General features: G+C 35.6%; 4 protein-coding genes and 2 long non-coding RNA genes across 15 annotated transcripts in view; 3 read left to right on the forward strand and 3 right to left on the reverse strand.

Annotated features, from left to right (window-relative positions):
- Positions 1-32,944, reverse strand: part of si:dkey-81p22.11 — a 166,707-nt gene extending 133,763 nt beyond the window's left edge. For both annotated transcript variants that reach the window (NR_125800.1, NR_125799.1), the window contains 2 exon segments: positions 5,548-5,600; positions 32,904-32,944. This is a non-coding gene — a long non-coding RNA (si:dkey-81p22.11).
- A 16,518-nt stretch (positions 32,945-49,462) lies between these two features.
- LOC147838261 (uncharacterized) lies at positions 49,463-54,156 on the forward strand. The gene is made up of 3 exons (XR_015523871.1): positions 49,463-51,243; positions 51,481-52,124; positions 52,313-54,156. It is a non-coding gene; the product is annotated as an uncharacterized LOC147838261 (long non-coding RNA).
- On the reverse strand, positions 53,146-61,930 carry cbx5 (chromobox homolog 5 (HP1 alpha homolog, Drosophila)). Of its 3 annotated transcripts, none has more exons than XM_087305899.1 (6): positions 61,858-61,930; positions 60,757-60,831; positions 58,983-59,177; positions 57,420-57,651; positions 57,125-57,225; positions 53,146-55,252 (listed from the first exon to the last, which is right to left on the reverse strand). In XM_087305899.1, the coding sequence occupies exons 3-6, from the start codon at positions 59,120-59,122 to the stop codon at positions 55,111-55,113; spliced, it is 615 nt and encodes a 204-aa protein (XP_087162025.1). In that variant the 5' UTR covers positions 59,123-59,177; positions 60,757-60,831; positions 61,858-61,930; the 3' UTR covers positions 53,146-55,110.
- Positions 61,931-62,465: 535 nt separating this feature from the next.
- On the forward strand, positions 62,466-66,342 carry hnrnpa1b (heterogeneous nuclear ribonucleoprotein A1b). 2 transcript variants are annotated; one of them, XR_015522710.1, is made up of 12 exons: positions 62,466-62,528; positions 63,034-63,153; positions 63,275-63,421; positions 63,497-63,707; positions 63,790-63,867; positions 63,953-64,081; positions 64,155-64,247; positions 64,334-64,525; positions 64,607-64,756; positions 64,990-65,077; positions 66,115-66,185; positions 66,262-66,342. XR_015522710.1 is itself a non-coding variant. In NM_200104.3 (11 exon segments), coding segments are annotated over 10 exon segments (1,212 nt in total). In that variant the 5' UTR covers positions 62,466-62,516; the 3' UTR covers positions 65,070-65,077; positions 65,252-65,541.
- A 645-nt stretch (positions 66,343-66,987) lies between these two features.
- Positions 66,988-96,481, reverse strand: nfe2 (nuclear factor, erythroid 2). Of its 5 annotated transcripts, XM_087305117.1 has the most exons (6): positions 96,431-96,481; positions 89,726-89,854; positions 76,609-76,804; positions 72,010-72,088; positions 69,291-69,428; positions 66,988-68,817 (listed from the first exon to the last, which is right to left on the reverse strand). In XM_087305117.1, exons 4-6 carry the CDS (start codon positions 72,055-72,057, stop codon positions 67,603-67,605), a joined length of 1,401 nt encoding a protein of 466 aa, XP_087161243.1. In that variant the 5' UTR covers positions 72,058-72,088; positions 76,609-76,804; positions 89,726-89,854; positions 96,431-96,481; the 3' UTR covers positions 66,988-67,602.
- Positions 96,482-96,519: 38 nt separating this feature from the next.
- Positions 96,520-110,107, forward strand: copz1 (COPI coat complex subunit zeta 1). Of its 2 annotated transcripts, none has more exons than NM_131508.1 (9): positions 96,520-96,609; positions 96,974-97,042; positions 99,231-99,312; positions 99,398-99,489; positions 99,578-99,633; positions 99,726-99,803; positions 104,227-104,278; positions 104,492-104,530; positions 109,650-110,107. In NM_131508.1, the coding sequence occupies exons 1-9, from the start codon at positions 96,592-96,594 to the stop codon at positions 109,695-109,697; spliced, it is 534 nt and encodes a 177-aa protein (NP_571583.1). In that variant the 5' UTR covers positions 96,520-96,591; the 3' UTR covers positions 109,698-110,107. The 2 variants fall into 2 exon arrangements, 1 of the variants encoding a protein (NP_571583.1); XR_015522959.1 differs by lacking the exon at positions 109,650-110,107 and adding an exon at positions 106,347-107,435 and having other exon boundaries at positions 96,535-96,609; positions 104,492-105,229.
- Positions 110,108-144,179: the final 34,072 nt, after the last annotated feature.

The following is a 144,179-nucleotide window of genomic DNA, read 5'->3' on the forward strand; positions in this document are numbered from 1 at the left end:
AATCCTTAAAGGTCTTTTTAAGACAATCAGTTAGTCTTGCAATGAAGTAAATAGCATTCTCTAGTTGGCATCTTTTAAATCAGCAGAATTTGCAACAATGACACTTCATTACACTTCATTAATGCAGTGATCATCCAAGTATCATCTGGGGAAGGAAAAATCACTTTTTTCAATACAAATGCTTGTAAAAACGTCTTAACTATTGACACTACGAATAAAGGAGTACAAAAAAAAGATGTTAAAAATTTATGTTAATTGAAATTCATTTATCAAACAGAAGGTCAAGTCAAGGGAAATGTAGTAGGTCATCTACTATTCCATCCATACAGTAAAATTAGTGTGCTCAAGATACACACTGCAGAAACAGTTACGTTCGTCCACTAGTAAGCTGTAATTAAGCCATCCAAGTCAATGGCTTTCTTTCACAGCATTAATTAGTGCACTATACCATAATGTACTCTATTTCTGCAACATATGAATAGTGTAAGCATTCGCAGAAAATCTACATTTTAAAATGAGTTTAATACAAAGTATAGACAGCAATCCTACAGCGAAATTCAATACCTTTTAATACTCTTTCCATACATTTTAAGACCTTAAAACCACTTTAAGTTTCAACCTGAAATACTGGCAAGATTTTCACTTACAGTATATTTACTAAATATTAATGTATACCGTAAAAAATGCAGGGTTCCATTCAAATCATTCATGTTGTCCCAATACAAATTGATTAAGTTAACTTAACACTTTTAACAAATTTATGTGGATTAAAGATAAAAAAACTAAGTTGTCCCAATGAAATCTCAAGTATTGTGACATTTCAGCTTATTTGAAATAAGTAGTTTAAACAAGCAAAAAACAATCCAAAACTAAAACATTATTCATATACTAAATAAAAATCTATTAAATTTTAAGCAGCCTATAGAACTGCAGAAATAATGGTGTTGCCTTGGTTACTTCAGTAAACAAAGCAGTATGATGTCAAATCTAGTAGGATTTCATTGATTTTATAAACTACACTGCATCCTGACATTCACAGATTTAATTCAAGCAAACTTTCGCATACAACCATACATTGCATAATCAAAAATGAAAAAAATAATAATAATATTACCTTGCAAAATAGCATTGAAGACTTTAACACTTTTTAAGGGCCTTAAATTTCTTTACATTGATTTATCAACTTTTAATACTTTTAAAAGACACACTGTAATATGTGAAATATGATAACCAGTGCTGGGGAAAGTTACTTTAGAAAGTGATGCATCACAATAATGAGTTACTCTCCAAAAAAGTAACTAGTTTTCAGTTTTTATGGTAAGTAATGCATTGTTACTTTTGTGTCACTTTACCTTACCTGGTTGAGGCTTGATCTCAGATCTTGCAGTTTTTTTATGCATTTATTTAAGAGCTCTGCATTTAACAATGCACTTTATAACCACTTAAATGTTCCTTAAAAAAACACACAAAAAAATAATAATGTAGGATAATGTTATCTTCTGAGAACTTCCGGACCCCAGAGCTAAGCATGCTGAATATACAGATTATTAAAGTATAAAGCAATGTGTTTGGTCCTTTTTGTATCATTAGTCAAGTAAAATCACTGTCCATTGAGACGATCCTCTTTTTCTTTTATTTGATGTGTTCAAGATAATGAATATACTTCAGTCACAGAAATCGGTTCTGGTTAATTATAATAGAAGTATTATTACATAACTCACGTTTACTTGTAATGCGTCAACACTGTTGATAATCCATAAAGCAATCCACATAAACAATTCCAGTTGCTTTATATTAGCTTTATTTTTAATCTCTTTCTTGATACTTCATGGCAGAAGGCCTACACCTCAACATTCATTGGCCAAGGGCTGCCTACAGGGTGTTTAACTGACATGTAAAACAACCAAACACAGATTGTTTTGTTCAGAATCATGTTTAGAGATGTAAAAATGTATTGCTAATGTCATTACAATAACAAGTTAAAAATGTAAGTAAAATTTACTGTTCTATAGTGTGCACTATACTGATCATAATCAACTGCCAACGGTCACAGCTGTACACAACACAACAGATTTATTACGTTTCAGGGAGTTTGCGGTCATGACAGCTTTATTTCTAAGCAGGCCGTAAAAAGAACATGAAACGTCTCACAGCAATCCAGCATAATTTACCCAATCAGATGACATGTTTCCGTTTCTTGGTGGCAAATGTGAAACATTTGACCAACAGTTTGTGAGCATGTCTTCTTACTCAATTATTACACAATAACTAGACTATTGTGTGGAATGTGGATGTTGGTGGAATTAGGTTTGCACGGTTTACCAGTACTATGGTAGTATAGTGATACTATGGCTCCAAAATACTGGCGGTGCAACTGTAGTTTGTAAACGGTAGTATCGTCATTAATAGTTTATCTACAATAGATAATGTTGCATAAAGAAAAGTCATTAAAATGCAATTACATTCAAGGCATATTATAACACAAAATATAGTATTTCTGGAAAATTTTCTTTATAATTTGAGTTATGAATTACGATATCGCAAAACTACTTTGTATAGTGATACTTCAGCTGATATATTATTGTAAGATTAATTAATGGTATCGTGACAACCCTATGGTTTTCCTATTCCCACTCGGACTACGGATTCACTGGTATCCTTTAAACGACAACTAAAAACCCAACTCTTCCAAGAACACCTGAACCCTAGTGAATAAAACCAAAACCAACTGTAGAAGCACTTTCTCTCTTGCTCTAAAACACTCCTACTGTAGCACTAAAGTGTCTGAGCACAAACAAGTTGTATAACTAGCACTTCTTGTGTGTATTGCCTCCTTGTTGAATCGCTGAATATCTCCTCAATTGTAAGTCTGCTAAATGACTAAATGTTAATGTAAAGTTATCACACAACTGGATTTCAAATGCAATGCAAAGCATTAAGATAAAATAACCTATGTAGCATAAAATAACACTAAACTTCAATAAATGAAACATAACATAATTAAAATACAACGTTAACAGTGGAGAAACGCTGCACTAACAATGTATCTATAAATAAATAATACCACATTTAAATTGTGAAAATTTAAATAACACGAGTAACAAATGAACAATTAATAATGAATTTTATTAAATTCAATGACACAAACAAATATACTATATTTTTATCATACATATACATGGAATACTGCATCTCACATTGCAATGTACTTCTATATCTAGTGTGATGGTTAACAGCCAATTGAGCATATATTTTTTCAACCCTTCTGATCAAAAACATATACGGATGGATGGATGGATGGAGAGACGGACAGACAGACAGACAGACAGACAGACAGACAGACAGACATATTAAACACAGAACACAACAAATACAAACACATACAAGATCAATTATCCTCACTGAAATCACAGCACTGTCCTGAAAAATGGCTCTGGACCTGCGGGCCATCCTTATTTTGGATATAAAAAAGTGTCACTTTTTCAAAGCCCAAGCAGAATGTGACCACATCAGGCTGAGGGCAAAAATTGCCTCTTAAATGTAACTAATTGCCACAACCTTTCTCCTGACCTCATTCTCGCACGTAATGAATCACTATGAGGCAATGAAGAAACCCTTGACCATAAATAAGTGGACTAACAGGAAACAAATGTATCAACAACACAGCCAGAGGCCTGGCATTTCACCGACACCAACTTCTATTTCCCTTCTCCATTAGGGCACGACCGCTCTGTCTCGGACGGGTGGCGCTCTCCCTCTCACCTCTCTTGTTTTGTTCCTAATGTACTGGCAAAGGTAGACTCCATTAGTCCCTGCATGCACCAAACACATTTATGTCCCCCCTCTCATTTCCTCCTTTTCATTGCGCCATGATACATCAGCATGCTCAAAGCAGTGTGGAGGAAAAAAAAAAAAAACCCTGTGAACTTGGGAGATGCTTGTTGAGGGTGAGCGCCACCTTGTGGCTGGTCAGCGTCGGGCCCTCACAACTCACAAGACAACCCGTCATTGTCTGCAGTTCAAAGAGGCCCTCAAGAAAGAGATAAAACAAACAGATGCGTTTTATCAAGACACCAAATCGCACAAACCAGATAAGCGCCCCGGAGAGGAATCTCAAAACGCGGGCCTATGTTGCATTCCTGCCATTTCCTCAATCTATTCTCAGGACGTGAATCATCAGCGTGTGCAAATGAAGCAGACTGTTTGTTTTTCATTTCTGCGTGCCATCACAGGTGCGAGCAAACGTGCTCATTATCGCCAATTCCTGCGGGCCCACTTTTGCGAAACTATCTCTGCCTGCCCATACAGGGGAGTTGCGTTTGTGGGGACGGGGACATTGACGGATCGAGTCAGACAGAAGAATTGCAGGTTGTTGCGTCCCGCTGTCACCAGGCTCATCTGTCTGGAGGTGGCCGTACCTGCGAGGCAAGCTCTCGCTCCTCCTCCTGCCGAGGGATCACACGGGAACGGCTGCCAGACGAAGCCGCCTGGTCTTGCTCGTCTGCTCCTGCGACTCTGTGTGTTTTTCAGTCATTACAGTCACAGGGCTGTGATGGAGCAGGGAGAAGCCGCAGAAACCAGAAGAGGTATTTGACAGCTATGTGTGAGGTCAACATGCGAGTTGCAACAAAAGTGAAATTGGCAGTGTCTACTTCAGTGTTGGCCTTGAAATGCAACACAAACACTGTTGATTTGAAAACGATTTTGCCACATTATGTTTAATACATACACTGTGTGGATACACTGTTCCACACAATTGATTTGTGTTGGGACAACATAAAGGAATTAAGTTAACTTATTCGTTTTTTTTTACAAATTTAAGTAGATTGAACATAAAAAATTAAGTTTTCCCACCCAAAAACTCAAGAATGGTGTTGTTCCAGCTCATTTTAAATGAGCAGATAAAACAAACAGCAAGTGTCACTTTTCTTGTTTAGAAAAGTGTAAATAAAATACTACGATAATACTTTAAGGTAACTCAGTTGCACATGATGTGCTTTTTGAGGTCCAAATCAAATTAAATGTACCAAAGTGATATATGTATAAAATTTAAAATTTAAAATAAAAATTTAAAAGACAAACATCTACTGCAATGATTCAAATGAACTTCGACAAAATAAAGTCATACTATGAATGAATAATGTACATTCAGCACAGCACATTTTTAATTCAAACCTGTTTTAAGTGATTCAAAACTTTCTGCTGACAAATAGGTAAAACCTATAAAGCAACCAAAGTGAAACTGTCCAAAGAAACTTTAGTGTTGGCCTTGAAGTTCAACATGCTCGCTATTGATTTTAAAATGTTTTTGTCACACGATTCCATTGAAGTTTAATATATTCACTGTAAAAAAAAACTGCTTAATCAATTTGTGTTTACACAAAATGAAGGAAATAAGTTAACCTATTAGTTTACAAATTTAAGTGGATAGAGCAGAAAACAATTACGTTTTTTCCCACCCAAAATCTCAAGAATTAAGCAGTTTGAATAAACAGGAAGTGTAGAGAAGTGTAAATGAAATACACTTAATATTTTAAGGTCACTTACTTGCACATGAAGGTGTTCCTTTTGGGGTCAGAATCAAATCAAAGCCATATTATCTCTAAAGATAGAGTATTTAAGGTAAATAAACGTCTACTGCAATGGCTCAAATTAACTTTGGCAAAATAAAAGTCAAAATATGAAAGAATAATGTTCATTTAGCGCAACACATACATTTTTGCAAAACCAAAAAGCTGCTTGCTAAATTATTTGAGAGCATAAGTGATCATACTGGATATCATTCCGTTTTAAGTGATTAAACACTTTTTGCTGATGAATAGGTAAAATCTACGCAGCAACAGAAGTGCAATTGGCAGTGACTACAGACACTTGGAAGGCTATGTGCTCACTACTAGTACAGTGTGCTATACGTGTATTGATTTTAAAAGTTTGATTTAATTTCATTTCATATATTTCCAATGCTGTTTAATGCATAGAAAAGCATAAAATAAAACATTATGAGAACACTTTAAGGTAACTTAGTTTAACATTAAGATTTTTAGGGTCAGGATCAAATTATAAGCATATTAAAGGCAAATAAACGTTTACTGTAATGATTTAAATTAACTTGCATTTACGCAAAATGAAACAACCTTCTTATAATACATTATTTTCAATAAGGAAAAGTGATCATACTGAATTGTATTCTTTTGTTAAATAATTAAAACCTTTTGCTTATAAAGAAGTAAAACTTGTGCAAAAACAAATGTGAGATTGGCAGTTTACAGAAACATCAGTGTTAGCCTTAAATGGAGATTACTCGAATAATAAGTAACAGTACCTAAAATATTTATTACTCTGCTTCTCTGAGTCAATATATAGAACTGTTTAATTTATCCTGTATTTAAGGCAAGGGCATTATATGTAATTAAATTACCTAAAAATTAAAAGATATCCCTCACTTTAGATAAGTATTACAGTAAGTAATTTCACCCACCACTAATTGTAACACTTATATTAAGATAACTTGGCTACATTATACTTAAAGGTCAAAGGTGAGATGCCCCATTTTGGTGTTTATAACAAATAGAATTGAACTAAAGAGACTTTACATAATCAAAAGAGCATAAATATGATGCCTATTTACAAATAATATGTTTAAATATGACAAATAAAAATGCTCCGTTTAATAGGTTTAGCAAATAAAATGTCTAAAAAGAAGTGAAATAAATCACCATAAATTAGCTTAACAGATATATTTACGCAAAACCGAAACAACTTATTAAAATATATCAGAGCATAAATGATTAAAAACTAATGCAGCAACAAAAGTCAAATTGTAAATGTCTACATTAACTTTGTGTACTGTTTTTAATTCCCTATAGAAAAATATAAGGTCAAATAGGTTAATAATGTTTTACACATATTGATATACCATATAACTACAAACAGAAATGGAAGAAACTTATTCTGAGATGCATTTATTAAACACTAGACTATAACTACATTTACATTATAAAGACTATAATGAATATTGAATAAATATTATATTTATAAGACTAAAATGTACAATATATCCAATTATTAAAAACATGCTGTAAAATAGGTCAAACCTGGCAAAGCCTTTGAATTTTGGGGCTTTACTGTGATCTATATTTTATTTATTTTTAGCTATTTAAATTATTATACTGAATGACATTTTAATGAATGCCATCTGTTAATCATAATAAAATAGTAAAAAAAACTCAGGAAAAATAACCATATATGCCACATGTTTAATAAAAGACAATTTGCATCTACAAACCATTAAAAATAATATTAATAGTAAATTATGCATAATTAAAACTAATTAACCCTAAACCAAACCCTAACTGTGACCTTATAGTAAATACATGTAGCTACCTAATATTACTCAGTACTTAATCGTGTAATTACACTGAATTGCCCTAAAGTGTATGCAATATTATTTGCATTTTTAATCCAGGGTTGTGTAAATGTTGACTTTTGGCATTATGATTGAATGAGTAAAGAGATAAAAATCTAAGTACTCGCAGTTCATTCATCACAGAGAGTCAAGTCCAGGCAAATATAATTGGACTTGTGGCTACAAAGGTCTGAGCACATACAGTATTCACACTGCATACTTCTGAATAGGGCTGCAGAATGTTTGGAAAATATGATTTATTGTTGAGTGTTGCAACGACATTATTTATCACAATATAACTAACATGCAAAACACTGTTTTATCAGCAATAGAATAAAAGTTAAATTGTAAAAGAAATAATCAAAATTTTTCACCACGCACGACTGAAAATCTTGGGGCAAATTCTGATTCCTATTGTCGATTGTCATTTTCTTGTTGTCTCCCAGCATAAGCATTTACTATCAGCTTACTGCACCTAACAGCACCTCTACTGGAAAGGTGAGGATATAGATCTGTGTTTCTCAACTGGTGGGTCGCGACCCACTGAATATTTTTAGTGGGTCGCGGAGTGTGTGGTTAAAAAATTTTTTAAGCTATTTTGACTTTTATTTTGAAATGCGGGCACAACAACAGTACCGTTTGACATGTGAAATTTCATTTAATTATAGCAACAAATATGTCAAAGCGGAAGTACGACCCTGAATATGTAGAGTATGGATTTACAGGTATTGACGAAAAAAAAAAAACTTAAAGCCTCAGTGTGTAATAAGTAGCGAGGTGCTCTCACAAAAGAGCACAAAACCTTCTAAATTACAACGACATTTAGAAACCAGTCAACATGTTTTATTAACAGTTCAATTTAGTTCATGGTAACTTAACCTTTCCTTACCATAACCACTGTTTACAGTATTTGTTGTCTTTACTTTGTAATATTTCTATATATTGATACATTTTGTTAAATGATAGCATTTATTTATAAGTCTTGGTGATGTTATTATGATTTATCAGTCACTACTTGTGTGTGTTAACAAATAAATACAAATTAATTATAATCCCGAAAATTGTATAATAGTTCCTAAAAATTTGGGTCGCGGCTTGATGACCATGTAAAAATGTGGGTCCCATGGCCAAACCAGTTGAGAACCCCTGATATATAGATCATAAAAGCCCCGTCTGATTGGTTAGATTTGGAATATGCATGATATGCATGAAGCAAACAAAAGCTTGGCACTAGTTTAATTTATTGCACTTTCTGCGATATGGATTAGGGCTGCATGATATTAGAAGAAAATATACTGCAATGTTTGCATTCACTGCATTATATATTGCCATATAAAGGCAATTTTACCAAATGGCTTGAACAGTTTGTAAAGAATTCCTAATTTTAGAATTGGGATGATTTTGTCGGGTTGCATATCTGCACTAAATTTCATTTTAAAATGACAAGTATATAGTACAATAGGCAAACAATTGTTTTTTAGTTTCTGGGCGGTCAAACAGTATTTAGAAGCAGAAATAAAAATAAAATCACTGTATAATCATAATAATAACACTGTATTGTTTTAATTAAGTAATTATATAATGTTCAATTCAACTTTGAGCTGCAAACATTTATTTTGTGCCCAAATGGCTGAAGTTTGCTTCAAATTCTTACTCTAAAGTTAAAATATGAAATGACTCCACTTTGTTGTAACTGTAATGGTCAATTACATTGCAGATGCCTGCGATGTGACTACTGCAGACTCACACATTGCGATATTGATGCCTAAACGATATATTGTGCAGTCCTACTATGTATAAGGCATTTACCATTGCTGTGATAACGATCCTCTTTCAATTTATTATGCAGCCCTTGTACCGCAGAAATATGTAATATGTTGTTATGCTTCCTTAATATTGCCTTTGTGTTTGTGCATGTTTAAATATAGACACTGTATGCAGAGGTTTTTTCTCTACACAGAATATCACAAAATATACAACTGGCAAAAAGAACACAATAAAACAGAGCAAATGGCATGGGTTACTGTATTTTACAAAGCAATGCACTTGACTTGACCTTCTATTCTCCAGTGTGATTGATGAAGCTGATGTAGTCTAATGTGAGCTCGAGCTGTAATCTTTCACCTCATCAGCTGATCAGACTGACAAATGTGGAGACATTTTTTAAACCACTGGGTTAAACGTGAATAAACAAATAAATAAATAAATCTTCCAAGATACATTAAATAGATATTTATAAGCAGATATGCAAATAAGCAATTAATTAATAATGAACAAATTAATGAATAAATCTACGCTCAAAAATAAACTGAAATAAAATTAATTGACCAAACAAAAATAAACATGCTATGTAAATAAAGACATTAATGAAAAGTATAAACAAATAAACAGATATTAAAGTAGAATTAGACATAAAATGTTAAGATGAATGAAGGATGAATGGATGGATGAACTGATTAATAAACCAATTAATGATTAATCCAACTAAATAAAACAATTTATGGATGAAAGAAATGAAAGAATGAATGTGCAACATATTGGTGAATAACAATAAATCCTAAAAATGAATGAATGAATGAATGAATGAATGAATGACTGTGAAACAATGTTGAATAACAAAATGAATGCTAAATATGAATGAATGAATGAATGAATGAATGAATGAATGTGCAACATATTGGTGAATAACAAAATTAATTATAAATATAAATGAATTAATAAATAAATGAATGAATGAATGAATGAATGGTGCAACATATTGGTGAATAACAAAATGAATCCTAAATATGAATGAATGATTGAATTAATAAATGAATTAATCAATATTAAATTATTAAATGAATGAATGAATGAATGAACATATTGGTGAAAACAAAATGAATCTTAAATATGAATGAATGAACGGGAAGGTGAACAACAAACTTTATCCTAAATATGAACGAAGCAATGAATGAATGAATGAATAAATGTGAAAAGTATTAGTGGATAACAAAATAAACAAAACACCACATAAGAATAGTACACAACATATACAGTACAGTACAAAACCTGTACTGACATCATCCAATTGTGAATACATACAGGTAATCACTCTACTGACTGCACATCGCCCTCTGCAGGTGAACAGAGACTGACAGCTCTCACAAATCTCAGGCCAGTCACAATATTAGCTGCTGCATTTGTAATTCTCTGGCCTGCAATGCCACAACTACATCTTGTCCAATATATCTCAACACTTCACCACATTAAATCTCCAAGTCCAACCACAAGCATCCAATCTAAACCAAGTCACAACTCTAGAAGATTACGACCATTAAAGTTTAAGTGTAGAAATTTGCAGAGAAACGAATACGGGGTGTCGCCATATGGCAAGCCACTTTGACTTTTACTCATTCAGAGGATAGGAGTTGTGGATAAAAGCTATTGCATTCTTGCTTCTTAGAATGACAGTTCTTCATGAAAGGAATTATATTTCTATTAGTGTTAACAGGAATGTTTGGTATCAGCAATTACATTTTTGCTGATGAAAATGTTAATTCTTGTTATCATGAATGCCAAGCAGAAATCAAATTATTGACATGACTATCATTTTAACAAGCACATTTGATTGTTTACATCCAGGACTCATATTGCTTAAATAAAACTAACTAGTTTTTTTTAATTATATCAAGAGTTGATTAATTTCACCATAGGCTACCATTCAAATTACAATACTGATGTCAAGAAATTATTTTCTTTTTCTCATTCTTTTTTATAGGCAAGGCAAGTCTACAGTGTTTAACACATTTCATACACAATGGTAATTTAAAAGTGCTTTACAAAAACAAGAATAACAGAAACAAGAAAATAAAAATGATCAAAATACTAAAAAATTAAAACTTAAAAAAACAGATAAAAGCAAATTAAAATGTGTTAAAACAAGTTACAAAAGAATGCAAAAGAAAAGACAGTGTAATCTGTGGGACGTAGCAGAGAGCTCATTTAGTTAAAGTACAGCTAAAACAGATGTGTTTTCAGTCTTGATATGAATGTGCCTAATGTTGGAGGCACATCTGATCATTACTGGAAGCTGATTCAGCATAATAGCTGAATTCACCCTGCTTTGACTGAACCGTTGGAATTTCTAATTTATTTGATCCTAAAGATCTGAGTGATCTGTTAGGTTTCAGTGAGCATATCTGTAATGTATTGAGGTCCTAGGCCATTTAGTGATTTATAGACAAGTAATAATACTTTAAAATCTATTCTGAATGTAACTGGGAGCCAGTGTAAAGATCTGAGGACAGGTGTGATGTGCTCTGATTTCATGGTTCTGGTCAGAATCCTGGCAGCAGTGTTCTGGACGAGCTGCAACTGTCTGACTGTCTTTTTGGGAGGGCCAGTAAGTTATACCTGATTTTGGGTACATAATTGCACCCTCAGAACCAAAAGCAGACCTTGAAAGGTACTGGTTTTGTGTACGAAACAGTATGTTCATCAGACTTTTTTTCTGACTGTATATAAAAAATATGGTTTGCTTATATTAACCCAAATTTAGCTTGAAATAACCCAGTAGTGTTGTGAAACAAGATAGACAGATAGATAAACAGACAGATAGACAAAGTAGAATTGGCATGGACGGAGGGGATGTATCTCCAGCAATTACTGAAATTTCCCCACCTAGGGACATTTTAGTAGATGTGCTCAAAGGGTTAAATTCATAGACATATAATCCATATAATAGGATAAAACGGTTAAAATGCATCGCATACCTCTCTTAATTTCTTGCTATTCGTACCTCCTTAAAGCCAGATTGCAGTAAAATCATGCAGATTTACTTTTGCAGCATAATTGTTATTCGTATTATGAAGTGTTTAAGTGTTTTTAAAAGCACGAAACAGAATTTGTGCTGTTCAATACATGCGCCCTAGGTATGTACGTCCCCACCAATATCAAGAGCAAATCTACACCTTTGAGACGGACAAACAGATAGTTACTGTGGATGGATATGTGAATATTTCAGTTTTATAAATACAAACTTTTAATTCTGAAGATAAATAGTAATTAATAATTCATTTCATAGCACTATTTTATTTCATTTCATTTTAATAGAAACTACATTCAACTACAGAAATGTTTATTCTTTCTTGATATCAATAATTCTTGATAATTGCACATTATACTGATGGAAAATTAGTATTTTTATCAGTTCAAAAGTAATTTCTGGTATTAAAAAGTGCCATTGTTTCTATAGAATCCAAATATCAACGAACTTGCATTTTAACCAGTGTTCAAACTAAACTGATGGTATTAAGTACTCATGTCATGTGACTGAATAAAAGTCAAAATGGCTTGCCACAGTGGCCCAGCCCCCACGGCCAGGCTCTCCGGCGGGGTTGTGGATGCTTTATGGTGGGCAATTGAGCTGCAGCTGCTATCGGCACCATCTCAGGAATGAGCGCGCTTCGAATCAAGTGCAATAAAGCAGACTGGAAGAGGAGGGGGTAACCAACAGAAAGAGGAAACAAAAGAGAGCTGGTCCGTCTGGACGACCATTTAGGGGGAAAGAAGGGGGGAGCGGGTCACTGCCCTCGTTCCTTTACCCAAACACAGAGGAGCGAATGCCACACACATTTGCACAAACCTCAGAGCAAAAGTCTAACAGTGCAGCCGCTGGAGGTTTGCTGTTTGTTTTCTCAGAAGGGCATGGAGCTGCATTTTCCACACACACACGCTGTACATGCAAACTTTATAGTCTAGTACGGTCTTTCTCCATAAGGACTCGTGGTCAGGGCCTCAGGAAATGCCCTCCAAAAGAAAAGCCAGCTGTTATTTATGTGCCCTAACCTAAAAAGACTGCTTTACAGCCCACGTCAAATAAGAGCAAAGGGGAAATCAGGGCATAAAGATGAGCTCCTGAAACATGGAGTATACCAAAAAGACTGAATATATTAATGGACTACTGATCAAATCATTATGTCATTATGTTTGTTTTATTCATTTTTACACTGCTTCAACAATAATAACTTGGGGTTATAAGTCAATCACATTAAACTAAAGGTATGTGATGCTTCATGACCACTAAGAATACAAAACAAAACTGGTGACCTATTGCATCAGCATTATGGACAATAATTTATTTTATTTTCTGCTTAGTTCTTTTATTAATCTGGGGTCGCCACAGCGGAATGAACCACCAACTAATCCAGTATGTGTTATGCAGCAGATACTCTTCCAGCTGTAACCCATCACCGGGAAACATCCATACACACTCAATCACACACATACACTACAGCCAATTTAGCTTACCCAATTCACCTACCACGTCTTTGGACTTGTAGGGAAAACCGGAGCGCATTACAAACATGTACTTGCAATTAAGCTAAATGTTCAATTTTAAGCAATTAAACATTATTTGTATTATTTCTAATAAAATATCAAATTTTACTAATTTAATACATTTTCATTCATTCATTTATTTTCCTTCCGTTTAGTGCCTTTATTTATCAGAGGTTATTCACAGCGGAATGAACCACCAGCTTATCCAGTTATACACAGTGGATGTCGTTCCAGCTGCAACCCAGTACTGGGAATTATCCATACACACTCATACACTATAGCCAATTTAGTTCATTTAATTCCCCTATAGCACATGTCTTTGGACTGTGGGGGAAACCAGAGGACCTAGAGGAAACCCATGGCAACACGGAGAACATGCAAACTCCACACAGAAATGCCAACTGGGTAATTGTGTCGCCTTAATTCCTTTTCAAAAAGGATAATCTCACAAACAATTTTTTTTTTAATTCTAATAATAATGTATTTTTAATGCTTTGGACCGTTGGAATTTCATAGCATTGACATGAATAAGTGAATGATGTTAATAATTGTTATTTTCCTGTGCAATGGAGATAATGCTTTTAAAGGTGAAGAAAAATATTTATTGTGTGGTTAATAACAGTATCAATTGTGGATTGTGTCTGAGGAAGTCAACGTGTGTTTTGAATCCCCTAAGAATGTAAAATAAAGCTGATGAATTGTGTAACTTATAAAATTCAATAAAATTTAACTTTTAAAATTTATTAAAATCGAAAATCATCATTTACAGTTGTAAATTTACATATGGTGCAGTAGCACATCAGGGCGTCCCGAGTTCGAAACCTGGCTCGAAGACATTTTGCAACCCTATACCCCTCTCTCCCTCCAACTTCGCTTCCTTTCTCATTACGGTTCGATTTAATAAATGCAAAAAATAAATAAATAAAAAAAGTTGTAATAACTTTCCCAATATAATCATATTTTTTATAAAAGGTACATTATTAATATGATAGATGCAAGACTAAAATACATTGCCATATATAATACATCTGTGTCCGGTATAAAAATATGAACTTGAGCAGTCAAGCACACACACAAAAAAAAGCCCTAACAGTTGAAAGTTCTCTGGTGTCTCAGACATTTCAGACAAAACCTGTCTGCAGGAGTATGTGTATATGTGAAATAAAAACACACACTGGGAAGCATAAATCTGATCTGGTCAGAGACACACCAGACAGAGCTGTGCCATGTTTAGACTGGGTCCAGATGTACCCGCCTGCAGCCCAGCCTCAACCCCGCCAGTCTCCTCCCTCGCCCTTCAAAAAAAGAGCCCAGCACTCAACCACTTCCCAAACAATACGGCTGACACACAAGACACACACCTCCAGGCACAACCACCATAATGACAAAAAAACACCTACTAACATTCCCAGTGCAACATGTTGGGCTCCAACAATGGAAACAAATAGGGTTACCTCGATAACCATGTTGTCTTTTATGTAATATAAGAGCAGGACATTGCTGTATCGATGCTAGAAGAGCTAGTGTTAGTTGTCCCACTTCTGTGCGACTCTAAGAATGAATAGAGGATGGATGGTAAACGCCCACAGGTAGAAAATCAACACGTCCAGACTCTCTAAGTGCTCGCAGTGGGTTTAGTGTTTCAATGACTCATTCTCAATGCGTTTTTACAGCGTCCTCTTCGGTATCACCGAGCGATTCATCAGCTAAGATCCATTCAGAGGATCAAACACGGGTGCACTTCTGTCGAGAGGGTGAAAAGGATTCACTCTTGAGATGTTATAGAGAAGCATGGATGCCATTTTTCCTGTTGTAGTTTTAAAAATAAAAATATTCTTTTGGAAATTTAAGTAAATGTAATTGGTATCAACACAGGGGCCTTTAACTTTCAAAAAGCCAGCTCAAGTGCTTTCTGTAATCTGCCATGCCATTAAAACTCAATGATCTTTACTGCCTTATTGATATACAATAGTGGATTTCAGAATGGACAAGCAACACAGCATTAAATACCATTGTTCCAAGCAATGTCTTTAAAATATGGACATTTATTTTACCATAGTATTTTCAATGGAGTTTCAGCGCTTGCCTGCTGTTCCTGATGGCACTTGCATTTAAATGTCTTTCATCCTGTTTTACACTTAAACAATTTAATGAATGCTGAAATCTATTTAAAGGATTATATTTGAATTAAATTACATTATCGATGCCGTAAAAGGAGATGAATGAAATTGAAATAGCCAACTATTCACTAAAAGTTTATTGGTGGCTGAAAAACACTTGCTGTGGATATTACCCATAGTCAGCACTTGTTTACCTTTATTTGTATAGTGCTTTTACAATGTAGATTTTGTCAAATCAGCTTCACATAAATGGTCATAGTAAAATAGTAGTAGATACTAGTAAAACAGTAAAAACTTGTCATGTTTAATACTTGTCTTCAGTTTTCTTTTACATAATGACTTTACCATACAGTTTTTATTTACAATGATTTATGGTGGACACCCATTAAAACATCATTCGGGGTGTAACAATAGTTTATATTCCAATAAATCTTGTCAGATATGTTTAGGGCAATAATTATTTGATAAGATAATAAATTTAAAGGACACTAATTAAACACTATTATTAAAAAGTCATTTTCAGTGTATATACTTTGTATATAAACGTATGTAATACTTTGTCCACAAGATATTTCAATCATTTATGATGTAATGAATTGTATGTATATATATATATATATACAAATATATTATAAATATATATATAATATAATATAATATTATATATATATATATATATATATATATATATATATATATATATATATATATATATTATAATATATATATATATATATATATTATATAATACATATATATATATATATATAATACATATATATATATATATATATATATATATTATATATATATATATATTATATATATATAATATAATATATATATATAATATATAATATATATATATATATATATATATATATATATATATATATATATATATATATATATATATATATATATATATATTATATTATATATATTTATATTATATTTGTGTATATTTATATTATATTTATGTATATATATATATATATATATATATATATATATATATATATATATATATATATATACACAAATATAAATATAATATAAATTTGTACACGTTTTATCCAATAAATTTATTTTAATAATATAATTTATTATTTTTTTTTTAAACTACAAATTGTACCTCCAACAATTTCCAACAAAACCACCAACAATCAAGAATGCATGGTGATATGCGGTTATGGTTTTGCAATCAAAAATTGTAATTTTAATGAAAGTCAATGAGGCAAAAACAGCCACCAACATAATGAAAGGATATTCAATTTGAACAAGACACAAAAGGGTAATATTAAAATATTACTCTAAAATAACTATATACTTAAAAAAAAATAATAATAATAACAAAAAAATTACTCCAGTCTTCCACATCACATGATATTTCGGGAATCATTGCATTATGCTGATTTTTATATTTTTATCAAACCTGAAATGAAGACAGGAATCTTGCTTACCATTTTTGTGGAAACCGTTGATACATTTTTTCAAGATTTTCAGAGAAACAAGTAAGATCAAATTGATACACCGTTACTTAAAAAAAAAAGAAAAAAGAAATACTACCAACCCCAAACTTTTAAAAGTAAAATTCAATCAATCCATCAACATTGCTCAACACACTGCAAAAATACTTTACTTGTTTCTAGTCTAAATATCTAATAATTCTTAACTCAAAAAGCATTTTTTTAGATGAGCACAAAATTATTGTTTAGTTTTCAGAAGTCAAAATTGTCACTTTTTCCTTAAAGAGAGCAAAATAATCTGACAATAGGGCAATAAGCAAAACTATTGTTTTCACTTTAGAATAATTGTTTGTCTAAAAACAAAACAATACTTTTCCTTGTCTATAGAAAATGCTTTTGATTAAAGAAGTTTTAGATATTTGGAATAGAAACAATACAAAAACACAAGCATTTTCACAGTGCTGCACTGAGATTATACTCAAAGAACATTATCTGATGACAGATACACTCAGTTTCAGCTCACCTGCAATAAAACAAGGCCAACTGTTACTCTGAGAGAGTTTCAGAGCTACATATCTCAATAAAAATGATAATAAACTCAAAAAATGACCCACTACGTCCATGCTGGTGGCCTGGACCGACAGTCACTGAGTTTACCAGACCCTCCAGTACACAAAAACAGAGCCCTGCACATGTAAACACGTGTGCAAAGTGCTGTGCACAAATGTGGCACGAACGCTCTGATTTACAGCGGAGTAAACGATTTAAGCAGCACGTCTCGCTCTAACACCTAAACACCTGACAGCCCTCTCATAAATAAGGTTAGCCAGAGCCTCCTGTGTAATTTACACCTACACTATCTCTTAAACTAACATGTAACAGGTTCATCTGCCATATTTCAGCACCACAGGCTGAGAAGCCGCCCGGAAAAGATGAATGAGTTGGATGGGCATTAAGAGAGTGAGAGGGAGAGAAAGAGAGAGAGAGTACAAATGTGCAGTTGCGACAGGCCAGGGCGAGCGAACTTCAAAAGCGCCTCTGTTTTGGATGTTGGAGGCCATGTTGGTTGCGAGGCCTGAGGCGCAGTCGCAATGAAGGCTGACAGCAACATCAAGGCCTCACATCTCCCGTCATAAATCCTCCTGCCCTCATTCTTCTTCTCTCATGCGGCGAAATGCATCTTTGTCCCATAAGGATGATTTATTTAGGAGAAATCTATGAGGTGCACCAGTCACTTCACAGCAAGGGGGCTCTGCGGTTAGAGGCGAAGGGAGAAAAACAGGGCCTCCAAATCTCGTCGGCCTGACACGCCGAAGCCTGCGTGCAATTTCCACAAGCAAACCTAGTTATGTGCAAAATTAATATGATCCATCTCGCAGAGTAAAAACAGCTGAATGTGAAGGCAAGAGTGACAAAGTGCTGCTGAATGTAATAAAAAGGAAGTTGGCTGTAATAAAAAGGAAGCAAACACTCTTAAATTGACTAAGAATGGCTTGTGCCACCTAGAGGATGACTTTAAAAGTGCAGTAAAGTGTAAACAATTGAAGGAGAGCTTTTGTAATGCAGATGAAATTACATACAGGAAAACTTGCATGTTCCTTGCCCGTTGCCTTGAATTTGTAAGATGAATCAAATAAAAAATATCAGTGTTTTAACTATAATTACATTCAACTGACTTAAACAGCTTGAATAACTTAAGTTTGAAACACTTGCATAAAACTTGATCATATTTTTGAATGTTTATTAGAAACTTTAAACCCTCACAATGCATAAAAAATCCCAAAGAAATAAAGGTCCCAAAGAATCATTTTATAAAACACCAAAACCTAAATAATGTATATGTATGTTTAATTATATTTATATTAACAGTTAATTTTGTGCCAATTCATTATTAATTCTACTGGTATTAAAATTACATTGAATTTACATTGAAGTTGAGGTTCAAATGTATAAATCCTGCACATTTTACTAGCGTAAATATTTACTTTTAGATCACAAAAAGTGATCATTGATTCATGCTGCAGTAGTTTATCAACCACCATGCTTATCAACAAATTTTTCTGATACTATAACTTCAGATAATTTTACAAAATATTTAGAGATAGATGTCAGAGCACCTTTTAAGGTCAGAGGAGTGATGTTTTACCTGCATGGCACTTTGCAAGATGGCCTATGTTACACTCACTCCCCTAAACTTCACTCCCACCCTGGACGACCCCCAATGTGTAACCTTCCGGTCCTACTGCACCCAACACAGTCTGAGCTGGGATCGAACTGGCGATTCTTTGCATGGGAAACAGTTGCTTTATCAAGGAGGCTAAAGACCATATCATCTGTCGCTAGAGTACCTCTTGAGGTCAGAAGAGTGAGGTTTACCTGCATAGCACTTTGGTAGCTGGCCTCCGTTACACTCACCCCCCTAAACCTCACTTCCATCCCAGACGAGCCCCTATGTGTAACCCACTAGTCCTACTGCACCCAACCCGGTCTGAACTGGGATTGAATCGGTGATTCTTTGCATGGGAATCGGTTGCTTTAACAAGGAGGCTAAAAGCTGGCTTATACTTCTGCGTTGGATGATCGACATGACAAATTGCCTTGCACATTGCCGTGCATTTATACTCCTCGTGCTCTGGAATTACAATTCCGAAACGCTAGCTGGCAGTGAGGTTATGTTTCTCTGTGTCGAGTTTCAACGCCACGTTAATGTACAAGTAGCTAAAACAAACTCATTCAGAAGTGGGAACCAGCGGACATGCAACTAGGCATAAGACAATAACCATTTTCAAGGTATACTATGGTTTGGAAAATTCAAGGTTTTTAAACCGAACAAATCTTAATTCCTAAGGTATGTGTAAGATTTTTTTATTTACATTATTTTAGGACAACAGTACGTCCAGCAGAAATTTTATCCAAAGATGACATTTTAAATTATAAAAATAAATCCGTGTTTTTGAAACTAATGAAGACAGCAGAAGTCTATGATTCATTTGAATTACTTAGCCTAACATTTTTTCTGCTTAAAAATATTTTAAATCTTTCACAAAATAAAATAGTGTTCAAAGGGAAAAAAAAAAAGTTGAATTTTTTTTACCCAGACTTATAAAAAGAATGTATTTTATTGCAGTAATCACAATAGTGTGTAACCATGATATTTTTATCCAAGGTTATCATACAGTCAGAATCTTATATTGGCCTATTCCTACATGCAACAACTTTAATTATTAGGTAAACACAAAACAAAAGTTTCCATCTAGACCTCCTTCATGTGACTCGACCCTTATAAACACTCGCTCCAACATGCGGCTCCCACCCATATAGCCCTATATAATAAATAATAATAATAATAATACATTTTATTTATATTGCGCTTTTCTCAAACTCAAAGCGCTAATAAGAGCATCAACACACAGAAGAACATGAAATACACAAAAAAGTAAGAATGATAATAATGATAAAAATATACATATTAAAAGAAGGCCTCATAAGTTATAAGCAATAATAAAAAGATGAGTTTTAAGAAGTTTCTTAAAACAGTCCAGGGAACTGGCGTTCATATATATACACTTTGGAGTCAAGAATGTTTTGCAAAACTACGTAAAGTTTTGTTTCCATTATTAAAAAATAAAAACAACAGATTTTAGAAAATATAAATAGGATTTCCTTTTTTTTACATTAAAATTGTATGTTTATGCGTTTCCCTTCCTTTGTAATCAATAGTGAAATTCAGCTATTTCTGAGTGAAAATTGTTTTCAGAGCCATATTTTGTTCTATGTACCAGAGAAAGAGACCTGAGAGACTTTTAAACCCGTTTATAGGCTATACCAGCTTATATTTCCCTCAGCAGTGGGACTGTTACGCTGTCGAAAAAACATCTCACATTATTAATTTATTTTTAGGTGTAAAAGATGTGTTTTTCAATCTCCCACCACAACAGCTCCTTAGAACATGCTCTGATGGTCAAACCTCAAAGTTCAGCAAACCCCGAAGAAGAACGACAGCCCTACACACCTTTCATTCACCTGGAGCATGTTAATTCCCAGCGTTTTATTGCCAATTGAAAATTTAGCACCATGAAGAATAAGCACAAATGCCAGAGCTGAAAATGTAAATGAATGGAGGCGGTTGCTAGGTGACCACGCACACATCCTGAACAGCACATTATTAATTCATCATGGAGCCTGAGATTACCTGGTAATTAATGTTTAGCTATAAATTGTGTGTTATTTAAAATCAGTTTACGTGAGGTTTGATGGAGTTGTTCATGTATGAAGAAATAAAATCCAGACACGTCTCTGTGTGTTATCTGTCAGAAATCTAGCAGCTGGTTTAACCTGCCTTGTGGTTTGGAAAATTGTTTGTGTATGAATGCTTCTGTATAAAGGTAATTTCAGGAATTATGGGTGTGTATATGAACTAAACACACAGTGGGGGAAATTATATTTAATAAATAAATTTAAACTTTATGAATATATCTCTATTTAATTTTGAAAAGGTAACATCATAAAACTTATAGTATAATAATTTTAATGAGATCTTAGTAGTATAAGATGCTTTTGAAATCTCTCTCAGATTAAAACACTAAAAGCAATAATATTAATAATTATGATGAGGATAATAATGATGATGATAATAATAATAAGAATCTCCTATAACGTATAAGACATTTTATGAATAATTTAGTCTTTTTAAAATTACCTTATATTTGTTTATTTGTTGGGAGACAACCAGTTTAAAAAAAACTTTTTTTTCTCTTTTAGTCTAAAATATTTTCTATATTTAAAAAAAAATTATATATATATATATATATATATATATATATATATAGAGAGAGAGAGAGAGAGAGAGAGAGAGAGAGAGAGAGAGAGAGAGAGAGAGAAAAGCATAAATATGTTTTACAATATACTCTCCGGCCATTTTATTAGGTACACCTTACTCGTACTAGAGGCCATTTGAGTACAGTGAACTCATTGTCATGTTCAAGAAACCGGTCTGAGATGCTTTGCACATTATCCTGCTGAAAGTAGCCATCAGAAGATGGGTGAACTGTGGTCATAAAGGGATGAACATGGTCAGCAACAATACTCTGGTAGGCTGTAGTGCCAAATTCTGACCCTACCACTGAAATGTTGTAGAAATCGAGACCCAGTCCAGGCAAGGTTTTTCCAATGTTCTATTGTCCAATTCTGGTGAGCCTGTAACTCTAACCTCAGTTTCCTATTTTTAGCTGACAGGAGTGGCACTCATTGTGGTCTTCTGCTGCTGTAGCCCCTCCACCTCAAGGTTGGATGTGTTGTGTGTTCAGAAATGCTCTACTGCATAACTGATTGTCTTGACCATGTCTACATGCCTAAATGTATTGAGTTGCTGCCATGTGCCATTGGATTAGTAATTTGCATTGATGAGCAGTTAGACAAGTGTATCTAATGAAGTGGCCGGTGACGGTATTGCAATCGAAATAATAATTTTAAGAATTTTCTTAATAAATATATATTTAAATATATTTAATTATGTATGGAAAATACAACCAAACAAACATGTAAGCCTCTTTGAAAAAAAAAATCTATTCAATTCATTTCTAATTTTGTTGTCTGGTAATTTTTTGAATGTTGTGAGGCAATCTGTGTATATATTTACACAAACTTAACCTACCTAATAATGCCTTGTAAAACCAGGGCCTCAACCACAAAATTCTATTACTTATATCATATATATAAAAACATATATACAAAATAATGATAGATATAAAAAGGGATTTCGTTCAAATAAGCGCAAGAAACCGACTGAATATTTCTGTAAGTTAACTAAAAAAAAATATTAATTGAATTTACTCATTTTTGTTCAAGGTAAGTGGTTGCAAATAATTTACATGGGCTGGATTTAAATCAATTAAATTTAGTTATGTTTAATATAATTTGTTTAAATTCAGCTCATATAAATTATTTGCAACAAAAATGTATGGTAAATTCAATGAATCATATTTCTCAGTGTACAGTAATAGCATCTTCTCCTTAGACAAAGGCAGGCAGCACTTCCTCTATTCCCCCAACTCACAAAATCCCAGTGAAGAAGATGAGAAATGCCATGACTGGATCAACTCCAGCCTTCTCAAACCACAAGCCCATCTTGAACGTCTGCAGTCGAAGTCTCTGCAGCACAAAGGAAAACAGCAGGCCTCATCACCGGGGTCTCAGTTCTGAGAAGCAAAGACTTGGACCTGATACTGTCCAGCTCCATCCAGAACGTCCACCATCTGTAACAGCTGGATGTCAGCCGCTTAAGACTGAGAACATTTGGAGACGCTCCATCAAAAACACAGCCTGAAACTCCAGTTTGAACCAGAGTCAAAATGTACAAATTGGTCCCTGCTCTGCCATGTAGATTGACTCAATGCAATCCTAAATATGCCAAGACAACACATTTAAAGTAACACTTCGTTTTTTTATTGGGATTAAGCTCATTTTAGAAGTCATCCAGAGTTAAACTGTTGAGTTTTACCATTTTTGAAACCATTCAGATTAGGGCTGCACGATATGGCAAAAATTAAATCTCGATAATTATTTTCCATATTGAACGATGGCAATACATATTTCGATACAGGTTGTTGTAAAGCTTTCAGATTTATAGGAGTATACCAACAATTACGGAAGCCACAAAAATTAGAGGGTCCATTAAATGACATAACATTTTCAGCCAATAAATTTTCTGTGGCCGAAAATTTGGTGCATCTCTAATTTCAAAACACATTTCTAAGTTCCCATTGTTGCAGATTTCTGCTGTGTGATTGGCTCCTGGATCAATATAGAGTTAAGAAAAGTCCAGAGCTTACCATTGTCATTGACAAATTTTATCGCGATTCAATATGAAATCGTTTATCGGCCCATCCCTCAGGTGCACAATACTGTATATCATTGCAGCATTGATATTAAAGTTTGATCATTCGCAAGTCACATCGCAGGATATGCAATGTTAAGTCTGGGTTATAATGTAACATTTTATTCGTGTTTTTAAGGCCTGTGAGTGTATGGGGATTTTAAAAGCATTCAGGCATAAGTGGTTGTACCTATAGTAACTTTAATAATGATCAATTTATTGAATTATTTTTTTAAAATTATTTTATTACTGTACCTGAACACTTTTAGAATTGGAAAACCATAAAACGCTGTTTGTTTTAGGTGTAGCTTATTCTTTATTGATTTTATCTATGCTTTTAATTTGTTTATTAGGTTTTATGCTGATGCATTCCCCTACAGAATCAATCTAAAATGAAAAAGTCTTTCCAAATAGAGATAATCAAGTGATCTGGTGAAATAGCAATCATATAATGCAATATAGAAATGGCAGAATAACAAAATATGGCAATATCAGATTTTTCCAATTTCGTGCAGCCCTAATTCAGATGATCAGTGCTCTGAGGGGAGCACTTTTAGCTTAGCTTAGCATAGATCATTGAATCAGATTAGACCATAAGCAACTTGCTTAAATATCAGCAAATGGTTTTGATAACTTTCCTATTTAAAACTTCAGTAGTTACATCATGTATTAAGAATGATGAAAAATTTAACATTTCTATTTTGAAGGAACTTTACTCTTATTCGACCAAATGATCAGAGTTTAGTTCCTAGCTATATCGATCCTAGAAAAAAAAATGCAACTTTTAATTTTCCATCGATCTTAGTGCATGACAGAACTACACACTAGTAAAGCTTTAAATCAGAGATGCCCAAACTAGGGCCCTTGGGCCAAATCCCATCTGAGAAGATTGGAAGAATGATGGGGATGGTTTAGAAATTGTCATTTAAAATCTAATGTTGTTTTATTGTTAAAAGCTAACTGAAATTAAATGTTTCAATTACATATTGTTAATTAATAAGATTTAGTTTAAATGTACATACTGTCATCTGAAGGATAAAAGACAATGCAGAGACTTTGGTGAGCAAATCAAGGCAAAGGCAGATTCTGCTTGACTAGTGTATTCAGCATTGAACTCCACTGTCCACTGTTATGTTTTTATTGCATTAAGTTATCATTTTAAAAGTTACACTGCATTAGTTATTACGATTTAAAGTAATGTTTTATTTATTTATTCATTTTTAAATATTATGAAATAAATTAAGAAATTAAGCATAGCAACTTTAATGTAATACAGTTTGCTATTTACCTTCAGCCCACGATTTTTGGTCCTTTATATGAAAAAGTTTGGGCACCCCTGCTTTAAATAGTAAAACTATCTAAACTCTTTGGACATTTGAGCATGATGCTAATGGTCTAATTCAATGCAATGATTTATGCTAAGCTAAGCTAAAAGTGCTCCCACAAGACCCAAAGATTGGCTGTATGGATTCATAAAATAGAAAAACTCAACTGTTCAATGCTAGGGGACTTGTAAAATGAGCCTATTTCCAAACAAAGTAGAGTGTTCCTTTAATTCCCAGACGAAGCATTTGTGGACCTTCAATCCAGCATCAACAAACAAAACAAACCCCAAAATCTGACTGGAAATGTTCGGCATCTTTCTCACCAAGGCACACAAACCTGTGCATCTTGAGAGTATGTGAGTGATGCTACTTGGTTGGATGAAAAAGAGACATTTTTTTAAACAAAGTGACATTGAAAACACAGACGAGCAGCCAAAGAAAATGATGACTTTGCTGTTCGGCTTCAAAATCCATGAGTTATTAGACTCACCTAAGCCTCTGCAAATTTAAAGACGAATGGGATTTTGATCCCGTGCAGTCCAGTATGAAAAAGATATGGAAGTAGGAGATTAAAATGACTAGTTATGTTGCGGAATATCGCTTCGGTGAGACAAAGGTCAAATAATTATTTGTTTAAGACAATAAAAGACTCTCATTTATTACTTTGTTAGCTTGCATTAAAATAATCTTGGATATTCATTTTGATTTGCTCGGCACCATTTCATCTGGAACGAGGAAAAATGTTTAATGTTTTTCCAACTTATGCAATTATAATATGCACACTCTAAATGGCAGATCATTGCCTTTTGCTAATTCTATTGTATTATTTTAATATCACCGAAACATTATTCATGCTTTGTAAGTTTTTTCAATTAAGTTTTACGTTTATATTTTCTAAATTATTTACTATTTTCATTTTAGGTTAAAATTAACCTTAAGTTATATTCATTTTTAAAATAATACAATTGCATGATTTGGATTCAGCTTTAGTTGTTTAATACATCAACAACAATTTTTTGTGCATAAATATATACCAAATAAAAACTGTAATTAAATGCAATTCTGTGGCTCCTGGTCAACTATAATTCAGACTCAACATTGTATATCTTGCAATGTGCCTATATTGCGGATGCACAAATTGAGATATCAACACTGAAACTATATATTGTGCAGCCCTAGTAGTAGCATTAATATTACTAATTTTACAGCCCTTTCAAGTGACAATAGTTTTTATTAGGTTTCAGTTTTTAAAAAATAGGCTCCAGCATTTTTGTAATACCAGTCTATTAAAAAATATGTGTTTTCATCCTTTTAGGTGAAAAATAATTCTATATACAGTATGTATTAGATTTGTATAGCATCATATATCACTTATTTTCTTATTTATTAAAACACTATATAAAAATATACAAAAATATTATTGAGTGATTAGTTTTTCATTTAAAACTAATAATTTAGTCACTTTCAGGTAGTCAAAGTTTATTTATTTGTATTTCTGTATTTTACTTGGCGAAGAGCAAAATAAAATAGGTGACATTTTCACAAGGTTAATGGGAATAAACACCTTTCAAACCTTTTATTAGCTTTAGAAGCGCTTCACACTGATCTGAAGGTGCCCTCTGCTGGCTGTTTCTAGCACAATAATACAACAGAACAAAACAGAGTAATCATGGAAGCAGGTTTGATCTGACAGTATTTACTAAAGCCTAGCGATATGTTTGGGTTTTCTTTTAAGAGTTTCCATTAATGACCTGCAGTTTTATTTTTAAAACAGTAAGATAGATGTTTCAAACACACTTACATTTTTCTCTATTAAAAAGTGAGGAATGAAATGAAGACAAGACATGCCTTTAGAGCATTCATTATATATCTAAAAAAATATTTCTAGTTCCCTCAGCTTCAACAATTATGATACTATGTAAATAATAGAAATTAAAAAGTGAATTTTAAATGTATTGTAAATGTTAAATTAATCGATCAACAATTGTAGACACTACAGTATTTGATTTATAATTTTTACATCTGCATAGATGACACTTCAGCACAACTACCATAAATTCTTCACACAAATCCTGCAGTTTTTTTTATGAAGTATGCTGTTTTTTAACTGTTGATAACACAATATTTTATCATTTACATTTAGTCATTTAGCAGACACTTTTGTCCAAAGCGACTTACAACTAATTTTGATTTAATATTATTATTATTGTTTTTAATTATTATTATTTATTTTGTATTATTATTGTTATTATAGCAGTAGTCCTGTATATTTTTATGATTGATTGCATATTGTACAAATGATTTAAAAGAATGTGCCAGCATACATATTGTTCAAAGGCAACAAGGCATTCCTTTTTTGCTATTTATTTTATATACATGGCAAATATATTAAGTGCAAGGGTCTACAGATTCAAATAACTTCCTTGAAAACAAAATGTCAATCTAGGTGAAATGCTGTTCCATCACACATATTACATTAAATATTAGGGCTGCACAATATATCGTTTCATCATTGATATCGCTGTGTGCGAGTCAGTCCCATCACAAGGACCTGCAATGTAGCTGGGATTAGTTGACCAGAGAATACAGTTAGCAACATATTGAGTCATTTCAACTTTGAAGAGTGCAAGTTTGTTACTTGAATGTGTGTTAATAGGGGCCTGTGACTGTGTAAGCATTTCAGGCTAATTAAGCCATTTGGGCACAGCAAATCAACATTTGAATGCTTAAAGATTGTAACTTCAAATTATATAATTATTTACCCAAAACAATACGATGTTATTATGATCATTATTAGTAAGTAAGCAAGCAAAGGTTTATTTATATAGCAACTTTTCCAGACATTGAGTCACAAAGTGCTTTACAATATGAGAAAACTACTAAAGGAACACATGACATTAAAAGAAGACATGTTAAAACATATAAAACTAATTAAAAATCCAAATACAGAAACACTAATACTGTTAATTAAAAGCTTGAGCAAAAAGGTGCGTCTTTAAATGCTTTTTAAAAAGTTTAACTGATCCCAGAGTTCTCAGTGCTATCCAGAGAGAGTTCCAGAGCCGTGGGGCCACCACACAGAAAGCACGGTCACCTATTATATGGTTTGCATTATAATTTTCATTATATTTAGTTATATTTAGTGATACACTCCCATACATAATCATCCAAATCAATTTAAAATGATAAATTCTCTACAAGCTATTCAAGTCATTTGGTTAAATTGCATTTATATATCAATATAAATTGCAGTAAATTAAAATATTGCAATGTCTGTTGTTCCAATTTCGTGCAGCCATATTACACAAATTGCATACTTTTTCTGACCAAAAAAACAATTATATTACTTGAAAAATATTTTAAATTATTAATAATTAATTGATGACAAATTGGGTAAAACTGATAATATAAGGGTAAACTTAAAATTATTTTTTAACAATATTAAAATAATTATTTGGAGTACAATGTAAACCACTGGCATTTATTTTGGTTTTTTAATTTGCCATACAATTATTCTTCTACATATGCCTGACAAAAAAAAAAAAAAAAAAAACATTATTAAAAACTATCATTTGTATAGTGAATGTCTTCTATAAATCAGATTTTTTAAAATATATTTTTGCTAAGAAAAAAAATTAAATGCACTGCATTGTTATATGGGGAAAGTCTACATTTCCATTTGAAAAAAATAAACACCTCAGCTACATTAACTGAATATACCAAAGATTAACACAACACTTAAAAAGTTAAAGCTATATTATACTCCCGTAACTGTCCTGCTTTTATTTCTCAAACCAAGGAAACTGCATATTTTATAAACAAAACCAAAAAGAAAAGTGCTTGACAGCGCCCTCTGGTGACCATCAAACACTGGGATCGCTTTTCATTGGCTGATCTGTTCCATCATCAATCTTCATACGTTCAACAAAAGCCTCTCCCATATATACTCCAAATTACATTTCGTTCAACTGAATCAAAACACAAACACAATTGTACTATCCAATATATATAAAAATTAATTCATTAATTTTAAAGAGGAAAACAAACTAAAATGATAATTATTTATAACTTTGAATGCTACAGCCAACTTAATGACCAAAAAAGCCCAAAAATAAACTTAATTCCATATAAAACCACTGATAGATGAAGTAATAATCTCACGGTTGTTCAGCTTATTTAAGGTCGAAATTCTGTTTCATAAATCTCCACCCTCAGACAGTTAAGAAATGTATTTCATGAACCAAATGGATCTGTATTGCATTAAGATAAGTCTATGATTATTTTACTTGCATTACAGATTCAAATAAACACTTGAGTTATTGTGAATAAACGTTGAATAGATGCCAGAATTACTAACATCAAATGAAAATAGGGGCACATTACATCCACTGTGGCTATTTACAGGAGTGAACATGCCCTTAAGTACCCAATCTGTCTTCATTCACAAGCTCATAACTCTGTATAGAGCGCCGTTTGGCCCCTGTCCCACCGGTGCCAGCTCTGATATACTAACAGACGTTTGTCAGCGCTCCAATCACACTGCCAGTGAAGGGAAATCTTACTAGTATTTCACATAACATTCGAACGGCTCACTGAAACCTCAGATTAAAGTGTGGATCTGATGGTGAAAAACAAATGTTCTTGAATGCAAGTCCTATTCAGAAGGACAGAGGGCAGCACAACAGACACACAAAATAAAAATAAATAAATAAATAAAAAATGTAAAAAAAAAAAAAAGTCATTGGATTTATTACATTTTTAGATTGTGGTTGCAAACAATTTTTAATGGGATGACCTTAAACAATCAAATTAAGTTGAACATAATTTTGTTATAAATTAAATTAAAAATCCTTAAACCAAAAACATAAGATAACAGGGATTAAAAACATAATCCCTGGTGCCGCCGCACTTGTTCTCCCTAAGATATAAACCAAAACACAAACCACTGAGACTTATTAAGAAAATATTATTTATTACAGAAAATAAGGAGCAAAATTACATCGGGAAGAGTTAAGCCAAAATAAATGACAATAAACTAAACTAACCAAATTATCAAAAACTTCCCTGGAAAATAATTAAGAAAATAAAATACAGAAAGCTTACCTCTAACAACACAGGAGAAAACGAAAATAATAAACAAAAGGCACCAAAGCTCCTTACCATGCTCCAAGCCAGAGAGGGAGACCAAAACTGGGTTTTTCTCCGGTTAAAAAGTACAATCATTTGTTTAAATTCAGTCCATTAAAACAGTTTGCAACCACTATATAAATAAATATTATAAAATATAATTTAGTAAATTCAATGAAAAAATTTTTTCAGTGCATCACAGCATTTCTTCAATATAAAAACGTTTTCGTTGGGGTTGGAAAATGTGCATTTATGCACTGTAAAACCCAAAAAGTTAAGGTAACTCAAACCATTTGAGGAAACCGATTGCAACAAACCATTTCCATTCAAAAGCTAATCCTAATGAGTAATGTTAACTTAAACAATTTGAGTAAACAAAGTAATTTGAGCACTGTAAAACCCAATAAGTGAAGGTGACTCAAACTGTTTGAGGAAACCAATTCCAACAAAACATTTAAGTAAAAAAAAAAAAACTAAAAAAAAAACTTATCTATACAAGTACTGTAAACTTTCTCCATTTAAGTTGAAGTAATGAGGTATTTACTTAACTCATTACCTTCCACACTGAGTTCAAAACTCTTTTCAAATAATAGTTTTAGTAGAATTAGTAGTTTTAGCAGAATTAACTTTCAGTCAATTTTGAGTTAACTACACTCATTTCATTTGATAAAGTTGACTGTTGGGTTTTAGTGTTTACATTTTAGACAAACAATTGTAAAATGCAACATTAGAAAAAAAAGTCGAAGCAACAGGGGAATAGAAAAAAAAATTGAAGCAACTGTTAATGATCTGTTTTTTGGTCAAATTAAAACATACTCATTACAAAAGTAATCAACATCTATGATAATTTTTATAGTTCAAGGGAAAATTTAGCCTATAAAAATGGTTTGCAACCACATAACTTAAAAAATAAGATCAAAAGAAAGATAAAAAAAATATCCTTGGGGTTGGAAAATGTGCCTATTCCTTTATTGTTTATGTAATAATAAATAAATAAATAAAAATTAAACATAAAAACAATTTCAGGCATTTAGTGAATTTGTTTGCTTTTGTTTTTTGGTCTAGAATCAAAAACTAAAATATAATGATGAACTAAACTACAATATGCTTATACTAAAAGTGATAAAGATCTAGTTTTGGTAAATTCAGCCAATAAATTTTTTTGCAACCTCATACCTTTAAAAAAACTGTAAATCATACGAATTATTTTTTACAGTGCATCACAGTATTTCTTCAATACAAAAACATTATGGGTTGAAAAAATGCGTATATTCATTTTCTGTTTATGTAAATTTTAGACAAACAATTATAAAATGCAACATGGGAGTAGAAAACAAACGTCACATTAAGTATTAATGGTGCTGTTAAATTTTTAAGTAGCCTTGTCATTATTTAAATACAATCTCATTAATTGAAAATAAGCAAACAGAACTATTTCATTTTGTAATGACTTTAAATTATATAGCGTTACTGTAATTGATTCTTAAAGATTTTACTCTCAAATTCATATAATGTTAATTTATTTTTTCTTTCTTTCTCTTGTATGTTTCATTGACATTGACAATGTAATTCCTGTTCTGTAATGTATACAAATATAGTTACATTATTATTGCTAGGCTAATAAATTATTTTTTAAGGCAAGTTCAATACCAGGAATTTCGTCGTGAATGTGTTTGTTGTTTTTTCGGTCAAACTAAACTATGCTTATACTAAAAGTGATGAACATGATTTTTTTATAGTTCATTGGGGACTATAAAGAAACTTAAATTAAATTTGACATTATAAGAGTTTGACACAGAATAAATTAAGTACTTGACAGCCATATTTTAACACAAATACTTAAGAAAAATAATATTTATAATTACTCTGACAGTAGGACTTGAGGGTATAAAACCATGTAGACCGCTACAGGCCTAACGTTACATACATGTGTTAATTCATACATTTAAAAAGTGAAAAATCATATTTAGTCGATTTTATTAACGAAAAGTTTAAACCTCTGTGATAAGAAACCTGGGCGAAAAAAACAGAAGTGATTTACTTCGATTTACAAACACTATATTTTACCTTCGGTTCAGAAGATTACGTTAAAGCTAACTTTACACAACAACAGTAAAATAATGTTTAGAAAAGCTAATGTTTGTTTTTAAAGGGGAAATGTAACGTATTCCATTTAACGTTAACCAAGCGCTCGTAATTTACTCAAGGAAATCTTCACAAGCACACAAAATGTTTGCGAAAATGTTTGAAAATAATAAGACTCACATGATAGCATGACCACGCTGACTTTTCCTCGCACGACGAACGCCATTTGGAGTCACATGATTGGTCTAAAAGTAACGAGTCTAAAGTGACTCGAATCTTTGATCTGATAATCTGAATATTTTTTGTTGATTGACTCGTTCAAATAATCTCTGTTTGTTGCTTAGTAACGCCGTTAGGTGGCGACAAACGAGTCTTTTTGTGAGTCAGTGAATCGTTAACTCAAACGATTCATTACAAGGTCTTAAAGGGATAGTTCATAACTTATTTGTGCACATCAAGGATTTTTTGTAAGACTTTCTCATATAAATACCAAGTACATTTATTCATTCATTTTCGTTCAGCCACAGCGGAATGAACCGCCACCTACTACAGCATATTTTAATTTACAAAAACAAAGAAAACATAACAATTTACTATACAAACATACATTACATATACAATAAGCTACACAATGTACAAAAACACTCAGAAATAACACTAAGATGGGGTGATGAGGTCTATTTTAGGCTTATTGCAAAATATGCAAATGGACTAATTAAGGATTTTGAGAGCACATACAAAGACTGAGTCTGCCTCATTTGTTGTGCTTTATGGAAGTGAACAAGTCTAATCTTTTGATGTGCTTTGCGCTCTGAGACTCTCAGATTGGTGGGTGTTCTGTATAGCATTTTAGCATTTTGAGAGCGTATTCACCTAATTTTTCACATAAGAGCAGGCCCAGCCCTTGCATACAGAACTTAATTGTGTTCCATTGGTTTCTATTGACTTCCATTGATTTTCAGCTCTACAAAACAGCCTGTTATGCTGCTTAATGTTCCCAACAAGTATTTCCTTAATAAGAGTTTTCTTTCACATTGCAAAGTAAGGTGGTTAAGACTGACTTAATTGTCATGCTAATAATGCTTTTATCATTTAAGATTTTACAAGTTTTGTTGTAAAGTGTAAATATAATGAAATGCATTTTAGTTGACATTCTGTGGATTTGTGCTTATTGAAACATGCAACATTTCTGATACACAAATAATCTCAAATTTAATTTAGTAAATAAAAACAAACTCTGGGCGAAGCAGTGGCGCAGTAGGTAGTTCTGTCGCCTCACAACAACAAGGCTGCTGGGTCGCTGGTTTGAGCCTCGGCTCAGCTGGCGTTTCTGTGTGGAGTTTGCATGTTCTCCCTGCGTTCACATTGAGTAGGCTAAATTGTCCGTATGAGTGTGTGTGTGAATGTGTGTGTGAATGTTTCCCAGAGATGTTTTGCGGCTGAAAGGGCATCTGCTGCGTAAAAACTTGCTGGATAAGCTGGTGGTTCATTCCACTGTGGCGACCCCGGATTAATAAAGGGACTAAGCCGAAAAAGAAAATGAATGAATGAAAAACAAACTCTGAATAATATTTTTATTTATTTATTATATTTCTCATAATTTATTTTTCCTTGTGCTTACGTGTGTTTGCTCCGGGTGCTCCGGGTTCCCCCAGTTCAAAGGCATGCACTATAGGTGAATTGAATAAGCTAAATTGTCCGTAGTGTATGTGTGTGAATGAGTGTGTATGGATGTTCTCAGTGATGGGGTTGCAGCTGGAAGGGCATCCGCGTAAAATATATGCTGGATAGGTTGGTGGTTAATTCTGCTGTGGTCACTCTGGATTAATAAAGGGACTAAGCCAAAAAGAAAATGAATGAATGAATTATTATTTATTTTAAATGAATATTTACATTAATTTATGCTTTTTGAGAAATCTAATTGGCTAAATCATTATTGCACATTCCTAGCTAATGTAACATAAGATATAGTGCTTTATGGGAGTGGGTGTGGCTAAAGATATATTTTGTCACACTTTGGTTGCTCTGATTGGTTGAATTTTCTGTACAGAATCATATAATGCCGTTCTTCTGCATTCATTCTGCCATTAATGCATGTTTTGTATACGTTTTTATACAAATACATTGAATTAATGTGAACAGATTGTTCAGCAAAAGCATATACAATCAATTAACAACCTCAGACCTTACAAAATGTGTCTTTAAAGGTTTACTTGTTATGACAATTGTTTTTACTTCCAGAAAATGACTGTTGGTCACTGCACCAAGCCACAATCATGCGATCAATTCCCAATGAACAAAATCAGCTCTCACTATTCACACTGAAAATAAAATAGTGTTAGGACAACTTGAAGGAATCAAGTTAAGTTATTAGTTTTTACAAATTTAAGTGGATAACAACCCCAGAGCTTACAAAATGTCTGTCTTTATAGGGGAATTACCAACCTACGTCACACATGACGTCACACAGGTTCACCGGGTGCAAAAAAAGACCGGTTGCATTAGCAAACATGTCGTGTTGTGCAGTAGGATGCCAAAATCAAAAGTCCAAAAATAGAAAACTTAACTTTTACCATACACCATACTGATTTTAATGCCAACCGCAGACGTCTTTGATTAACAGCCATCAGAAGAGCTGAATGGTGTGAGGACCTAATTACAAATGCGCGACTCTACAGTTCTCATTTCATATCACACTATGCTAATTCATACACATTACTTGTTTTTGATTGCAGCAATGATTTCAGCAGAAACTGTTAAATATGGTTAATTAAACTGCGGACACTGAATGCTTAGAATGACATGTAAACATGTATACCCTGCCCTACAGCTGTCAAAATGCAGCTGTTTTACTTGTTGACGACTACTCAGGCCTTATACAGTTCTGTCTTCTTTACTTGTCTTTGGCTAGGCAGAACCTCAATTTTTAGCACTACATAGTTTTAAATCTGGTAATCATGGAACATTATTTCTTGCACATGACCACACAGAACAAAACTGTAGGCATCCAAAGACTTGTAGGCATTTAACTTGTCTCTTGTAAAATCATTTGGAGTTTCAATGAGATAGTTGTATATTTGGGGCTGGATACTTGGCCAATTCGTCTTATCCATTGGGAGGGTGCTATTGCAAATGGACCTGTCAGACAAACGCCGCTCACTTTAACGTTAATTTATCCAAATAACAGTGCTTATCACTGGATACAAGCTGTTATAATATGCTGAAAGCCTTATGTGCATCCCGAATGTTTACAAACCGGTAATTCGCCTATAGGTTTAGTTATGACAATTGATTTTACTTCCAGAAAATGACTGCGGCTCTGTGCACCAAGCCACAATCATGCGATCAATTGTCAATGAACAAAATCAGCTCTTACTATTCACACTGAAAATAAAAATGCTGGGTTCCACACAATTGATTAAATTCTTAGTTTTTACAAACTTAAGCGAATTGAACAATTAAGTTGACCTCAAAAAGCCTCAATAATTGTGTTGTTCCAGCTTCAGTTTAAAAAAGTAATTTGAACAAACAGCAAATGTCATTATTGAGAGCACATGAAAAGCTTAAAAAAAATTTTTTGTACAAATTAAAGTGCCTCACTTTTTCCCAAAGTCAAAATCTCATACAAGCCCTGTCCCTGATCATAAGACCCCTCTGACCCCCTGTGGGGCCCGTCTGACTCAAAGGGTCCCTCCTCACCTGGATTTATGATGAGGAACCGGAGCAGCAGGGGGTTTCAGAGGCAACAGTCTGGCGGTCATTGGGGCTCCAACAGGGCAGTAAGTGAAGCCAGCAGTGCCACTGTTGTTTCCTGCCACCCCTTCATTTCTCTGCAACGGGCACAAAAACCCCTCGTTCCTGCTCCCCGCTTCTGGTGACCTCGCTTTCGCCAAGGTAACACATCTGCCATGCATTTTCACTCGGTTTGGCATCCCATTTAAAAGCATCTTTTGGTGTTCTTGAGATCATTTTGAGCTGTTTATGATGCGAGACAGTGATTGTGCAGCCAATATTTTTATTATGCATACAAAGTAGATACAAAAGGCCTAATTTAGTCAATTCTGTTAACTCAGAGCGGCTTTATCTCGCACACGTGCTATGGCGCTTTAACAAAGACATTTTCCATTCTGTGAGATGCTAAACGTCAAAGTTATACAGATTCCAGTTTCTTTCCCCATGTGTTTGTTGAACATTTGGACTCGGTTGCCTCTCTCCATATGATGTGAGTCTCTTTATAGAAAGCTAAAGGAAACCAGGTGCGGACAAGCTGAACTCGAAAGAGGTCAGGAGTGGAAACATGCAACACAAATTTTTACGCACTGTTTTTACTCACGGCCTTCTAAGGATGGCTAATCAAATGCAGCATGCTGAAGCGCTTCATAACACTGCGAAGAAACAGCAACACATCTGCTCCCAACAAACAAATAGCAACCTTTGTGGAAGATAAATCGTTTGTGGGAAAGCTGTGGTTGTCAGGACGGACGTAATGGGAGGAAGAGTGTGATTTGAGGAGAGAGAGAGAGAGAAAGAGAGAGAGAGACCATTTGCACAGTCCGCCCCATAATTCCTGGATTTCGGCAAGGCCGTTCTGGATGTACTGCAGAACAAATGGGAAAGACAGGTTGGATGAAGGGTTTTCTATCAAATCATAATCTCTTTGTCCCATAGGCATTTAAAAGTTTATACTACAATTAGTCCATATTAGTTCATTTTATTGTATTTAACACTAAACAATACATTACAATTATTAATTCCTCTTTTTTAATGTCAGTTGATGAAAACAGTCATTTATTTCTAGTCCTTTTCAATACTTAAATTAACTATTTTCTATTGTAATATATTTTAAATGTGTTTTTATTCCAGTGATGCAAAGTTGAATTTGAGGGTCTTCACTTTCTGCATCCAACACGCTTTTACCAATCTTCGTTTAGATTTAAATACTAATAAAACAAAAGGTGTGGTCTTTAATAGAAATTCACCACATGTTTAGTTTCCTTCTAAAATTTCCCCAATGGACGGTAATGAGATTGATTATGTTGACTGCTACAAATATCTTGGAATCTGGTTAGATGATAAACGGTGATTTGAAACTCAAATAAATGAATTGGTCGAAAGGGTTAAAGCCAGTATTGGTTTACTCTAAAGAAATAAATTTTTCTTTATGCACTCTTCAAAGCAAAATTTGGTCAAATTAACTGTATTGCCAATTCTTGATTATGGGGGTTTAATTTACAGATCATCTTCAAAAACTCACTTTCACAAACTGGATGTTATTTACCATGCTGCAGTTCGTTTTGTTACTGGTGCGCCATTTAATACTCATCACTGTTAACAGTATACTACAGTGGCCAAGAGAGCTTAACGTGCTGCAATTTAAGAAAGCACATGAAAATACAATAAACACCAGCAAATTAAGAAACTTAAGAAGCTTCATAAATTTGACAGCACACATGTTGCAAATTGGTCACAACACAAACAACTGAAGAAATGCACAGGAAGTTGGCCACAACACATGCAAATATCCACTTAACACAACTGAAATGTTTCAATGGGACCCGAAAACATGACGGACCCTGCTGAGATATGGATGTGTTATTATGCCGCCAGTGGTCATGACACCGTGACTCTTGCTCAGTAAAGTGATTGATGGTCTTTGAAAGTTGAGTTGTGTTTTGTTTGTTTTAATATCCTGAATCCATGACATAATAACACATCCACATCTCAGCAGGGTGCGTCATAGTTTTGGGTCCCCTTAAAATATTTCTGTTGTGTTACGTGGATATTTGCTGCACGTTTCTTCGGTTGTTTGTGTTGTGACCAATTTGCAACATGTGTGCTGTCAAATTAATGAAAATCTTTTCTTTATTTGCTGGTGTTTTTAAAAATTGCATGTGCTTTCTTAAATTGCAGCGTGTTAAGCTCTCTCAGCCACCATAGGATTCTTTACTGAATTGGCCTTCTCTTCAATCACGTCAACAAATTACAGTTAAATTACAGTTGTTACTGTTCAGTTACAAAACTTCTATGGGAAATCTCCACTATGTTTACAGTCACTTCTCAACATTCAGGAAACATGTTGAAATCTGCGCTCTAGTAGTTTTATTAACATTTGTCCAAAGTTCACATTTCATTTGGTCACTATTTATTTCAGTTTTCTGCTGCTGATGCTTGGAATCATCTGCGGCAGACCTTAAAGCACTTTCATTCCACTACCATCTATTAAAAATGCGATCCAGTTAACAGTAAAAGATCACTGTGCTTGTTTTGAGCTTTTCCTTGGTTTTATGTTATTATCTGCATTTGTGAAATTGTTATTGTATTGTGTCCCTGAAGCTCTGTACTGTATCTGCTTCTATGTATCTGCTTTTATCGCCAGGTCGTCATTATAAGTGAAAACTGGTTCTCAATTGACTTACCTGGTAAAACAAAGGTTATTATTAGATTTAGGCATGTACTGTAATTATTATCACTGCAGATTATGTGCTGCTTACTAATTTAAGCTAGATATCGTATTTAGGATTCTTAATAAAGTTGAAAAAAATGCTTTTTAGGGGAAATTTATTTACTAATTTTTCTTCGGCTTAGTCCCTTTATCCATTAGGGGTCACCACAGCGGAATGAACCACCAAATAATCCAGCATATGTTTTACACAGCGTATGCCCTTCCAGCTAAAACCCAGTACTGGAAAAACATCCATTCACACACATACAGTCTTTGGACCCGGAGGAAACCCATGCCAAGATGGAGGGAACATTCAAACACCATACAGAAATGCCAACTAACCCAGCCGGGGCTTGAATCAGCAACCTTCTTGCTGTGAGGCGATAGTGTTAACCACTGAGCCACTGTGTGGCCCCTTGCTTGTCCTTTTCACAACTTAAAAGAATTATTTCCAATTCTAATATATTTAAAAAATGTATTTATTCCAGTAATGCAAAGCTGAATTTGAAGCTCTTCAGAATCAAGAAACATTTAGGCCTAGAAGTATTATCGTTGCTGATTATGTCCTGCTTACATTTTTTTAGATACTTTTTTTAGGATTCCTAACAAAGTTGAAAAGTTTTTAGGGAAATTTACATGTTTTTTAAAGACCACAAACGTCTTTTCATGATCTGTTCACTTCTACTTCCTTAATTAATGTGTTAACTTGTTTAAAAAAAGGCCTCTTCTGACCTCAAAACTGAAATGGTGTGTATATAGGCTACACATACGATAAAAACGTCCTCTCAGGTTAACTCATGTGATATTAATTACCAACACCGATGCCAAATTGGATAATCTACTTCATCATATTCGTTGAACCATGAATTCCGTCATCCAATTTCTGCATTAAGCCAGATCACGATGTTTATGAAATTATTGTCAGTTTCACAGCCTGTCCTGAGAGCCAGGGGATTTCACAGAGACCCAACAGAGGAATCCCTGTCTCAAAAGCCATATCAGTCTTTAATTCTCCAACACTTTACGATGGCGATGCATGTGACAGACTGTTTCACCGGACAGATGTGCCTGCAGCCCCTATGCTTCACCAGCTGGCTCCTTCTTGATGTTACATCCTCATTTCCCCGTAGTCTTTGCCAAAAATCACAGGTTCCTCCTGGGATCTGTAACTCTAGAGGCTCCATTGTGCCGTGTCCCGCCAGCAAGGAGCAGTCGCTGGAGTTCAATGCAGAGTCTGAACGTGTCTGTGCTGAATGTGAGTGGATTAGCGCTCTCCACACGTCCAGCGATGCCAGGAAACTCAAGAAGACTTTTAAAGCAAATACAGGCGCCCATAAGTCGCCATCATAAATTTGAGGACACATGCTGACCAAAACACCAGCCAAGTAATGCACCGTGGCCCAGGGGCATGATGGGATGTTGGTGGAGAGGCCAGCAGGTGGGCACTTCTGGCTGACCTTTCGTTCAGTAAAGACGCCTCAGACTCTCTCCACAGAGGAAAACGAGGGTGGATGTGGTTTATACCTATAATGAAAGCTGTAAAAAGGCAAATGAATAGATTAGACCAGGGGTGTCCAAACTCGGTCCTGGAGGGCCGGTGCCCTGGAGAGTTTAGCTTCAACATGCTTTAACACACCTGCCAGGACGTTTCTAGTATATCTAGTAAGAGCTTGATTAGCTGTTTTAGGTGTGTTTAATTAGAGTTGGAGCTAAACTCTCCAGGACACCGGCCCTCCAGGACCGAGTTTGGACATCCCTGGATTAGACTTTTTTGTGATATTGAAAACAGTCGTTGGCTCAGAATGTGTTCATTTGTTTGACCACATTAAGCACAAAGGATAAAATTCTAGGATATTGATATGCAAATATGGAAAAACTCAACCATTTGGTAAAAGATGAGTTTAAAAATTTATTATAAAACCAGGGGTTCTCAAACTCGGCCCCGGAGGTCTAGTGTCCCGCATATTTTAGCTCCATCTAGCCTCAACACACCTGCAAGGATGTTTTTAGCCTAATAATGCTGTGGTCACAGTAGAATTTGAGCTTGCAAAATTCTGTTGTACGGTGCTGTGTAAAGGGGCAGGATTAAACAAGTTGGTTAGACATTTAAAAAAGCGAGCGATAGGTCCAAATTTAAGATTTCTCTCCAGAGAGGTCATGTTTTGATCTTCTATTGGTCTCGTGCAGTCACGTGATGCAATTTCGCAAGCCAGAATTCACCAAGCTTGAACTTGCAATGCATGCTGCTTTCCAATTCTCATAATTACACTACGCCCTATAAGTAGGTACATTTTTGTGAAGGAAACATACTTTTGAGTGTGTAACAGAAGAGTATATGCACACTTTGGGACATACTACTTCCTCATAAACAGATCGATGTGTTGATTAGTTATGAGTAGGCCCCCACAGAATCTGCGGGCACAGAATTCCGCAGATTTTCAGCCCATCATTAATTCTGTTTATTTACTTGAGAAAATGTCTGTTAATCTAAATTTATTCAGTTTTTAAATTGATTACAGTTATGTTATTGGCTAATCTGAAAATTTTTATATAATTTATTTACAATATGGTTTGTAAAGTAATATTTTCTGTCTTTTAGTAGATATATTATATGAGAGACTTGTTTTGTTTACCAAATAAAGTGAATCTAACTGGATTTGCATTTTAAACATTAAATAAAAGTTAAAATAATATTATTAATATATTTAAGTTTTAGTTATGATACTCTCATAAATGATAATTCTGCATAAATCCACAGATTTTTACCAAAATTCATTCGCAGATGCCATCTGGCCCTAGTTATGAGCCCTGTCAATCATCCACACATCATCCACATTTCTGTCATATTTAATTTCCTACCTTATTGGAAAGCAGCAGCAAGATAATCTACCATTCACCAGTCTCTCATGCAGCGAAACCTCCTCAGGTCTTTGGATAATTATGCATTCAGACGTTAATGTCCAAACACGTCTTTATATAAGTTTAGTATTGTTGTTGCAGATGAAATTCATTCATTCATTTTCTTGTCGCCTAAATTCAATTAATAATCTGGGGCACCACAGCGGAATGAACCGTCAACTTATCCAGCAAGTTTTTACGCAGCAGATGCCCTTCCAGCCGCAACCCATCTCTGGGAAACATCCACACACACTCATAAACTACGAACAATTTTGCTTACCCAATTAACCTATACTGCATGTCTTTGGACTTGTTGGGGAAACCGGATTACCTGGAGAAAAACCACGCGAACGCAGGGAGAACATGCAAACTTCACACAGAAACGCCAACTGACTCAGCCGAGGCTCGAACCAGCGAACTTCTTGCTGTGAGGTGACAGCACTACCTACTGCGCCACTGTGTCGCCTGCAGATTAATTATAATGCAGAAAACCTCATTTAAATATGAAAAAATATTTTCCAGTGGCCTAAATATTAATTAACAGTCATACAAACATCTTTACCGAAGCCTCTCTACTTTACAGTTGGTCTCGTGCGTCCATCATGTTTGTAGTTTATTTACACTTTCCACCTGCTTTCGTAGTTTGAATCGAATTCACATCCAACGCGCAATGTACTGTGGGCAACATCAGGGCTTAGAGTATGGACGCTTCTACAGTTCTAAATTTTACCAGACATGGTAAACCTTCCGGGAATCTTGGGCATACTCTTCTCAACATATTACGATTTGGGACATGCTAATTCTATTTTCAAATACTATTTAGGATGGAAAGTGTGTGAATTGGAATGCAGAAGCAGGAAACTGCAAAACTTGTCGCACGAGCTTGTGTTTTCAGTCTAACGCATTCGTGTGCATATGAATGGAGGTCTATGGGGTGAAAAGTGCAATGTGACCGTGGCTTAAGAGCTTGATTAGCTAACCCAGGTGTGTCTGATTGAGGTTGGAGCTAAAATCTATAAGACACCGGACCTCCAGGACCGAGATTGAGAACCCCTGGGCTAAACCAACCCAGCATTTTTGTCAATAGAAACAAGCAGTATTAAAGGATACTATTACATTCTTCATTGTAATATTAACATTTTAATATTAAATAAAATATATCCTATCCTATATCTTCTAACCATAGCCATCAAAGACATTGCAGGTAAAAATAAAATAGAGTTAAAAAACAGTTGATGGTTAGATTCATCCCCTGCTGACTGATTATATGAAGAATTGGAAGCATGCTAATTTGCATACATTCATTAGTCAGTCCAGTTCAAAATTTCATTTTTTTTTTTTTGTGGGAATAAATGTATATAATCAGGCAATTTTTCAAATACTATTTGATCAAAAGGCAAGTTATTATCAAATCCACATTAAAAGCCTTCAGAATGTAAAGATTTGTGGCTAAATGCAGGAAAATACTCATTTTAAAATAGGCATTCCAGAAACACTCATTTATTCATTTTCTTGTTGGCTTAGTCCCTATATTAATCCGAGGTCGCCACAGCGGAATGAAAAGCCAACTTATCCAGTATGTTCTTACGCAGAGGATGCCCTTCCAGCCGCAACCCATCTCTGGGAAACATCCACACACACACATAGACATATACACACACACTACAAACAATTTATCCTACCCAATTCACCTGTACCGCATGACTTTGGATGCAAACTCCACACAGAAACACCAACTGAGCCGAGATTCGAACTAGCAACCCAGCGACCTTCTTGCTGTGAGGTGACACCACTACCTACTGCGCCACTGCTTCGCCCCATTCCAGACAAACAAATTTAAATTAAATGTTTCAAGTAAATGTAATTAAATGTTAAATGTAAATGTAGTAAATAAATACATTTTTAAATTTAAAAAAATATTTATTTTCTAGGTATTTTTAATTTTTATTAAATAAATTGGGAAATTATCCATGCAATAATATTTACCTCCAGCCCACTAGCCTCAGTCAGTGTGGTTTTTGGCCCTGCATAAGAAATTGTTTGGGCATCCTTGCATTAGACTAAAAAACCCTTTTTCAAAAAGTCAAAATTGCATGAAAAAAGCTTTAAAATGCTAAAAAGTGCATTGTAAAAATATTTCTAAATCCAATCGCTGATGAATTTAGGAAGTAGCTGGAAAAGTCAGAGTGATCTACATGCTCAGATTGGATTTATATCGCAGTGCTGGAACTCAAAGGTGTTTAATTGCTTCCCTCAACACGATGAACACACACAAGTGTGTAATTTCAGAGCAGAACTGAGACGGTTACTGAGATTAACTGTGCAGTTACTTCCAGCTGCACTGTGATCAGTTTAGGCTTCTATACGCATTAAATAACAGTCATCAGAGAAAACTGGGCAATACTACTAAGCGCGAAGCAATTGAAAGCTACATTTAGAAGTGAATTTGGCCGGCTATGATGAGGCTTTATCAGCTGAGTGGTCAATTTTTATGCTAGAGGAGGTCAGCCGCCACGCATTTGCAGATGGACGTTACATAAATCATATAAATAAATATATAAAGCAGGATGTGTAATTGCAGGGCTGGTTTAATTCTGCTGTAAGAATAATTCAGTGTGGTTAAAAAGCTCCAAATAAACATTTTCAGCTTATAAGCGCTTGACATTATCTCTTTCAGGCTTTCTCATCTTTAATGTCCCCGTGAAAATGAATTTACTGTCTAATTACAGAACACTGCAAGTGTAGAAGGGACACAAATCAGCCGTCATTAACAAATGACAGAAAACTACCATCCTGTAATTGAAGTACAGATCTAAATCAATATTTAGAAGCCCCAGCGGGGTCCAGAGTCACACAGGAATGAGTACAGCAAATAACTGTGTTCTGTTCATTGTACAGTATAAAGCCTCAAAGAAATAAAACTGCAGGACATGAACAAGATCTTGTAATAACATCATAGTAATAGTAAAGTATATCATTTGGATATGAACTATAAAAACAGTGCTTAGCCTTAATGAGTACACCCCCAAAAAATCTCTCATTTAAATTAATATTTTCTATAAATAATTTTCGATAAGTACTGAAGCCAAATCTGAAGCTAATCTGACAAAATAACTTACAATAATGATACAAAAATTAGTAGCACAAATGTATATGTTAGGGGAAATCTTACTTTTTTTTTAAATAGCAAAATGTGGAGAAACAAAAATACATAACATTTTGTTGAAATGCTGTAGCTTGTGATTTATTTTTGTAATATTTTGCAAGAATTTAAATCTATTAACTTTCCATTTCTAAAGATGCTTTGTGACTAAAATATTATTTGAAAAAATATATTTGCTCAATAAACCTTTTTATTTAAATGCAGTAATATATATGACCCATATTCACTGAGAAATGGATAAACATATTCATTTCCAAACTTGGGTGTAGTCATATATGCTGAGCACTGTGTTTATTATATAAAATATAAATAAGTATTTTTAAATATATAACTTTACTAATAGCTACATTTATATAAATATATATTTACAAATAATTATGAAAATGCATCTAATATATATCTAAAGAAATATCTAATATCTAAAATTAGAATTTCTATGTGTGTTTATGTGTACAATAATTACTTTTGATTTATTACATATTATTAGTAATATACAGTCCTCAACATCACTGAGTACATCCCATTTTCATTCATTCATTTTCCTTTGGCTTAGACCCTTTATTTATCAGGGGTCACCACAGCGGAATAAAAAGCCAACTTATCCAGCATATGGTTTACACAGCGAATGCCCTTACAGCTGCAACCCAGTACTGGGAAACACCCATTCTCACTCATTCACACACATACCAATACAGCCAATTTAATTTATTCAATTCACTTAAAGCGCATGCTTTTGGACTGTGGGTGAACTGGAGCACCCGGAGAAAACCCACGCCAACACTGGGAGAACACAATCTCCACACAGAAATGCCTGACACAGCCGAGACTCAAACCAGAGACCTTCTTGATGTAAGACGACAATGCTAACCACTGATTCACTGTGTCACGCACATGCCATTTGGAAAATTTATATTTTTTATCCATTTTCCATTTAATTTAGGTAATATATTTTGCTGCATTTGAACAAATCAGATTTATAAAGTGGATATATTTATTAAAATAATATTTTGGTCACTGAACATCTGTAGAAATAGAAAGATAATACAATTAAATTCATGTAAAATACTAAATGTTATATTTTTTTGTTTCTCTTGAATTTTGCTGTTATTGAATTTCTTATTTAATATTTTTCTCTAACATATAAATTTGGGTGTACTAATTTTGGATCATTATCATAAGTTATTTTGTTAGGTGAGATCCAGATTTGGCTTCCGTACTGACTAATCTAATGTATATGCACAAAAAATAATGTTGTGCATACTTGGCGGTTCATTCCGCTGTGGCGACCCCATATTAATAAAGGGACTAAGCCGAAAAAAGAAATGGAATGAATGATTCGCAAGGGGTGTACTTATGTATGTTGAGCACTCTACTGTATGTGTGTGTCAGTGTGTGTGTGTTGTCTTACATATATAAATATGACCTATTTATAGGAATCTATTATATTAATCTAATATTAATTGAATTAATTTACATTTAAATGATAAATGCAATGTTTAACATCCAAGATTGGTCACAAAGATCGGGCCAATCATAGCCAAACGCACCACAAATCTTAATGAAAGTATTAAAACGGATATTTACGATTTAGATGGCAAGATTTTTATAATTAGAATGTCCTTAAGGGATGTAATATTTCAGCAGGAAATCTCCTCGCGTTTCGTGCGCTGTAAATAATACATACAAAGTAATGCAATGATTTGCTCAGAGCTAATTTAAAAAAGCCCATGAATCAGTTCATAGAGCAATACTGGCTGACATTTACTCTGCGCTCGTTCAGCTTCTGCCTGCAAAAACCCCGGTGCCAGAACCGACCGTTCACCGAGAGCTTCAACTATTAAACGCAGCTCTAATAGGCTTTTCTCTGCACGCTCTATCTTTTCCTCCTGCCGGATAGTGAAGCTCACATACTGTCTGTTTCGTCCCCTGCTCCACCCCAACTCAGCTTTTACCTCCGGCCTGTTAAAAATGATATCAGCTCGTGGAGGGCGAGCATTAGCATTTGCATTTTATTGGAGGCATGGAGATTTAGAGCAGTGGATACATCAGCTCTGAGCAGACAGAATTAGTTAACAATGCATTATCTGCCTTTTATGGCGGCCATAATTCTCTCACTCCCTCGGTTGGGGAAGAGATGGGGGTGGAGGAGGACTGGACGCACCGCCAGACTTCACTCCACGGAGGGGGCTGATGGAGAGAGAGAGAGAGAAAGAGAGGCTGGTCTTTGTTTCTCAGCGCTTTCCAAAGAGCGTCGCTGCTGCATTACAGTGCACAGATCCAACTGCAGCCCGATAGAGCGCCCAGAAGTGTCTCAAAAGGTCACCGCTAATGGCCTGACCCTGCGCTCTTAATGACGCCGCACATAATATCGCACTAAAATTCAGCTGAATTACACTTGTGTGTGCGTTTTGGCTTTTTATGTCTGCAGAGTATTGAAATATACATCAGACTACATGCAAAATTATTTCAACAATTTGATTGGATCTTGAAATGGCTGTTCTACACTATACAGGTATATTAATAATGCTACAGTAAAATTGCATTATCCTTTATCTATATTTAGAGATTAAATATAAATTGGCTTTTTATTGACGACTATGGTCTTTAGTATTTCCTCATAATTACTTTAATAGTACATCTAATGTTGATAATGTTAATTGCATTAGATTGATGTCAAGTGTTTTACCATGATGCCTTTACAGGCCCATAGCCAGCATGGTGAAAAGGGTGGTTCTTTTTTCTTAAATAAGTGAACCCTTTTACAGTTATAGGCCTCATTTATTTATTTAAATACTGCATTTTAATCACTATGTTAGCTGAAATAGATTGTTGGATGGTCATCATAACCAAAAAAGTGGATAACAACAATAGCCAAAATTCAGATTCATTTTAATATGGTCCACTTTTGGTGCTTCACACCCTTTTAGGCTCCAAGATTTAGAATAAAAGTTCAATATTTTGATATACCCATGGCAATGTTTATTTTATTTTTTTATTTTAAGTAAACAAAAATGTCATTAATCAAGCATTCTGTTGCCATTTACACTGATGTGAGCAACTTTTTAATGAAAGTTAAAATATGTGCTGTGCTTTTTTCTCTGCAACAAACTACATGATAGTGCAACAACTAAAATTGTGGTAAAAAAAGCATATCAATATGGAAAAGTTCTACAATTCTCTAGCATCATTTTAAGAACTGAAGTCATTAAAATTGTTACTAAGCATAATGTTGATTTAGAAATTATATACAATGGCTGTGTTAGAAAATATGCAGCTAACAATTTTGGTTCAAAAAATGGGGCAAAAAATAAATAGGAACCAAATATTCATGAAACTAAATTAATCCCTCTTTTTATCCTAACAAATTGACATAAAAGTCCAAAAAGTCTCTTTTCAATTCCCTGCCTAAACTGTCCTTAATTTTAACATACAAATCACTTTAGGCTTTAATATAAACAATCTAGGAAGATTTTGCTTGTTATGTTTCTGTACATTAGAAAAATTATGAACTAATGAAATGATATGCTGCAGTCACTGAAACTGCAGTATGCGCATGAAATTAATAATTTTATCATTGGCTAATTATTGTTATAGTTAAGATTGTCAGGAGGTCATCATAACCAAAAGGACATTTGAAAATTCATGGATAACAACAATAGCCAAATTAGTATTCAGATTCATTTTAATATGGGCCACTTTTGGTGCTTCACACCTTTTTTATTGATCATTTTTTTGTTTCAAAAATAAGGTCCAGGATTTAGAATAAAAGTTACTTGTAAAATAATCCCTCTATTTAAAAACAATACAGTAGCGAAAGATGACTTCACTTAGTCAGATTGTATATATTTTTGCACAGCTAGATGTTGGACTCATGAAAAATATTTGTGTGCATTTGCCAAAACTGATGCGACAGCCAACAGAGGATTCCACTTGGTCTTAAATCCGTTTTCGATGGGATATTTTCACTATTAATAATGGCATAGCAGTCAAAATAAGACAAATGAGCTCATGCATAGGACAAATTCTGGACTTTTGTTAGTGAGGGGTGGATCTTTTAAACTACCCAAACCCACCCTGGCTACAGGCCTGGTTTAGTACTTTTGTAAATGACATGGAGTACATAGAAAATAATTGTTTATTACATTTTATGAAAATCAATGAAATATGGTAATTTACTGTGTTTTTAAAATGACTTTTGACAACCACGATGCTTTTTACAGTGTAGACTTTTTTTTTGGATCATTTAGTTTAAAGAGTGCATCTGTCTCCACACATTTACTTCAAATTATGGATTGCACTTCCTGTTAGGGCAACTTCCATTTGAAAGAACTAAAACAAATCACTTCAAAAAATAAGTTGACACTACAAACAATCCATAAACATTGTGAAAACTGAGTTTTTTGTTTAATTTTTATCTGCCATAACAATAATGTGACATTAAACTCAAAAGCGCATTTGTAGAAAAAAAGCTCTTTTGAGTTGACTATGGGTATTTGTTCTTTTAGACTATTTTCTCATTGTATTTTCAACAGTACATTAAGATTAAAAGGTTGAATTTTACTATTTGATGGATAATTTTAGGAGAATGACTGCTCACTGAAAAAAAATTCAACTGATTTAGTTTAAAGCATCATGGGATGCAGAAAAAAAGTGGAAGAAGTTTTTTTATTTGGGCAAACTACCCATTTAACACACAAAATGTTTTAATTCCTTTCAAATTATTATTGTTTAATAATTAATGCCTGTTTACACCAAAGATTATAATTATTTTAAAATGAATTAAAATGTATAATTTTTTAAAAGGTGTTATTATAACAGTGTATATATTATTCATTATCTGAAGTTGATCAAAAAGTCAAGAATTGGTGTTGTTCAGTAGTATTAGGCAACTTTTATGAGTAGTTCATATGTAGACTAAAGCACACAAGTAATAATGGCAGAAGAACTAAATAGTGTGGAATCACCTCCGAGTTATGAGTTCAACAACAGAGTGCTGATAGAAGTCTCAAAAGGTCAGCGCTAATGATGTGACCTTGTGTTCCTAATGACGCAGCACATAATATTGCGCTACAGTTCTGGAGAATTACACTTATGTGTGCATTTAAACTTTTTAGGTTATGACAGAGATTGGAAAAAGCGGCACATGAAATCACACTTCAGAGTCCTGCAGAAAACTGAAGCGCTGCTGTTCCAGTGTACTCTCTGTGTGTGTTTGGGTGGTTTGGATGGTGTTGCAGTTTGGATGAACCCACTACTGCAGTCTCCCCTCCCAAACTCCAGCCCTCGGCCACAGCTGTTCAGTGGTCCCCTTGACAGCCATCTATTTGAGCTTATGCGCAGCAAAAACCCATCGGACCACATGCATCCCAAAAATCATGCACACAGACTTTTTTTTTTTTTGAGTTCGACTTTTTTGCTTCACCAGAGATATTCAAAGCGTGCACTGTTTGCGTATTGGTTAAAACGGCGCTCAGGAAAGGCAAACCCCAGCGAGAAGTTCCGCTTTGTGGGTTTCACCATAGGTAATATGACTTTAAAGGAACAGTTCACCTGAAAATTACAATTCTGTATTTGTTTAAAGTTTAAACTGCTATGGGACTAAAAAGTCATTAATGTTTGACTGTCAAAAATAAAGGTTCTTTATTAGCCCAGTACTGGTTCTACGGAGAACTATGGTATCCTTCCAATCCCCAAAGGGTTTCTTTAAGCAGGGTTTCTGTAGGTTTCAGAGTCAATTTGAAGACTTTTTAAGACCATGAAGTATGAAATTTCAGATTTATTTAGGGTTAAATGCACAGGATTTTTTTCATGGCCCATCAAAATAAATATTTACTTGCCCCATCAAAAAAACATTTTGATTAGCTCTTTCTAACACACATATTTAGAATAATGTAAAACCAAGCAGACCCTAGTTGTATACAAATATTTTTCAACATAAATTAAAAACTAAATGTATGGACAACAGACTGTAACAGTTTTTGTTAAAGATTATTGAGATGTATTGTTGGTCATTGAATGTGCTCGTGGCACAGTTGCTGAGTGGTTAGCACTGTCGCCTCACACCAAGGGTGTCACGGTGGCGCAGGCTAGGTCAGTTGGTATTTCTGTGGAGTTTGCAAGTTCTCCCTGTGTTCACATGGGTTTCCTCTGGGTGCTCTAGTTTCTCCCACTATGCAAAGACATAAGCTATAGTCATGAACTAAGCCGAAGTATAGTTAATGAATGAATGGATGCGTGTTGGATCGATTGGATAGCTTTACATAAACAAGGTAAAATTAAGACCCGCTTAAAATTATTTAATACCTACAAGTCAGTATTTCCGACTTTAAATTGTAGAGTTAAATTAAGACTTTAAATGGTCAATTTTTAAATTGTCAGTAAATTGTATTTTTTTAAAGAACTATCCATTTAAATTATGTTCAAACCAAATCTGGCTAAGTATAATGATAAAAAATTTAAAACACACACACAAAAAAAAAATAAAACAGCAGAAGAGCAATGTAGCTTGAATTATGAGCAAATTATTTTTTCTTACTCTAAAAAATCCAGGTTGCCTTAGATTTTTAACTTGAATTAAATCAAACTTATGATTTTATTATACTTGTACTTTATTAAACTTACTTAAAACCACTTGTGTAAAATTATTAAATTAAGTTGTAACATGATTAACTAAGTAATAAGTTACAATGAACTAAAGCACTTGCTGTTCTGACTAATTGGTTGTATATTTTTTACAGTGCAGAAGGTAAACTACTAAAATATTGCCAGCCAAGCTCCAGCAATTCAAGGGACACCTTGATACTAGTGATCATCTTGTAAACTAAAGTATTCAATATGATGATATACCCATGGCAATGCTCTTTTTATATTTGGTTTAGGTCAGGGGTGTCCAAACTCAGTCCTGGAGGGCTTGTGTCCAGCAGAGTTTAGCTACAACTTGCTTCAACACACTTGCTATGAGGTTTCTAGTATATCTAGTTAAGAGTTTAAACTGGTTCAGGTGGGTTTAATTGGGGTTGAACTTAAACCCTCAAGTACACCGGCCTTTCAGGACTGAGTTTAGACACCCCTGGTGTAAGTAAACAGAAATGCTATTTATGAAGAATGCCATTTACAGTGATGTGAGACACTTTTTAATGAAAACTCTTTCCCCTGCAACAAACTAGCCTGATCAAGTAACAACTAAAATTGTGGTTAAAATCCCTTACAATATTGAATGGAAGTTGCTGCTACTTAAAATGATGCTGGTAAAGTCATTAAAATAGTTATGAAATTATGTATAACGTTTATTTAGAGACTATAGAGGACGGCTATGAAAATATGGAACCTAAATAGAAACTAAATATTAGTGAGATTGCATTACTCAATCTTCTTACTCTGCCAAATTGACATTCAAGTCCACAATGTCTTTTTAATTTCCAGCCAAAAACTGTAATGCACAAATCACGCTAAAGTTTTAATACAAACAATCTAGAAAGGCCTTATATTTTACAATAGAAGAGCAATTAACTAATGAAAGCGATTATATTTAAGCTGCAGTCACTAAAACCGCAGTATGCACACGAAATGAATATTATCATCATTGGCTAATTATCGTTATTGGTTATGATGTACCATATTTTTTGTTAAATGTGACTTTATATACAGTAGCCTACTCTGTGCTTGGTCTCTCCTGATGCTCTCCAGTCTTCTTTAAAGCATAAACGCTGCCTCTCCACTATCTGCTGAGACTTCTGCTCCCCGGGGCTGAAAATTTACAAGTGACCTCTGCATTCCAGCTCAGAGCTGAACCCCTTCCCCCTTTTCCCCTTTGGAAAATTCCACTGCTACTGAGGTAGTCGAGTGCTTCAGGGAGGGGTTTTAGGACTCAGACGCCACCTCTCCAAAGCTACAACACAGACAGGATACAAAGCAAAGAGTGAGCTGGAAGTCTATTTAATGAGGTTAAAACAATCTGCAGACTGTCATGTGAAAAATATGCGTTGTAAAGCGCAAATAAAATAGAAAAGTATGGCATTCATATAAATGTTCTGGCACAAAACTGAATAAATACTACTGAAAGTGACGTCCTAATATGGCATAATTGAGAAAATATGCACAAATGAGAACCTAAATATAAGCAAACTGACTTTGCATGCGGATGCAAATGTTTTAAAATACAAATGTGTCCAACAGTATAGATTTTAATCTGCTGGATTTGGTCAAAATCACTGTGCAACTCTTAAAGCCATACACTTTTTTTTTTTTTTCGTCCAGCTGAGACAAACAGACAAGAGTTGCTCTATTATGACATCTGCTGGTTCACATCAGCACTGTTGTTTTTTTTTATAGCGCAAAATGTGCAGATTCAGTCAACTGCTATCTGATCAATCGTTATAAGCTGTTAAAAACTGGTTTTCCCCACAAACATTGCACAAAGTAAAACTTGCATAATCTCAGCACTACAATGAAATGTATTGTGCATGACTTGAGTCCAAAACCCAGGGTTTGGAGTTTCCAAAAACTGAAGTGTTGGAAACTAGATTTACTACAGCTTGTTACAGTACATTAAAAACGACTGTGAACTTAAAATAGCAAATAGACATAATTGTTGCACATTTTAAAAACTTCTATCAGCTAGAAATGAGTCACATGTATAAATGATCATGGCAGGATTATAAAAGCATACAAAAAAATAATAGAAATGTACCTACAACATCATGTTTAACCCTGTATAAATGTTTAAAAACATCCCCCCCGATACACACTATTCCATCTCCAGCTAAACCATTCTCACTCTTTTACAGCTGTCGATATCAGTAGCTTTTGTTCAGTGTCTTTGCGAAGAAGCGCACAAAACTCTAGTGTAGTCATGTGACCTTGATAAACACCATTTTATTGAATCAACTCTAGGTTAAAAAAGTAATATAAGAACCCGACAATGCTTGAACTATGTGTGAATGAGGTCAAACAGGGAATGTGTTCAGCAAATCAGCCACAAGAGGGAGTATAATCGCTTCCGTTTTATGGAGGGAAAATAAAATCATGGAAGAAAAGTGTGTAGAAATAGATAGAAATGTCCCTTTACACACTTACATGATGACGATTGTCTGTCCTCCTGCAAGCAACAGTGATAAGATCGAATAGCGGATAAAAAGGGCCAAGGTTGACATTTTAAAAGATATTTTTACACAGATGTTAAAATTTATCCAAATGTCCTGATTTTAGTCTGGGTAATAAGATATAGATCATTTAGGTAGATGTACTGATAAAAAACAAACAAGCCCAATAAAAATCGTATGATAATTTGGCCCACAAAGGACTTTTTTTAAAGTTAAAATTGCAATAAAGCAAACTTAAATCTACTTGATTGGGGGAAAAAAAATAAGCAAAATGCGAACGGCATCAATTAAGAAGCAGTTTTGTAAATAAAAAACGATGGCGTCGCTTTTTCATCCAGCATTGCAGATGTTAACGAACGCAAACTCGACTGATTTCATTCAGTCATGTTCCGCAATACTGTGAAATCTGAACGAATAAAAGTTAAAAGTTGGACATGTACGGGTTTTTTTTCATCGTTTCACATCTACACTAGCACACAACACATCATAAGAACATAGTTGTAGGGGCACGAATACACAAATCATGACAAAACAGAAGGAAGATCAGAGAGAGTAAGAGAAGTAAGAGTTTTCCACATTCCACCGCTCTGCCGCAGCCACCGTTCGCTCTGTCTGATGAGAGATGTGTTTTGGTGAAGGTGGACGGAGGTTGTTGTGGTGGGCAGTAAACCTCCGATACTCGCTGGCCTTTCGTTTTCTAAATGGTCCGTTAAAAGTTGGCTATGAGAGTGTCATCGGTGCAAGGTTTTGGAGGACTGTATGTCTTTCCCAAACCTCTGCCCTTTACACCGCTGTGGCACTCTTCTCCTTCTTGTCTCCGTCTTCATGCCAGGTCAGACGCTCCTCGTAGAAGGCAATGACAATCTGTGGGCACTTGTGATTGGCTTCTTTTGCAAGCACAAGGTCTGCCTCGTCAGAGTCCTTCCTGTAGCAGGACAGCAGAAACACAGTAAAGTTAATTTCGCAGCAAGTGCAGTGTTTCCTCTAGGATTTTTTTTCAGCTGTGGCAGCAGACCTTTTAGACAAATAGAAATACCTATGGCGTGGTTTCAATGACAAATGGACAATGTTGTGAGCGAAGTATTACAGGTCAAGATCGTATTTACGTGCTCTACTCTCCAATACGCGCTGATTTCCTCTGCTTGTGCACAAAACCTCTTGCACGCCCCCTTAATTATACGCGGCTCAAGCACAGATTGTGCGCTCTCAAATAAACACAGCTTAAGTGCGATTTACGCCGTTTATGTAACAAGTATGTCTTCAACATTTAATATTTATGAATGTCTCCAATTGGACCTACAGAGCGGCATTAATGCATCTTAAAGTAAAGTGAAACGGCTATAAACTCCAGCAAGATAAAGTCATTATGTGCAGAACCACAGACCTTTATCTAAAAATAAAGTATAATTATGGAAACTGTTAATCTTAACTGAAAGCTACGCATGTTTGCTGGCCTCACGAATCATGCATGCACCTGTCAGTCAGTCAGCACGTAACCTAAAAGGGTTAAAGATAGCAAACAGCACTACTACTATTACAGAAAAATTTGTGCTATTATAATTCACTTATCTTTTAATACATTTTGGTGCGATTATTATAATCCGCTATTAAAAACAACAACAACGACCTAATGTTTTGAAAGGGTTAATGTTGCCGTGGAGGGATTTTGATGTGGGGCCCAATTTACAGATGTAAATTAGAAATTTCTGAATATGTGATAGTGAACACTGAAATATGCAGAAAATGGAAGTTTCATTGATTGTAAAAATGTAAGCTGACTTATTTTACTGTAACATTTGACGCATGGTTAGAGACTATTAGACTAATAAATGGTTTATAATGCCAAGCATGCTTTACAATGCAAAAGGTAACAGAGGCAAAAAACGGATCTATACAAAAAATCCAGCATAAATTGTTTGCTAAGCTAAATACAACCTTAAAGTTGGTTTACTAATCAAGAAATGCAATTACTTAAAAACAGATGTAAACTGTAAATAAGGTAAACAAATAAATGCAGAGTGTACACTCCATTGAACGCTTTCAAACATACAACTGTAAATAGTTGGAGAAAGGAGAGAAATGAACAGTTCCATCCTCATCCTCCATCCTATTCAGTCACACAAAGGGTGTGAATGTGCTTTTTAAAAAGGGACATTAGAATAATTTCCAGACATAATGGCAGGTGTAAATGTGGCGATTAACACTATGGTTTCAACCTCCACTTCAGGTGATTCAATCAAAATTGTCCAGCTAAACACAGCCTGCCTTATTTTTATCATTAGCATGTATCTTGAGGTCCCCATGTGCTTGGATCCAAATAAAATCGGAGTACTTAATTTTTAGTCTAAAAGCTGTTTTGAAAAAAAGAGGCCTTGATTTTAGATTTTAAAGAGACGGCTCATCTAAAAATGAATATCCCAGCATCATTTTACTCAACCTCCACTTTGTCAAAACCTGTTTGAGTTGTTTATTCTTTGTTTTTCTTACTATGGATGCCAATGTTTACCAGTTTTTTTTCTTCGAAATATCTTTTGTTCTCTCATTCACTTTCTTTCGGCTTAGTCCCTGATTTGTTAGTAGTATCTTAGTAGTATGTTTAACAGAAAAAAACAGAAACTATAAGCACTGCAATCACCCGAGGCTAAGTAAATGGTGAGTAAAATTTGTTGTGTAAACTATCGCTTTAATAAATCTATGGCCAGATTTTGTGACTTGATATTAACTGTTTCCAAGCACTGAGCAAAACAGTTTCACTGAAATAAACAGCTTTTCACATGCAATACTCTGTAGTACTCACCACTTCATAAGGAACATAAGGTCTCCACAGGAGTCTGTTGCTCCAATAATCTTCTCAGGCTCCAGGCCTCGCTCAAACCCTCTCGCTACAAGGATCTCATCCTAAGAAAAACAAAAACAACAATCAAAACCACGTTAAAAATCAATAGTCACCCTTTCCCAATGCCACTTAGGCAAGTATTGATGTGAGAAACAATTGAGAAAGTATTTCAGCACACTGGACGTAATTGATATGGTAATAGCATGCAAATAACTCTAAAGTGTGAGCTCTCTCACACTCTCTGTAAATACTTTACCTCCTTTTTCTTCTTGGGTTTGCTGCTGCTCCCGTTCTCTTCCTCGGAGTTTTTCCTCTTGCTGGTGCTGCTGCTGCCACTGCTGTCTTTGGGACGGGCTGAAGAGGGGCCTGTACTGGAGGACTTGCTGCTTGGTGGGCTTGCACTGTTTCCTTTTTTGTAGGTCTTCATGAACTCAGAGATAAGCTCTGGACAGTCCAGGTTCTTCTCTGGTTCCCATGTGTTGTGTTTCCTGCAAGACATTAAATGCATGATCTATTAAAGCCACTGGATTTCTTCAAATCAAGGGTGCAAACTAATACAGGCTAAACGTTCAAGTGAAGTTTTATGTAATATTTTGCCATAATTCTATGATTTCTAAATTCAAGGAAGATGTTCAAACACAAATAAGCAAACCTAACAATTAGATACTGTGACAATAAGCCAATAAAGAGTTATAAAAAAAATAATAATTTGGGCACAAAATCTCTTGACTTTTAATAGGCTACTGACACAAAATGCTGCTTTGGAACATCTTTTTTCATAAACCTGTAACAAACTTTTCACGTTTAATTTTTTATGTTTATTGTTAGGGATGTCCCGATCAGCTTTTTTGCCCTCGAGTCAGTCATTTGATCTTGAGAATCTACCGATACTGAAAACCAATCCGATACTTCTAAAACACAAACAAAAAGAATAAAGAAGAGCTAAGAAACAGATCCAGGATGTTCCTTATACTTTAATTAAATCACCTTATTTTAACAACTCCGTTTGCTATAGCAATGTTGTCGTCATAAAATTTATAATACCTCCAAATCACAGATATACTCACGATTTACGCTGCTTTCATGTTTTACTTTGCTGGCATTTGACCAAATGAAAGTGGTCTAACTCTGTGCCACTGCTATATATATATATATACACACACACACACACACACACACACACACACACACATATATATATTTATTTATTCGAGTCCTGATCAGAAGTTAACGTCCGATTCTGAAAGCGCACGTCTGGGCCTGAATTTTGGTCATGTGATCGGATCTGGACATCCCTATTTATTGTGACAGTGAATCATTTTTTTATGATTTTGAATGTAAATTGCCTTGAATTTTTGCATGTATCTCACACAATGAACATTCACTTTCTGGCTAAGAAACATTTACTATTTTCTTCACTTTATTTTTTGTAGAGTAACTTTTGTAGAGTAGCTTTTGCATTCAAATAAGCATTAGTTTTTTCTGCTAAGATATTTAACAAGTTTTACAGTTACACCACACTTTCTTTGAACAGGTACATTTTTAAATCTGAATATTACAACTGGTCAAAAATATTTGGAAAAAACTAAAAGAAAAGAAAATGCATTTTATTTTTTCCATGATGCCCCGTCTAACTGCAAGCAAACCCCAGTAAGTAAGCCAGATCATTAGTATTTAAATTAAGAGCATTTTCATTGTATCTGAACTGAGTCTCTTTTCATGCATTTTAAGACATCCTGAAACACATACCAGGGGTCCTGAGACATGAAAACTATCGCTCAGACAGTACTGGATTATGCAAAATGCAATAAGCACTTACTCTGTAAAGCCTTTCCATTTGAGGAAATACTCCACACGCCCCTTCACAACTCTCCTGTCCAAGACCTTCTCCACAACGTACTCTTCCTCATCTGAGGAAGCAGCTTCATCATCTTCACGGTTCTGGCTCTTCTTTCCCATGGCTGATTCTGAAAGTCTTTACTACAAGCAAATTTGACCTGTGTGGCTCCCTGGTCTGGGGAGGAAAGTGGTTGAACTGAAATAAAAAAATTATTACATAACTATGTGTTTGTATTGATGACAATCAATTTATTTTTATTATTATGTTATTTACTAGGGCTGGGCAATTAATTGAAAAGTAATCAAAATCAACATTCAGAAACTATAATCAAATTTTCCCAGGACAATTTTTTTCAATTACTTTCCCTACAAGTCACGTAACCCCGCTCTGTTAAAGGCTGTGGCCGATTTCTACTTTTGCGGCAACTTTGCAGCCACAACTGATCCTTGGTCAAGTAAGACGATGGACTCATTCTTAAGCCTTACTTTGCACTACACTCAAGGATTGGAAACTGCGCCAGAGATGCCTTCAGACAGCATATAAAACTTGTCAGAGAACTACGAGGGAAAATAATCATTCATTAATTAATTGTAATAGAGTTAAAATGTTCAATTAATTGAGATTTAGATTTTAGGCCCATAAATCGCCCAGTCACATTGATTACTATACAATGAAAAAAGTTATATAAAAAATAAAATTTTGCAAATAAGACTAATAAAAATCTGTATTTGACCATATTAATTAAAACACTCTTCCTGATATGAACTGAAGTAAATGCATTGGACAACATGCGAAACAAACACCTGATGATCTATGGACTATAGGTTTTGCCAAATATCTACACATCTAATTATAATGTTATTTTATATAAAAAAAACAGTAACAAGAAATAGAGATTTGGACAAAAAGACTAACCATATATTATTTATATTTTAAATCTGCACAAAATTAACATCAAGTTTCAAGACAAATTGTTAATTTATTAACTTCACAACTGATTTTTAAAAGCAAATAAAAGCTTTATTTCTATTGTATCTTGTTTTCTTAGCTTTACTTATATATTTGTCACCTCAATTACACTAACCATTTACTTTAATAATTACTCAGTGTCCAAGAACACAAAACAATGCTTACTTAGCACTAGTTTCTTTTGTAAAACTGAATGTCTTGGATAAAAATATCACAGTATTGTGATCACTGCTCTACAATATATTCTTTTTAATTGTCTGGTTTAAAAAAACAAACACTTTTTCCCTTTGAATACAAAATATTTTATTTTAAGATGCATAACATTTTTTGGGAAAGTAATCATGTTAGGCTAAAGAATTAAAACAAATCATTGATTTCTGCTGTCTTCATTCAGATTTCTCTATAATTTAAAACGGCATTTAAGGATATCTTTTCTGCTAAAGATAATGTTGTCGTTAAAACGTAGATAAAAAAAACTTACATATACCATAGGAACAATATAGCATTATATTTTGGTGGTTTTAAAACCTCGACTTTTCCAAATTGCGGTATACCTTGAAAACGCTTATCGCCCCATGCCTAGTATAAGCTACATTCTACAAGACAGTATTGAATGCTGTCTATATCATGTAAACTCTACTTCCAGCAAAAACGACTACATTAATTATGCATAACGTGATCACAACAAAAAGTAAGCAGTAGGGTCAAAATCTTACTGGTTAGAGGAAAACTTATTACTCTAACAGCAATGACAAAAGTCAACATTTGCTTTTCCTGCACTCACCTACAGTCTTCTATTGTTGGGCGTGACCTCCTAAAGAGCAGAGATGAGTCCTGGATTACAGCATTCAGAGCTCCCCTAAACAAATAAAGTTTATTTAAACACTAAAAAAATGTGTATTGATAAATTCTTAAAACTCTGATCTTACACTCAGCTCTAATAAACGTATCCTACATATTTCTTTGGAAATATACACGCACTAAAGACCTATTAGACTTCGATTTAAATTATTTTAAACGTACACTCCACAATAATAACAACAACAGATTGTTTACGAAACAACTAGTAAAAGTGGGACACTTTTTTCATTGTTAAATCTAACATAAACGCATTGCACTAATGTCAGCATTTGCCTACAAGACACATTTAACAACTCTAGCTCCAGGAATGCGATAAATCGGCCATGTGTTCTTATCTAAATGTCATCAAAAATTTTAGCAAGCATGCAAGGCCAAACTGTGTGAAAACACCTAGCAGACCTGCACAGCTTGTCCTACCATATGCAATCTAATTTCCAATAATTATATTTCAATATACACAACATACAAACAAATCGTGAACGTATTTATGTGCAGTGCTAGCTGCAATGCTAACATTTAGCAAGAGAAGGATCATTGATTGCTACTGTTTGCGTCGCTAAAAGCTCATTCTGCTAGAAAACTATATATAAAACTTACGTGTTTGAGAAATAAGTACATGTATTTCACAATGCTGTTTTTGATATATGACGAACTATAAGCAAGCTTAGCAGGTCACCATCGCCTGCGAAAAAAACAATAAACAAGAATCCCCGATGTTTAGGCACAAGATAGCAGGCTAATTTAGCGTCATTAGCACACACGCGCTACTTCTTTCCACGATTTTCACCGTTTAACAGCTGCAAACGAGTCGTTTACATGAGTTTTCGCATTTATTTGAGTGCTATCGTCGTGCTCGCTAACGCACCGAGCCTTTGCTTAGCAACAGCGCGGGCCGAGCAGAACAGATTTCACCTGATCCTATCACGTTTTAAACGTGGCATTGACAGCGCTGCTCGCTCCCAATGCAAAGCGAATCCACAATGACACATTTGTACATTAATGTGACGGATTATGTCATACTTACTGAGATATTTTTCGACGTTTCTCTATTCGTGCTGGATAATGAGGCTGAGGCGGCGGCGGCTTTTTCCTTGCACACAGAGTTTGCTGCCTCTCGCGCATGCATCCGTCCAGCGGCGCGTTCAGCCAATCAGCGTGCGCCTCAGCGAGCAGCTCTCGCGCCAAAAACGGCCTCGGCGCATACAATGGGATGCGCACGCGTCACACTGAAACCAAATCCACACAATTCGAAGAACATTTCAGATTTATTTATTATTGTTAAGCAATAATACTATTTAAAAAATGAATAATAGGCACGAGTGTACATGCGAAAGTGGTGTATGTAATATGAAGTAATATGAAGGAACTTATAGTCTGAATCTTTTAACCCACCATACAATAAAGACCACTTTTTGTGTTTCATAAAAAAGATTCTTCAGCTTTCTGAATAAAATATTTTAGAATTTTTTAAGCACTAGCCTCTTCTATGGATTGACTTGAGTGTCATCCAATCAGATGTCTTTAAAGCGCCAAACAAAAGCATTAGCGGGAAGCCTGAACCAATCATCGTTCCCGGTGGGAGGGGACTGAATTCATCCAAGCTATTTATGGTATCTCCCTTCTTCTCAGTGCGTGTCTCACCGACAAGCGTGTGGCGTAGCACGGACAGAAATAGTCGGTAGGATGTCCAAAGAGGTAAGTTGGCGTTATTATCAATATAGCGCTTTCGAATGAATATATATAATGCGCCAAGCACGTAGTCGTAGCGCCCTTGATGTTATATAATTCAGCTTGCACCGCATTTGTGGTTCTTTGTTAATGTAAGCGTGTTCGAGCCGCCATTTTAACTCCTGTAATGTGCACACATAATTTAGGCCGCATGGCTTCATCGAAGGTCGTGTTTTGCAAAATCGGTATTTATTTGTTTTATAACTTTTCAGTCGTTGTTTCGAGCCATGTTTGCACGCATTTACAACCTCATGTGTTTTGTTGGAGGGAGTGCGCGGTTTAAAATTGGACGTATAGTCCTGCACTAACATGGCGGATGTTTCGTTCACCTCCCCCCAAATAGAGTGCGTTACCGTATGGATTCACGACGCTTTTTGTTCCAGTAAATCCTTGGTTTGATCTCCGTTACCGATAATAAACACTATGCACATTGCTGCTGTGATTCTAAACCGAAATCGGTTGTTATTTCCAGGGCCAGCCACGTGAGCCAGAGCAGCTGCGGAAGCTCTTCATTGGAGGGCTCAGCTTTGAGACCACAGACGATAGTTTAAGGGCACACTTTGAACAATGGGGCACCTTAACAGATTGTGTGGTAAGTTCCTTTTAATATTTTAAAGCTATTTGAAATTTATTAATGCTTTGCGACATAAATTTCAGATTTATTTTATGCCACAACGTTAGGTGTTTTAATCAATGTTTCTGTTTTCTTTTAGGTGATGAAAGATCCAAACACAAAGCGCTCCAGGGGCTTTGGGTTTGTTACTTACTCCAGTGTGGATGAAGTCAATGCCTCTATGGATGCACGTCCTCACAAGGTCGATGGTAGACTTGTAGAGCCCAAACGAGCCGTGTCTAGAGAGGTGAGGTTAACTTTGTAATAAAATGTAAGGAAATTAAGGCTTGAATTTGGATGTCTAATTATGTATGGGTTACAGGATTCCAGCAAACCATTTGCTCACACAACTGTGAAGAAGATTTTCGTGGGAGGCATCAAGGATGATACAGAGGAGAACCATCTACGCGACTACTTCGATCAGTTTGGAAAGATTGAGGTTGTTGAGATAATGGTTGACCACAAGACCGGAAATAAAAGAGGCTTTGCCTTCGTCACATTTGATGACCATGACTCTGTTGACCGTATCGTCAGTAAGTGCTGTGTTTCACGGTCAATCTAGTAGTCTTGGAACTTAAAGAAATGAGGTGCTAACAAATGTATTTTCTCCTTTAGTTCAAAAGTACCACACTGTGAATGGACACAACTGTGAAGTCCGAAAAGCTCTTTCAAAACAAGAAATGGCAAACACTGGTATGAATGTTTATTAATATTAACTATTGTTTCCTACTTTCCCCTGGTGTTTTAATGGATTGCGGTGTATTTTGTTAATCTGTAGGTCGTGGTGGTGGTGGTGGAGGCGGCGGCGGTGGAGGAAACTTCAACCGATATGGCAATAATGGTGGCTACAATAATGACTTTGGAGGTGGCGGTGGAGGTGGCAACCGTGATGGATATTTTGGAAGAGGTATGTGCCTGACTGGATTCTGAAGATTTTAATGTTATTTCTTTGTAACTTAGTAGTTTTACTGTTATTTTAGGAGGAAGAGGAAATAACTTTGGAGGTGGTGGTGGCGGCGGTGGCTATGGAGGAGGCGGTGACTGCTACAACAACAACAATGGATTTGGAGGAGGTGATTTGTATGAACTGGCTCTGTTTTTGACAATTTCATATCCTGTGCCATCAGCATGTTTACAATTTATTTTTGGCATTTTCTAGGTGGCTACGGCGGTGGTGGCGGCAATGGTGGTGGCAGTCCTGGCAACTATGGAGGCAACCGTGGATATGGAGGAGGCGGTGGAGGAGGACATGGTTATGGCAACCAGGGAGGAGGCTATGGTGGTGGCAACAGTGGTGGCGGTGGTGGTGGCTATAATAACTACAACAATGGCAATGGAAACTTTGGAGGTGGTGAGTAGATGTTAATCATGATGCAAGTCCTTGAAGAACTCTATAACTATAGAGACTAATGGGGTGTATTATCAATTCAAGGTAACTTTGGAGGTGGTGGTGGTGGTGGCGGCAACAGTGGAGGAGGTGGAAACTACAATGACTTCGGCAACTATAATAGCCAGCAGTCCAACTATGGTCCCATGAAAGGGAACTTTGGAGGCGGTGGAAGAAACAGTGGCCCATATGGTGGTGAGTTAACCATTCTTTTTAAAGTGATTAGTTCATCCTAAAGGCATAAATGACGTGAGCTAATTCCAAACTTTTTTTTAGAGTTTCTTTTGTTATGCATGAGATGTTATCAAAAGAATTAGAAACTTGAAATGGTAGTAAAAGCAAATAATATAGATGTCAATGTTTGCAGCTTTCCAAAATACTTCAATCTCACCTTAACACTGTAAAATTAACATTCACCTCTGTTTTAGGTGGCTATGGAGGTGGATCTAGTGGTAGTGGAGGAGGCGGCAGTGGTTATGGAGGTGGCTCTGGCGGTAGACGGTTTTAAGCTTAAAGGTTTGTTTTAGATTTTGCTGTCTACCATGCATATAGACTTATAACAGGGGTAACGATCCCAATAAGTTAGTCTTGGACTAAATACTCTAAACTGTAACCTTGCTGTACATCTGGTGTAGAAACAACCCTCAGGTAGTGTGCAGCTTAACATTTGTTGTTCATATTGTTCAACAGGACTGAGTGCTTTAGGAGAGGAGAGCGAGAGAGGTGACAGGGCAGATGCAGGTTTACGTCCCTAGATCTGCTCAGCCAAACAGGTGTGGCAGATTTACAGCTGCCACCAGAAGAAGTGTACAGTAGCGCTATCGTGTGTGGGACATCATGAATTTGTCATCATGCAGATTTATTTTATATTGTCTTTGGGGAAAAGCATTCCAATGAGGTTTTATGTAGAGTTCCTTTCAGTTGTTTTTATTTATGTAACCAATCAAGGTGAAATAAAAACATCATTTTGTTTTTTTAAATGTGCTGTTTTAGTCATTTTTGGTTTCTGGGGGATTTAGTGTAGGACACAGAGCCTTTTTTTTTAATACAAATTAAATGATCTGGCTCAAGCAACTCCACTGAAGTTAAATGTTCATATGTACTTAAAAAAAAAACAACAACAACGGTATAGGCTGTTTAAATGCACATGCCTAGAGTAGTGTACATGTTGCTACATAGAAGTCTAGCCATGGAGCAAGCTGAGAGAGGAGTAGCAAGATCATCGCCCTGTGAAGAAGCAAAGAGCAGGGAGTACAGGGCGCAACTCAAAGACTAGCAGGCAGCGCTTTTATTACTCCTGTAGGTAAGAACAGACTTCTCCACTACTGCTGATAACTGTAAAACAATGTTTATTAGCAGAAGCTGTACAGTTAACGTGAACTTCCCATTCAGTGTTGTATCTTACAGGGGAAGTAACTGCAGTCAGCATAGTTTGGTGCACAAGACTCTGTTAATCTTAAACTGATCATTAATGCATGCCCACCTGTTTTGTTTGTTTTTCCCCCTATGTTGTGTAACTGAATTGCTGACCATGTCACTCTTGCATTTTTCAGGTTTGGATGATTGGAAAAAAATCACCGTCTCGAAATGAAGGCATTTTTATCTAAAATGGCAAAGTGATAAGGTAGTTGCTGATTTTAATGTGGCACTCTAGTTTGTTTACAATTTTCCTCCATCTCAAACTTCTTTCTCTCTTCTAGGACCAAGATGCTGCTGAAGAGACTTTATTTTTATTACCTGTTTTTTACCTTTTTTACAAATAAAATTTTTAATGCTACAAATGTGACTGTCGTATGCTTAACCCATTTATGAAAGCTTATTTGTAATTTTTTTTTTTAATACTGATGATTATTATTATTGATTTTGGAGAGTAATATACAAGTGTTTTTGCAAAGTATTTGCAGTGTGTAGCACAGGGTTCCCACTGGTTTAAAGTTTCTCTATCAATTTGAAAAGGTTTGTTCTAGACATTAGAAGCCAGGGACTTAATTTGTTGATCACAATTATAAATTTGTATAAATGTCATTAGGTAGTAGGTTGCTGACAAAGCTGTGTTATATTTATATTTATATTTATATTTATATTTATATATATATATATATATATATATATATATATATATATATATATATATATATATATATATATATATATATATATATATATATATATATATATATATACACCTGTTAATCATGTAATTTAATTTTAATTTGTTGAGTGAGGGCCAATTTTGGATTTGCCTCAACTAAAGCCCTTTTTAAATGAGGCTTTTCATTCAAACTTCCTGCTTTGTTTCTGTTTTAAGTATGGCCCAAAATGAATTATTTTTTTCCTGTTCCTATTTTTTTTTTTTTAATCAAATTTGACTTTTGTCTTCCAATGGGAACTCTGTATACATTGAAAAGTCTAAACTTTAGCGTTAATGTTTTCTTCTATTTTTTTATTTTATACATGTATGCTTTTGTGTTGGCACATATTCTTAGTCATTTTGTAAATTGTCAACACATGATTTAAAAGATGTAATTCATTGATCATAACATTTACCTCTTACTCAGCCTTTAAGGATTAAGTGAAGGGGTGTCTAATCCTGCTCATGGAGGACCAGTGTAATACAGATTCTTTTGCAACACTTGATTAGACCATATGTAGTGAGGCTGATGATGCATTTGTAGGTTCACTCATGCTTAATTGGTGCAGAAGCAAATCCACATGCACAGTGGCTCTACTCAGGTTTAGACACCCCTTTAAAGGTAGAGTTCACCCAAAAATGCTAACTAATTCATGATTGCGTCATGAGTTTGTTAAACACTACGCTATTTTGAAGAAAGCAGAAAACCTGTAACCACTGACTTCCGTAGAACTTGTTTTTCCTGCTAGTGACGTCTGGTTACTGGTCTGGAGCTTTTTTTTATTTTTTAAACTACATCTTATTTGTTTCAACGGAAGTGAGAATTTCAAACTGGGTTGGAAGCAGTAAAGTTAGTAAATGATGACAGAATTAATGCATTTTTGGGTGAACTATCACTTTAATCAAACATTCATTCACCAGCCAGTGCTGCATTCCGTGGCACGAAGTAAATGTTGCCATCATTCGTTTGCTGTAGTGAATATTCATCAACTGAATATGGATGTCCCTCCTCATCATGCAGCTGGGAAAACACTTGGGTGTGAAGATCTGAGAGCCGACATTTGATGATGGCTATGTTTTGCTGAAACTCCAGTCTCTCTCTGGCTAAATGTTCTCTTTGGGCTCGGAGCTGTCCCAGCTCACTTTCTAAATGCACAATATTCTCCAACTTCCGTTTACGACAGTTCTGAGCCGCAACTTTGTTCTTTCCTCTTCTGCGAATATCCCTTACAAGTGCCAGCTGAGCATCGTTCAGTGTGAATTGGGTCAAGAGCTCATTGAAGTCATCCACTGGTAGGTTCACAATCTTTTCCAGTGAGAATGGGATTTTAAGAGCGAGGGCTCGCCGTTCATCTCTGCTGAGGGGTACAGGAACACTGCTGGATTTACACTTTGGGTATGGGGACTGATATGAACCTACTCTTGAGCTATTTAGCTGTAGATCATCCAAGGCTGTGGGCAAAACTGGTTGCTTTATTGATGCCACCGGACTGTAAGTGTGCAGGTTGCTAGATGGCATGTTTGCAGATGTTGGAAAAGAAGCTCCAGGATATGAGCTGTATGACTGCTGGTAGTCAACAGCCCCATGCAGATTAGGTCGTAGGCGACATTGTTCCCCAATACTTTCACTTTCAGCATAGCCTGTAGAAATATCAGTAGGCAAATATGCAGGAACTCCATGTACTGCGTTCTCAGGAGAAGCGAGCGGCGGACTCGAACCAAGCGACAAACCAGAATCTGACTCCAGATCATCTGTACAAACTTGTTTGATTTGTCCTGTAGAGTGAAAATTAATAATACCATCTTTCACAATCCCATGACCACGTGTAGTCATGTTCATGTGCTCCAAAAGGCTCATAAGAGGTGGGTGAAAACCTTGTGTATTTGCAAGCATTCTGGAAGAACCGTGGCCACCAGCAAGACCGTAGTGCATATCCATGTGTGGATAGGGTGGCATCATTTCCGGGTATGCGCTTTCATATACACCAGAAGGATGGGCATCACAAGTGGCTGGAATGGATTCAGGCTGTGGCTGATTCATCCCGAACCCCCCTTGAGATACCATGGGCTCCATGGAGAGGTATGGAATTGCTTCGAAAGGATTCTCATTGGGTTCCTCAAACTCCTGTGACAAAAACAGTGTGTTTTATTAACAAGAACTTACACCAATCTGTCCTTGGAGGTGATTCAAATCCAACTCTTTTACAATTAAACACCCTGGGAAAGTAGCATGGGTTTGAGCCGAGAAACCATTAATTTGTTCTGGGTTGTGTTCAGTCAGGACCAGCCCACCTGGGTGAATGTGCCACCCTTAGCTTATGCAGGTCTTACTTAGGAGAGCTCAGGTTTCATGTCGAAACAGATGGTCATTGTGCTATGCAGGGGGCTGTCGGCAATATACAGCGCTCACCCTCTTTCTCTGTCTGCCTTTATCCTTGCATCACTCAATTGGCCCATTGTTGCAGATCGTAGCTCAATGTGTGTGTTTATAGGGATTCAGCATTAGAAAAAAATGAAAAAGACCACCGTTTCATGAAGGCAGCTTGTATTCTACCACTAAACAATCAAATGTTTTTGACACTAGAAAAGTGTACCGACCTGAAGTTCTGTGATGGCCATTAGTTCCTGCCAGGCCAAGTCCATCTCCAAATTCTGGGGGGAACGATGTGTCCGTAATCCAGTGACATTGGTGGACATTGATACCTCCCCATGCAGTCGTCCAGGGTTTGGCAGTCCCTTGAATTGAAAATACAGCTGGGATTAATATACAATTGCAACAAAATGGCATATTGTCTTTTAAATAGTGTTAAAGGTTACACTTTATACTGTTGACTGTAAATAACTTTGCAACTGCTTGTCAGTTAACTTCTTTAGTTAGGGTAAAGTTTGGATTAGGATTAGCTGAATACATTACCGCAAACACCTCAACTTATTCTGCTAACTCTGATACCTAACAGTTTTTTAAAATTGGGTTACACTTTAATTTAAGGTGTCCTTTTTTACAGTGTAACTATTCCTTTAACTATTAAGTAATTACATGTACTAACTATTCGCTTAAGTCTTAAGAATACTGTTTCCAGGTCCAAGTTGCTACTCGCTTGAATTGAGAAAATATTTGTTTATGACCACATTGTCATATCATACATTAAAGTGAATTTTATATGAAATCATGGTGTACTTAACAGTCTCTGGACTTGCTGCATCGCAGACACCAATATTTGAACAATTTATAAAAAATGTACCACATTCTATCTATATATTGTGATTTTTGAAAGTAATACATCGCTTTGTAAATATTATTATTACCATTTGTTGAGTCTCCCCGTACAGTTAAATATAGCGTTTGGACCCGGAAGCCGATTTTTTTGTCAAATTATTCATAGCCGAATATTGTTAGGGTTAGTCTAATGTAATTCCAATAATAAGCGCATGGAACATATATCAAGGACAACTGAAAATAAAATGCTGCTACATTTTATGACCATCTATCAAATTTTATTTAATAAAATAAATATATAATACATTTTTACTGACATTTTTTTTCAGTATACATACCAAAAATCTGTTAATTATCATTTGGTTACTAATTAAAAAGTTATATTTAAGGATTATTAATATTTACTACTTACAAGATTTTCACACTGTCAGACCAGTACATTTTACCCATTTGTTTACCAATTTCACTTTAATGACCTACATTCTAATATAATTTAGTTGGATTGCATTTTTCTTATATTTCAATGAGAAAAAGTGAGAATGAGTATCAATGGCATTGTAACATTATTTCACCCTTAACTTAACTCTTTTGAAACACTAATACACTTTCTAACAGCGTTGTTATACAATAATACACATTACATACAGCTGATCAAGTGTATGTCTTTCTGCATTTGTCATATTTTTTCCCAGGCTTTATTTTGAAATAAAAAAATGAAAAGTCTGTCATTATTCACACACCCATTATTTAGTTTCAAACCTGTTTGAGACCCGCTTGAACACAAAATAAGTTTGTTTGAAGAAAGCTGGAAGCCTCTAACCATTGACTTCCATAGTATTTCTTTTTCTATAAACTAGCTGGCAGCTAGCTCTCTGCAACTGTCACATGGTCGCCCACTGAAGCTAAGCAGGGCTGCGCCCGGTCAGTACCTGGATGGGAGACCACATGGGAAAGCTAGATTGCTGCCGGAAGAGGTGAAAATGAGACCAGCAGGAGGTGCCCAAACTGCAGTCTGTGTGGGTCCTAATGCCCCAGTATATTGAAGGGGACTCTATACTGCTCAGTGAGCGCCGTCTTTCGGATGAGATGTTAAACCGAGGTCCTGACTCTCTGTGGTCATTAAAAATCCCAGTATGTCCTTCGAAAAAGAGTAGGGTTTAACCCCGGCATCCTTGCCAAATTTGCCCACTGGCCTCTGTCCATCATGGCCTCCTAACCCTCCCTAAATAATGATTGGCTTCATCACTCTGTCTCTTCTCCACCAATCAGCTGGTGTGTGGTGTTCAAAACGGCTGCCGTTGCATCATCCAGGTGGATGCTGCACACTGGTGGTGGATGAGGAGATTCCCCCCAATGTGTAAAGCGATTTGAATGCCCAGAAAAGCGCTATATAAATGTAAGGAATTAATATTATTATTAATATTATTAAAACATAACAGTGAGCTTTATCAAATGATATGAGTGTGGTTAACTCAAATTTTACTGAAAGTTAATTATACTCATTTGACAAGAATTTTGAACTCAGTCTTGAGGGTAATGAGTTAATTAATCAACCTCATTACTTCAACTTAAATGGAGTAAGGTTACGGTTCTTATGTAGATTAGTTTTTTTAACTAAAATGGTTTATTGCAATCGGTTTCCTCAAACGGTTTGAGTTGTCTTGGGTTTTACAGTACTCAGCTGGTTTGAGTTCTCTACAATTATTAGGTTTTACTGTGCTCAAATTACTTCAATTGATTAAGTTCACAGTACTCATTAGGATTAGTTTTTGAACTTAAATAGTTTGTTTCCTCAAATGGTTTGGGTTACCTTAACTTTTAAAGTGTATAAAAGTCAATAGAAGACAACCTTCTCTAGTGTTCAACAGAAGAAACTCATAGGGGTTTGGATTGGAACCACTTGAGTGTGAGTTAGTGAGTAAATTTGGTATGAACTATCATAAGAGCAAGGTGACAGAACATTACAATTTAAATATTTAATATTTCAATTTAAATGATATATGTTTTAAAATCCCTTTGTTTGTACAATGAAACCCTGAGTCATCATTCTCCCCTTTCTTTGCTTGGGAAAAGCAGATTAATAATCTCAGAGATACTCACCTCACAGCTGATCCTCAGGGGAAGTACACCGCTGACTGCTGAACACATTCAGGACAAACCCCTGCTGCACTGAATCACTCTAAAACACACAAGCAAATCATCATTTCATTGCATAAATTTAAATAATAAAACCAAAACAAACAACACAATCACTCACATAACCACTAATATAGTTCATCTGTGGTCAGCAGGCCAGCAATCTTTAGTGTAACTTAACTACTTTCCATCCACACACCCATAAATCGAAGATGATATCACTCCGTGGCTTATTCTGTAAAAATATATCTCCTTTAAAACAGTTTGGTGTTTCCCTTCCCATGTGCTCCAAATGTCATGTTGTGTGAGTGGCCATGAAGTTTGGTTGGGCTGGATTTGTCCTATCAGCTGGCGTTTCTACAGTAATGTCAGCCCATGATAAGACAATCTTTCGGGACGCAGCCTGTTCTCCAGTAAACGAAGACAGGGGCCAAACCACATACTGCAGAATATCAGGAAGACTCTCTACACGCCTTCACGTGGCTAAAAAGTCAACAGCACACATTAGCAGTCTGTCTACTTACTGTTGTGTTTTATTCTGTATGACTGGTAAACAAATGAAACTTGTTGTACCATATAATATTTTGGATTCATTTCATACTTGACAGTTGCTTGGAAATGGGTGGGTTCTTGGTAAAGGGATAGTTCACCCAAAAATGTAATTATACTCACTATTTACTCATGTAATTGGTTACTTTTATCAGTTTCTTTCTTCTGTTGAACACAAAAGAAGATATTTTGAAGGAAGCTGAAAACCAGAAATCATTGACTTTTATGGTAACAAACAAATACTACAGAAGACAGTGGTTACAGCTTTGCATTATTCGAAATTTCTTCTTTAGTGTTCAACCGAAAGAAAACCAGGTTTAAAACAAGTTAAAGTGAAAAATCTTCTGTTTTGGGTAAACTGTCTCTTTATTTTAGGCATGCAACTGGATTAATACCATGTTTGCACTCAGATATCATGATTTCTATATTTATAAAACGTTATAAAACAAAGTAAAATTGTTTAAATGATTAAGCAATCTTCATAGTGATACTGTACATATATTCGCTGTGACTGAACTGTCAGGCGGTGTTGACAGGACGTGCCAGTATTATTGCTGTTTGCATCTAATGGTTTGGCTTTTCACGTGTGGTGAAGTTTTTGACAAAACACTTTTTTCTTTTTTGTCATATTGAGGGTAAAAGACATATATCCTGCCTTTACCGCTGTGTCTGGCTGATTTCCTTTGACTAGTTTCTGAAATTCAGTGAGGACAGAGCTGTGGGACCGGCCTTCGCTTTCAACATCACCTGTGGTACTAACCACTGCACTAAAGTACACATAAGCCAACGGTAACAAACATTCAACAATTAAACTCCATTTACCTTCTTTACATTCATTTCTCTAATATTAAATGTCTGTGACCAAAATCTGTGACCAAATGTTTAGTTTCTAATTAAAAATACAGGAAAGAGCAAATATACAGTTAAAGTCAGAATTATTAGACCCCTGAATTATTAGCCCCCCCTGTTTATTTTTTCCCCCCAATTTCTGTTTAACGAGGAAAAGGTTTTTTTTTCAACACATTTCTAAACATAATAGTTTTAATAACTCATTTCTAATAACTGATTTATTTTATCTTTGCCATGATGATAATAAATAATATTTGACTAGATATTTTAACTTCTATACAGCTTAAAGTGACATTTAAAGGCTTAACTAGGTTAATTAGGTTAACTAGGCAGGTTAAGGTAATTAGGTAAGTTATTGTATAACGATGGTTTGTTCTGCAGACTACTGAAAAATATAGCTTAAAGGGGCTAATAATTTTGTCCTTAAAATGGTTTTTTAAAAATTAATAGCTGCTTTTATTCTAGCCAAAATAAAACAAATAAGACTTTCTCCAGAAGAAAAAATATTATCAGACATACTGTGAAAATTTCATTGGTAAACATCATTTGGGAAACATTTAAAAAAGAAAAAAATCAAAGTTGGGCTAATAATTCTGACTTAGTTTTTTTATTAGTATTAATTTTGTTTAATAATTTTAATAATTTTTAATAATACGAATATTCTGTTCATCAATTGTTTAAATTGTTAAATACATATTTATTAAACATTTATTTAATACTTTTTGTATGTAGTTTCAAATAAAATTATTACTCCAGTCATTTGTGCTATTACTATTACCATTAACTTAACTTAAATAACAATAATAATTAATATTAAAGTGATTTCTGAAGGATCATGTGACTGAAGACTGGAGTAATGAGGCTGAAAATTCATCTTTAAAATCACTGGAATAAATTATTGAATTAAATGATAAGCTACTTTTGAACACTTGTTTTATAGTGCAATAACATTTTACAAATAGACAATTTGTACAGTATTTTGATAAAGTAAATGCAGCTTTGGTAAGCAGGATAAGCTTATTTTAAAATTTTTAAAAATCCTACTGACCCCAAACTTTTGACCGGTAGTTTATATACACTGAAAACATTCTAAAAACTGAATCTCAACCTAATTATGAAACATCATTTATATATATATAAATGATATAAATATATATATATAGTTATTACAAAGTGTCTGATGAAAAATACAGAATACATATGAAAATTTATGCTTTGTAAAACTCATGTATTGGTTGTATGTCTTCTATGTGTGTATTTATTTTTCAAATAGTTTGTAATTTATATATATATATATATAGTACTATAACATTATATATATATATGTATATACTGTATAATATGTAAAAAATGGTTGTTGTGTAATAAAGTCCTAGATTATATATAGTAAAACTCTTCAAAGTAGCAACAGCAATTTTATAAATAACTTTGAACTAATTAAAACATTTTTAAATATTATACACTAAGCACATTAAACCAAGACCTTCATTTATTACAAAAAATATGTGTCAAATAAAAAATATGAAAATATTATTTATGAAAATGTCTTCATTGTAGCAACAGTTGTTTCTACTTTTGAAATGATTTAGAACTAATTAAAACTAAATGATTTTAAAAGTTTTTTATAATACAATTATTACATGACAATATATTTATTTCTTACCTTTCATTATTACATAAACGGTTGAGTATTCTGGTTTTGTAACATGATATTAGATCTTAGAATATCTTCAATGTAGTAACAATTGTTTTTTATTTAGTATAAATACAATAATTATTAACTAATTTATAGACATTTTACATAATACGATAGCACATAACCAATACACACTGAAGAAAACATGTCTACAATATAACACAACTTTCAAAAGTTCATAACTGTTGTCAGCTTATACTGGTCTGCTGAAGCAAAAGAAAGTTTGCACACTGTTTACATTGAACAACTTCAACTTTCACAACTGACATAATGATCACTCAAAACATTTCAAACGCATTGCAACCCGAATCCCACTCTATATCACATCAACTGCCATATTTACAGAATAAACATCACAACAGACCCTCGGAGAAGAAGAAATGACAAACAGTACCTTATTACCATTCCCCACAGCAAGGAGTTCAGACCAGAAAGTGTTCAGATCAACATCATATATGATCCCGACAGACTGGGAGTTCACTGCATGCTACAGGTTTTGAACTACAAGTGTGTCTGTGCTCAACCTGTCCTGTTCTCTCATTCAGCCCGTCTCCCACTCACCCGCTCTGCTTTTGGCTGTCACTCACACAGATGGGACGGGTCTATGGGCGATGCAAGCAGCCTTCCTGTAAAGCACCCACACTTTTACCCTCCCAAATGCAACACCCGCTCTTTAGTATGCCAAAAAAGGTGACTAAATAGGGTAAAACAAGTAACTCATAGGTATTACCACACTTGTCTAGTTGATAGATTAAGAACTGCAAACTTTTTTTAACATTACAACTTCTGTAAGGTTATTTAAATATGCTAATGAGGCTAAATATGCACTCATTTGCATATGTTTCTTGCATAAAAAAATCCTGTTTCGTTTTTACTGTAACTTGTTTACAAAGGTGATTTTAGGTATCGAAGTGAGGGGGAAATACCACAAACAAGCCAAAATAAAATATATATTGTATATAATTAAGTCAATTATATATGAACAAATAGCTCTATAAAAAGCTTCAGCATACAGATATGAATGAAACTGAAGTCAGTTGAAGTTTATGACTCATTTTGAAAACTCGTTTTGAGAAGATGGCCTTTAGAAATAAGTACTGCAATTGAAATCTTCATACACCAATTGATAAAGTGAAACAAGAGAAGCTAAAAAGTTAATCTTGGATGCTTTCTTTTTATAATAAACCAAAAGAAACACTTTATATAAAAGACAAAAAGCCCCAAATGTCTAAATTGTGAGATGCATGAAAAAAACAGTGTTTTTTGCTTGCCTTGTGTTTCCCACAGAAAATGGTTAAGCCACACATGCACATATATATAAAAAGCTCATGCCTGATGCTTCGGACTTCCCAGGCCAAATATAGCCTCGGACCCTTCAGACTGTGGTTTATGGACAAGTGATTCACTAAACAATGCAAAAGTGAGGTGAGGTGGTGGTGTAAAAGGATGTGGTTTGAAAGCAGGCGCACCTGGAGTTAAATCTGGGACTGGAGGAGGAAGGGTTGTTTTCTGCCTTGCTTTAGTAGGGATGGAATGTACACCTTCAACAGGTAAGAAAGGCCACATTGTTCCTGTATCTGCAGCACAACCGCAGGCAGAGAGTGAAAGCAGGGGGGAAGAGCGTGGCTTACATTGCAATGACCAGTGGAGGCTTTGCTCAAGTCCCTGCACAAACACACACACACACACACACACACACATTAGAGAGACAATCAGTGTGATTGTTCCAACACAATTGTCAGGTGAGGTGAAAGGATGTGTTTCCCTTGTTCATTTGAAGTGCTGCATTTTATTTGACCGATGTCTGATCGTGTTTCACTGACCCTCAATAATACAGCGCTTAAAGAGCGTTGAGGTGTGTGGTGGTCTGCGGTCAGACTGACAGTGTGTTTCCAACGCGATTTCAAAGCAGTTCAGAGCTTTTTAATATAGTGGTTAATTCGTTTGAGTTTGCGAAATCTCATTTGTATGTTTTAGGCCATGTCCTCATGTACACAAAAATAATAATCTGTTCAAATGAAAATGACATCAAAAACTGACATCAAAAATAGAGAAAATATTTACGTCATGAAGCAAAAAACTTCTGAATATCTTCACCCTGACAGGAGTTTTCAAAAACGCTTTGCTTTTAAGTAACCTGTGTTTGCATGTGGATAAACCAACGCTATCTCACAGCAGTTAGTATCTTTTTGATTTAGTGGCTAACTTGTATGAAATCAGACGATCTCATTTGAACAATTTAATTCGATTTGCTTATCCCTCAGTAACTGTTGGGTTTAGGGGTAGGGTTTGGAGCCACACCTCCTTTTAAAATCCTTAATTTTCACACAACAACTCACACAAATTCATACGAAATAGGCACTAAAGTGATAATTAGTTATGTTTTTTGTGAGATAAGGCTGGATAAGCAGATAAACCGCACAAAAAGTTTTTTTTAAATACCAGTATTTATAATAATAATAATAATACATTTAATAAATTCAAATAGCTTTAATTAATGGGGGAATTTCCTCATCCACTACCAGTGTGCAACATCCACCTAGATGATGCAACGGCAGCCATATTGCACCAGACCGCACACCACACACCAGCTGATTGGTGGAGAGACAGAGCGATGAAGCCAATTATTATATGGTTAGGAGGCCATGATAGACAGAGGCCAGTGGGAAGATTTGGCCAGGGTCCCGGGGTTAAACCCCAACATTTTTTTAAAGGACATCCTGGGATTTTTAATGACCACAGAGAGTCGGGACATCGATTTATCATCTCATCCAAAAGACAGCACTCACTGAGCAGTATAGAGTCCCCATCACTATACTGTAGCATTAGGACCTACACAGACTGGTCTCACTAACACCACCCCCGGCAGCAATCTAGCTTTCCCATGTGGTCTCCCATTCAGGTACTTACCTGACGAATCCCTACTTAGCTTCAGTGGGAGACCATGTGAGAGTTGCAGAGAGCTAGCTGCTGGCAAGCCTTAGTTTAATGTAGCCACACCCTCTATAGTGACAGTTATGTTTATGGGTGGATTTATGGGCCGAGTTAATAGCACATCCTCTTCTAACAAAATACACAGTAGTACTTAAATCGTATGAATTAGAATAAAATATCCACTTTTACGACATCAAACTACAACAAAGAGTTTAAATAAAGCTAATCTGTCTGCAATGTCTAACAAATGAGTACAAAATAGCCACCTATGTGATGTCAAACAAATTTTGACATCAAACTAATTTGTATGCAGCGTAATCAAATTAGTATAAATTAGCCACTTTAGATAAAAAATAGAAAATAGTGACATCATGAGGCAAAAACTTCATGCAACCATACAACACTTTAAAGTCTGTAAATTGTGACACAGTTCCTATTTATGTTTTCTACTGTGAGCTGATTGGATGTAGTAAAGTAGGCATTTCATTAAGAAAGATCGGGAAAATAGGTTTGGGAAGAGTTTTTACAACCTAACAGACACCTCCTCCTCATCATTTCTGTTTGTTTTCAAAACTGATGGCTGGATGGTCGCGGTGAAGCATGTAAGCCACACCCAATACCTCAAACAAACATAATCCTAGAATTTAACTGATAATAAACAGGAAGTGCATTTTCAGGCAAACAATTCCTTTCTTAATGACAAGTACAGAAGAATTGTTCACCTCAAAACTAGCATGTGAACCAACAAAATGCTTAGTTTTGATTTCATGTGTACTTTAACCAGTGCCTCTGAATATCTTCACCTTGGAAGTTTTCAAAAGGTTTTGAGTTTCGTGGACAAACGGGCAAATTGCACTGAAAAGCTGTGGTTTTTAAATTACCTGTGTTCACAGACAGGGCCTTAGTAGTATAATTTGGCCACACACTCCAGTGATCATTATGTTTATGGGAGGAGTAAGGGGAGGGGTTATCTTTTAAAAATACAGTTAAACACAAGTTTATAAAAAATAAATAAGTACAATTAACATACTATGATTAAGCATACAATAGTCACCTTTGTGCCAGTGTGTAAAATGGTTACATTTACCTTCAAGAAATCAATTTTGAAGTCAGAATTATTCGCCCCCCTTTTAATTTATTTATTTTTTTCGTGTTTAAATATTTCTCAAATGATGTTTAACAGATTCAGGAAATTTTCACAGTATGTCTGATAATATTTTTTTCTTCAGGAGAAAGTATTGTATTTTATTTCGGCTAGAATAAAAGCAGTTTTTAATTTTTTAAAAGCCTATTTAAGGTCAAAATTATTAGCCCCTTTAAGCTATATATTTTTTCGATAGTCTACAGAACAAACCATCTTTGTACAATAACTTGCATAATTACCCTAACCTGCCTAGTTAACCTAATTGAAGTTGTATAGAAGTGTCTTAAAAATATCTAGTCAAATATTATTTACTGTCAACAAAGATAAAATAAATCAGTTATTAGAAATTAATTATTAAAACCATTATGTTTAGTATTGTGTTGAAATATAATCTCTCCGTTAAACAGAAATTGAGGAAAAAAACAGGGGGCCTAATAATTCTGACAACAACTGTATGATTATTTAAAACATATTTGGCGGCATTGTAGCTCAGTGGTTAGCACTGTCGCTTCATAGCAAGAAGATCACTGGTTTGAGCCCCGGCTGAGTCAATTGGCATTTCTGTGTGGAGTTTGCATGTTCTCCTCGTGTTTCCTCCAGGTGCTTCGATTTCCCCCACAGTCCAAAGACATGCACTATAGGTGAACTAAATAAACTAAATTGGCAAAATTATATGTGTGAATGTGAAAGTGTATAGGTGTTTCCCAGTACTAGGTTGCAGCTGGAAGGGCATCCGCTGTGTAAAACATATACTGGATAAGTTTGAATGCAGGGCAACCTCTAATAAATAAAGGGACCAAGCCGAAGGAAGGAAAATAAAACATATTTAATTAAACTATAAGACAAAGGAAAAGTTTTTAAAAAACTACAAAAAAGAAAGTGAAATATTTGTGAATTTTCATTTTATTTTTAACAAAGTTGCATTAAACTGCAGTTCATTCAGCTTTGCAATTAAAAGAACAATTCATACTTTTATTTAAATATATTTTTATATTTAACTTTAAACTAAATATAAAATACCCCTCTTTGAAAAAACATCAAGTAAAGACATGAAAAAAAAGCTTATTATTAATAACCTATAAAACAAAGAAAAAAATATAGAAAAAATTATAAATTAATAAATTTAAGATAATAATATATAATAATATATTAACTATATAACATAATATATTAATAATAATCCTGAATATTGTTATATTACATTGTTATATAATTAGCCTAAATATAAATATGTATAAATAATTTTCTAAAAAAAAATTGACCCTTAACATCCTCAGTTTTTTTTTCTTTAATTTCCCAATAACAGCGCTTTAAATGGATGCATGTTGTTTCACGAGAACTTAAAAGCAAAGCATTTTTGTTTCTGATCAATAAACTGAATTACAACCTCATCAACAATCACAACCTATAATTACGAGCCAACGATGTGGTGAAGTGCTGTAAGAAACAGAGCATCATGACCAGAAACGCTCCATCAAGCCTCATGCCCGTGGTTTTCAACTTGTTGAAGCTCGTCTTTTTATGGCGTGGTGTTTTCTGGCCCACGCGTTAATATGTTTGTATGTAAATGCAGCATAATGATGGACGTAGGTGGCTGACACCGTCCAAAGAGGTGGGCGCCTGCCAGGAACCGGCGAGACGGGACTTCCCAAAGCCTGATTCCTCGCACCCACCACCCACCTACAAACACACACATGAAAACAGCCTACCATTACACACACCGCAGTGGTTTGGGATCTGCCGAGATCCAAACTAAACAGCCGCTGTGAGTCTCTGAGTTCAGGTCATGGAGACTCTCATATCTGCATTCTCTGCCCTGTTGATTCCTGATGTTAAGTGTTTATTATGTGTATTTTTGGTGTCTGTAGACTGTCTATCAGGTTGTGGGTTTATGATGGTCTTGGTCGTCTCTGGTTTTGACCACAGGAAGTGGAACAGGCTTTTGACCTTTTTCTGACCCGTCTTTTAATTCTGTATGATTTCCTTATACACTCAAAAATGTTGTTTTTTCTGCTTGTTCAAACTACTTATTTAAAATGAGCTGAAACAACACAATGTTTGAGACAACTTAATTTTTTAATGTTCAATCTATTCAAACTATTAAGGTAACTTAACAGATTTCTATTGGGACAACATGAATTTTGTGGAACCCTGAATTTTTTTTTACTATTATTATAATAATAGTAGATTTCGTTAAATTATTTGATTACATTTCAATTAGGTATAATAAAGCTTTTATTCATAAAAGACACATAAAATTGATAACAATTAAATAATATTATGTATATTATTATCAAATGTGAATTTAATGTCTTAGAATTACAAATAAATAATTTTTATAATGAATTTATAATTTTATAATGAATAAACAAAGGAATTAATGAATAAAAATGTATAAATAAATAATACATATGTTTATTGTATACTATATATGCAGTATTTATTAAACTATATACAGTTGAAGTCAGAATTATTAGCCTCCCTAAATTATTACCCAACAACCCCCACCCCCCGTTTATTTTTTTCCCCAATTTCTGTTTAACGGAGAGCAGATTTTTTCAACACATTTCTAAACATAATAGTTTTAATAACTCATCTTTAATATTTGATTTATTTTATCTTTGCCATGTTGACAGTAAATAATATTGGACTATATATTTTTCAAGACACTTCTATACAGCTTAAAGTGACATTTAAAGCCTTAACTAGGTTAATTAGGGTAACTAGGCAGGTTAGGGTAATTAGGCAAGTTATTGTATAATGATGGTTTGATCTGTAGACAGTCAGAAAAAAGATTAGCTTAAAGGGGCCAATAATTTTGACCTTAAAATGGTGTTTAAAAATGTAAAACTGCTTTTATTCTAGCCGAAATAAAACAAATAAGACTTTCTCCAGAAATAAAAATATTATCAGACATACTGTGAAAATTTCCTTGCTCTGTTAAACATCATTTAGGAAATATTTAAAAAGGGGGAAAAAATCAAAGGGGGGCTAATAATTTTGACTTTAACTGTATATTAACCATATATTTAAACTATTTTTGCATAATAGATTAGACTATATATATATATACATTTCTATAATGACTTAAAAGGGGTCAAGATTTTATTATTTGTTATGGATATTGTTATAATATTAGATTTCTTTAAACGATTTGATTAAATTTCAATAAATCATTTTCAAATACAACAAAATAAAGCTTTTATTCTGGAAGGACACATAATAATTGATAAGAATTAACAATAATAAAATGTACTTTTATTAGTAGTAGCAGAACAACTTAAAAATTTTATAATAAAAAAATAAATAAAGCTGTTTTTTATTATATATTTTTTTTTAGAAAAGAATATATAATTTATTATATTAGAGTTAGAATTGTATTAATGAAATGTATCATTATTATTAATATTATTATTATTTCATTCATTCATTTTCTTTACGGCTTAATCCCTTTATCAATCAGGGGTCGCCACAGCGGAATGAACCGCCAACTTATCCAGCATATTATTTACGCAACGTATGCCCTTCCACCCGCAACCCAGTACTGGGAAAATGATGATGATGATGATTATTAATACAATTCATTCACAGAGGACATAAAAAAGTTCACCAAAATTTAAAGTTAATTAATTATTATTATTTTTTGTTTTATTGTTTAAATCTTGAAAAGGGAATCAAAGTTTCCATAAAAACATGAAGCAGCAAAAAAGTGTTTTTTATAAGATTGATAATATTATAATGAATGTTGCATGCGCACAAATCAACAGATAATAAATTATGAATTAGCATATGAAACTGAAGACTGGATTAATTAGAGAGTTATTTCAGCTATTTATTACTGGAATAAATTAAATGCATTCATTCATTCATTTTCCTTCAGCTTAGTCCCTTTATTCATCAGGGGTCGCCACAGTGGAATAAACTGCCAACTTATCTGGCATATGTTTTACACTGCAGATGCCATCCAGCTGCAACCCAGTACTTGGAAACATCCATACACTTTCACATTCACAATCACTACGGCCAATTTAGTTTACCCAACTCACCTATAGAACTGTATGGAAAAACTGGAGCCCACTGAAACACATGGGGAGAACATGCAAACTGCACACAGAAATGCCAACTGACCCAGCCGGGACTTTAACCAGCGATCTTCTTGCTGTGAGGCAACAGTGCTAACCACTGAGCCATCTTAATTACAGTAAAGTGTAAAACTTTAACTTGACTTGTCAAAAACCTTTAATACCTTTTATACTGAGCCCCAAAAACAACTATTTTGTCCTGTCAAATTTATAACATCACTATCAAAGTGTCATTAGCCACAAGTAAACATGAGAACACGTCTTCGATTACAGGGGAAAACCTCTTGCTCTGCTTCTGATGAGAGCATTCGGGTCTTTGGTTTGTGGTACATTGGGAAAATTCATCCAGGCCGCTGCTCGGAAAAGAGGAAAATATGTGTATGAGTAATTTGGAGTAGCGTAATTTCATCCGATGCAAAATCTCTATACTCTAGCAGCTCTGAATGAAATAAATAGCATTCTCTTAAACCTCAAAACTAGAATGAAACTCTTACACAATCAGTCTCTTCTTGCTAAATTAATCATCTCACTAAACTCCCAGCGATATTTTATCATCTGAATTACTATTGCAGTTTTTAATTATTATTTATGTTTATCATTTTATCAGTTGAATTTATTCATGATCTCCATTTTAATTTGAAAGTTCTAGTGTTTTTAGTTTTATAAGTGATTGTTTTAATACATTTTTATTTTAATTTGAGCTGTTTTGGTTAAACTAAATGAAAATGAAATAGTTTCTTGGCAAGTAAAATAAAATCTTTATATACATTTTATTATAGGATGCTTTATAATTAGCCTATGTAATTGTGTATATACATTAGATTAGTCTATACAAAAGCCTAAGCTGGATGTCATGATCATAAGCTATCTAGAACGGAGACCTTCAAATCTGACACTTTATTGAACTACAGATTCCATCATGCACTTCCCTCACACAGTCTTGTTTGCTGTAACATTTTTACGTGTTCCCTTGTTTAGTCTTGTCGTGCTTTTGATGCTTGCCTTGTTTATGTTGTTTTGCAGTCTGTATCGACAATTTTGCCTGTTAACACGACAACTCTTTTGAATTAACCTTATACTTCTGTTTGCTAGTGTTGGGCAAAGTTAGGCTTCATGAAACACAAAGACATTATTGTAAAGAACCCTATAATGCTGTGTTCACATCAGACGCAGTAGAAGCATTAAGCGCGAGTGATTTACATGTTAAGTCAATGCAAATGCGAGAATCGATATCCTGCGGCGCTATATGCGCGAATGACGTGGTGCGATATACGCGAATGGTGCAATATGCGTGAATGGTAAATGTGCGAATGCCACGGTGCGATTGAGCATTTTGCACATTTGACGCACATTTCGCTCGAATAGCTCAAGTTCAAAAATCTGAACTTAAGCAGACATTCGCGCTGCATTAACCGAAGCTCCTGACACTGGAGAGAAAACACACAAATGTGATTAATGCAGCAAGACATTTTTGAGGGCTTCAGGGCTAAAGAAACATCTTAGAGTTCATTCAAAGGAGAAGCCTTTTCATTAGCATCAACAAAAATGACCTTCCTGAAAACCCTCTTCTGCATTCACAAACACAGGATTTCACAGTCAATTAGTTAATGAATTCCAATAATTCCAGTGTTTTAATGAATTCCAATAATTTGTAAACAGAGTACAAGTTCACTCACAATTTTATTTTATTTTTTTAATTTTTAGGGGTTTTCACTTTCTGCATACTAATAAGGAGCTTGCTCTTGTGGGGGCGTGATTGTGATGTAACGCCTGTTGTTGGTGTCCCGGGGGAAATCCTCCAGCCGACACCAACAACCGTTTATCAAACTGGGCTCGGCTCAGTCAGAATCACCGCTGAAAGCCTCCATCATCCAGGTTAAGTTTCTGTAGGAGTTTATGAGCTCAAAGAGCTGGGTGCACCTCTGAAAGGATCTAGTGGACTCAGACACAGGCCTAAATGTATCAACGCTTTTTTCAGCCTTCATAAAGCACATAAACACAGTTATTTTCTCAATAAAATCCATGTTAGCCATTTAGCAACATAGCTACAGAATCTTTGCCCATCACGTGAATCCGCGTCTGTTTTGAAGTGAATTTGATTTGCGAATAAATCAGATTTGACGCGTGAACGAAGCGGATTTTGATGCGCGAATGAAGCGAGTATACTTAAATGTTCACGTGGTTAATTAAATGGTTCACGTGGAAGCATTCCGCGTCTGGTGTGAACACAGCATAATAATAATAATTATATATATATAAAGATTTTTTTTTACTTGCCAAGGAATTAATTCATTTTCATTTCAACTAAGTCTCGTGACCTGGGTTTTTCGAATCCCCTTAGTCACGTGACCTGGGTGTTTCGACTCACCTTAATCACATGACCTGGGTGTTTTGAATCACCTCAGTCACGTGACCTGGGTGTTTCGAAACACCTAAGTCATGTGACCTGGGTGTTTCAAATTACCTTAGTCACGTGACCTGGGTGTTTCGAATCACCTTAGTTCGACACCATCTCTATTGTTTGCTCCTGCTTTGACCACTGCCTGCCTGACTCAGAGTAAATAAACTGAGTGGATCCTCAGCTCTGTTGTCCACCCTCCAAGTGTTACATGGAACTCATCTAAGAACAGCTTGTGATCTCCTCCATGAACCGCCACCTTATCGTGGTGGAGGGGTTTGAGTGCTTGAGTGATCCTAAAAGCTATGTTGTCGTGGGCTAATGCCCCTGGTAGGGTCTCCAAGGCAAACAGGTCTTAGGTGACATATCAGACTAAGTGGGGTTCAAAAACCCCTTATGAGTTCAGTGACATCAAAGACTGTGACGTCGCCCGGTATGGCACAGCCGGGGCTCCAACCTGGAGCCAGGCCTGGGGTTGGGGCTCGTATGCGATTGCCTGGTGGCCGGGTTTTTTCCAACGGAACCCAGCCGGGCTTAGCCCGAAGGAGCGACATGGGACTATCCTGCCACAGGCCCACCACCTGCAAGGGGAGCCGTTAGGGGCCGGTGCACTGTGGAACGGGTGGTGGTCGAAGGTTAGGACCATAACAACCCGATCGTCAGGCACAGAAACTGGCTCTTGGGACATGGAATGTCACCTCACTTGTGCCTACAGGCCAAACCCCAGAGTACCCAGCCTTCTTGGAGTCCTTGGGAGGGGTGCTGGAAGGTGCCCAGACTGAGAACTTCATTGTTCTACTGAGGGATTTCAATGCCGACGTTGGTAATGACAGTGATACCTGGAAATGCATAATTGGGAAGAACGGCCTCCCTGATCTGAACTGGAGTGGTGTTTTGTTATTGGACTTCTGTGCTAATCAGTTTGTCCATAACGAACACCATGTTCAAGCATAAGGGTATCAAAGCACTAGGCACCAGGACACCCTAGGGCGGAGGTCAATGATCGACTTTGTGGTTGCAGCATCTGATCTCCGACCGTATGTCTTGGACACTCGAGTAAAAAGAGGGGCAGAGCTGTCAACTGATCACCACCTGGTAGTGAGTTGGATCTGCTAGCACGAGGGAAAGCTGGACAGACCTGGTTGGCCCAACCGTATTGTGAGGGTTCTCTGGGAACGTCTAGCTGAATTTCAAGTCAGAGGGATTTTCAACTATCACCTCCGGAAGAGCATTGACCAGATCCTGAGGGAGGCTGGAGACATGAAGACTGAGTGGTCCATGTTTTCCGACTCCATTGTTAACCCAGCCGTGAGGACCTGTGGCCATAAGGTCTGTGGTGCCTGTCGGTGCGGCAATCCATGAACCCGGTGATGGACACTGGAAGTAAGGGATGCGATCAAGCTGAAGAAGGAGTCTTACAGGGCTTGGTTGGCTTGCAGGACTCCCGAGATAGCTGATGAGTATCGACAGGCCAAGTGTGCTGCAGCCCGGGCGGTTGCGGAAGCAAAAACCCGGTCCTGGGAAGAGTCCGGGGAGACCATGGAGGAAGACTATCAGTCAGCCCCAAAGAGATTCTGACAAACTGTCCGGTGCCTCAGGAGGGAAAAGGTGTTTACAGCGGAAGTGGGGAGCTGTTGATCTCGACTGGGGACGTGGTTGAGCGGTGGAAGGAATACTTTGAGGATCTCCTTAACCCCACTGACATGTCTTTCATTGAGGGAGCAGAGACTGGGGATGCAGGGGTGGACTCACCCATCACCCAAGCTGAGGTCACTGAGGTAGTTTGCAAGCTCTGAAGTGGCAAAGCAGTGTGGGTGAATGAGATTCACCCTATGTATATTAGGCCTCTGGATGGTGTGGGGCTGACGTGGCTGACACGTCTTTACAACATTGCATGGAGGTCGGGGACAGTACCACTGGACTGGGCAACTGGGGTGGTGGTTCCCATTTTTAAGAAGTGGGACCAGAGGGTGTGCTCCAACTATAGAGGGATCACACTCCTCAGCCTCCCGGGGAAAGTCTATGCCAGGGTACTGGAGAGGAGGATCCGGCTGATGGTTGAACCTAGGATCCAGGAGGAACAATGAGGTTTTCGTCCGGGCCGTGGTACACTGGACCAGCTCTATACCCTCACCAGGGTGCTCAAGGGTTCATTGGAGTATGTCCTACCAGTCCACATGTGTTTAGTGGACTTGGAGAAGGCATTCGATCGTGTCCCTCGTGGCATTCTGTGGAGGGTGTTTGGGGAGTATGGGGGGAGAGGCGATCTGTTGAGGGCCGTCTTGTCCCTGTTTGAAAAGAGTAGGAGTCTGGTTCGCATTGCCGGCAATGAATCAGATTTGTTTCTATTCATGATTTTTATGGACAGAATTTCAAGGTGCAGCCATAGGCTGGAGGGGGTCCGGTTCGGAGACCACAAGATTTTATCTCTGTTATTCGCAGACGATGTTGTTTTGTGTCCATGCGAACATGGACCTTCAGCGTGCACTGGGGGGGTCTCTGCCGAGTGTAACGCGGCTGGGATGAGAATCAGCACCTCCAAGTCCGAGGCCACGGTGCTCAACCGGAAAAAGGTGGTTTGTCATCTCCAGGTTGGAGCAAAGTGCTTACCCCAGGTGGAGGAGTTTAAGTTTCTCGGGGTTTTGTTCATAAGTGAGGAAAGGATGGGAAGAGAGATTGACAGGTGGATTAGTGTAGCGGCAGCAGTAATGCGATCGATGTACAGGAATGTTGTGGTGAAGAGGAAGCTGAGCCGAAAGGCAAAGCTCTTGATTTACCGGTCAATCTTTGTTCTTACTCTCACCTATGGTCATGAGCTTTGGGTCATGACCGAAAGGACAAGATCTCAGATACAAGCGGCTGAAATGAGTTTCCTTCGAAGAGTGGCAGGGTGCACTCTTATGGATAGGGTGAGGAGCTCTGACACCCGGGAGGAGCTTCGAGTAGAGCCGCTGCTCCTCCACATTTAGAGAAGTCAGCTGAGGTGGCTTGGGCATCTATTTCGGATGCCTCCTGGAAATAGGGAAGTGTTCCAGGCATGTCCCACTGGGAGGAGGCCTCGGGGAAGACCCAGGACACGCTGGAGGGACTATGTCTCTCGGCTGGCCTGGTAATGCCTCGGGATCCCCTCGGAGGAGCTTGAGAAAGTGTCTGGGGAGAGGGAAGTCTGGGGTTCTCTCTAAAGACTGCTGCCCCTGGAACCCGGCCCCGGAAAAGAGGCAGAAAATTAATGAATGAATGAAAAGCTTGTGATCACAGTCCAAAGATTTTGGGATGAAAATATTAAATAAAATTTTTAATAAATAAGAAAAGAATCAAGGAAAACTGTAATTTTTAGCAATTAAAAAATCTCTCTCCATATATATATATATATATATATATATATATATATATATATATATATATATATATATATATATATATATATATTTATTTTTTATATATATATTTTATATATAAATATATGGAGATATATTAAATTAAATTTCTCAGGCAACATACATTTATTTAACAACTAAAAGAACATAACATGTCACTTTAAGCATTAGTTATCTATAACTTATCTTACACTATATGTCTGTTATATAAACAACATATTTCCCAGAGATGGGTTGCGGCTGGAAGGGCATCAGCTGCGTAAATACTTGCTGGATAAGTTGGCGATTCATTCCGCTGTGGTGACCCCCGATTAATAAAGGGACTAAGCCGACAAGAAAATGAATGAATGAATGAACAACATATGCAATTAAACATCGGTAAACACATTTAAAAAATGATGCACTTTATCATCATTTAAACCTATAAACCAGCAAACTACAGGATTATGAAATGTTAATGATCTAATTTGCACTATTTGGAGGTAACATATTAACAGTACATTTTTAAAAATTGCTCAAAAGGTCAAATTTTCCTCTGTGACATTAAAAAAAGCACTTTTGAAACCCACTGTACAGTATGCATATGCTTCATTGTGCAATAGAAAAGGCCGGGTGAATAAAAGTAGAAACCACAACAGTTAACATGAGCACCTCGACAAGCCTTTATCAGCCTTCAGCAGAGCTTCCGCCACCAACATCCCCTTTACTCCGCTTTCTCCTCTGCTTCTGCAACCACAAGGCCATCAAGCTGCTTTTACCACAGCCACGGCAAAACCGGAGCTGCTGGGATCCACAAACACATCCTCAACTTACTTTCACCACTGATTCATTACAAAAATATCCTTGTATTTAAATTTGTATCCCCATCAAGTGTAATACTGAGCTTCTGATATGGTGTCAAAAAGCTGAACGGTCACACACTTCACCGTGGTCAAACTGATAAATATGTAATTGTGCAATATTCTGATTATCTGGTTTGATCTGCAGCATTATTGAGACACAGAGTACTGCGTGTGAAGATACGCCAGTGCAGGTTCCTCATTCACTGTCTGTCAGGTGGAATGATTGTTTGGTGACAAATATTCTTCTGAACTGGGATTCTCAGAAACTTTTGCCAATATTTGGACTGTACATTTGGCTAGATGAACTGTGAAACCAGTGTCAGAGAGGACACAACCGTGGAGATTGAAATTAGAGAACTATTTACAAACATCTTTTTTTTTTTTTTGGTCTGAGATTATGTTCAACTTGAAGGGGTTTCAGTTGTGGCTAAACAGCGCTAGTAAAACACTACTTCTGCAACATAAACCCTGTATTTTATGGAAGACACAGAGATCAATTATTGAGAATAGCAACGATTGTCGCATGACTAAAGTTTACAAATAAAATTAAGTAGGATTTCAGCAGTCAAACATGAGTGCTAGTCAACAGGCCTTTGCTTTGAATGACTTTAGCACATCTGCAGCCAAAGGACATTATAGCTTCTCACAGGACATCACTAGTGTCTTACAGGCATTACTAGTACTTTACAGACATGACTAGTCTCTCACAATACATTAAGCCTTTCACAGGACATTATAGTCAACCGCAGACATCAGTCTGTCATAGTTTCTTACAGGACATTACTAGTCTCTAACTAGTCTCTTCTTCCTGACACCACTAGTCTCTTACGGGACATCACTAGTCTCTAACTAGTCTCTCACAGGACATCACTTGTTTCTAACTAGTCTCTCCTTCTAGACACCACTAGTTTCCCACAGGACATCACTAGTCTCTAACTAGTTTCTTCTTCTAGACATCACTAGTCTCTAACTAGTATCTTCTTCTTGATACCACTAGTCTCGCACAGGACATCACTAGTCTCTAACTAGTCTCTCCTTCTGGACACCACTAGTTTCTCACAGGCATTCACTAGTCTATTACTAGTCTCTTCTTCTGGACATCACTAGTCTCTAAATAGTCTCTTCTTCTTGACACCACTAGTCTCTCACAGGCCATCACTAGTCTCTTCTTCTGGAAATCACTAGTCTCTAACTAGTCTATCACAGGACATTACTTGTTTCTAACTAGTCTCTCCTTCTGGACACCACTAGTTTCTCACAGGACATCACTAGTCTCTAACTAGTCTCTTCTTCTGGACATCACTAGTCTCTAACTCTCTTCTTCTGGACATCACTAGTCTCTCACAGGACATCATTATTCTCTAACTAGTCTCTCACGGGACATCACTTGTCTCTATCTATACATCACTAGTTTCTGTGCACATCCCAATCTATCTTAGCTCAAAAATAGTTCCACTAGTCGCACATGTTGCATGATCCTCCTGAAATCATTCTAAAAAGATGATTTTATGCTCTGATGTTATTATTTACTCATTCTCAATTGTAAGTAAGTGGGATGCACTAAATAACTTTTTGTAAATGTATGTAATCTATTAGATATAAGAACAGAAATTTAACATTTTAACATAAATATAAATACTTTATAAGTGTACCTAAAAAAGCACATAAAAAGCACATCCTGTATCCTCACGAATATAACATTGGGTAAAATGCTAAAATGTTATTAATTATTATTTTGAAAAAAAAACACACATTACTAAACATAATAGTTTTAATAACTGATTTATTTTATCTTTGCCATGATGACAGTAAAAAATATTTGACTATTTTTTAAAGACACTTCTGTACAGCTTAAAGTGACATTTAAATGCTTAACTAGGTTATTTAGGCAAGTTAGAGTAATTACGCAAATCATTGTATAATGGTGTTTGTTCTGTACCCAATCTAAAAAAAACACACACATATATATATATATATATATATATATATATTTATGTACACACGCACACACAGTTGAAGTCAGAATTATTTGCCCCTCTGATTATTTTTTTCCTCAATTTATGTTTTGCGAAGAGAAAATTTTCTCAACACATTTCTAAACATTATAGTTTTACTAACTCACCTCTAATAATTGATTTATTTTATCTTTGCCATGATGACAGTAAATATTTGACTAGATATTTTTCAAGACACGTCTATACAGCTTAAAGGGAAATTTAAGGCTTAGGTTAACTAGGTTAGGATAATTACGCAAGTTATTGTAAAGTTATGGTTTGTTCTGTAGACTATTGTAAAAATATATAACTTAATGGGGCTAATAATTTAACCTTAAAATGGCTTTTAAAAAATTAAAAACTGCTTTTATTCTAGCCAGAATAAAACAAATAAGACTTTCTCCAGAAGAAAAAAATATTATCTGACATACTGTGAAAATGTCCTTGCACTGTTAAAGATAATTTGGGAAACATTTAAAAAAAAAATCAAAAAAATCAAAAGGGGGCTAATAATTCTGACTTCAACTGTATATATATATATTGCTTACAGGGGATAGTAATATTGACCTCTTTAAAAATATTTAAAAAAAAAAATTTAATCTGCTTTTATTCTTGCCTAAAAAAAATTGAGACTTTCTCCATTAGAATAAATATTATAGGATATACTGTGAAATATTTTCGCTCTGTTAAACATCATTTGGTAATAATTTTGACTTTGTGTGTGCGTGCATGCATCTGTATTTGTCTACAATTGAAGTCAGAATTATTAGCCCCCCTTTGACATTTTTTTCCTTTTTAAATATTTCCCAAATAATGTTTAACAGAGCAAGGAAATTTTCACAGTATTTCCTAAAATATTTACTCTTCTGCAGAAAGTCTTACTTGTTTTATTTTAGCTATAATAAAAGTTTAGAATTTAAAATAAAAACATTTTAAGGTCAAAATTATTAGCCCCTTTTAGCTATTTTATTATTTCTACAGAACAAACCATCATTATATAATACCTTGCATAATTACCCTAACCTGCCTAGTTAAACTAATTAACCTAGTTAAGCCTTTAAATGGCACTTTAAGCTGTATAGAAGTGTCTTGAAAAATACAGTCAAAAATTATTTACTGTTATCATGGCCAAGATAAAATAAATCTCTGTTAAACAGAAATTGGGGGAAAAATAAACAGGGGGTCTAATTAATATATATATATATATATATATATATATATATATATATATATATATATATATATATATATATATATATATATATATATATATATATATACATACATACACACTTTCAGTGACACTATAACTGTACCTAAAAAAAGTACACCAAGGAAGCACATACTGTATCCTCTCTGATATAACATAGGGTAATTTCGAAATGCTCTTCGTGGTAAAGTTGTGAAAACCCAGTGTTTCATTGCGAAACTCACTGGTGAGCCAGCTTACTGAAGAGCGCATAAAGAACATTTTTATTCAGAAACAGAAACCTCCCTTAGTCCTTTGTGCTTTGAGATTCATTCTGAATGCAAAATGAAATGAAGCCAACCAACAAGCTCAGAATAGCATAGTGAGTTTTACTTATAACTTAACCTGGTCTTCAGACTAACCTGTGTTTAATAATAAGAACCAAACAAGCCAGCTCTGATGTCAGTGTAGCTTCTGTGTAGTAAAGAGCAGGGAAAACCCCTGTTCGGATTACTTTTCACAGTGGCGCTTCCCAGAAAAAGTGACCAATGTAATTATGATGGCCAGTTGTAGGAGGATCTCCTAAATTATCGCAGAAAAAAACAGGACAGGATGGAAGCATATGCAATTTTGAGGAGGACTTGTGTCATTGAGGCCAGTGTGTCATTCATGGAGGGCAAGCAGATTCCAAACCCAATCAGCATCCCAATCACTCATTATCTTTGACTAAGCTTCTGTTCAGGAGAGCCACAGGTTTACTTCAGGTTAAAACTACCGCTCGACACTTTTCCACTGCAAAATGAAGTCATTGTACCTATAAAGTGTTGACTTTACAGTGAATCACCTTTAGGCTTTAAAAACGAAACTTTCATATTTACAGTGTCTAACTTCAGTGTTTTGAATGTAAGTAGGAGCGAGTTTTGTTTTTACAAACTAATAGAAAACGTTGATTTTTAATTTGTTGAGGTTATGTCTTTCCAAAGCTGTACTCAAATCAGGACAAGCTATCTTTCTTAGTATCACATACAGTTACTGTGCAAGTTTGTACACTCATCTGCCACTTTATTAGGTACACCTTTCTAGTACCAGGTTGGACCCCCTTTTGCCCTCAGAACTGTTTTAATCTTTCGTGGCATAGATTCAACAAGGTACTAGAAATATTCCTCAGAGATTTTTGTCCATATTGACAAGATAGCATCACGCAGTTGCTGCAGATTTTTCCGCTGCACATCTATGATGCGAATCTCCTGTTCCACCAGATCCCGATGGTGCTCTATTAGATTGAGATTTGGTGACTGTGGAGGCTACTTGAGTACAGTGAACTCATTGTCAAGTTCAGGGAACCAGTCGGAGATGATTTGCACTTTATGACATGGTGCATTATCCTACTAGATGTAGCCATCATAAGATGAGTACACTGCAGTCATAAAAGGATGGGCATTGTCAGCAACAATACTCAGGTAGACTGTGGCATTGACACGATGCTCAATTGGTACTAATGGGCTTAAAGTGTGCCAAAAAAATATCCCCACACCATTACACCAGCCTCAACCATTGATACAAGGCAGGATAGATCCATAAGTTCATGTTGTTGATGCCAAATTCTAACCCTACCATCCGAATGTCGCAGCAGAAATTAAGTCTCATCAGACAAGGTAACGTTTTCCCAATCTTCTATTATCCAATTTTGGTGAGCCTGTGCAAATTGTAGCCTCAATTTCCTTTTCTTAGGTGACTGGTGTGGTCTTCTGCTGCTGTAACCTATCCGCCTCTTGTAACGAGTGTTTATTTGAGTTGCTGTTGCCTTTCTATCAGCTGGAACCAGTCTGGCCATTCTCCTCTGACCTCTGGCATCAACAAGGCATTTGCGCCCACAGAATTGACGTTTACTGGATATTTCCTCTTTTTCAGATCATTCTCTGTAAACTCTAGAGATGGTTGTGCATGAAAATCTTGGTAGATCAGCTGTTTCTGTAATACTCAGACCAGCCCTGTCTGCCACCAACAACCATGCCATGTTCAAAGTCACTTAAATCACCTTTCTTCCCCATTCTTATGCTTGGTTTAAACTGCGGCAGATCGTCTTAACCATGTCTACATGCCTAAATGCCTAAAGTTGCTGCCATGTGATTAGCTGATTAAAAAATTGCTTTAAAAAGCAGTTAGACAGGTGTACCTAATAAAGTGGCCGGTGAGTGAGGATTTTTTTTACTTTTTTTTTATACATTTGTTTTGTGGATTTGCATACATTATACATGTCTCAATATCTTCCTTTTCAATGATATTAAATCAGATCTTGCCTTTGGCCTATATACAGTTACATTAAAGTAAATGGCCATTTTATTTTCATATTTATACTGTGCATGTCATATTTATGTCTATATAGGTCATATTGCATATTTTTACTGCACACCTACCAGTGTTTTATAAATAAAAAAGGTTATGGTTTAACAGGTTGTGAAGTTTCTATCACACATCAACATCAAATTCACTTTAGTAATAAAAGTAAATATTATCTGTTTTTTGGTTTTGCAAAGTTTGTCCCCAGAAGGCCTGTTTTTATGGAGCTGAACACATGTAGTTTTCTGTTTCTGTTTGCATTGTGAGTATTTGCAAAACATTTACTGTCAAACTAAGTTTTCTTAATTTGCTGGTGTGTTTTTTTTTTATATTTGCATGTGTTTTATTAAGTTGCAATGCGCTAAGCTCTCTTGTATGTTTGCAGGCATTTGCTGGTGTCATATTTGTTAACCTGTATACTGCACTTGCTGCTATTGCACTCCTGGTGCATTTCGTTGCCTTGTACATGTGCGATGACAATAAAGTTGAATCTAATTATTGACTAATATGAAAATGTTCATACGATTAATTTACAATGCAGTAAAGTAATATTTGCTGTCTTTTAGTAAATATATGAGAGACATTAAATAAAAGTTAAAAAGGTATTATTTATTATTTCATATATTAAGTTTGTAGTTTAGAAACTCCCAAATTCACTCCGTACAAATCTGCAGATGGGTTTTTCAAACAAAATTCTGTTCAGAAATAGCAAAAAATGTCCACAGATTCTGTCTGGCCCTGGTTGTGACCAATAATTATGTCCAACTGTCCGACTTGTCGAGTAATCAATCAGTTATGCCTTAGAATATAAACATTTGGGGTAATTGTGTTGTCTGTATTTTTCTCATTGTGCTGCATCTGTTCTGCGTCTTAAAGTCTAAAGCTTCTGCTGTTTTTATCATTGTCTTTTCCATCTGTGTTTAATCATTGTTTTAATCCAGCAAAATTAGATAACAAAGTGGAAATGTTGGTCGATTACACTGTTGTTTACCTATTTAACAATTCCCGGCAAAATGTTTCCCGCGATGATCGATGACGTTACAAAGTACTTCCGTTTGGATTTGCCCTTTTACCTCATGTCGTAAGCGGATGTACGAATACGCAAGAATTCAACGCACGAAGGAAGAGCGAGCGACATCTGTACAGTACAAGATGGATACGCTAATATTGGTAATATGATTATTATTTATCTCTTTATGTTGCATTAAAAGACTTTAAAACATCCGATGGCAGTTAGATCTTCCTTGTTTATTGTTCTAATAGCTCTTGCGCTACATCCGCAACAATAGCGAATCAGTTATCGAGCAGACGAGTTCAGCAATAACCTGTGTACAATATTATATTGAAGAGTTACTTTTTATTACACCCTTTTAGCGGAATAGTTTATTGATTTGTTGTATTTTGGTAATTGTTAGTGGTTATCTGATTCTGATGGACAGTTAGACTATGTCAGCTGAACCTTTGCCCTGATCACCTGATCTATTTGGCTGTAATTGATTGGTTATTTGTCATATTTGTGTGCGTGTTTTCACAGGAGCCTTCTCTGTACACTGTAAAAGCGGTTCTGATCATGGATAATGATGGAGAGAGACTGTATGCAAAGGTGAGCTCATCTGATGATCATCAAGAACAGGATCATATCTGAGTTGATCTACAGTGAGGTTTTATTTAATAGTTGATTCTAATATTGAGAGTCCAACAAGGCTTGCTGGCATGTATCATTTGTTTTTTGTTTGATATTTTATACATCAGCATTTTATGGTTCACATATTAATGGCATTGTTATAATCAGGGTATCTGCAGAGTCTTAAAAAATATAAATAAATAAAAAATCTCTGAAATTGTCTTGTAGGTCTTAAATCATTTTAAATGGGTCTTAATTTTCCTTTTGTTTATTTAAAGTTACCCAATCGATCCAACACACATCCAGTTGCCAACAATACATCTCAATAAAACTTTTAGCAAAATTGTTTTACGAATATTATAACAGTCTGTTGTGCATGCATTTACTTTTAAACATTTTTTTAGAATGTTGAGTTGAAAAAAATGCCCCATTAAAAAAAAAATCCGTAGCGTTTAGCCCTATGTAAGTCTGAAATTTTATTCATAATGGTCTGAAAAGGGTCTTTAAAAAGGTCTCAAATTTACTTTGTGAAACCTGCAGAAACCCTGAAGAATGTTCAAACTCGAGGAGAAAACAGAAAAGCATCTCAATTTTACTCAGAAGCCCAAAACTGAGTAGAAATATGCAATTTAGTTTAATTATTATTCATATAGCCAAAATATTGTAGCTTGTAATGCAATTAAATTAGTTATTCATAACAATAGGGTGACGAGGTGGCTCAGTGGTTAGCATGATTGCCTGACAGCAAGAAGGTCGCTGGTTCGAGCCTCAACTGGGTCAGTCAGCATTTCTGTGTGGAGTTTCCGGTTTCTCCCACAGTCCAAAGACATCCGCTATAGATGAATTGGATGAACTAAATTGGCCATGGTGTATGTGTGTGAATGTGAGAGTGTGTGGTTGTTTCTCAGTATTGGGTTGCAGCTGGAAGGGCATCTGCTGTGTGAAACGTGCTGGATAAGTTGGCAGCTCATTCTGTGTGGCTACACCTGATGAATAAAGGGACTAAGCCAAAGAAAATGAATGAATGAATGAATTCATAACAATAAAGATAGCTGCTGTAGTAACATATATCAGTTGTTACTCTCTTTATCTTAATAGTATGTTCTGGTAAGATATTTATATGCTTAGTTTTATGATTAAAGTTCTGTAGTTTTTTTATGTGATAGGAAAACGAGAATAATTGAAATGTGTATTAATAAAATGTATTCAGAAGTCTGATCATTTTAGCAAAGAAATAATGAACGAAGTAACTTTAGTCTATGCTTATTTTGAAGTTTTATTAACCCTACAATATATGTTTTTGAAAATCTTTTTTTTTTTTTCTAAGCATGGGTCAAAAAACAATACAAATATGTGCTACAGCTTTATATTCTCTTCCATATATTAGTATGTGTCCTGTTAAATAAAAAAATGACTATACATTACCTGATAAAATGTATTTTTTGTTAATATCAAAAATATTGTTAAGAAGATAACTTGATAACAACATTAATATGCTATAATTTTAAATTAATCATTGTTTAAACATCAATGTGCAGCAAAATGTTTCAAGACAAAAAATATATTTTTATTCATAACAAAAAAAGAAAATTTAATATTATCACTTCTTATTTTATTAATTGTAATATAATTATTTCAACCTGTACAGGTCAGCATAAGCAGGTCATTCGAAATTTACATAAATTGCATAAAAACTATTTCTAAAAGTAATTAATTAGCTCTCTTTGGCTCTAAAGTTATTAATTTATATTCCCCCTTTTTTATATATATATCTATTATTATACTTTATTGTTCATTTTCCTTCAGCTTAGTCTCTGATTTATCAAAAGACGCCACAGTGGAATAAACCACAAAGAATTCCAGCATATGTTTTACGCAACGGATGCCCTTCCAACTGCAACCCATCACTGGGAAACATCCATGCATTCACACACACTCATACACTTTAGCCAATTTAGCCTTTTTAATTCACCTATGGCGCTAACATGGGGAGAACATGCAAAGTCCACACGGAAATGTCAACACAAACCAGCAACCTTCTTGCTGTGATGCGATAGTGCTAACCACTGTGCCACCTATATATAGGCAGCACAGTGGTTAGCATTATCGCCTTACAAGTATACTTGTGTATATAATAGTTTGTGACTGTGTTGTGTTTATTTTTCAGTATTATGATGACACGTATCCCACAGTGAAAGAGCAGAAAGCCTTTGAGAAGAACATCTTTAACAAGACGCACAGAACAGACAGTACGTGCTCATATTACTGTCAGTCTGGTTTGTAAAACGTAAATAAAAAATAAAAAAACAAATCATCTTCTGGTCTCCTTGACAGGTGAAATCGCGTTGCTGGAGGGTCTAACGGTTGTGTACAAGAGCAATATTGATTTATATTTCTATGTAATTGGCAGCTCTCATGAAAATGAGGTAATGTTTATATACGTCATTTAGTAATGTACATTTTACTCTACTAAATACAATACTCATACGCTTCACTGTGTTTTTTTTCCCACAGCTGATGCTTATGTCAGTGTTGAATTGTCTCTTTGATTCTCTGAGCCAAATGCTGAGGTAGGAAAAAGCTTCTCATAGTGTGCTATGTGGTTTCTATCAGCTTCCCAGATGATAACAACTTAATCTTGATCATTTTCTATCTCTCTTAGGAAAAATGTGGAAAAGAGAGCCCTGCTGGAAAATATGGAGGGTCTTTTCTTGGCCGTTGATGAGATTGTTGATGGAGGGTAAGCCTTAAATAAAAGCATAGTTCACAAAAAATCTATAGAATTAACTCAGGCCATCCAAGATATAGGTGAGGTGTTGTTTTTTTTTCAGTTGAACATTAAAGATGACTTGGCTGAATCTGGTCTGCGGGTCAATGGCTTTGAGAATCAAAAAAATGATACAGGCAAAACTAAATGAATTAGCAGTGACTCCTGAGGATACACTGAGGTCTTATGAAGTCAATCAATCAGTCTGTGGAAGAAACTGAAAGCTGCTTACCTAAACTGTTACCTTCAATCTACCACCAACGCATGTTTTGTTTACTTTTTTATTCTCAAAATGGCAGTAGATATTGACTTGGATTTTATGAAAGGACCACAGTTTCAGCTAAGATTTCAATTTCAGTCTTCACTAATCCAGATCAATTTGAAAATGTCATATTTACCTAAAATAAATCACACACTTTTCAAAATGTTTATGCGTTAAAGGGTTAGTTCACCCATAAATAAAAGTTCAATCATATGTTTTATGCAGCGGATATTCCAGATGCAACCCAGTACTGGGAAACACTCATACATTTTCACATTCATGCATACAATTTAGTTATTCCAATTCACTTATACTGCATGTCTTTGGACTGTGGGGGAAACTAGAGAACCCACGCGACCAATGCCAACTGGCCCAGCCGGGACTTGAACCAGCGACCTTCTTACTTTGAGGCAACAGTGCTAACCACTGAGCCACCATGCTGCCTCAAAAATGAATATTCTATTAATAAATACTCAACCTTCTATTGTTGCAATCCCCTGACACATTCATTGGAACAAAATTAAGATATTTTAGGTTGAATATGTGAATTCTCTTACTCTACAGCAAGGATCCCGAGACGTTCAAAGTCCAGAAAAGGAACCAAAAACATTGTTAACATAATCCATGTCACTTCAGTGATTCATACAAACTGTAATACATTACATTATTAATTGATGACCATGTTATTTTACATTTGATTGTTTAATTTCTGTACTTAAATACTGTTAGACTCCACCGAAAACCATAAAGCACTGTTTATTTATTTACTTTACCTTGTAATTTATGCAGATGCACAGCTTAGAAAAAGACTTGATCATCCCAGTCAATCTAATTGAATGAAATCTTTTTAAATACAGCTATTTAAATCATCAGGTTAAATTATATGGTCCCACTTTATATTAAGTGTCTTTAACTACTATGTACTTACATAAAAAAATTAATACAATGTACTTACTGTGTTTATAATGTATTTGAGAACACTTGTGGTGCTTTTGAGTTGGAATTGAGTTTGGGTTATGGACAGATTTGATAGCATGGGTAGGATTAAGGGTGGGTTAAGGTGTAAGGGATGGTCAACAGTGTATTTACAAATGTAATTACAAAAGTTAATTACAGATGTAATTACATACATGTATTTAATCAAGAATAAGTACACAGTAAATACATGTATTTACAAAATAAGTACATTGTAACAAACTATTAGTTCCTTTGTAAGTACATATTAGTTAAGGCCACTTAATATAAAGTGGGACCAATTATATTCATATCGCAATTTATGTTGTAGCAAAACAAAATATCGCAATGTCAGATTGTTCCAATATCGTGCAGCTCTACTGAATTATCTTCATTATAAAAATAATTCAATAAAATCAATTGTTATTAAAGTTGCAAACGGTGCAATTTTTTAGGCCTGAATGTTTAAACTCATTCAGTCGCAGGCCTCAAAAACACATGCAAATGATAAACTATAATCCAGAGTCAACATTGCATATCCTGCTTTATGACTATTGCGAATGATCACACTGTGATATCACGATATATCGTGCAGCCTTAATTCATTTCATAATTGATGAACCTTAAAGTTACTGAACTGAACCAGTTCAGCTCGACTTTTAAAACCTAATTGATGACCGGATTCAGCAATTTTCCTCTTCATTACAACAAAAGCAATCTCTATTGTATAAAGCTCTATATAAATAAAGGTGACTTGACTTCTGGGCCATTGAAAAAAAAGCCACAGTGACCACTAGTGCTCATGCATATGTTATTTCCTGATCCCGTTCCTCCCTTTTTGTCCACATCCTTTCCTGTTTTCTTTCCATCAATAAATATGGCCCAAAAAAACAAGCATGCACTTTCTAAAACAATCTGAAACAAGTCCACAGTTTATACAGTGTTGTTCAGATTAATCCAGGTTTTAGTTTGTTTTATTGATACATGGCTAACAAGTTACCAGAAGGTGCAGTAGATTTTCTGAAGACAATCAAAACCCAGCATTCAGGATATGCACGGTGTTAAGGCTGTGAAATTGGGCAATTACTTGAAGTGGGTGTGTTCAAAAAGGAGCAGTGTGGCATTCAATCAGTGAGGTCATCAATTTTATGAAAAAATAAGTGAATCAGGTGGCCCCTATTTAAGGATGAAGCCAGTACTTATTAAACATTCAATTGAAACCCTGAGGCAAATGTCGTTCAAGACTTTGTTTAGAACAGGGGTCACCAATCTCGGTCCTGGAGGGCCGGTGTCCCTGCAGGGTTTTGCTCCAACTTGCCTCAACAAACCAGCCTGGATTTTCCAAGTATACCTAGTAAGACCTTGATTAGCTTGTTCAGGTGTGTTTGATTAGGGTTGGAACTAAAATCTGCAGGACACCGGCCCTCCAGGAACAAGTTTGGTGACCAATGGTTTAGAAGAACAGCACACTTTGATTAAAAAGTTGATTGGAGAGGGGAAAACCTATAATGAAGTGCAAAAAATTATAGGCTGTTCAGCTAATATGATCTCTAATGCCTTAAAATGGAGGGAAAAAAAACAAAGATGTGGAAGACCACCATCAAAATGGATCTGAAGGATTAACAGAATGGCAAAGGCTCAGCCAATGATCAGCTCCAGGATGATATTAGACAGTCTGGAGTTACCTATAAGTACTGTGACAGTTAAATGACGTCTGTGTGAAGCTAACCTATATTAAAGAATCCCTTGCAAAGTCCCTCTGCTAAAAAAAAACGGCATGTGCAGAAGAGCTTACAATTTGCCAAAGAACATATCAACTGGCCTAAAGAGAAATGGAGGAACATTTTGTGGACTGGTGAGAGTAAAATTGTTCTTTTTGGCTCCAAGGGCAAAAGACAGTTTGTGAGACGACCCCCATAGTCTTAATTCAAGCCACAGTGGACGGTGAATGCAGTGAAGCAAGGTGGTGTTTCCTACTATGATATTGGGCCTATTTATCGCATATCAGGGATCATGGATCAGTTTGCATATGCCAAAATGCTTGAAGAGGTCATGTTGAAATGGTTGTTTCAACAAGACAATGACTCCAAACACACTTGTAAACCAAACCAGCAAAATTATTGTTATGGAGTGGCCAGCCCAATCCCCTGACCTTTATTCAATCGAGAACTTGTGGGGATATCAAAAATGCTGTTTCTGAAGCAAAACCAAGAAATATAAATGAGTTGTCGAATGTTAAAGAATCATGGAGTGGAATAACAGCTGAAAGGTGCTTCAAGTTGCTTGACTCCATGCCACACAGATGTGAAGCAGTTATAGAAAACTGTGGTATTACAACTAAGTATTTGTTTAGTGATTCAAAGGATTGCTAAATCCTACAATCAAAAGCGTTTGTTCAAAAAAGTTTTGAGTTTGTACAGTCAATGGCAGACACTGCCCAATTGCACAGCCTTAAGAGCGTGCATATCATGAATGTTGGGTCTTGTTTGTGTTCTAAGAATCTTCTGCACCAACTGGTAACTTTTTTTTGCCATGCATCAATAAAAAATATAGTAAAAACCTGGATTATTCTGGTTCAGGGTTCATACACATTCACATGAAACATTTCAGGAATTTTCCAAAACTTTCAGGTGAATGTTCATGACCTAATGTTTTATGTAATGTCTACATACACGTGGTAAACAAGAAACAAAATGTATGTTCGAATGTACTACAGCATATCAATAGATCTGTGTTCATATTTAGTTTTACATCTGCAAAATAGTTTCTAGAAAGTATCTTGCTGTCCGTGTGAATATTTTAGAGATTTCAAATATAATTCATTAGAGATTGTTTCTGAACACGATGCTGAAAACGTTTCTTGAATTACGGTGAAAGCGAGTGAAAGAGAGGCAAAGCTAATATTGCGAGTTGTGAAGAGACGGCCAGCGCAATTGTATTTAAAACTTACCCAATATTATTATCTCAAATATATTCAAGAACCAGATATTTGTTAAACAAATTTCCATGACTTTTCCAAAACATTTCGGGTTTATTTGTTTTTTCCAAATCTTTTCCAGGCCTGGAAAATGCCTTGTCAAAATTCCTTGACTTTGCCAGGACCGTATGAACCCTGCTGGTTAGTCATGCTGTTCTGCTATTATTTTGAACAATACTGTATGTTGTTTCTCTTTTTTTCAGAGTGATTCTGGAGAGCGACCCACAGCAGGTGGTTCACCGTGTCGCATTGAGGGTAACTACTTCCTATTCTCCTCCATTGCCTTTCATTACGTGGTGAATTGCGAATGCTAATCTGCTTAGTATCTGCTGCATCTCATGCTCTGTCGCCACTGATGCGCATTATGGTTCAGCGAGTCGGCTATTAAGTTTGATTTCCAATAATCTTGCGTGCACGAGACAGGAAGCACGCCAGCAGTCCTAAAGTGCTTTTGTCATGTCGTTTCAGGGCGATGACGTGCCTCTGACAGAACAGACAGTCACTCAGGTGAGCTAAATCTCCATGCATTTTCCTTCAGCAACACCTGTCGCCACCGCGGAGCAAATGTTTTATAGTGGCGGTGCGATTTTTACCCATGATTCATCTGCCAAATGTGTCTGCTGTGGTCCGATTCAGAAGGTTCCTCTGGGCTGCCGCTAGTCTGCCGCATGTAAACATGATGGCTAATTATTGGCGGCTGTCTGCTAGCGATGGCTCCCCGCGGCTGCTGTTAGTCGTGAGCGCGGCCTGATTAATGTTCTCGTTTAAGAGGCTGTGCGACAGGCTGCCTGCATGGCTTTCGTGTGCGTGATTAATGGCTGTCTCCTTGTCTTCAGCGCTATACGGTTACGCGGAGCCTCCTGCAAATTAAGATGATGAATTAATTCCTGGATGTTTTGCTGCGCCTGCATTACTCGATTACAGGGATTGTCTCACACATGTACACCTTTCCTGTAAAAGTTGAACATTACACTAGTGAAGTTTTCGATAGTTTGGTGTTGGTTGTAAAGAAATTGGTTTGTTCATTTGGCATGGACGCATCAAATTGATAGTTCACCCAAAAGACGAGTCTTTACTTACTGTTTGCTTTCCATGAAGTGGTTCCCAACTTTTTTTATTGTGTGGAAATTTAAAGAAGATATTTTGAGGAAAGCTGGCAACCACTGACATCAATAGTAGGTAAATCAAATACTATGGAAGTCAACGGTTTAAAAAATTACTATTTATTCCCCTTAAGTGGTTCCAAACCTTCCTGAGTATCTTCACTCTGTAGAAATTTAAAGAAGATGTTTTGACGAAAGCTGGAAACCGGTAACCATTGACTTCCATAGTAGAAAAAACAAATACTTTGGAAGTCAGTGATTTGAAGATGTACTCACTATTTGCTCTCACTCAGGTGGTTCCAAACCTTTATGGGTTTTTTATTCTGTTGAAATTTAAAGAAGATAGTTTAATGGAAGCTAAATACGGGTAACCATTGACTTCTATAGTAGGAAAAACAAATACTATGGAAGTCAGTGGTTTGGAAATTTACTCCCTATTTACTCTCCCCCAAGTGGTACCAAACATTTTTGGGTTTCTTTTATTCTGTTGAAATTTAAAGAAGATAGTTTAATGGAAGCTAAATACCGGTAACCACTGACTTCCATAGTAGGAAAAAGAAATACTATATGGAAGTCAGTGGTTTGAATATTTACTGACAATTTGCCCTACCTCAATTTGTTCCAAACCTTTATGGGTTTCTTGTATTCTGTTGAAATTTAAAGAACATACTTTATAAAAAGCTGAAAACCGGTAACCATTGACTTGCATAGCAGGACAAAATAAATAATACGCAAGTCAGTGGTTTGAAAATTTACTCACTGTTTGCTTTCTCCAAAGTGGTACCAAACCTTTATGGGTTTCTTTTGGTTTGTTGTAATTTAAAGAGGATACTTTTACAAAAGCTAAAAACTGGTAACCATTGACTTCCATAGTAGGAAAATAAAAATACAGTGAAAGTTAGTGTTTTGGAAATCTATTCACTTTTTGCTCTCTCCCAAGTGGTTCCAAACTTTTCTAAGTCTAAGTATCTTTATTTTGTTGAAATTTAAAAAGATAGATTGAAAAAAGCTGAAGCACGGTAACCATTGACTTCCATTGTAAAAAAACAAATACTATGGGGGTCACTGGTTGGTATATTTACTATTTGCTCTTTCTCAAGTGGTTCCAAATCTTTGAGTTTCTTTAATTCTGTAAAATTTAAAGAAGATTTTTTGATGGAAGCTGAAAACCAGTAACCATTGACTTTCAAAGTATTTGTTTTTCCTACTATGGAAGTCAGTAGTTTGAAAATTCACTCATTATTTGCTCTACCTCAAGTGGTTCCAAACCTTTCTGAGCATCTTTTTTTTTATTTTTTATTTTTTATAAATACTTTAAAGAAAGCTGAAGAGCGTCACCATTGACTTCCAAAGTAGGAAAAACAAATACGATGGAAGTCAGTGGTTTGAATATTTACTATTTGCTCCTCAAGTGGTTACAAACCTTAATGGGTTTCTTTTATTCTGTTGGAATATAAAGATGATACTTTTGAAGAAAGCTGAAGACCACTAACCTTTAATTTCCGTAGTAGGAAAAACAAATACTGTGGAAATTAATGGTTTGAAAATCTACTCACTCTCCCAGGTAGTTGTAAACCTTTATGGGTTTATTTTATTATGTTGAAGTTTAAAGTAGATATTTTGACGAGCTGAAAACCAGTAACCATTGACATCCATAGAAGGAAAAAAAATATTATTGAAGTCAGTAGTTTGAAAATTCACTCACTATTTGCTCTCCCTCAAGTGGTTCCAAATCTTTTAAGTATCTTAAAACTGTAACAATTTATAGAAGATAAATGCTGTTGTAAGGCATAAAATGTTCCAATTTTTTGTTGAAAATGTTTTTTTTTTAAATAGCAAATTACCTCATTTACACAACTTTGTGTGGTTTTAAATCATAATGCGTTTTTTTCTAAACAGTAAACGCACAAAAAAAGATATTTTGAAAAATGTTGATTGCTGGAAAAAATTACTATGGAGGTCAATGAGTGCCAGCTATTAGCATTCTTCAAAATATCATCTTTTCTGTTCTTTTTTTGTTGAAGAATGAGGTTTAAAATCACATGACTGAGAAAACGATCAGAGAATTTTCAGTTTTGGGTGAACTAACCCTTTAATGCCATCCAACCTTCTTTAAAAAATTTAATGGAGTTACACTTTTGTGGTAAAACTATATCAGGTTATTAAAATCAAAATCAATTTTTTTTTCTTCTGAAATTTCTAAAACTTTATTTGACTTAACTTTGTTGAAATTTCTGTACTAGTGTTGACTATAAAAGCGCTCTTGTTATCTAATAAAGCATGCTTTAAAGATGGAAGGCTTTCCACCCTGATGGATGCGTGTCTTTAAAGAAATGTGATAGCATTAATGAGTCAAGAACACAAACACGTTAAAATTCAATTACCTTTCGTGGCTTTGGTGACAAGTGAGCTTTTTTAGGAGTGGTTTGGTCAATCCGTCCTTATTGAGTAATTTGATTTACTGACGAGGAGCACAAAACACTTCAAATGAATGATTCTGAAGCTGCTAATTTATTCTAATTAAATGTGACTAATTATTTAGCATTAGCTAATTTGAAACATTGGGTTATAATAAATTGTCAGAAGCCCACTTTCAGATGTTCCTACACAGAAGATCCTAATGACGCCCTAAATTAATTATAACAGCCATTAAAAGTGGATTTAAAGGAGCACCGGGTAATGTTTCTTCATTTGAAAGTTTGACATCTGCAATATTAAAAGTTTGATTGACATGAGACTTCGGATCTATTAGACTCCAGCTGCCATGTTATAATATAGAAATGTAGAGCTGCATGGGGGAAAATTAAGAGATCTTTTGAGAATTCTGTTTGAGTGAAAAGAAAATTGTGTGTGTGTGTGTTATCCTCTAAATTACTAATGATGTAAAGATAAAAATTAAAACTGTTGTCATTTAGGGCAGATTTTGCAGAAATGTAAATGTTTTCATCCAGGTGTATTTAACATATTAGACTGCTCAATACCAAGGTTTGACCTTCAGAAGAGTTCAGAAATAAATATTTGGTGGAATAACAATAATAGACCATTTATGATTTTTACAATTTGTGATTTTTCTGAGGGGGAAAATGTAAATTATTACAATATTTTTGATAGAAATATTAAATAAAAAATTAATCAGACCTTTTGTAGAATAAAATAAATATTAAAATTTTACTGAACACATACCTTATGAATCCAGTGCATCCAGAGAAACTGATAATTCACTAGCGGTTATTAAATATGAATTAAATAATAAAATGCTTTGTACATTATATTGTTTACATAATAAATGTATTGGTTCAGACTTTATTAGTTGGTGAATTAAACTATGTTTAAAACACATAATTCATCAAGAGTTATAATATATTTTCACATTGTATATTTCAATAAAAAATTTTTTCCAACATTTATTAATTTAATTAAGTTGTATACTTATAATTTAATTAAATGTAATATTTATTTTTTGTTGCAAAAATAGATTGTAATTTTCTCTGCTTTATTATTTAAACTTTAGATGAGTTATTCTTATTCCAACAAATGGTAATTAATATTAAAACATTTGTTATTTAGAATGATTGATTGTAATTTTCTGGGGGAAATGCACTAAATTATTACAATATTTATAGAATAAACCAAATCTTAAAATTTTGCTAAAGGCATTCCTATAAAGAAATTTAGTACATCCTGAAAATTTGTCTAGTAGTTATCAAATATAAGAAATAATAAAATGTATTTTACATTATAATATACATCATATTGTTTACAAATAAAATGTAAACAGTTATTAGGTGAATTAAACCATGTTTAGTACACATAATTCACCTATTGTTACATATAATAATATATTTTTAAATGATGTATTTGAATAAATTCAATTTAAATGTAATTAACTACATTTTAAATTATCTACTTTGTATGTTTTATCATTAAATTAAATGCTATATTATATATATTCATGTTATTTTTTTTGTTACATTTAAATACATTGTCATTTTCTCTGTTTTACTGTAAACTTCAGAAGAGTTATTCATTAATATTTGGTGGAATAATGATAACTTTTGTTATTTAAAACAGTTCTCATTTTTTAGGGGAGGAAATACACTAAATTATTACAATATTTTAATGAAAAAATTGGGGAAAAAGTATCAGACAGTTTATAGAATTAAACAAATATAAAAGTAATATTAGACCCATACATAATAAATCCAGTACATCCAGAGGAATTTTCCAGCATTATTTTAATATAAGAAATATTAAAATGTCTATTACATTTGACAATTGTTTGTGTACTAATCAGTGTTTAATTTACCAATTGGTACATTTTTATATATATTTATATATTTAATAATATATTTATTTATATAATTTAATTCATATTTTATCTTCAAAATTAAATGCAATATTTAAAAAAATAAATTGTTACATTTAAATATATTTAATGTCTTTTCTCTATTTTAATACACAATATCATGTACATGACTGGTATATCTCAGCTCTAACTTTATATTGTTATTCTTTTATTTTAGGTGCTACAGTCAGCGAAGGAGCAGATCAAATGGTCTCTCCTGCGATAGGATTCTTCAGCTTTCTGTCCTGAACTGAAGCGAGGAAAAGCAATGAGAGAGCACCTCTTTTCATCACTACTGTCCCTTTCTGCCCTTTTCTCCGTGAGTGTTTTCATGACTGTTAAAGTGCACATCCACTGAAAACCACTTCTCCAGTTTCTCTCACTCCAGATAAGACCAGCAACAGCGCTATTTCTACACATTAACACAAGAGGAAGAAGCTTGCCGGGACTTTCTTTTTGGGAAAAGTACCGGGGCGTTTGTTTTTTTTTAAAGCCCATTCCAGTAAGCGCTTGAATATATGGCTGGTTTAGTGAATGATATCACTGTTGTACTGTGAGATTTTCATGAGGATTCATGTACATTCCAGTGGTCGATCTTTTCTCTGTTTTTGGATTGAAGTAAAGAGTTTCATCCCAGTTCTGCTGTGTTTTCCCTTTTTTTTGGGCTACTGTTGGGTTTGCAGAGGCGGCCGGTCGTGACTTTTCCTTGCCAATATTTTGAGGTCACTTTGTTTACTGTTTTTGTGTTTTATGTCCGTCATCTGTTGCTCATATGTAAAGTTAGAGACTTTTGGCGAGCTGGTAAACATGTAAAATACATAGTGACGACCACATAGACACGCGCATCGAAAACAACCATATATTAACACTTTAGCATTTTGATTATGAGTCATGAATGGGTAAATGTGCTCTAGGTTTGGGTGATGTATGTAGGTTTTTGACTTCTAAAGCATAAAAATACCAGAATATGTATATTAGATATATGTATATATTTAAGAAACCTGCTAAGTTAACATTCTTGTTTATATAAAAACAATCCTGATATTCTGCTTTAAAAATGTGCTTTGAAAACTGTTTTTGTTTTGGTCATTTAACCCACTCACTGTCACTTTAGCCAGCTATAATTCAGCTTGTTGGAAAACAGCGCATTTCATTCATTCAGTCAAGAAGGCTCTCAACTGAAATGCGACCTCTGATGGACCGTAGTAGACTCCGAAATGAGATGCAGATTCAGAGTTCCACATGAGGTTGTTATTATAGCAAATAATATGAATATCACGAGCGTAAACATTAGGCGAGCAGGTTTCATTGTAACCCTGTGTAAAAACACGCTACATGAGGAGATTTGCAGTGATGAGCAATATGGCATTTTCACCAGACAAAACATGAGGGGAAATTTAAAGAAGCACAGAATATGCACTCATGAAATAAGTTAGGTTTATAATCTAATTAATACATATTAACTCTCTTTAACATTATTAAATGTAGATGCTGAATCACTGATCTGTGTTGGTTTTGAGTCATAGTTCTTAAGTTCAATTTCAAATGGTTTATTTTCAAGATCTGAGGTGACCCATCTGCTGCTGCTTTCAGCAGTATGGCAATAAATGTGATGTAAAATGGCATTGTTAGCATTTAACACTGAATAAAGGTGTATTTGAGGTGATCACTGTCAGTTTTCTGTTGTTCAGCTGCAAAAATTGAAGGCGTTTCTAATATATCAATACGAGATGTTGGTAAGGACAAAGACTCTTTTTACTATGAAAATATTCCTTCTATCACATACGTTGCTTTTATATAGAACATGATTTAAATTAGCCTTAAATCAGCATTTAGATCCTGTTGGTTCTCAATCTGGCAACCTGCGCTTGTATTTGTTTTGATCCAGGATTAATACCTAGTTCAACCACAGGGTGTCAAACGTGCATACTGCATCTTCAAGCACTTTGCTTAGTAAGGCCCATAATTAGGGATGCTCCGATTGATCGGCTGGTAATATCTGCCGATAATCACATTTCACAACTCGATCAGTACTCACTGATCTGGCCAATCTCATGAGCCGATTGCAAGTGTTTAACACATGAGCAGTAGCATTATAAATTGCATTATTAGTCATTTTTCTTACCGTTATTTTTTTGTAAAGCTGCTTCTGACCATTACATGTATGCAACATCCTTAATTAATTATCTTAGGTAAGGCGAGATCTTATACTTTAGAGGGAAAATGTGCTTATGCAATGGCAAAGTTATATGAAGCTTGAAGCATCAGAATGGGTACTCGATATCGGCTGATCACCTATGATAAGGAATCGGTACTCAGTATCAGCTGCAAAAAGTCCTACTCGTAATAACTTTAATGTACAATTATGTTATTAAAATGTAAAATATTAAGCTGGTACTTAAATAAATAAAAACAATTGTTCAGAATAGCGTTGAGATTTAAAATGTATTTATTTATTTATTCATTTTTCTTCAGCTTAGTCCCTTTATTTATCAGGGGTCGCCACAGCAGAATAAACCGCCAACTTATCCAGCATGTTTCACAAAGCAGATGCCCTTCCAGTTGCAACCCAGTACTGGGAAACACCCATACATTCTCATGCACACACATACACTACGGCCAATTTAGTTTATTCAATTCACCTATGGCACGTCTTTGGACTGTGGGGGAAACTGAAGCACCTGGAGGAAACCCACGCCAACATGCAAACTCCACACAGAAATGCCAACTGACCCAGCCAGGACTTGAACCAGCAACCATCTTGCTGTGAGCCGACTGCTAACCAATGAGCCACTGTGTCGCACTTGTTTATTAATTTTTATTATTATTCTGGAAAATGATTCAAAGTTATTTTTCCGCCTATTATTGCTTGCTTAACTTTAGAGTCATGAATGGGTAAATGTGGTCTAGGTTAATCATTTTGCTTATTAAGGCTCGTAATGACTTTAATGTACAATTATTAATGTTATTAAATGGAAAATATTAAGAGGCCACTGGAAAAGAAAAAAAAACAATGGGTCAGAATAGCAAATGTTTTTAGTTGTGATTGAAAACGTATGACTTTATTAATTATTATTTTTTAATTATTCTGTAACATGATTCAAAGTTTTTCTTCCACCAAATATTGCTCTATTAACACTTCTGAAATTAAAACATTGGTGATGTGCTGCATAAAACTTTTTTTTAAAAACATATTTGAAAGAAACGTCAACAGTAGTTTACAGAATAAAATTTTAACTATAAATCATAATTTCAGAGAAAAATGTCAAGATGTCGTAATTTTTTTTAATCATATACAGTCTATTTATTAAATCTAAATGTATTAACAGGGTGTATAGTCTGTTTTAGCGTTTATATATTATAAATTTTTTTTACATATATTAATACTTACACCTAATATATAGGTAATTATTATTTACAATGATTAGCCTTCCTTTGAAATGTTAATTGTTTTCTAAATATTTAACGTCTGTATTAAAGTGTTTATACATATATAAATAATTATAATTTATTCATTCATTTTCTTTTCGGCTTAGTCCCTTTATTAATCTGGGGTCAGCACAGCGAAATGAACCACCAACTTATCCAGCATATGTTTTACACAGCAGATGCCCTTCCAGCTGCAACCCATCTTTGGGAAACACACACACACACACACACACACAACAGACAATTTAGCTTACCCAATTTACCTGTACCACATATGTTTGGACTGTGGGGGAAACCGGAGCACCCGGACTCCATGCAGAAACGTCAACTGACACAGCCGAGGCTCGAACCAGCGACCTTCTTGCTGTGAGGCAACAGCACTAACCACTGTACCACCGCGTCACCCAATAATTATTATATTTACATAATATATAGTCATTTTACAGGGGTCTTAAATCTCAAAAACTAAATTTTAGGCCTTAAAAAGTCTTAAATCTTCTGAAAATTGTGTTGCAGGTCTGAAATCTTTTCTAACAGGTCTTCATTTTCCTTTGTTCATGTATAGCTACCCAATCTGGCCATTAACACTAATACAATCACCAACAATCCCAATCTCAATAAAACTTTTCATTTTAAATATCATTTTTAACTCTATTTAGCATGATGTTTTACTTACTTTACTTACAGTAACATTTATATAAACTTTCTCTATTTATTTACTGCTCAGGATAATGACCTGATCTGTATTTTTATTATTAAATTATCATTGTTAAATGTATTAAATCATAAATATTTTTGATAGGAAAACTGAAAAAATTTTCCAACTGGGATATTCGAAACAAATCCTTAGCATTTAGCTTTTTAAATCTAAAACTTCCTTCATAATAGTCTCTAAAAAGGTGTTAAAAACTCTTAATTTTCACTTGGTGAAACCTGCATATACCCTGTTTTATTATTATTTTTTTATTATTAGCCTTCTTGTGAAATGCTGTTTATTGTAGTTTATTGAGATTTTTTTCAACATCTTACTTTTAAAAATTATAGTTTTCATAATGAATTTCCAACAACTCATTTTTCTTGTCTGCCATGATGACAGCACATAATATTTTATTAGTTGTTTGAACTGAATTGTTTTATGTTCTATCCACTTACATTTGTAAAAAATAAGAACTTAACTTGATCGTTTTATGTTCATGGTGAGCTTATTTTGACCAATTGGATGGACAGTGAAGAGAAAACAAGCACTATTAGTTGACTTAATGCTTCAAAAAGCCTACTGGTCTTTGGCATACAAACTGTATACTTTGCCCAACTGGTGTTTCAGTGAGTGAAAGTCAATCCAAGATCGCTCTCTGCTGGTCGTAAATGAGACACACATCCACAAACACACACACACACTCCTGAGGCTGAACTGCGCTAAACATTTACTAGGCTTACGTTTTTAACTTTTGTTTTCTTTGCCCTTGTTTGTGTCCCGGGCCCGTTTTACTCCATTACGCATGTTATATTACAAGTGTTTTAATACACCCACAACTGTGAGGTTAATTAGTAGCTTTTCTTTCCGCGCTATATTAATAGTCAATTTAGATTTGGTTGTAAATTACATGCATACAGCATATGGTGCAGTTTTAAGAGGTCCTAAAACCGGCTGTTATTTAAAAACCCAGAATATAGTCATTTTGGCCACACGCCCTGGTACATTACATGAATAAACTGTTCGTTATGACAAATTAAAAATCGGTTGTTGCTGCATAAAGGCGAGACTCTGCAGAGAAATACAACTCATTTGTTGATTGATTACACTGACAATTTTTGTAAAAATCGTATTACAATTTTTCTAAAATGTTAGATTTAAATATGCAAATGAGACATTATTTAAATTCTAAAATGAGGCATACATTTCTAGCACAAAATCTGATTGTTTTATTTTTAATTTCTTTTTATCAGTCCACAAGTCAGAAAAAAGCTACTGAACAGAATGCATTTTTAAAATTATAAAGAAATCCCTCAGGAAAAGCCTACCCCAGAATACAGTATGTGAATAAAAGTGTAAAGTTTAGTGTTGTTATGACTGCCTTATTTAATATGGGTCACACTTTATTTTAATGTACAATTCCTGCTATAACAAACCATTAGCTAAGACTATTAGTTCAATAAACTACTAATTTTGACAAGCTACATCCATTTTGGGTAAATGTATGGAAAGAGTATGATCAAGGCACATCTGGAACTAAGTGGTCAAAGATTTGGAAACCCTTCAGTTCGCCTACAGGGGAAAGAGAGGGGCACTGATGATGCTGTAATAACTGTGTGTGATTTTGTTGCTGAATCCAACAGACTACAAATTACGTTAGAATTCTATTGATAGATTTTAGCTCAGCTTTTAATTCAATTTGGACAGATATTCTCCTGCAAAGGTTACTTGATTTAGGAATGAATTGTGATCTTGTTTGGTGGATAAAAGATTTCCTTTTAAATCATCCTCAAAGAGAAGTTGTTAACGATGTGGTGTCTAAAACAATGATTGTAAATACAGGAGTTCCACAAGGAAGCATTTTATCTCCCTTACTTTTTTCTCTTTACACAAATGAACTTAAGGATCCAGGATTTAGGTTTTAGGTTATTTAAATATGCAGATGATATGGCACTTGATGGCCTAAAACAGGAACAGAAAGAGATACCTTGTATTATAGTTTTTGCTTCAAAATTGGATTAAAAGGCGTTCACTGGAGATACATTTCAATAAAACCAAGGAGATGATAATTAGTAGAAATAAACTAGTTCTTAGTACAGGGTTGAAACCTCTGGCCCTTGAGGGACATGAAATAGAGACAGTTGGATGTTTTAAATATTTAGGAACATGTATTGATAGTGGACTGACATTTGCTTATTAATTAGATTATATCTCATTAGGAGGTTACAACAATTTGAGTTGTAGTTGAGACGGTATGAAACTTGATTGAAAGTGTTGTGAGTTTTAACATGATTGCATGGTATGGATCTGTTGCCAATTAAGGAAAAGCAAAAACTGTTGAGTAGTAAAAATTTCCAGTGCAATTAAAGCACAAAGACAACCAAATGAAATGTATTCAATAAGAATTAAACAGAAAGCACATGTCATTATTGAAGATTGTTCCCATAGCTTAAATATAAAATTTCAGCCCTTGCCATCAAAAAAATATTTTGGGCAACCTCAAGTAAAGAAAAATGTGTATCAAATGTCCTTTGTGCCATTAGAATTTTAAATACTGGGATCAGTATATAGGGTTTAAATAGAGTTTTTAATGTGATATATACAGTTGAAGTCAGAATTATTAGACCCCCTGTTTTTTTTCTTCCCCAATTTCTGTTTAATGGAGAGGAGATTTTCAACACATTTCCAAACATAATAGTTTGAATTACTCATTTCTAATAACTGATTTATTTTATATTTGCCATGATAAGAGTAAATTATATCTGACTAGATATTTTTAAGACACTTCTATACAGCTTAAAGTGACATTTAAAGGCTTAACTAGGTTAATTAGGTTTACTAGGCAGGTTAGGGTAATTAGGCAAGTTATTGTATAGCGATGGTTTGTTCTGTGGACAGTCAGAAAAAATATATAAGGGGCTAATAATTTTGACCTTGAAATGGTTCATAAAAAATTAAAAACTGCTTTTATTCTAGCCAAAATAAAACAAATAAGACTTTCTCCAGAAGAAAAAATATTATCAGACATTCTGTGAAAGTTTCCTTGCCCTGTTAAACATAATTAGGGAAATATTTAAAAAAGAAAAAAAACTTCAAGAGAGGCTAACAATTCTGACCTCAGCTGTATGTGATGACATTGAATGTATTTGTGTTGCCTGTTTTTTTCTGTGATGTGTGTAATGTGAACGCTGATGTTTTTGTGTGGTGAAGCCAAAGATACATTTTTCCACTTGTAGACAATAAAGAAAGTAAAGGTAAAGTATACATTTGCTGGTTAATAGTTGGGTTTAGATATTAGGGATGTAAAATAAAATCACATTTTATAAGTCCTAATAAACAGTTAATATCCTAATAATAGACAGCTAATATTGTTACTTTATTGAATTGTTACTTAAACTAAAGAGTTACCTATATTTGTGCTGTAATTAAAAACTACAGATACAACTTGATAAAGTGTGACAAAAGAAACACTTATTAGTGTATTTCTTTATAGTGGACTTAAAAAAAACACTTTATAATATGCAAAAGAGTCTCAAAATTGACAGGTAGATGAAAAAAACTGTTTTCGATGCTCCCTTAATGAGCATATGTGTGTGCATGTGTGTTTGTGTGTAAGGGGGTTTGACAGCTCTGCGTGCCTGCTTTTCCTCTGGTGGATTCCTCCCTTGTCTCTCATTTTAATGCAAATGAAAGGTTCCCCCGGAGAACGGGTTGTAAAAATAGCAGTATATCACACACATGCCTGAAAATCATACGCAGGACAGTTTTGACGCTGGCGGTGGAGACGAGACGAGTGTGTGATGTCAGGGGTCACCGGGACCATGCTTTCAGAGAGCTCACGCAGATTATAGCAGAACACATGCACTGGCACTGAAAGCACTAGCTCATGATCTTACAAACCATATACCGTGATCATGAGTCTAGTACTGCAAATTAAAGAAGGACTTGCAAATATTTCAAATAAATTGCCTGAGCACATTTAATCACGAGATGAGGAAAAGACTTTGATAATGAAATAATTGCTTTTATCCAAAGATATACTGTTTAGTACACTGTTAACATTTTCCTGCAGAATCTAGAGTAACTGACTAACAGTAATTTGTCAGTAACTTACTTTAAATCAATTACAGCAAAAATACTGTATTTACACAGGAGCATTTATCTTGCTATATATATTTACAGAATTGTATATCTTTACTGTAAATAGAGTCATTTTTACAATGCATCTTTAAAATACAGTAACATACTACATAAGTGTCCTACAGTAAAAATACAGTTCATATTACAGTTAAATACTGTGTCATTTACAAAAATCGTTAACAGTGTATTGATATCTTAAAATAATTGAACTTTTTTAAAGAAGTGCTAAGATTTGTTTTGTAGGATTTTATCTTAAGAATTTGTTTTCATTTTAAATTAATTTTATGTTGTTGAGTTGTTGAGTGTTTTAATTGAGCTGGGTCACCTGGCGTTTCTGTGTGGAGTTTGCACGTTCTTCCTTTGTTGGCATGTGTTTCCTCTGGGTGCTCCGGTTTCCCCCACAATCCAAAGACTTGAGCTATGGGTGAATTGGGGAATCTAAATTGGCCGTAGTCTATGTGTGTGAATGCAAGAGTGTATGGGTGTTTCCCAGTGTTGGGTTGCAGCTGGAAGGCCATCTGCTGTGTAAAACATATGCTGGATAATTTGGCGGTTCATTCCGCTGTGGCGACTCCTAATTAATAAAGGGGCTAAGGCGAAAAGAAAATGAACAAATTAATTTTACAGTTTACCTCTCTAAGTTTTAATTATTTTAATAAAATTAGAATTTTTTTTTTTAATAAATTTACACAAAATAATGTTTCAAATGGTGTCTGTATCCATTCACTTTAATAAAGCCGGGCTCAGACAGGAGTTTTGGCACGATTTATGCCCGATTTTCACCTCCCGAGAATTGTATATTAAATTGCAAATCTTAGTGTAGATTTTCTGGTAAAGTGATTTTATAGACATTAAAAGCATAATGAATGCAAATCAAGCATCTTCCTAAATTCCAAATTGTTATTTTTTTAAATAAAATATCTAAATAGGCAAGAAATATTGTTTCATCTTCATTAAAAAACTTAAAATGTGTAAAATAATATTCATTCATTCATTCATTTTCTTGTCGGCTTAGTCCCTTTATTAATCTGGGGTCGCCACAGCGGAATGAACCACCAACTTATCCAGCAAGTTTTTACACAGCGGATGCTCTTCCAGCCGCAACCCATCTCTGGGAAACACACACACACACACACTACGGACAATTTAGCCTACCCAATTCACCTGTACCGCATGTCTTTGGACTGTGGGGGAAACCAGAGTACCCGGAGGAAACCCAAGCCAACGCAGGGAGAACATGCAAACTCCACACAGAAACGCCAACTGAGCCAAGGATCGAACCAGCGACCTTCTTGCTGTGAGGCGAACGTGCTACCCACTGCGCCACTGCGTCGCCTGTAAAATAATAAGTGATCAAAATAATTATTATTATATTTTAAATTGTTAAACAGTAACAAATAGGGAAATCCTGTAGTTTAAAGGGTGATGTCAAAATATTAGGGTTTAAAATGAGATTTAATTGATATTTTAATAATTATTAACCTTAAATCAAGTATTATACACTCAAAAAAACACATTTACTTTTTGTTCAAACTACACTGTAAAAACAATCTGTAATTTTACAGTTTATTTCCGGCAGCTGGGGTACCAGAAAAATTACATTAAATTAAATTACAAAAATTTACTGTAAAATAACGGACATTAAATTACAGAAAGTTCGATAAATTAAAATTTCTGGTAAATTTCTGTTATTCAACCTCTGTTATTTTACAGTAAATTTCTGTAATTTAACGGCCATTATTTTACAGTTTATTTCCGGCACCCCAGCTTTAAAATTAAGGATTTTTTTACAGTGTACTAATTTGAATTGAGCTGAAACAACACAATCCTTGAGTTTTTTAGGTGACAACTTATTTGTTTTATGTTCAATTTACTTCAGTTAGTAAAAAAAAAAGTTCACCTAATTTTATCCTGTTGTCCCAACACAAACTGACTGTGTGGAACCAAACATTTTTTACAGTGTTATGTAATCAAACACTCTTTGCTTAGGAATGGCATAAAGAGATTTTGTGGAACCCAGCATGTTTTACAGTAAAAATGAACTGTGTGCATAATTATCAAAATTGAGTTTTTCCATTTTTTAATACATTCACCTCATTGCTGCAGCCATAGTTCAGGTGCAAATGTACTTCATTATTACATTATTACAACTCTACATTTTCCGTCAGTCTTAGTAACCTACATGATATTACTACAGAAGAGTCAAGATCTGAATAGGAAAATTATCTCAACTCTCTTTTTGTGAGAGATGCTAATGGTCTAATCTAATTCAATGATCTATGCTCAGCTAAGCTAAAAGTGCTCCCGCCAGACCTGGAGACTGGCTAATTGGATTAAAAACTGAAGTAAAACTCAACTGTTCAACTCCAGGGGGCTTGTAAAATGAGCCCATTTCCAAAAGAAGTGAAGTGTCAATATAATAGTCAACTTAACAGGTTCAAGTTACAACAAGTTTACTCGCTTTTGTAAAGTAAAGTAACTAATCATTTTTACAGTGTAGTCATTATTGTTAAAATTGTAAAAATCTGGGATTTAGAATCAACAAATTGTTACTTTCAAGAACCAAGACCCCCTAAAACATTCGTAAATGAAATCTACATTTTTATAAGATCTAGATTTTTCCATCTATCCCTCACAGCTTTAATTTCATTAACTGGTTTCCGTCCTGACCAACATCCATTCTGCTGATTTGCACAGCAGAAGCTGAAATGGAAACTGATCTTCAGCGTCTTTGACTGAAGGTTATGAAAGTTCAGCGCCATGTGGGATATACAGTTGTAATGAGAGACAGCTTTAGGACAGGGCTTGTTTAGGCCAGTCTGAGAACTTCCTTGGCCCCGATTCAGCGCACCTCCAAAACCTCTTTAATAACGCTTTGGCATCCATATGAAAGCAGTTGGGAAAGTTTCCTTTGTCTCGGCTGATGTGGGAAAACGTGCTGTTTTGAGGGATGAAACATGACGTTGGCCCCAGAGGGAGATCCCTAACCGCCCCGTCTTATCTCTAAAGCAGGAGAGCCTTCAGCTCCAAATTTATTTGACCAATTGAGTTAAGTAGCTCTTTCATTATGAGGTCATTCATTATGATTCATTAGCGGATGGGTAAGAGTCGCAGATAAAACCTCTAGACGTCTCGCTCATCTCTCTCTGTGTGTGTTATTAAAGTCTACAACACACTCCTATTGAAGAAAAGCACAGAGCTGTGGGACAGAGAAACAAGGTTTTGGAGATATTATCATGTGTAATAAAGGAAAAGAGCAAAGGGGAATCTGGAGTCGGTGGGTAAGTAATGAGAGCACATGGATGGGGGTCTAGTAAACTAACCTCAAAGATAAAATTCATTTCTTTCTTTTTGGCTTAGTAACCTTCATTAATCTGGGGTCACCACAGCGGAATGAACCACCAACTTATCCAGCACATGCTTTACGCAGCCGATGCCCTTCCAGCTGCACCCCATCACTGGGGAACACCCACACACTCTCATTCACACGCATACACTACGAACTATTTAGCTAACCCAATTCACCTATAGTCTTTGGACTGTGGGGGAAAGCGGAGCACCTGGAGCAAACCTAAGCCAACACAGGGAGAACATACAAACTCCACACAGTAATACCAGCTAACTCAGCCAAGGCTCAAACCAGTGACCTTCTTGCTGTGAGGCGACAGCGCCACCCCAAAGATAAAATAAAATACACAATTTTTGAAGACAATATTCAGAGGCTATATTCAAGTCAAAGGGCAGATTCACCCACCCACCCCTTCAAGATTGTGGCTGTTTGTTTGAGCAAACAAATCTAAAATACCTGGAATTAAATAAAAATATACGCAAAAAATAAATACTTTACCACACGGAAATTTTAAATGTGGGAATTGTTTACAATGCAACTTCACATACAAAACGTCCATTTTTACACATCCCCATACAGCCAAAAAGTTCAAAATTCGAGACACTATTTTGTGCAAGACCGCTAACGTAATCTATATGTTGCGGTGCCCGTGTTGTTTGTTATGCAAGTAAGATGAGTAGGCCTTTAAAAATTCGCATTTCTGAACATTGATGCGCTATTCGACATTATGATCAGAGAAGTCCTGTTGTGCAGCATTTCTTCTGTTATGAGACATTCTGTCTCCACTCTACAATGCAAAGGGATTGAAGTTGTGAAGTGTCCATGTTGAAGGGGAGAGCTTAACAAATTACTGATACAACTGGTAGCCTTTAAAATTATCACTCTAGATACATTGTCTCAAAAAGTTTAAATGAGGAGTTTGACATTCGTCCTTTTTTTTTATTAATTTGTAATGTTTAATAAGGTGTTTTGGGTTTTTTTGGCTATATTTTGTTGTATATTTAGTTGTATTATTTTGTTATATTCTGTTTTCTCTCATTTGTGCTCTAATGTTATGGTTTGTTTCTGTATTTTCATTTTGAATATCTAAGTTTATGAATGTATTTAAAAAAAAAAAATTCTTGTTGTGAGATAATAGGAGATTATGTGATCCGGAAGTGTACAAAAATGAGCACCTTACTGTAATGAACACTGTCCGATGAAGAGTCGGGTGCTCGAAATGTTACACGCCTTGTTTTAGCCTTTTTAATAAAAAAAATGTGTTTTTGGAGCTTAGGTGTTGCCGCATTTTTGAATTTATAAAAAAAATTATTCTTGCAAAATGTGCCCTTTTAAACATGAATATTTACTTATGATTTATGTTGCACGGGTTGATTTTGAGCAATAATCCAAAATACATTGTATGGCACAAAAAATTACAGATTTTTCAAGAGTTCACACTTAGTTGATGATTGATTATAAGCAAGTTTGGTATGCTGACCCGGGAGAGAGCCCTGAGCCCAAAAGGTCCTTGAGCCCTGGGCTCCCTCCAGTTTGCAGAGCGAGAGGGGAGCTTCGAGGTAGATCTCGACAACTCTCCCTTGATAAGAGCTGATGACTAAAATGATTGCACAGAAACGACAGCCGTCCTGACAAAGGACTAGAACCGGTGACTTCCCGCTGCGATGCGACAGCGCCAGCCACTGGGCTACCTTGCCACCCTGTAAAGGGAAATGTGGAGAAGTAGGGGTTGAAGGGGGGATTCTTCAAATTGAAGATTATTGTAGTGAAAAACCCTGGCTCGTTACAGTGAGTTAGGAATCGTCTGATTGGTGGATCATACATGGGTAATGCAAGACCAGCCGTGTTCAATCATAAGCATGTGATCCTCTCGAAATTAGTTTATAAATAAACTTCACTTCTTTTATGCCAAAAATCATTAGGATTTTAATCTAAGATCATGTTCTGAAGATCTTTTGCTAATTTTATTAATATGCATTGCTAAGCACGTCATTTGGACAACTTTAAAGTGATTTTCTTAATATTTCCCCTCACAAATGCATTTCTAGTGTAGAACTGGTGAGTTGAACCACTGAATCAACGTAGATTCTTCTCAGAATGAGCTAACAAAACAAGCAACAAAGGTTCTTTTCAGATGAGGTATTTAAAAAGGTTTTAACAGTATTATAAATATAAAGAAAAATCCATGATGAGAAAAAGCAAACAAACAATAACGCAGCAAGCAACAGGGGAAAACAAAAGGCTCTTAGATGTAGATCACGAGGTCAAGGGAAACGGTTGGCAAATACACCAGGTACAGACTCAAAAACCGAGTGAGAAACAGAAAATGAGTGATGCACTTAAATGCACAGACTCGAACAAGTCACAGGTGATCAAAACTACGTAAACAAGAACACACGAGAAAGAAAGAAATGATAGGAAACAGGGTTAACTTTCCTGGCTATTCAAAATGGCCCAATGAACTTCTTGGACAATTTTCTGGACCTGAAGCAGAATGTTCTTAGTGGTCAACACCCGTTCATGACAAATCAAAATAGGCATAGTCAAACTCAAAACAGCATTCCAAAAACAAAGTATTAAATAAACAAACAGAAAACAGACGAAACTAAGACAAAGCTTTGATGGTCTCAAAAAGACCATGAAGTGCAATAGAAGTAGAAAAATGCCAATTAATAAAATGTCAGAAGAATAAAAGTATTGAAGTTGAACTAATATCATTATTATGGTTTAGTTAAATCATTATGAAAGTAAAATTTTAGAATAAATATGCATTTCAAACATCTAAAGTAATTTTCAAATCCACATTGTTTTTAAAGGTGAAACTAAAGATTGAGTAATTAAGAGGTATGTTGGAAAAAAATGGAAAAGCACCACTGAATGTCCACTCCAAGCAGCAGTGCTTGAAAGCCATTTACAGAAGAGTTTCTGTGCTTCGTTGGTCAGCATTACCGATGTGACAGAATTGCTGAAGGTCAAAAAACAGGGCCAGACATGTTCTATGACACATTATTCAGGACAAAACAATGTCCATTATTGTTCACGAATCACTACAACATCCAGTGCCAATTGGACTGTGCAAAAATGTCAGATAGTCTAAAAGCAGGAAGAAAAGAGACAAAGAGACAAAGTAGTAAATTAGACTACTTTAGATGCAATGCTTTAAAAAAACCAGAGCACCCGGAGGAAGTCCACGCCAACACGGGGAGAACATGCAAACTCCACACAGAAATGCCAACTGACCCAGCCGGGATTTAAACCAGCGACCTTCTTGGTGTGAGGCCACCGTGCTGCCCAATGCTTCGTCATTGTAAAATCATTTGGGCCGTTGCAGTGCCACTGAATTAATGTAATCATTGTCAGACAGTTTTTTGTCGGTACTGCAGAATGGATTTCTAAGAACCTTTAATGGAAACGAATACCATTTGGCTCATGATTTATCTGTTGCTTGCAAAAAGCTTTTTCAGAAGAAAGATAAAACTTCAACCCCAGCTTTGAGCATCCCAACCAGACTGACAGTGGCTTAACCAATCATGAAAGTCTGGGGGTGGATACCATTGCATTCCTGAACAGAATACATCACTCACACCTTCACTAAAATACCCTTTACATCAGTCCCTCCAGAATCTTACAGGACATTTTTGCAGCCTAAAAATACTAATTTATTGGCATTTTGTTTTCTCTGAATGCGCAGCAACATTTAATAATTCCTTCACATCACAAATAACAATCCTATAAAAATTATATATATTTGACATCAAGAAATATTGGACTGAGTCATTTCTATAATGGGTTATATAAACAGCTAGTGTTTTTCAGCCAATTATAAACTTCCAGTGAAAGCTTAATGTGACTATTTTCAATTTCATAAGGTTCCTTTTACAGCATTGACGTTTTAATATGATTACAATACATTCAGTTAAATATTCTTAGGCATTCATTTAGGTGTTCAAGCATAAAACAAGATGAAAGACCACCTAATTGCTAGCGCCATCAGGATTAGCAGGGTAGCACAAAGGGTAGAAAGTCCATTAAAAATACTGGGGTAAAATAAACTGTTATATTTTAAAGACATGACGTGGGAAAATGTAATTTAATGCAGTGCTTCTTGTCCGTTCTGAGGCCCACTTCATATCGCATATCTAACAGGTAGTGAAGATCGCAGATTTTTAAAGAAATCAGTCCAGGGTTTCTGCAGGTTTCACTCAGTTAAATTTAAGACCTTTTAAGACCCTTAAAAACAAAATTTTAGACTTCAAACAGGTTTTTTTATTGTTTTATCACAGGGATTATCATGAGGAATCATATAATTGTTTTTTGTTTTGTTTTGTTTTTTTTAACTGGGAATTTGTTATAATAAGCTAATAGGACAAATATAATTTGTCTAATAATTCAATTCAATTCACCTTTATTTGTATAGTGCTTTTACAATGTAGATTGTGTCGAAGCAGCTTCTCATAGATGATCATAATAAATTGAAACAGTGTAGTTCAGTTGTCAGTGTTTAAGTTCAGTTCCGTTCAGCCCAGTTCAGTGTGGTTTAATAATCACTACTGAGAGTCCAAACACTGATGAGCAAATCCATTGATGCGCAGCTCTACAGATCCTGAACCATGCAAGCCAGTAGCGACAGCGGCGAGGAAAAAACTTGTGAAACCAATTTGTGAAAGTGAAGAATTAAAAAACCTCGAGAGAAACCAGGCTCAGTTGGGAACGACCATTTGTCCTATGGCCAAACGTCTTGTGCAGAGCTGCAGTTTAGGCGCCGGAGGCTAATAACTGTTTAGAATTTTATCTCCTTGCAATAAAAAAACTTAAATATAAAAAATAAGATTTTATTAAGATGGATTGTTGGTGATTGGATGGATGTCGAATCGATCGAGTAGCTTTAGCAAAATTAGGACCTGTTTAAAATGATTAAGGACCTACAACACAATATTTCAGTGAATTTAAGTTTTTTTTTTAAAGATTTATTTATTAGATTTTTTTGACAGTTAACAAACAAAGTAAAAAGAGACAATAACAGTACAAACAGAAAAAAAAATATATATAACAGTACAACATTGATAAAAAAAATAAATAAATAAATAAACCACACTATAACCCTCATATTGTGCGACACACAGTATATGACATGCATAAACACTATATGATGTGCATAAATCAATTTTCAAATTGAGCATATAAACAGGTCTGTACCAGACGTTGAGGTTGACAGCATAGTGTATTAAGTAAAATAAACAGTTATAATAAAATAAAATAAAATAAACAAATAGACAAAAATAGAAAAGAAATTAAAAAAAAAGCGAGAGAAAAGGGAAAATGTATTAAACTAAATAGGCTGGGGGGTGGCACATTCTTAACTTGTGGTTTTATGTCAAGAAAAAGTTGTATGTTTGTGCTATGAATTTAAGACTTTTTAAGGCCTAAAATTGGCTTTTTGTAGTTTAAGACATTTTAAGACACCTCGGACATCTTGCAGACCTTAAATGTGGCAATTTTATAATGGAAAGACAGTTCCCCGGAAGTGCTGAGGCTGGCTAGCAGTATATACCCCATGTGCAAATACCCCATCTAGATCCGAACCCTACAAAGCCTACTATATCACATTTGACACACGGACTAAGCATCAAAAATCTAATTGCTGAAACAAATCTCTTTTAGAATTAGAAAAAATAAAATATTAGCATTTAGCATTAGAATGCTAAAATGTATTTCTGAAATTTAAATATTGCATTTGTTCAGTTAATCAGAAATGTAGTTCTACAATGGCGCCAGCGGTTTAGTGGTTAGTGCGTCAACACATGCACTCTGGTGCTCGCGGCGAACCGGGTTTGATTCCGCCTCGCGGTCCTATGCCGATCCTTCCCCTCTCTCTGCTCCCCATGCTTTCCTGTCAATACTCTCTACTGTCCTATCAAAAATAAAGGTGAAAACCCCGAAAAAATTATAAAAAAAAAAAAAAAAGAAATGTAGTTCTACAGTGACTATGAGTGGGTTAACATCATGACGTTTCTTAGGCTCTCCAGAAGATCTTGAAAAACTTCTCAACCTCCTCCAAATTGAGTGGCATTTTTATGATTCTGCTTTAACTTGATACAAGAACCCTAGAGGGACTGCTTGACACTAACAGACAACATTTTCATTAGTGTGCAGAGACCACATTTGATTTCATTTGCTCCATTCTATAAAAGTCTAAACACATTCTGATGCCACTTTACGATCATCTGTGCAAAGAAAGACCAGTTTGAAACCGCCATTAAGTCGAGAGAAATTACATGCACCTTGACCATATGCTAATGCGCCTGAAAAACAGCGTATTGCCCTCAGGAACAATATGTTCCCTCAAACGGCCCTGTTTATGATCTGAAGCAATCACCATATTGATGCAGCTGATTTAAATGACATGTTCTCAACCCTAGGCGTAAGATGGGAGGTGCTGGGCAGTGTCAAGGTTACATAGGACGATATAAGTGTGTGTAAACGTAGCAAGAGGGCAGGTGTTGAAATCAGCCTTGTGTATGACCCAAGCAATGCAGAAATGAGGTAAATCTGACCTCTGGTTTCTGTCTACGCCCCAAAATAGCTCTTTCATCAGGATATTCCAGCATTGCCTACGGGCAGCCGACGAATGCCTTTCATCGACTAATTACAGTGGCACTGCAGTAAAAAGGCAAAAAAAAGGTCATTTATATTAATTATAAAGGAATGAGTATAATAGACTGAAAGCGTGGCTTGACACTCGGTACAAAACACGCAGTAAAATTGTCAGAGGCGTGTGGACTAGAGGCCTGTAATTGATAGACGTGGCTTATGTGTGTGTGTAGTGTGCAAGAGTCAATAAATTATCATCATTTTCAAGCTTACAGTCCGTCTGTCAGCGCATGAGTATTCCTGACTCACCACCACACAACAACTGGCACCTTTTCACCAAAAATCTGCAGGATCAGAGTTTTTTTCTATTCTCAGGTGAGGGGGGAGGGCGAGACAGAAGCGTCAGTGTTTCGTATTAATCATGCATGCAGCTCTGGGCCGAAGCTGAGCAAACAGCTCATTGCGATAAATGTAGGTAAATTACGGCGTGCTCTAGGAACAGGCAAATTTAGACAGGCAAAATTCATCAAAAGACCATAGAAAACGACTTGGAATAGAGGACGGGCAATGCATGAATGGATTCGATCACCGCCAGGCTGAGATAAGAGCGCTGCTTGCTATGGCCTCGGTCCCCGGGCTCGCATGGTCGAGAGCGGAAACGCCTCCATACGGGCTGATGTGTTTTATGGCGCCTCTCGCCCTCACAGGGCCTGTTTATGGATTCTCGTCGAATAGAAAATCATTTCACCTTGGAGGCAGAGGCAGCCAAAATCAACAGCAATGCCACAGCTTTTGCTGATCCAGTAGTATTTCAGCAAGCTATTCTATCTGGCGTTAAAACATCTTCTTTGCAGTATCTTACAACGAAGTCCCGAAATCCTCCAGGTTGTCAATTTTCTCAGGTCTCCATGCATTCATTTAATAATCGCAAAATATTTATTCAAGAGCACGTTACGCGTTTCAAGCATGCCATTCAGATGTTATTGCTCTGGCTGGATCGCAGGGTAAGAGTACACCTTATTTTCATATCACATGACGGAGAGTTTAAAAACACATAAATTCAAGCGAAGGCACGCTACATTTATCAGCCAGGCAGTTGGATATGTCCGCAAGCCTGTTTAGACATTTCTATTTTCGATTCTCCTGCGCCATTAGTCACCGAATTTGGCCGTGGTCCGCTGCTGAAAACGGGGGCCCGTCGATCTGATGTTTGCGGAATATAAGCTGCAGCCTGTTGACATTTTAAGAGAGGAGGCCCTTCTTTCCCTTCCCCGTGATTTAGAAGGAGACTCAAATCCCTGAAGAGTCCGTCCCGCTGCGTTACATCTGCACACACACACACAAATGCATCTGCACACAAACAGGCTCTTTTTAGTCGTGCACGTTCTTGCGTGTGAGCACATCTGGTGCGCACCCATTGCAGCAACGTGCAAAGGGCCACAGGTCATGGTTTCACACACTCCGACATGTTTCAGTCTCGTTTTTATGTCATATCATATAAAGTAGTGTTTGAGGTTTGCGTTTGACAAGCTATCGCGCATTTCAAACGTGTATAATGAGTGTCGTGAACTGAAATAATCGTGACAGAGGCGGTGATTAAGATAGTGATGTAATTGTAGAGCGAGACAAGGCCGTATTTCACTTTTGTTGTAGACACTCAATGTCACACAGCAGTGGTAGCAATTAAGCTTTATGACGTTTTTCTTTGGCTGTTTTCTCTCTCTCTCATGTGGTCATGTTTGGTCTTGTTCCACTCGAGTTTTCACGGCTTACCGCTTGCAAAACACTTTGATTTTCAGGCCATTATGGCTTTCTGAAATGAATCTTTTGGTAACCGAAGGAAGATTTTTGCACGCTTTAGCTCTAAGTGCTCAGCTTTTCCCCTCCCTTCTTCCATCTTTCCATCTCTCTCTCTTTCTCTCCCTCATATATACTTTCATTCACCCCTCACCCTAGTGGATTCCCCATCTGCACCACAGCGCCCGTTAACAGACGCTCGCCTGACAGATTTACCGCCGCCGCCCCGCCATTGGCTGCCAGCGTGACAGAGTTGATTTAATGCTCTCTCCTGATTGGTCCATGAGCGACAGGCAAATTTATGGCCGTGCTGTGATTCGACGCTGGCTGTCTTTGATGTGAGTTACCGCTCTGTTGCTTATGGGACACAGAAACGGTGTCAGGTTTCAATCGTAAAACCCTCTCCCCAAGGGAAGGAGCAGGGAGTGCTCGACATTCCTGACGTCATGAGAGCAAGAGGAGGAGGAGGAGAAAGAGAGAAAGAGAGAGAGCAAATGATTTGTAGCTGCAGTCATTTTCACTCACACAGGCCTGCTGCAGTTTCTTTGTGGAATGTGCTCACATCCAGCTCTCCGACTCCAAAATAATATCCTGTTTCAACACCCGACACTCTAAGAAAACATCTCATATGCGACCCAAAAATGTGGACGATCCGACTAGACGATTCATCTCAATCAGCACACAACAGAAATGCAAACACCACTGTCACTGACATATCCCATTACTGCTGGCTCGATGTTTACTTTTGATCAATTTGTGGCCTGCCACTGATAACCACTGATAAAGTGTGTTACGATTCTCATAGTTAAATATTCACAGTGACATTGGCTGATTACTGCATTTTTTAAAATCAAATTTGCATAATTTAAAGGGGTAGTTCATGCAAAAATGAAAATTTAAGTGGTTACAAACCAGTATTTCTTTATTATGTTGAACTCTAAAGGAGATATGTTAAAGAAAGCTGGAAACCAGTAACCAATGATTTCTATAGGAAAAATAAATGGAAATTTTCTCGCTTTCTTAAAACTACCTTCCTTTGTGTTCAAAAGAAGAAACTCAAACAGGTTTGGAACAAATGAAGGGTAAGTAAAAAAATTTCCTGCAGAGTTTAGCTCCAACTTTCTCTGATTGGCTAATTGACAACATTTGAGTTAATTGGTGGCACAACTGTAGAATAGTATTTCAGAAAAAACTCAAATACACTGCTTCCTTGTGTGACAACATGGGAAAAATCAACAAGCTAGAATCAACAAAAAAGCCAGATTACTAAATTACACTGGGAAAAATAATAGTTTTTGGAGACATGTCCTGTGGTCTGATGAAACTCAGATTGAACTGTTTGGCCATAATGACCAGTGTTACATTTGGAGGAGAAAGGGGAAAGCTTACAAGCCTAGGAACACCATCCCAACTGTGAAGTATGGGGGCGGCAGCATCAGCATTGCTGCTGGAGGGACTGGTCCACTTCACAGCATAGATGGCATCATAAAGAAAGAACATTATGTAGAGATACTGAAGCAATCTCAAGCAATCAGCCAGGAAATTAAAACTTGGCCACAAATGCCCAAGACCATGACCCTAAGCATACTGCCAAATTAGTTAAAATGTGCTTAAGGACAACAGAGTGAATGTTTTGGAGTCGCCATCACAAAGCCCTGATCTCAATCCTATAGAAAATTTGTGAGTTGTAAATGCTTGTGCGAGCAAGACAGCCAACAAAACTGACTCAGTTACACCAATTCTGTCAGGAGGAATGGGACAAAATGCCTTCAAACTATTGTGAGAAGCTTGTGGAAGGAATGTGTGTGTGTTGTTGTAAGGCTGAATATACTTTAAATTCTGTCCCGCGCAGATCTCTACCTGAAACGCAGAGAAGAGTTGACCACAATGACGGGGTTTAAGTCTGCCGAAGAACTGTTTCAGAAAGCAGGTAAGACAAAAACAAAAGCCAAAAAATAAAAAAATAAGCAAGTAAATAACAGGGCGAAAATGGTAAAGTGGTAAAACCTGAAAACGTCATAAAAATCAGGCTGTCGCAAGGGCTTTTCTTTTTCTTGATTTTTTTTATAACACTGTTAGTTGGGTTTAAGGAAGGGGGTGAGTGCTGGTCAATCTGTGCTTTTGAAAACATTATCGGTTGGCTTTGGGAGGAGGGTGCCTCAGTCGATCGGTTAGTCAGTCAGTCAGTTGACAGCGACCTCTGTTAGATTTACGCGAGAAGTGTAGGTGCAAATGGCACTCACAAGAGAAATTTACGATCTCAAAAAGCGCACAAAGTGGCCTCTGGTGGATTTGCGAAAACAAAAACTGCAAAAACATGTACCTCCTGGGATGTATTTGGCGCTCTCCAAAAATGTATATAGGGGTACGTTTTCAGAATGAGTCTAGGTTGGCAACCTCTAAGACAGGGGTGTCCAAACTCGGTTCTGGAGGGCCGGTGTCCTGCTGAGTTTAGCTCCAACTTCCTTCAACACACCTGCTTAAAAGTTTCTAGTATATCTAGTAAGAGCTTGATTAGCTAGTTCAGGTGTGTTTGATTAGGGTTGGAGCTAAACTCTCTAGGACACCGGCCCTCCAGGACCGAGTTTGGACACCTCTGCTCTAAGATGTTCGAAAGGTCACCAAGATGCAGTTGCTAACTGCTAAATGTAATAGTTCACAACTATTCTATAAAAATATGGATTTTAAAGAAAATACAGAAGCTTGACTTACATCATATAAACACTCTTTAATATATTTTCTTTCACAGAAAAAAATAAAGTCATTAAAGGTGAGTAATAATAATAATATCAAAAGTGTATACTTTTTTAGTGAACTATCACTTTAAGAAGGGTTTTACTAACATGTGCATGTGCCCGGTTGCTCTAGGTGATTACAAGATGATTTCACCCCACAAAAATTGTACATCTGGGTTCTTAGAAATACAACTCTCGACAACAAGTCTCGTTATTTGAAGCATCGCAAACAATGCATTCCTGAAGCTCAAAAACAGCACGGCATGGGATCAATTTAAGCATTAAGCAAAACGCATCAACTGAAAATTGCTTTAGTTGCAATCATCTGCCAAATGCATAAATGTAAAACATATATGCTGGATGATTTGCACAATAAAATCTCTATGCAAGAATCCAGTAAAATATTCCCAAAAGAAATATGCAGGAATCAGCACTAACTATGCTTGCTTTCGCAAACCCTGCTTCTGTCTTATGGGTGCAAATTGGCTTGAGTATTGCAACATACTGTGTTGTTTCCATGTGGAAAGACCGTTTTACAATCAATGCTGGCAATGAACGAGCTCTTGACATGTTTCAACTTCCTCTGCCTCTTCTGAAACAACATTCACAGTGATACCCATTAAACTCCAGACAATTCACTCAAGTACACCATAAAGAATGAACATGTGCAGTTGACAGCTTAAAGGGACAGTTCCCCGAAAAAGGAAAGCCACGCTCATAGAAATCAAGACTTATTTTCTCCTGTGAAGCACTCGAAAAATGTATTTTGAGAAACATCTCTGTGTTCTGACTGCAGTATTCTTCAAAATATCAGTAAAACTTTGGTTAAAAATGTCACTATTGACTAGTGGCTTTTTACCTGTCTATTATTAAGTTATTAACTGTACTTATGAAGTATGATCTTATTTATTCTACCCTATACTACCAAACTACTACTTTACTAACTAACAAGCTTATTAGTTGTTTAAGCATTAGTTAATGGTTTGTTATTAGCGTAAATAGTACATCAAAACAAAGTGTTTGAACAAAATATGATCACAGTTTATTTTAATGTATAATTTTCACTAATAACAAAGCATTATCTCAGTCTATTAGCTCAAACTAATAATTAATAGCTTATTAAGTTAGTAGTTTTTAGGTTTAGGTATTGGGTAGGATTAGGGATGTAGAATAAGATAATACTTTGTAAGTGCTAATAAACAGTTCATATCTTAACAATAGGTAGGCATTACACTGTGTGAATTGTTACTTAAACTAAAGTGTTACCCAAAATATATTTTGAGAAATGTTATTTGGAGATTAGTGTTCATCCAAATATCCTATTTTGTCTTTTTTGACTTCTTCTGAGTATTGCAAAATTAAAGATGTAATAGATTTTTTTCACAATTGCAGTCAGTGTGCACAAATATTTTGACATCTTTTGATATTCCTTCTTCCGTGACATGCACAAAAATACATTTTGAGAAATGTCTTAGTGTTGTTTTTCCTTTAGCCATAGGTACCAATGTTGTTTGGAATCCAGTGTCATTCTAAACGCTTCTTCGTTTGACTTTAGCATATACATATTTTGAGAAAATCTTCTGTGTTTTTTCATGCAATTGAGATAAACAAAAACCACTGCTGTTTGGACCTCAAATACTCTTCTAAAGAACTTCAGTTGACTTTTCCTCTTTTCTAAAGTACAAAGGAGATATTTCAAGAGTTCACACTTAGCTGATGATTTATCATAAGGTTGTTTTGGCATGCTGTCCCGGGAGAGAGCCCTAAGCTCAAAGGATCCTCGAGCCCAGGGCTCCCTCCGGTTCATAGAGCGAGAGGGGAGCTTGAGTTCAGGTAGATCTCGAAAACTTTCCAGCTGCAGTAGCTAAGAGAAACCACTTGAGGAGAAAGTAAGCTAGACACGTGCCTGAATTGCTTAATCTCTTATGTCTCTTATATCTTTGGATGTTGGGAGGAAACTGGAGTACCCGGGGGAAACCCATGCGGTCATGGGGAGAATATACAAACTAACCAGCCTTGCAAGGACCAGGGCTGGCAGTGTTCTTGCTGTGGGGCTAACAGTGCTAACCACTGGGCCGCTGTGCCGCCCAATCTATGAAAAAGAAAGAGAAGGTGGAGGAAAGGGAGGGTTCTTCCAGACGAAGATAAAAGTGGACTGAAGATTGTAGTTAATTATAGTGGCCTAGAAATCGATTGGGAGATCATGATTAGCTCGTATGAAACCGGCTGTGGCAAATCACATGCACGTGATCCTCTCGAAATTAGTTTCAAGAGTTCCCACTTAGATATGCTTGGCACTTAAAGCAGGTTTGGCATGCTGTCCCAAGAGAGAACCCTGAGCTTGGAAAAAATTAAGCCCAGGGCTCCCGCCCGGTCTAGAAGCATATCAGGAGAACCGAGATCAGGTAGGTCTTGATCACTCCCTCTTTAAAAGGGGAGAAAAAAAGGAGGAGATGGGGTGGAAGGGGGGATTATTCCAAAATAAAGATAAAGCAATAAGGAGAAAGTGATCCCTTTATATTATGATATTATAATGATCTAGGATCATTCTGATTGGATTTTACTGATTACGGATGAGTGGCCAGCGGTGCACAATCATATCACGTGCTCCTCTCGAAATTAGTTTATGAAACTTCACTTATGAATAAACTTCACTTTAGGAAATGTAAAACAGTTCAGTGAGTGAATGTTGATAGTTAACAATGTTGTTTGAACTTAAATGTTCCCCAAAATATAGGTATTTTGAATAGATATTTTAGGAAATGTCAAGGGAAGAAAGTTGACACCTATTTGTTTGGACATCAGTGATTTTAAAAGTGTCATCTTCTGCGAAGAAAAAGTCACAGAAGCCAAAGCAAATGACCAAAAACTTTAATTCAATGGTGAAATAACTTCTTATATGTCTAATATAGATTTAACATGTGTGTTTTAGATGCAATCAAATAGTGTCAACAATACTTTTGCTATAAAATGAACCATTTAGGTGATACCACATGAAGCAAGATGTGTCCTTTAAATGAGTTTTGTTGCAATTGTCAACCTCACAGCACATACTTTCCATTACATTCCGGCTCAGCCAATGCCTTCTTCACGTACTTGATCTTTAACTTGCTTATAATTTCCTATAATGGTGTGCAGTACGTATATTTCTTCTGATATAATTGTTAAAAACCATGAGAAAGGATCGGGTGACAGCTCCTCAAGACAAATGGCGGCATGCAATTAGTTCACTGTCACATAAATCTTCACTCGATCTCTTTATCTGCGTATGTGTGTGTATTTGCGCGAGGGCGTGTACACGAACGTCTCGCCCGAGAACCCTTATTCCTTTGAAAGCTGAGACCATATCCTTAAAATTTTTCCTGAAATTATCAAAAGCAGCTCTCCGGCCATTTGTTTCCCTGCGCACCTTTATTTCTAACAGATACAGACCGTGCGGCTTTAGTCTTAAGACATCATAGGCATGTCTTCTCATATCAGAGACGCTTTTTAACCACAGTCCCCTCCTGCTGCCCCTGAGATTAGCGAGGATGTACATGACTCATATCTCTTCAAAGCACTTGAAAGTGTCTGGAATAAATCAATGTATCATAAAGCTGATCAATAGCAGCACACTGCCAAAGTCACTTTGGCCTAGTGTCTATCTGTACTCTCATCTCCCTAAACGTCCATCTATCCCCTTTATCTGTGCATCAGTCGCGTTCGCTGATGCCGAGGAGATCAGTGCGAACCCCCTGTAACAGCCGTGACCCGTGGAAATTTCTAAGGGTAAATAGCAAGGCCGCTGCTGTCTGTCAAAAGCTCAAGGATTCATAAGACGTGCACCTCCGCCTCACCTCTCGCCTCACCTTGCCTGTTCAGGTGGAAAATTGCAATGGGGCGAAATGAAAGGCCTTCTCATGCTCTCATGTAATTGCACAACATCTAAAGAGACGCATTAGAGCTTTTTAACATGCGCGCCTGCATGCGAGTCGCTGTGTGAACTCCGCGGGTCTCTGCTGGAGGCATATTGCAAACTTGCGCACAATGCGTTATGCATCTCTCGGAGCAAACAGGACTCATAAACGTCTCAGTGGTGGAAACAATGACACTAGCTGTTTATGGAAGGTCAGGGAGGTGCGAATGTTCAAACCTTTATTAGTTTAATCAATTTTTCGATAGAGTCTGTAAACAAATCACAAGTGGGATTGGAGAGCACACCAGCGCAAGTATAAAATATTGAATCAGCGGTCGATAGGATGCATGTTTAATATCATTTAATCCAAGGGAAAATACCAAAGGAGAAGCGTTTCAAAACTTCTGCCAAGTTTATCATTCAATATCGAATCTGCTGAAGCTCATAAAGCAGCTTGATGTACTGCAAGAGATCTGGGTGATAAGTTGGAGAATTCCCATTAAGCATAACTTCACACAGGGAGAATGTAGCCGTCTAGGAAATATCATGTTCAGAGAGGCCTGTTATGTATTAATGTGGTATTAGCAAAAAATATAGCAGCTTTAGCAGTAGTCTTGAGGTTATGGATCTTGGCTGGTGATATAAAGAGCACAGAAACACTAAATAACAGCTAATAAACTCAATGTCTACACTCTTAAAAATAATCCTCCAAAAGGAGGTTTTCTCAGCGATGCTGTGGAAGATCCATTTTGGGTTCCATAAAGAACCTTTAATCGAGCAGATTTTTTTTCAAGAAGCTGTCTTTGTCTAGCATAAGATATGTTTAGAGAGGTCAGTTAAATATTGATCTAATATTTTCAATAAAATATTAGCTTTAATGGTAGTCTTTTAGCCAGTTCTTGGCTGGTGAAATAGGGAATGTGGGAACACTAAATAACAGATAATAAACCCATCCTCATGGTATAAAAAATAAAGCTTGGAGGTATTCGCAGTGATGCCATAAGAGATCCATTTGGGTTTCCTAAAGAACCTTTCTGATTGATGAAATTTCGTTTATGATGTTCAAACAGGCCAGTTATGCACAAAGCTGGTGTTAGCAGCTTTAGCAGTACATCACCTTAGAATTATAAGGTTCTATCTGCGTTCTGAATGATTTTGAAATATTGAGCTTCAAAGTTTTTGCATTTTATAGCAAACAGTTTAAGTGTAACAATTGCTTTTTAAATAAAAACTTTAAAAATGTAAACAACTTATAAAAAAAACTCCCGTAATGTAAATAAGTTGTCAATTAATAAGAAAATGTCACTAACTCAGTTTTGACAGAAATGTCAGATAGAACCTTATAATTCTAAGGTGATGAGTAGTGTTTTGGTTATGGTTTTTGGTAAGGGATATAAAGTGTTCAGCTGCAAAAGATGTCAGATCCATTTTGGGTTCCCCTAAGAACCTTTAATTGTATTTTATTGGTGTAACAGAGGCCAGCTAGTGAGTGCTGTGCAGGTAAACCTCACTCCTCTGACCTCTAAAGGTGCTCTAGCGACATATGCTAGAGGGCATGGTCTTTAGCCTCCTTGTTAGAGCAACCGACTTACATGTGGAGGGTCGCCGGTTCGATCCCAGCTCGGAGGGGGTTGGGCGTTGTAGAACTGGCGGGGTTACATTGGTGCCGTGACCCGGATGGGAGTGAGGTTTAGGGGGGTGAGTGTAACGGAGGCCAGCTAGTGAGTGCTGTGCAGGTAAACCTCACTCCTCTGACCTCTAAAGGTGCTCTAGTGACAAATGCTAGAGGCCATGGTCTTTAGCCTCCTTTTTAGAGCAACCTTCTCCCATGCGAAAGGTCGCCGGTTCGATCCCAGCTCGGAGCGGGTTGGGCGGTGTAGGACCAGCGGGGTTACATTGGCAGTCCATATTAAAAAATAAAGATGAATATACTTTCGCAGTTTGTAAAATAAACATTGAGCATGTTTACTTTGACAGCAATAATCTGATTTTAATGCAATTAAGACAATATTCTGATTAAGAGTCGACCATGTAAACAGAGATTTTTGATTAATTTAATCTTATTGAGGTCATAATCAAACTAAACAGAAATGGAATTAAGACGTGGAGTATGCCGAATTTAGCTGCATTATTGAAGTGCAGTGCAGACATGTAAACATCTTAATCGAACTATTACCATCTTGTAGGATTTTAGCCCCATTTTGCAACAAGATAGTCCATACACACACGGCTGTTTGACATTATTCTTTGCACATACTGAGTTAGTAAAGAACCACAGACACATCGTGAAAACTAACACATCGTGAAATGGTGAGGTTTTTCCCCCCATATGGTGTCAATATCAAATTCCATTAAAACAACACTTTTCCAGCAGTTCATTCTAGCATCCAATATCTTGTTTATCATGGGGGGCATGCATGAAATGTTCCTGATTGAAAGTGAAAGTGTTAAACTGCAGTTAAAGTCGACAAATTAAAAATGAAACACCCAAAATTACATGAAACTCTGGAGGAAACGGGATAGGGTGACGTTAATCAAAAAATGTGTTAAAACATGTAAAACAGGATCATGAAAGGAACATTCAAAAAGTAACTCATGTAAACACCTTAATCATAATATTGTCTAACTTAGGTTAAGGCAAATAATAAGATTACTGATAACCATGTAAACGTTGCCATTGACTCAAGTAAGTTCTTTATTGTCATGGATGAAAAAACTCCAAACATGAAACCATTCAATTCCCTGAAAGTTTTTTTAAACAAAGAAAAAGTTTTTTTAGATGATTAAAATTATCAACACCTTAAGAAATAAAGGGTTATTTTAAAAGATGTTGACTTAAATGTGATTTGGGGAATCAATAATTGTTCCCTTTATGTTAACTTTATTCCACAAAAGGGTCCTTATATTTGATCTCACTAAGTAGTCATGGTTCTTGGCTTGTAAAATACAGCGTGCAGAGACACCAAACAACATCTGATGAAATCAAAATGAACATAACAAACTCACGCTGAAAAAAGGAATCTGAAAAACAATGGCTTTTGCAGCAAATCACTGCAAATCATTTTTAGCTTTCCCAAAAAAACCATTTTGAAAAAACAGTTCTAAAAAGATCCCCCCTTTCCTTAGTATGAAGAACATTTCAACTGCAGCTCAACTTTTTCCACTAAAGAATCTTTTGGGAAAGTTTTTATAAATGGCAAAGCTTCTTCATTAAACCAGTGATGCCAAAAAACAAAAACAAGATGCTTTACAGTTTCATCCGAATTGAATTTAAGTTCCCAAAAACTTCAAAGGTGTTCACAGAATGTATCCAGAATGCATGATCTATGGACCCTTGACCAATAAAGGCTCACCACTGCTTGGGTCAGGCCCGTTTGACTTCAGCAGCGAGGCCTAAAGCAGTGATGGTGGATCCCAACAAGCACAGATTGATGGGGTGGCGCGGGGCCACTGTATGTTAATGTATCTGTCGAGGCGAAATGTGCTTCAGCGTGAGAGTGATTTTAACGCTCTCGGCAGGACGCCGAGGCATTCGTCCTGTCATCAGGAATGTGGATGACTCTCGAGCGAGATAAATCTTGACAATGAGGCGCTGGTCAACTGAGCCGGTCCCACCACTTTGGGTTTCCCTTATAAAACAGAGTTTAAGGGCTTTGACAAAGGAACCGTCAAACACATAGAGAAAAGGAAAGAGGAAATTAATGCAGTTTTGTGGATTCTGTGCACTGAAACTGCTACTTGCGGTTGTTTTTAAATATATTACACCATATGTGTGGTCTTAATTAGCATCATAGATGTGATGATAAAGCATTTAGGTCTTGTAATTTGTCTTAATCAGTGACATAATAACAGTCTGAAAAATAACTTCTGAAGCAATACCATGGAAAAACCATATTGGTTCCCCGAAATACTTCTCAAAAAGTTTTTTTTAAATGTTTTTCTTTCACTTTTTTCAATAAAAGAACATTTTACGTTTCTTACCTTTTCACTAAATCATTGTGCAATGTAAACTATATGGAATCATAAAAGTATGCTCTCCATATGCACCAGACACCTTCGTATAAGCACCCCATACTACTTGGAAAACAATGTACTAAGTGTGCTGTGCTTCACACAGGTTAGTGGACTTGACAAACCACCTGTAGGACACACTCTTCTCAGAAAAACAAACCAGAAAAGAAAAATCTATATTAAATTAGACTTGTCAGAGCATTTAAATACTGCTGATGATATTATGTGCTTTTTATTTTTACTTGTAAGTTACTTTGGAGAAAAGTGCCTACTAAATAAATATATGAAAATGAATACATTTAAAAGAAGTAAAGAAGCTTTATTTTTTAACGAATGTATCAGTAAAACGAATAGAAAATTAGCAGTTAATTCCTTAAAAGTTTGAGGTCGATAAAATTTGCGGATCTGTAAAAGTCTGAAGAAAAATACAGTAGAAATATTAAGAACATTATTATAAGATTACATTAACAATACATTTTTTCATTTTCCTTGGACTTAGGGTGCTTTCACACCTACACTTTTGTTTCAGAACCTGTCTCATTTGACCAGTTAGCGCGGTTTGTTTGGCATATGTGAATTCACCAATCGCGCTAGGATCCGCGCCAAAACAATCGCTCTGAGATCACTTAAATGAGGCTGTCTCGGCTAGATTGAAACTTACTCTGGAGCGGATCGATTGTTGTGAGAAAGCGATATGATCCAAGCACGGTTATATCACTGTGTTTTAAGGATATGTAATAGGCATATGGCTATGAGAAGAGAGAATTATGAGTAGGGCAGGAGGTCAATACAGACATCCCAAGTCTCCCAGAAGTTTCAGGAGTCTCCCGCAAAGCACAGAGATTCCTGAATGCCAGCAAACGAGTAATAATCTCCCGGAAATCGTGCGCCTCCCTCCCGGCCCTTTGATACGTCGCGCACCCTTCTCACCCCTCCCCACCGCATCCCTCCTCGCTTTTTTAGACACGTTGCACTCACCCTGTCAAACACCATTAAACCATCACCTCCCCTGACAGCTGAGTGGGACTCTGCAAAACAAACCATGACTCTCGGACCAATGTGAGGAGTGTTTACTCACACGTGACTTGTTTTAGCTCTTTTGGTCTGTTTAGAAACTTTGCAGTGTGAAAGCGAACCGCTCCAAGAGCAAAGAGCAACAATGTAACAATAGTAAGCTCTGTTTCGCAACAACTGAATTGATTCACAGGTGTGAAAGCACCCTTAGTCCCTTTATTCATCGGGGGAATGAACTACCAACTTATCCAGCATATGTTTTACACATGTTTATGCCCGTTCAGCTGCAATCCAGTACTGGGAAACATCCATACACACTCATTCACACAAATACAATATGGCCAATTTAGCTTTTTCAGTTCACCTATTGCGCATGTCTTCGGACAAATTGCCTTCGGGAAATGAATAAAAACTGACTGACTGACATGCAAACTCCACACAAAAACACCAACTGACCTAGCTGGGACTCGAGCCAGTGGCCTTCTTGCTATGATGCGACCACTGTGCTAACCACTGAGCCAGCATGTTGCCCCATTAGGAACGATATAACTATTTAAAATAACTTGTTCAATTTATATCCGTGATAGAAAAGCTAAATCTTAAGCATCATCACTTCAGTCTTCTTCAGAAATCATCCTAATATCCTGAATTAGTGAGCATTTGTTATTATTAAATGCAATAAACAGTGCAAACGGTGGTATAATCTTATTAACTAGTATGTCAGGTTTTATTCATTAAAGCTGGGTTAATGAAATGCTAATCCCGATGTTGATACAGCAGAAAAAACAGGAGCTGTATCTGTATTATGTTTTCCTCTTCATTAAACCCAACAGCCATCAGAGAATAACATGAGGGCGCCATTTATCATCTCTCAGCTTCCTGTTAGCTGTGTGTGAGGGCTGCAAAAGAGCTGAAAGAAACTAATTGTGCCGTCGCACATAAAAGTGAAATTTGCCCATGAATATGCATGAATTATTTGGACAGAAAAGTAGGTCAACGAATGTGAATTCCCTGGTTCTCCATCAGCAATCAGTGATAGTGATTCTTTTTGAGAACGTATGAGCGGAAAAACACCATGAGCTGATTAATTCATCTTCATCAGCTCAAAGTCTCAAAGTAAGCCTGTAACTCATACAGCTATGAAAAGAATTAAGAGATCACTTGAACAGAAATAAGTTACAGTTCAGCTCTCTTTTAAAGCAAAACATAATTTTGGTTTTCTTCTCTAAACTTCGTAGCACGCTTTCAGACATATATATATATATATATATATATATATATATATATATATATATATATATATATATATATATATATATATATATATATATATATATATATATATATATATTTATTTATTTATTTATATACAATACAGTATCATGTAAGCTTCATAAGTTAAGTAATCGATGTTTGGTGGAATAACTCTGAATTTCAATCACAAATCAACTTCAAAATGCTATAAAGTTTCTACATCTTAATGCAATAAAATTATAACAGCCATTAAATCAACATGGGATGAAAACCATGCTTGCTTCCGTATAAAGATACAAAAATAAGAAATATATACTATGAATTCAGTATGACACTATAAAACATTTCTGTAAATTAACACATTTTGTGATTTATATATAAGCACTATCACAAGAGTAGCAGTGCAATATGGTTGTATATCGACACTGGTGGGAGACGTGCGTTGGCTTGAGGCCATTGGCCGAGTGCCTTAGTGCCCACATATTGCGTTTATATAACAGTTCGACGGCATAATCGTGTATATAAAACAGAAAATCCAACACGGAAAGTCTCAAAAATTCTTTTTAACAAGGAACTACTTTCTTCCGCCATTCATTCACATCTTTACTTTCCTTCTTAGACTTTACAGACCTGAAACTTGCCTATAGCACTTATTCATTGTTGTTCTTATAGTTGTGTAAATTGCTTCCTTGTCCTCATTTGTAAGTCGCTTTGGATAAAAGCGTCTGCTAAATGACTAAATGTAAAATGTAAATGTAAAGCTAGTATTTGAATGATTCTCTAGCGTAATGTCTAAAGGGCTGACAAAACAGCTGATTTTGCTCACATTTTAAGATTATAAGGCCGAACGCCATAAATTGGCAGCAACTCAATGCATTTAGGCATATAGACATGGTCAAGACAATCTGCTGCAGTTCAAACCGAGTATCAAAACGAGGACGAAAGGTGATTTAAGTGACTTTGAACATGGCATGGTTGTTGGTGACAGACAGACTGGTCTGAGTATTTCAGAAACTGCTGATCTACTGAGATTTTCACGCACAACCATCTCTAGAGTTTACAGAGAATGGTCTGAAAATGAGGAAATATCCAGTGAGCGGCAGTTATTTGGGTGCAAATGTCTTGTTGATGCCAGAGGTCAGAGGAGAATGGCCAGACTGGTTCAAGCTGGTAGAAAGACAACAGCAACTCAAATAAACATTCGTTACAACCAAGGTCTGCAGAAGAGCATCTCTGAACGCACAACACGTCCAACCTTGAGGCGGATGGGCTACAGCAGCAGAAGACCACACTGGGTGTCACTCCTGTCAGATAAGAACAGGAAACTCAGGCTGCAATCCACACAGGCTCACCAAAATTGCACAATAGAAGATTGGAAAAACATTTTGACGAGTCTCGATTTCTGCTGCAACGTTCAGATGGTTTAGGATTAAGGCAGTTCTGAGAGCAAAAGGGGGTCCAAGCCGGTACTAAGGTGTACCTAATAAAGTGGCCTGTGAGTGTTTATTAAAACAGAAACGCTTATTTTAAATTGTACATTTTTATTTGATTAAACAAAGTAGCCTTGATGACTTTTAAAATCAGAAAGACATCTATTGTGTCATGAGAGCGATGATCTGCGAATGCTAACATGAACTTAAGGAATTAAAGTATAGAAAGTAATCGAATATTTAACACTTGAGGGAAAACAAAGGCAATTTGAGTCTCTGAAAAACCCATATTGATCATCCTCTAATCTGAAAATCAAAAGGAAGCTCTTTTAATGTCTACAACGATTACATTCCTACACCTCTTACACA

The sequence above is a fragment of the Danio rerio genome, chromosome 23 (assembly GCF_052040795.2).
Source record: "Danio rerio strain M-AB ecotype USA chromosome 23, GRCz13ab, whole genome shotgun sequence".
NCBI lineage: Eukaryota > Metazoa > Chordata > Actinopteri > Cypriniformes > Danionidae > Danio > Danio rerio.

Excerpts from the sequence above, each read along its gene's own strand:
- cbx5 (XM_087305900.1), bottom strand. The coding sequence starts at position 59,122 with ATGGGAAAGAAGAGCCAGAACCGTGAAGATGATGAAGCTGCTTCCTCA. Across the intron at positions 57,652-58,982 it reads AAATGGAAAGGCTTTACAGA|GAAACACAACACATGGGAAC; the intron begins GTAAGTGCTTAT and ends AATGTCTTGCAG. Across the intron at positions 55,253-57,124 it reads CTTATGTTCCTTATGAAGTG|GAAGGACTCTGACGAGGCAG; the intron begins GTGAGTACTACA and ends GTCCTGCTACAG.
- nfe2 (XM_087305116.1), bottom strand. The coding sequence starts at position 72,057 with ATGTGTTCAGCAGTCAGCGGTGTACTTCCCCTGAGGATCAGCTGTGAG. Across the intron at positions 69,429-72,009 it reads CCCTGAGGATCAGCTGTGAG|GGACTGCCAAACCCTGGACG; the intron begins GTGAGTATCTCT and ends TTTCAATTCAAG. Across the intron at positions 68,818-69,290 it reads TGGCCATCACAGAACTTCAG|GAGTTTGAGGAACCCAATGA; the intron begins GTCGGTACACTT and ends TTTTTGTCACAG.
- copz1 (NM_131508.1), top strand. Across the intron at positions 97,043-99,230 it reads GAGAGAGACTGTATGCAAAG|TATTATGATGACACGTATCC; the intron begins GTGAGCTCATCT and ends TTTATTTTTCAG. Across the intron at positions 104,279-104,491 it reads TTCACCGTGTCGCATTGAGG|GGCGATGACGTGCCTCTGAC; the intron begins GTAACTACTTCC and ends ATGTCGTTTCAG.